Below are 131,104 nucleotides of genomic sequence, written 5' to 3' on the forward strand. Positions count from 1 at the left end.
TGACCTGTCTTACCTCTGAGAACTGTCTTAGATCTCTGACCTATTGCCACAAGATACCCTGTGGGACTGGATCAGGGCCCCTTTAATGGTGCCTCCCCAGCAAGCTCAGGGAAGGGCTCCCCAAGACCTTGTCATATTTAAACTCAGACTTCGTTGTTGAGATGGAGATGGAGAACTGGGGAAGCCACTCCCAAAGGAACAGCAAGTACCCCCAGGGTAGAGAGAGCCAGGCTGGCTAGGATGCAGGAGAGGGAGGGCTGGTGGAATTATAGAAGGCTCTTGGGTGGGTTGCAAATGCTATAGAACCATTAAGCCTTTTAGGCATGAGATGACATAATCTGATTTACAGTTTTAAAAGATCACTCTGTGATTTGACATTGGAAATGATATTTGAGATTTGTCTTGAAAGTACAGGTAAGATGTAGACAGATGAAGAGGGTGAGAAATGTTTTTCAGGTACAGAGAGGATGCATGCAGCCTAAAGGAAAGAGAGATGAAGACCAGAAGGCTGTGAGTGAGAGGGCATGGCAGAGAAACAGAAGGCCTTCCATGGATGGCATAGGCCAGAGGGGGAAAGGGATCATCAGTGGAGAGGGCAGGGCAAGAGGGACAGAGGACCTTGAGAAAAGACAGGGCAGGGCAGAGGAGCCTCTATGGAACGGACAAGGCCTAGATGACAAGGGACCCTACATGGGAGGCAGTGCAGATGAACATTGGAATCTCCATGGAGGGGTCAGGGCAGGGAAGACAAGGAAACTCCATGGACAGGAAAGGGTAGAGAGGAAAGGGAACCATGGATGGCAGAGTCAGAGGAGGGAGCACAGGTCATTCTGCATGGAGGGGGCACAACAGGAAAAACAAGACTCTCTATGGAGGGGGTAGGGTCCCCTGTCCCCTCCGCTTTTCCTCCTCCGAGAGTCCCTTGTTTCCTAATACATGGAAACAAACACAAAGAGGCAGCTAAAATGAGGAAACAAACAAACAAACAAACAAACAAAAAACCCCAAAGAACTAAACAAAGGGGAGGGAAAAAATAATCAATCTGATACAGAGATCAAAGCAATGACTGTAAGAGTGCTCAAAGAACTTAGGGGAAGAATGGATGAACTTAACATGAGAACTTAAAGAGATAATAAATATTAAGAAAGGTCATAGAAACCATGGAAAATAACAGATAAAAATAAAGAATATAATATCTGAAATGAAGAACCCACTAGAAGAAATAACACTCTGTTGGAGAAAGCAGAGGACTGAATCAGTGGTTTTGAAAACAAGGAAGCAGAAAACACCTGATCAGATTAGTGAAAAAAAAAGTTTTAAAAAATGAGCATAACAGCAATCAGACAAGGAAAAAGAAATAAAAGGCATCTAAATTGGAAAGGAGGAAGTAAAACTGTCATTTTCTGCAGATGACATGAAAACCATAGAAAACCATACATAAAAAAACCATATAGACTCCACCAAAAAACTACTCAACCTAATAAGTGAATTTGGCTAAGCAGCAGGACACAAAGTCAATATCCAGAAATTGAAGGCATTTTTGTACATCAACAATGAAATATCAGAAATCGGGGGGAAAAAATCCCATTTGCTATAGCAACAAGAAATATAAAATACCTAAGAATAAACTTAACCAAGGAGGTAAAAGACCTGTACTCAGAAAATTACACAACACTGAAAAAAGAAATTAAGGAGGACATAAATAAATAGAAACATATACCGTGTTCATGAATTAGAAGTATTAACATCATCAAAATATCCATACTATACAGAGCAACTTATAGATTCAATGCAATCTCTATTAAAACACCAATGACATATTTCACAGATATAGAACAAATATTTCAAAAATTTATATGGAAACACACATGACCCTGAAAAGCTGCAGCAATTTTGAGAAGGAAGAACAAAGTAGGAGGGCTCACAATACCTGACATCAAACTATATTACAAGGCCACTCTAATCAAAAGAGTCTGGTACTGGCATAAGAACAGACGCATAGATTAATGGAACACAATAGAGAGCGCAGAAGTAAACCCACATCTCTGTGGAGAATTAATATTCAACAAAGGGGGCAGAAGCACAAAATGAAGTAAAATGGTCTCTTCAACAAATGGTATTGGGAGGTCTGGACAACGACATGCAAAAAAATGAAACTTGACCACCAACTTACACCATACACCAAAATAAACTCAAGACAGGTAAAAGACTTAAATATAATCATGACACCATAAAAGTCCTAGAGGAGAACATAGCAGGAAACTCTCAGTAATTTCACGCAGCAATATTTTCACCAATATGTCCCTTAGAGCAAGGGACATAAAGGAAAGAATAAACAAATGGGACTTCATCAAAATAAGAAGCTTCTGGCCCTGACTGGTGTGGCTCAGTGGATTGAATGCCTGCAAACCAACAGGTAGCCGGTTCTATTCTCAGTCTGGGCACATGCCTGGGTAGTGGGCCAGGTCCCCAGTAGGGGAAATTTGAGAGGCAACCACACATTGGTGTTTCTCTCCCTCTTTTTCTCCCTCCCTTCCTCTCTCTAAAAATAAATAAATAAAATCTTTAAAAGAAGAGGAAAAAGAAGCAGCAGCAGCATCTTCTGCATGGCTAAAGAAGACAACAGCAAAATAAAAAGGGAACCAACCATATGGGAAAATATATTTTCCAATGATACCTCAGACAAGGGTTTAATCTCCAAAATATATAAAGGATTCACACTACTCCACTCCAGAAAGACAAACAATCAAAGTAAAGAAATGGGCAAAGGACCTGAACAGACACTTCTCCAAAGAGGACATACAGAGGTCCCAGAGGCATATGAAAAGATGCTCAGCATCATTAGCTATTGGAGAGATGCAAATTAAAACCACAATGAGATACCACTTCACACTGGTCAGAATGGCCAGCATAAACAAATCAACAAACAACAAGTGCTGACAAAGTTGTGGAGAAAGGAAACCCTATACACTGTTGGTGGGAATGAAGACTGGTGTAGCCACTGTTGAAAAGAGATTGGAATTTCCTCAAAAAGCTAAAAATGGAACTGCCTTTTGACCAGGCAATTCCACTGATGGGATTATACCCTAAGAATCCCAAAATACCAATTCAAAAGAACCTATGTGTCCCAATGTTCATAGCAGCACAATTTACAGTAGCCAAGTGTTGGAAGCAACCTAAGTGTCCATCAGTAAAGGAATGAATCAAAAAACCATGATACACTTACACAATGGAGTACAATGCAGCAGAAAGAAAGAGCTACTACCCATCATGAAAGCATGGATGGAACTGGAGATTATTATGCTAAGCGAAATAAGACAGGCAGTGAAAGAAAAACACCACATGATCTCACCTATAGTGGAATCTAACCAAGAAAACAAACAAGCAAGCAAAATATAACCAGCAACATTGAAATTAAAAACAAATTGACAGTAACCAGAGGGAAGGAGGGAGCAGCATAACAGGGGAAAAGAAGAGGAACGGTCATCAAGGAACACGTGACCCATGGACAAAGCCAAAGTGGGGAAGGATTGAGGGTGGGAGGTGGAAGTAGGTGGGCCAGGGGAAAATGGTGGCAGGAAAATGAAGACAATTGCACTTGAACAACAGTAAGAAAATAAATAAATATTTTTTTAAAAAATGAGGCTAGATTAAGAAACCTTTGGGACAACACCCACATCCTAGGGATACCTGAAGCACAAAAGAAAAAACAAGGGATTGAGAACCTATTTGAAAAAATAATGACTAAATACTTCCCTAACATGGTGAAGGAAAAAGACACACAAGTCAAGAAAGCATAGTGTCCCAAACAAGATGAACCAAAACAGGCCCACACCAAGACACATCATAATTAAAATGGCAGAGGTTAAAGACAGAAAGGATCTTAAAAGAAACAAGAGAAAGAAGAAGTGATCTACAAAGAAGTACCCAGAAATTTGTCATCTGATTTCTCAAAAGAAACATTTCAGGCAAGAAGAGACTACCAAGAAATATTCAATTTGATAAGAATCAAGGAACTACAACTAAGACTACTCTACACAGTAAGGCTATCATTTAACATTGAAGGAGAAATAAAGAGCTCCCCAGACAAGGAAAAGCTAAAGGAGTTTATTACCACCAAACCAGTTTTTGTAGAAACTTAAATGGTCTTCTATAAGAAGAAGTGGGGGAAAAAACAGAGGAGCTTAGTTAAAAGAATAAAATGGCAATAAATACATATCTATCAATAATTACTTTAAAGGTAAATGGCTTAAATGCTCCAATTAAAAAATATTATGTATTTGAACAATAAAAAATATATATATAAAAATAAATAAACAAAATCTTTAAAAAAAGAAGAAATATACATAAGGTAGCTAAATGGATAAGAAAACAAGACCCATAATGATTTATTATGATAGAAATCATTACTCTAGATAATGTGCAATAATTTTCAACTTTGGTTCTCAACTGGACTATCTAAGGAGTGACAGATTCTGCTTCATTAGGTGTGAAGTACAACCTAGGGCTTTGACAAATAATTATGAATTAACTCAAGAGGATTCTAATCATCCTAATGATTGAGAAAAATGCAGGTATGGAAAACTCACTAAAGTCAGGAGGCTTGAATTTTCTACCTTGCCATTTTGTCTCTTTTGGCCTCTGTTTCTTCATCTATAAAAACTAGAATCTTAGAATAGATCAGTAGTTTTCAACTCAAGCTGAAAAATAGGATTCCAGTGAAATTTAACAAGTAGTGATGCCTTGGGGGGTGGGGTGGGTTTAGGTGCTGATTTAGCACTGCCCTGGTGCTAATTTAATTGGCTTAAGGATGGGGCTCCTCAGGAGATTCCAGTGTAAACTAGGCTGGAGAAATACTGTGTCGGATGATCTTTAAGTTCCTGTCCTGCTTCAAAATTAGTTGTTTTTAATAATAGAGTTAATTTTTGTTTCATTCAAATAGGTTAAATAAAAAAATTTCCCAGTTCTCTGAATTGTATTTTTTTAATTTTTAAAAAGATTTTATTTATTTTTAGAGAGAGGGGAAGGGAGGAAGAGAGGGAGAGAAACATGGATGTGTGAAAGAAACACCAATCTGTTGCCTCTCAAATGCCTCCAACCTGGGACCTGGCCCACAACCCAGGCATGCACCCTGACTGGGAATTAACTCGTTGACCCTTTGGTTTGTGGGATAATGCCTAACCCACTGAGCCACACCAGTCAGGACATATTTTAAAATTTTAATTATTTAACTTTTGGTCCTTACTGAAAGTCAAAATGTAAAAATAAGTGTCTCCTGTTACAATATTACTCAATAGTAAAGAATTTATCAGACAAATTTAAGCAAAGAAGATAGTTTAAAAATAATCCTGTAAGCATAGGTTCAAAATTATATGTGTAGGTAAGTGATAATGAATTTTCAAGTAAATTAAACCTAGAATTTTAAGGAAATATTAAGCAAAACTGCACAGCCAGGAAATATAAAAATTGGAGTAGATCCCTGAGGAAACACAGGCAGAGAAAACAAGGACTTTTTAAATATAGAGTTGGTGTTAGGAAAGATATGGAAGAAAGGGAAAAAAAGCATTATACCAATCATATAACTAATGAAGAAATGGTGCAGGCGACCTGGGAGAGAAGCTGAGTGAAAGGCATGAATTGTGAAGGAAGGCCTTGCCCTGAGAAAAAGAAATCTCAACCCCTTCACTGGGGTTAGAGGGAGCAACAAATGGTCCAGGGGCTTAGGGACTGAGGGAGAGGCCACCACCTCTTTATCATCAACCACGTCATTTAAGAACAATTTATTTTATTTTTTCTTTTTTAAAAATATTTTATTTATTTAGTTTTAGAGATGGGAAGGGAGGGAGAAGGAGGGAGAGAAACATCAATGTGTGGTTCCCTCTCAAGCCCCCCTACTGGAGTCCTGGCTAGCAATCCAGGCATGTGCCCTGACTGGGAACTGAACCATTGGCCCTTTGGATCACAGGCTGGTGCTCATTCCACTGAGCCACACCAGCCAGGGTTTAAAAACAATTTATGTCAATAATCATTACCCATGTACTTAAAGAAATATGCAGTCAATATGAGGATCACTGTAATCACTGCCAATTCACATTAAAAAAACATCAGAAATATAATCTTAAGAAAAGTTAGCCCAAGAAACTCAAGAAATGGAGTTTATAGAAACTATTTCCCCCTTCCATTACTTGATATTTTAGACCACTTTAGGCTTTAATGTCTAGTTGTTAGTGTTCTATATTCTTCTTTCTAAAAATGTGATCCACATGGCCGTTGTGTAGAACATATGTAAGACACAGGTAAAATATACTCCTTGAGAAACCTCCAATCCCAGCACCTTGATATAAATATCAATATTCCTGGCATACATATTTACATTTTTTCATATGAAGTTTGTATGAATGTGCTACCTTAACTTTAGATGTACAAATATGAAATGCAATATTTTGACTGTCATGATCTGCATGCCCTGGTATTATGTCTGTGACTGTGTTACTTGACACAGCAAAAAAGGAATTAAGGTTGCAGAAGGAATTAGGTTGGCTAGTCAGTTAACAAAACAGGGAAAGTATCATGGATTATTTGGGTGGAAATGGAAGTAGAAAAGGAAGTCAGAGAGATCTGACTGTGGGGAAGAGGCAGGAGAGATTCAGATCATGAGAGAGACTCAGCCTGCCATAACCCTCTTTGAAGATGTAGCATGGTGACTATGAGCCAGAAGGAGTTCAGAATATGCCATTCCAAATATGTGCTGCTCTGGCATATTGACTGTTTTGTGTTAAAGGCTCTTGAAAAACAGCAAATGTAAGAAAAACACTTTGACCTTCCTTATTTATCTTAAGAGCAGGAGATGAAATAGCTACATGAAAGATGTTCTTCCTATACCCTACAAAAAAATACATTCTAATTATTAAGGCCAGGAAGCTGAGATCAAGAGAATTCTATACAAACAGACCTTGTTAAAATAATTCTTATCTTCCTTTAGCCTGCCTGCATAGTTGATTCACTTTTACACAATTGCTTCTCTTTATTTTACCTGACATAAAAGCACATTGGTTTCAGTTTCTTTGGATCTCCCATGTCACGAAAAGCTTGTGTTAAATAAATATGTACGCCTTTCTTCTGTTGATTTGTATTATGCCAATTTAATTTTCAGGCCCAGACAAAAGGAACCCTAAAGAGGTTTAATAAAGATAACGGTTTGCCTTCCCTGAAAGTCAAGGAACATGAGTGCCCTCTAGAAGCTGAGAACAGCTCTCTGCTGATAGTCAGCAAGTAAATAACAACCACAAAGAACTGAATTCTGCCAACAACTTGAATGATAAGTAAGGAAATGGATTCTCCTTTAGAGCCTCCAAAGGAATGAAGCTTGCTACCACCCTAATTTTAGTCCTTTGAGATGCATGTCAGATTCCTGACATACAGAACTGTAAGATGATAAATGTGCATTGTATGAGCCACTAAATTTGTTAGAGGAGCAATAAAAACTAATACAGCAAGAAATGTTATATCTATTTCATTGGAACAAAGTGTATCCAATGCTGAATTCTTATCCAATGCTGAGGGTATTCAGTCTCAGACACTATTAATGCTCTTTCCTTTACCAGTGACATGCAAGTGCCCAAGGATCTTACCATGTGCCATATTAACCTACTAAAAATAAAAGGCCCAAGTGAAAGGCAACAAACATTTATTTGAGATCCAAAATAACAGCTATTCAGGAAGCACTGATTTAGGCAAATGCTTAAATAGTTTACTTATTAGGAGGGTATTTAGGAGAAAGGGAAGGGGAACAATGACATGAACAGAAGGAATTTCTATAGTTGCAGATAAACATAATGATGCTAATTCTAAAGGTGTAATTCCTTCCCTCCCTTCCTTCCTCCCTCCTTCCCTTCTTTTCTCCCTCACCCAAAGACATTTTTTTCATTGCTTTTAGAGAGAGAGGGAGGGAGAGAAACATAAATGTGTGAGAGAGATGTCGATTGGTTGCCTCCCATATGCACCCAGACCAGGTATTATATGTGTACAGACCGGGTACAAAACTGCGATCTATGTATGTGCCCTGACCAGTAATCAAACCTACAAGCTTTTGATTATAGGATGATGCTCTAACCAACTGAGCCACATTGGCCAGGGCTAATGGTCTTTAATTTTGAGCCCTGTAGTTATAACATCTACTTTCTTGTTATCTTTGCAAATGGTTGTTCGGGATATGGTGGTAGTTTAGGCCTAGTCCAGGGGTTATTTGGCTCAGTTTTTGTTTTTTGTTTTTTGTTTTAAACCTGTGGAAGTGGGGATCTTGCAGTATCTAAAGGAAAAGAATTTCCTGAGACCAACACAGGAGAATGCGGCTTTGTAGTATGGTTTATTGATGATGTACAACTAAGGGAGCTCCCCTCCTGATTTCTCAATGTCTCATCTGCATCTGTCTCGCCATGGAAAAGGTGCAATTTTTTCTTTGGTAGGGGTAGAATGAAACCACTGCCCAGAGTTTACGCTCCATATTAAAGTGTAGTACAGTTCAGCATCCAGCCAGTTTAGTGTGTATTTCCAGCAGTAGTCCATTGCTGTGTTGGAGTCCATGGAGAGAACAGGTGCATGCACTGTGTGAGTGTGGACCAAAAGAGAGAGAGTTTATTTGTTCCCATGGAGTTACAACACGGAGCTTGTGTTTGGAATGAAGCAGGTGCTTTCTCAGAACGACCAATCAACTTCCCAAGTTGGGCTTTGGATAGGTCCACCCCCTAGTTAGACTGACAGGCCTCTTTGGTCCAGCACTTGCACCCACACCCTCCAAAAATCCAGTATTGAAGGGGTGGAGGGAAGAGTATTAATTCCGTTGGCAGAGCAATGCTGTAATCCCCTGGGGTGAGAAACTGCAGTTTACTGGTTAGCAAGCAAACAGGCTTATGCTTCTGAATTTATTAAACTCGATGTCTAGTTCTCTTTGCTCCTCTTTTCTAGCTAAATACCAGTTGTAGCAGTTTTAACATTTCAAAAGTTTGAGGAGTAGGATGTGCAAGGCAGTTCCTCTGGGATGGCAGTTTCAACTCCATTTAAAAGTGGCTCTGTTTACTATTTTTTTCACAGCCAAAACATCAGGGAAGCTGTTCGGGCTTTCTGTTATCATTTGCTACTAACGAGATGCCATTGTCTCTAACATCCTCGTCCCATGTATTCTAGGGGCAGCAACAGTGTCTTCACAATGCTTGGAAACCTGGGGTCCAGGGCACCGCAGGGGTGGAATTTGGTTTTCCTTTGTCTCCTTTCCAGTTAGGAGAAATCTTCCCTCTAGCAATTTTTGCATTTACTGCAATGGCACTTATCCATCTCCTCCCCTAACCCCATCCCCAAGACACACAGGGGCTTAATATTCTAATCAGTTTTTACCACTCAAACTCCTGAGGCAAAGAATCATAGTGATTTGGTTACCTACTAGGAGTTGGGAGATAAATGAAACATAGATCAAAATCTCAATAGATTGTTTTGCAACATTCCTGCACCAATAAGTTGGTTGTGCCCCTTCAAGGATCTTTTGCCCCTCTTCTTGGTTATCTTGACATTTCACAGAGATTAGGTCATTGATAGTCTTTATTCTTATATCACAGTCAGACAAGCTGGGAACCTCACATAAAGTAGCAGCTAGCTGTGTAGGGAATACATTTCTTCAGGCTTTCAAGGTCAGGGTTCATAAACTTAGATAATGAGTGAATTTCTTGCTTTCCACAAGGAAAAAAATTCTCTTTTTTCCCCCTCTCAACCTTAGCTGTATCCCTCCTGCATGGTTTTCTTTGATTCTGGTCACCTCTGGGAAAAAGGGTTATACAGAAACAAGGATGGAACAGGGGACCACTTATGTGCCTATGGTAAAATCCTAGGCAAGAGATGATGGGGCTTAAACTGGGGCAGAAGTAGTAGACATGGTAAATGGTTGGATTTTAAATACTTTAAAGGGTAGAGCCAGTGATCTGATATGGAGTATTAAAGTCAAATATAAGAGGGCTTAGCTGGGAGTTCAGAAGGACCATAAATGAAGAGAACATTTCACATCTTGAAAAGAGAAATGAGTTTAAAAGTTGTCATATGGGAATTAAATTCTGGTGGTTAAAGAGCTGGCTCTTCAACCTAAATCTGCAGCCAGTATTTCTTTTCTGATTCATCTCCCTTTCTATAGTGTCTGGGTTTTGATTATTTCCCAATTCCAGCTGGCATAAGTGCCAGTTCTTTCTCCCATCCTACATCCATCACCTGTGAATGTTTCCTCCTTTTCTTATCCCCCTTTTTTTTTTTTTACCATAGTCCAAAAGAAATGATGTGTGCTGTTTGCAGGGGAAAAAGAATGTGAGAAAGTTGAAAAAAGTAGCCCTGTATTCTATGTACAAGTTTGATTTTAAGATAACTGAGAATTTAAGAGTGAAAAGAAACTTTGTATTTAGAAATACTGCTTCTTTACTGTTAATGGCAAATCTATTTTATTGGTATCAGTAACAAAGTATAAATACATGAAAAGAAGCAATTTTGGGAAGGTAGAATTTCATTTTAAGGTGCACTTCATTTTGGCTTAAAAAAAAATGTGGGCTATACTGTGTTATCCAGGAGCTGTAAATACTTGGGCAAGGTATGTTCTCTTTCTGTGTTTCCCCCCGACCCAATGCATAAAATCGCAGCCCTCCTATTGCCTCCTGATTTTAGGGGCCTGTGATGATTTAAAACTTCATTTAACCAATATTTGGTGTGTACTGTATTAACAAGTATGCTTGATGCTGGGAGAAATACCAAGAAGTACAAGATGCGGGACACAGGTCGCTGCCCTTCTAGAGCAAGAAATTCGCAGGAAACAATTCAATTTTCAGTTGGTACAACCTCGCCTGTGCTGGCCTTTTGCTATCTGCTATGCCCACTTACCCACCTAATTCTTAAAGTGCCCTGCGAAGGCGGGAGTTGCAGAATTCCGTCTTATTTTCACTTTTAAAGAAGTGAAATTAACGGAAGTTCCTCGCTACCTGCGGCATTTTCAGACGTTAAGTGTTTCCTTGTCCCAGCGACGCTAACCTTACCTCAGGGGCTCCCCAGGTCAACCCACACTTCCTAATCTCGTTCTAGGTAAAAGACCCCCAATGGGATCGCTCCTTCTTCGCTGGGGGGCGGGGCCACGGAGACCGCCCCTGTACGTGGCGTGCGTGCGTGGCGCCTCGCGGCGCCAAACGGTTTCTCTAGCGTGTGGCGCCCTCCGGCGGCAACGGGGCGTCAGTGTGACAGCCGGTTCTGAGCTCCTGCCATGGAGCCGGAGAAAGAGGCGCGAACACCCAGGGACCGAGTCGAGCGGCCGCCGGACTCTAGGCCTCAGACGTCTGAAGAGGAGGAGGCGGGGGAGAGCACCGCAGCGCCGGCGGGGGCTGCTCTGGGCGAGGAGGTGGACGGCGCCAGTGCGGACGGGCTCTGGGAACTGCCAGTGGAGCCGACTGATCGGAGGCCCGAGTGCAGCGGCTGCAGGTGACCGACGGGCGGGGCCTCAGGCCGGGGGCGGCGAGGCTGCGGCGCCCCCTTCTGGGAAGGTGGCGGCTGCTGCGGCTACAGCCCGGAAGAGAGCTGGCTTTGGCATCTTATCGCTTAGGGTGGCGGGCCCGCTGATTGACCTTGCTATCACTGTGAAGTACTTGTCACAGTTCTTTAATAAGAAGCCATTTATCTAGGCTCGTTATTATTTAGCCTCACTTCCCGCAAGATTCAGAGCGTGCTTCAGTGACAGTCGTCTCACAAATAAAAAAAAAAAAATTAGAGGTTACAGTCAAAATGGCTATTACAGTAGTTAAGATTGTATTCAGAATTCTGAACTCACTCAGAAATATTTATCGAACACCTACTGTGTGCTAGGCACTGTGCTAGGTCCTGGGAATGCAGGCATGAATAAAACAGACATGGTCTCTGTCTTCCATGGGGCATTTACAGTCTAATGAAGAGACAATAATTAAACCACCAGCAACTAACATGATTGAATGCTCACAGTGTGCCCGATAGTTTCAATACTTTTCAGAATTATTCCATTGTGCTGGTGCACTAAAGGATTGTAAGGCTTACTTTCCTTACTTGTTTGAATTTTTGCTATTCTCATGTACTATTCTCTACTTTCTGGATGTTCAGGGTCACTTTCCTTGGTTCCTTAAGGTCTCTATCTATCACCTATCTCACTGCTGCTCTTCACAGTTTTAACTATTAGATCGTGACTGTACTTCCTCTCCTCGAAATCACTCTGCGATTTGTCATCAGATCCTACACTGTCCTGAAATGGCTTTCACTAAAGTCACCAGTAATCTCCCTGAGATGAAATCCAGTGGATCCTTTTCTGTTTACTTTTTACTAGACTTCTTGGCAGCATTCAGTAGTTGAATACTCCCTTCTTGAAACACTCTTTGGCTTCCCTTCTGTTTATCTGACTTCTCTGCCCTAGTCGTCTTTGCTTATTCTACTCAAACTCTAAATGTTAGGTTTCTTAAGGTCTGAATTCTAGATTGTCTTCTAACCCCACACACTTCCCACAGGCGATCTTACCAGTTTTCATGGGTAACTTTCTACCTCTACCCCAATATCTCCAACCCAGTGATTTTCAACTTTTAAAAAAATCTTATGACATATATAAACTAATTACTAAAATTCTGCAGCACACCAAAAAAATATGTTTTTTTGCTGATCAGGACAAAAAAATAGGTATAATTTTGATTCGTTTACACAGGATGGCTATTGTGTTGGCTGTTGTCATTTTTTTCTTTTTATTTGACATTCTAAGGGATGGCACACTGATTGAAAATTGCTGCTCTAGCTCATACTTTTCTCCTTAGTACCAGACTTACGGACTCCTTTAACCAGTGCTTATTGATTGCTTTCCTTATCACTGTTAATACAGTGGAGTATGTGTTCATAGGAAGTGTTTAGTCTGTTATTGGATACAGATAATAAACCAATAAGCAAGAAACCAAATATGTAATTACAGTTTTGAAAAAAACAGCGATGATGGAAAGCAGTGGGTTGCTGGGGTAGAAAAATGCAAGAGGATATCAGGAAAGATTTCTGAGGAGATAGGACTTATATTGAAATTTGAAAGATGAGAAGGATCCAGCCAGGAGAAAAGCATTCCGAGAAGGGGTGTAAGACAGATTGTTCGAAGGTCTGTACCACTTGAATGCTTGGCGTATCCTGCTCTGGACATTTTGACTTTTTCCCATGACTGGATTGTGAGCACTTAGAAGAAGGGATCTTGAGTGTGAGGAACTTTTTGTATTTTCAAAGTGTACTATGTATTAGGTTGACAAGAAACTTTTTTTTTTTTTTCTGTGAGATGGCTCTAATGGCACTTAGTTGTCTTTAACTTCATTTGAAACAATTTTGTTAAGAGTGTACTAAGACAAACAATTTTGTTAGAGTGTATTACGACAGCTGTCATATTCGCATGCTGCATTTACAAAAAAAAAAAAAAAACCTTACCAAAATAGGTGAATTTTTGCTTAGCCATTTTAATATTGAAGATGGAAGAAAATATTCAACATTTTTGACATATTATGCTTTATTATTTCAAGAATGGTAAAAAGACAACTGAAATGCAAAAAAAGATTTGAGCAATATGTGGAGGAGGTGCTGTGACTAATCAAACATATCAAAAGTGGTTTGCAAAGTTTTGTGTTGGAGATTTCTCACTGGTCGATGCTTCACAGTCAGTAGACCAGTTGAAGTTGATAGTGATCAAACTGAGTCATTCACTGAGAACAATTAATGTTGTACTATATTGTAGTAGACCGCTGACATATTCAAGATATCCAAATTAATAGTTATTGGTGAAAATGAAAATGTGTCTTTTATTTTACAGAAAAAAACTAAATGGACTTTTTGGCCAACCCAATATAGTAAGTAGAAAGTCAATAGACTTTTGAGGAGAATGAATAATTTGTTTCTAGAAGGGACTGCATATATGAACAAAAGTGGTGTTGAATACAATTTATTTAAACAAGTTGTGTAAATGTGTCAAGGGTTAAATTTTCATGCTAGCTTTGTCATGTAGTTTTTAGTCCATGTAAAACTACTAATTATAAGTGCTTATATACTTAAAAAAATTAGTCTCCTATGTATATCAAAGGTTTGTAATTTTTCTGACCAGCTTCCCCTCTTTAATAAACTTTATTTTTTAGAGTAGTTTTTCATTTACAGCAAAATTAAAGTACAAGGTACAGAGATTTCCCATATACCCATTGCTCCCACTCATGCATAGTTTACTTCATTGTCAATATTCCCCACAAGAGTGACACTTTTATTACAGTTGATGAACTACATTGACATATCATTAGTACTCAAAGCCCATAGTTTACATTAGTGTTAACTCTTGGTGTTTTACATATTTTAAGTTTGGATAAATTTTTAATCATATATATCTACCATTATAGTCTAATATCATACAGAGTATTTTCATGCCCTAAAAATCCTCTTTGCTCTTCATATTCATCCCTCCAAACCACCTAACCTGATCTGCTTTTTAAAAAATAAAAATAACTTGCTGGAGTTAAGCTTGTTTTCAGTTACATTTAGTTAATATATTAGGGTCATGATGGGTGCTAATATTTCTGCATTTTGCTTTTTCTAGTGAAATTTTCTACCTAATAAAAGCTCTTCTCTAAATTGGCTTGTTAAGCATTTTGTTTGTTTTAATTGGTTAGAATATAGTTCTAGAAATATGGAGATTATTTGGTGTTATCCATAAAGTATAAACTAATTGATGGCTCTTTATATTTTATTTCATTAGACTGTTAGGGTTTTATTAGTCTCATGGGTGAACTTCTTAACATTTATGCTTATAATAGTTTTAAATCTAAAAGGCATTCTGCCCTGGCCAGTGTGGTTCTGTTGGTTGAAGTGTTGTCTGGTAACTGAAAGGTTGTGGGTTCGATTCCCGATCAGAGCACATACCTTGGTTGTGGTTCCAGGTTTGGTCCCAGTCCAGGCATGGCCAGGAGGCAACCAATCAATGCTTACGTTTTGCATGGATGTGTTTCTCTCTTCCTCCCTCTCTAAAAAAAGGTGAAAAAATATCCTCAAGTTAGGATTAAAAAAAAAAAAATCTCAAAAGCATTCTTAGCTTTGAGTAATCACTAAATTGTGGTTTTTTAGCTGTTTTAAAACAGTATTCATTTCTCTAAACATATTACTATAATTGTTACAGCCTAGAGAGTTTAAAAGATTACTTTTTTTCAGGAAGTTCAAAGTCATTTTAACTTCTCAGCAAAATCATTCTCTTTAGAAATACAACATATCTTAACCTTGAATGGAGTAATCTTTAAAAGATCCCAAATTAATTTGTTATTATAAGATGCAGCTTTTATAAAAAGTGTGTTCCTGTTAGAGGGAACAATATGTACAGTGGTACAGTGTTTAGAGTATAATGTATTTGGAGGGGTTGGCAGAAATGAGGTAAGAGACGAGGCTGCAGAGATTAGGAGTAGTTGTACTGGGAAAGGACACATAAGCTTTGGGAGATGGTTTGAACCTAATGCACTAGAACCCAAAAAAACAGTTACTGAAATATTTTTATGTTTGATGGGAGTGACAAGTTTGACCTCAATAAATGGTTTTTAGCTATTGTAATTTATATTAAAAAATGCAAACTGGAAGGTGATACAGTGGTGAAAGGTTTGACTAGGAAGAGTTAGGACTTCGTTCCAGTAAAGATGCTAGACATCTTAATTATACTTTTATATCTTCTCTGGATATTGCTATGGGCCTGAAGACAAGATGTAGAAGCCACTTGAAAATCATTTGTCATACAAATAATGGAATAATATCTAAATAGAGAATTTTTTTTATCTGTCTGAAAGAGGGAGAGTACATACACAAACTGACATAGATAGACCTTGAGACAGAAATTTCTAGTGTTTTCTTCCTCAAAAGTACGAAGTTGTAAGGATTCTAATAAACTGCAGCAATGTATTTAGTACCCATTTATTAAGCACCGACCATCTGCAGCTTACGTATGAGGCCTAGGTATTTTATTTATGATATTTCTTATAACAACATTTTAGAGTTGATGTTATTAAATAAAGAGGGACTGGAGGTAGTAAATGAGCAGCAGAATTGGGTTCCCAGCTCATGCAAGTACTTGGACCTTGTTCCACAATTCACCCTTGCTGAGGAAGACATGATTTTCTTTGCAGTGTACTTGTAGTTACCAGTTAAGTGGAGCCACTGAGCCTGCAGGAATATCTCTAATTTTTGCACCTTTTAAGGTGAAATACGTTTACTTCAAGCTTAGGCAAGTTGCCTGAACTTAACTATTCTCTAGCTCTTCTTTTTAAAAAATTGAAATATAATTGAAGTATGACATATTTACGTTTAAGGTTTATAATCTGTTGATTTGATACATTTATATATTGCAGTATGATTATCACTGAGAATGTTAGTATCTTCACATAATTATCAATTCTTTTTTTGAGGTGAGATTTAAGATACACTCTCTCAGCAATTTGGAAGTATATGATACAGTATTGACTATAAATCACTATCATTATTCATTTTCTAGTTTTAAGTTTGTACTTTTTAACAACATGTAGCTCCTTTATTCTACATCTCAACCTTTTCCTTATTCATTAAGGCTTGTGTATTCTGGAATAAAAAGTGGGATAAAATCAGGAGGGAAGGAGGGAAGACTGTGGGTGTTTAAGAAGAATGTAGGAACCATAAACCAGCAGCCTACAGGTATTTTGAACTATATTTTATTAGTTTTTAAATTAGTTTCTAACATTTGAAAATCAAGATATTTATATAAAAATCCAGACTTCTGGATAATATGAGAATGGGAATATCTAGCAGCTCAGTGGTCAATTTCTGAGCAACAGTTGGCTCAACTGTGTATTGGCTGTACCCATTTTTATTCAGTACATAGGACAACTTTGTGACTTAAATAGTTATTCCTTTTATAAACTATCAAGATCAGGTGACTAGTAAGAGTTACAGCTGCTGGAGCTTTCATATTTTTATTAGAACTATACTGGAATTAATAGTATGACTGCTTTTGTTTTCCTTTTGCATATAATAAATATTTTGAGTGAAGTGATTGTCTGTAATCCATGGATTCTTTTTATCTTCCTTTGTCCTTGGCTACTTTTAATTATTTTGAGATAAGCAGACTGGGTATGATTTGTCAGGACACCATGGCTCCTGGTCATTCCTGCTTAATCCATCTATGGTTCACTACCTGCCCCTTGTAGGTGTTTGTTTCTGATTCCGGGTGTCATTGTGACTCATCTGCCTGTTTGGTAGGTAAAAAGTGAAAAATGGTAATTCCTAAGGCAGTTTAGAATAATTAAGATTGTTGAATTGTATCAACATTTAGAATTGGAAAACAAACTGTTTTGGTAAACTTAAAATCAACCAGGTTATTGATAATTTTTGATTATCAATAGATAATCTGCAAATTTAATTCTTTGGTCATTTCAAAAAATATTGTATTCCTAAGAGAAAATTATTAATTTATTCTTTTCTGTCAGTATAGAAAATATGTTTATTCTTTGAAATAGTTCATTGTAATATTCATGGAATGCGAACTAATTTATAGATTGTTTTGCAAATTAGTATGTTGAAAGTTGAGCAAAGATGATATATGTCAAAAGTAAATTTTTTTCTTAAACTTAATTAAGTCTCCAAAGAAGAATGACCAGTTATAAAAATCACTTTAAAACTTTCTAAATGTTTGATTTATTTTCCCCAAGAAAAAGAAGAATTATATCATTATTCTCTGATAGAAGTTTTCTTCAAAGAACGTCAAAGCACATTAATTTTTTAAAGTATATTTGCCTGAAATAATTTATAGTCCTGCTAGTGCTTATATAGTGAGAAAACATTCAGAAATTGTATAGTCTAAAATTTGGCATTACTTAAGGCATTCACAGGTTACAAAGTGCTTTTACATCTACATTTTTATTCAGTACATAAGACAACTTTGTGATTTAAATAGTTATTCCTTTTATAAACTTTCAAGATCAGGTGACTAGTAAGAGGTACAGCTGCTGTAGCTTTCATATTTTTATTAGTATACCTCATAATAATGAAGTATACTGGAATTAGTAGTATGACTGCTTTTGTTTTCCTTTTGCATATAATAAATATTTTGAGTGAAGTGTTTGTCTGTGATCCATGGATTCTTTTTTATCTTCCTTTGTCCTTGGCTACTTTTAATTATTTTGGGATAAGCAGTTTTAATTATTGTCTCTTCTTAAGATAGAGCTTTTATCTCCTGAATCCTTTACCTGCTCATGGTCAACTTCTCATTTGTATTAGTGACCTCTCACATTTCATTTAGAAAGGCAAACTTGTCGTAGGGGAGTAGGGTTGGGGAGCTGGATGAAAAAGGTGAAATTATGATGAAGAAGTACAAAACAGTAGTTACACAGTAGTCACAGAGATATAGATTATAGCATAGGGAATAGAGTCAGTAATATTGTAGCAACTATATATGAGGCCAAGTGGGTGCTTGAAACATTGGAGGGGACCACTTTCTAAAGTACATGATTTTCTAATTACTATGCTGTACATCTGAAACTAATACAGAATAAAATTGAATGTAAACTGTAATTAAAAAAGAAAGTAATATAAAAAGATGTTGCTGATGGGAATTTATTCCTTCTGTTGAGTTTTTGTTTGTTTGCTTATTTTTAATTTTCTCTTTGGGAAGCCTAGTGGAAAGGTTGTGGGGAAAGAGGAAACAGTGAAGTAAGTAGGAGTATTCCATGAGCACTTAAGGGGAAAAAATGTGAAAAAGTATGGAAATGAGTCTCCTCACAAAGGGTTAGGGGATTGGCCTGATAGAAATATATCTGATCTGTTTGTGGGGAAATGTTACTTGGCATGCTAATCTTTTAAAAAAAATTATGTTAATATATACATTGCATAATATTTATCATTTTAACCATTTGTAAGTACTCAATTCAGTGGTATATATATTCATGTTATGTAACCATCACTACTTTCTATGCCCAGAACTTTTAAAACATTCCCAACGTAAGCTCTGTACTTGTTAAATAATAATTTCCCATCTTTCCCCAACCCCCAGGACCTGAGAACTTCTCTTCTGCTTTCTGTTTCTATTAATTTGCCTATTTTAGATATTTCATATAATCAATCATACAATATTTGTCCTTCTGTGCCTGTAATTTCACTTAGTATGTATTCAAGGTCTGTACATGTTGTATCATGTATAAAAACTGCATTCCTTTTAATGGCTGAATTGTATGTGTATGCCACTTTTGTTTATCCATTACCTGTTCTTTTGTTTATTCATTATCTATTCATACATACTTAAGAGTAGACTTGCTGTGTTATATGGTAGTTCTATATTTAACTCTTTCTGGAATTGCCAAGCTGTTTTCCATAGAAGCTTCAACCACTTTACATTCCCACCAGCAATGCACAAAGGTGTTAATTTCTCCACAGAACTGATGGCACATAGATAACGAACAGGACATACACATGACTGTTAATGTATTGTACTTGAAATTGTGTGTTTAAAGCAAATCCCCAAACAGAAGAAATGACTGAAAAAAATGGAGTGCTTTCCATTGCTCTAGCAAATTATGAATTTTTTTAAATGGAGGTATAATTGACATGTAACCTTATCTTAGTTTCAGGTATACAGTATAATGATTTGATATTTGTATACATTGCAAAATGATCAAATGTCTAGTGAACATTCTTCACATTACATAGTAGTTCATTTTTTTCTTCTTGTGATGAGAAATTTTAAGACCTACTCTCATAAACTTTCAAATATGCAATGCAGTATTACTAAATATAGTCATCATACTGGACATTACATCACCATGATTTATTTATTATGTAACTGGAATTTTATTTACCTTTGACCCCCTTCACCCATTTCTTCTATCCTCTCCACTTCCCCCAACATTATGAATTCTTTGAGAGGATAACCTAATATAATGTATACAAATTACACAATGGCAGTGATGACTCCATTGTTGTTATTATTACTTGGAACAGAGGAGTTGGTAGTTGGATACTAATGTATTTAATTTTTAATTTAAAAATAATTCTAGACTTAATGAAAGGTTATAAAAATAGTACTGAAGTTCCCATATGCCCTTCACCCAATAGCCCAATATAGTTATTGTACATAACAATATTATTATCATGAACTATAAAGGGTCTGAGGTTTTACCTTATTTGCAGGTGTACACATTAGCTTGCCACAATTTCATGGATGCCAGCAAAGACATGAGATTCTTGGGTCAAAGACAAAGATTATTTTTACTTATGGCACAGCATCTTGTGTGAGCTTTATGTTTGGCACTTTCCCTTGCTCTACTCTTCTATCCCAAGTCCCAAGTAGGGGTTTCACAGAGAGGCCCAGATGAATGCCGTGCACCCAGTGGTTTTGCATCTTGGCTTAAAGAACCCTGAGTTTATAGAGTTCCCAAATATTTTGTAGTGGTTGCCAGCAAACTTGCCGTTTGCTCCAGTTGGAAGACTTATCTCTATCTTCAAAGGCAGTTCATCATATAAACATCTTTGAAAACATAGTTGAGAACAAAAGTGTAGCTAGCGCCTCACTATTAAGACATAAAGAAATGCAAGAGACCTATAGAGAATTATCTCCTAATGGGTTCTGTTATCTAAACTAAGAAATGAACATTGATACAACACTATTAACTGTTTCAGAATTCACCAGTTTTCCTTCTAATGTCTTTTTACTCTGGTCCAGGAGCTAACCTGTTGCATGAATTGTTGGATCTTCTGTTTCCCCTGGTTTGTGAGCCTCAAGAAAGGCTCAGGCCTTTCTTGGTTCTCATGATCTTGGTACTTTTAAAGAATACTAGTCAGTTGTTGTTAGAGAATATCTCTCAGTTTGGGTTTGACTCATGTTTTCTCCATGGTTAGCTGTTCGTTGAAGCTATACATTGTTGGCAGAAATAGCTACAGTGTGATGAGTCCCTGTAAGCACAGAGATACATGATGTTGCTCTGCCTTGATGAGATTAACCCTGATCACTTGGTGAAGGAAGGTGGTATCTGCTGAGTTTTTCTACTGTAAAGTTATCCTTTTCCCCTTTGCAATTAATAAATATTTTGGAAGGGAGGATATTTTGAGATTATGTAAATATCCTGTTTTTCCTCAAGTTTCTGCCTGCTATTTTTTAATTAATTAATTTTTTTATTGCTTAAATACATTCGTCTCCATTTTCCTGCCACCCCTTTCCCCTGCCCCATCCATTCACACCTCCCACCCTGAATCCTTCCCCACTTTGGCTTTGTCCATAAGTCCTTTATACATGTTCCTTGATTTCACCCTTCCCCTTCTTTCCCCCGTGATCTCCCTCCCTCCTTCCCTCTCATTACAGTGGGTTTGTTTTTTCTTTCAGTGTTGCTGGTTATATTTTTCTTGTTGGTTTTGCTGATTAGGTTCCACTTACAGGTGACGTCATATGGTATTTGTCTTTCACCTGCTGACTTATTTCGCTTAGCATAATGCTCTCCAGTTCCATCCATGCTGTTGTGAAGGGTAGTAGCTCTTTCTTTCTTTCTGCTGCATAGTATTCCATTGTGTAAATGTACCATAGTTGTTTGATCCACTCATTTACTGATGGGCACTTAGGTTGCTTCCAGCACTTGGCTATTGTAAATTGTGCTGCTATGAACATGGGGGTGCATAGGTTCTTTTGAATTGGTGTTTTGGAATTCTTAGGGTATAAGCCCAGCAGTGGAATCGTTGGGTCAAAAGGCAGTTCCATTTTTAGCTTTTTGAGGAAATTCCATACTGTTTTCCACAATGGCTGCACCAGTCTGCATCCCCACCAATAGTGTTCTAGGGTTCCCTTTTTTCCACAACCTTGCCAACATGTGTTGTTCGTTGATTTGTTCATGATGGCCATTCTGACTAGTGTGAAGTGGTATGTCACTGTGGTTTTAATTTGTATTTCAACCTAGTGAGGCTGAACATCTTTTCACATGTCTTTAGACCCTGAGTATGTCCTTGGAGAAGTGTCTGTTCAGCTCCTTTGCCCATTTTTTAATTGGATTGTTTGTCTTTCTGGAGTGGAGTCATGTGAGTTCTTTATGTATTTTGGAAATCAAACCCTTGTCTGAGGTATTGGAAAATACATTCTCCCTTATGGTTCGTTCCTTTTTCATTTTGCTGATGTTTTCTTTAGCCGTGCAGAAGATTCTTATTTTATTAAAGTTCCATTTGTTTATTCTTTCCTTTATGTCCCTTGCTCCAGGGGACATAATGGTGAAAATATTGTCGCATGGAATATCTGAGAGTTTCCTGCCTATGTTCTCCTTTAGGACTTTTATGATGTTGTGGCTTACATTTAAGTCTTTTATCCATGTTGAGTTTATTTTTGTGTATGGTTGTGTAAGTTGATGGTCAGATGTCAATTTCTTGCACGTAGCTGTCCATGTCTCCCAACACCATCTGTTGAAGATGCGATTTTTACTCCATTTTATGCTTCTTTCCCCTCTGTTGAATATGAATTGACCATAGAGCATGGGTTTATTTCTGGGCTCTCTATTCTATTCCATTGATTTAGGTGTCTATTCTTATGAGAGTACCAGACTGTTTTGATTAGATTGGCCATATAATATAAGTTTGATGTCAGGTATTGTGATCCATCCTATTTTGTTCTTTTTTCTCAAAATTGCTGCAGCTCTTCAGGGTCGTTTATGATTCCATATAAATTTTTGAAATATTTGTCTGTATCTGTGAAATACATCATTGGTATTTTAATAGGAATTGCAGTGAATCTATAAATTGCTTTGGGTAGTATGGACATATTGATGATCTTAATTATTCCAATCCATGACCACAGTATATATTTCCATTTGTTTTTCTCTTCCTTAATTTCTTTCTTCAGTGTTGTGTAGTTTCCTGAGTACAGGTCTTTTACCTCCTTGGTTAAGTTTATTCTTAGGTGCTTTATTTTTCTTGTTGCTTTAGCAAATGAGATTTTTCCTCCGAGTTCTGTTTCTGATATTTCAATGTTAATGTACAAAAATGCCTTTGATCTGAATGTTGACTTTGTATCCTGCTGTTTTGCCAGCTTATTAGGTTGATTAGTTTTTTGGTGGATCTATGGGGTTTTCTTTGCACACTATCATGTCATCTGCAAACAATGATAGCTTTCCTTTCTCCTTTCAAGCTTGGATGCCTTTTATTTCTTTTTCTTCTATGATAACTGTGGCTAGGACTTTCAATACTATGTAGAATAGAAGTGGTGAAAGTGGACAACCTTGTCTTGTTCCTCATGTTAGTGGGAAAGCTTTTAGTTTTTGCCCATCGAGTATGGTGTTGGCTGTAGGTTTTTTTTATATGACCTTTATTATGTTGAGGATTTCCCCTTTGTTCCCACTTTGCTGAGTGTTTTTTTCTCATAAATGGGTGCTGTACCCTATGAAATGCTTTTTCTGCATCTATCGATATGATAATTTGATTTTTGTTTTTTCTGTTGTTTATGTGATGTATTACATTTATTGACTTGCAAATATTGAACCATCCTTGCATCCTTGGGATGAATCCCACTTGATCATGGTGGATGATCTTTTTAATGTGTTGCTGGATGCGGTTTGCCAATATTTTGTTGAGGAGTTTAGCATCTATGTTCACCATTGATATTGGCCTGTAGTTTTTTTTCTTTGTTGTGTTTTTATCCGTTTTGGGATCAGATGATGCTGGCCTCATAGAGAGTTTGGGAGTGTTCTATGTACTTGGATTTTTTGGTTCGGTCTGAGAAGGACAGGGATTAGGTCTTCTTAAATATTTGGTAAAATTCTCCTGTGAAACTGTCATGTCCAGGGCTTTTGCGTGCCGGGAGTTTTTTGATGACTGTTTCAATTTCACCAGCTGTTATCAGTCTGTTCAAGGTTTCTGCTTCTTCATTTAGTGTTGGAAGGTTATATTTTTCTAGAAACATGTCAATTTCATCAGGGTTTTCAAATTTCTTGGCATATAATTATTCGTAGTAATTTCTTACAATGCTTTGTATTTCTGTGGTATCATTGTTATTGCCCCTCTTTCATTTCTGATATTATTTATTTGAATCCTTTCCCTTATTTTCTTGATGAGTCTGCTTAAAGGCATGTCAATTTTCTTTACCTTTTCAAAGAACCAGCTCCTGGATTTGTTGATCATTGAAATTGTTCTTTTAGTCTCTATGGCATTCAATTCTGCTCTGATCTTGATTATTTCCTTCCCTCTACTCACTCTGGGCTTTGTTTATTGTTGTCTCTCCAGTTCTTGAAGTTGCAGGGTTAGGTTGCTTTATTTGTAATGTTTCTATCTATTTTAGGTAAGCCTGTATTGCTTTGAACTTCCCTCTCAGGACTGCTTTTGCTGTGTCCCATAGGTTTTGGACTGTTGTCTGTTCATTTTCATTAGTTTCCAGAAACTTCCTGATTTCTTCTTCCATCTCAGTGTTGACCCATTCATTGTTTAATAACATGCTATTCAGTCTTCCCGAGTTTCAATGTTTTTGAGTTTTTTCCTTGAGGTTGGTTTCTAGTTTCAAGCCCTTGTGGTCTGAGAAAATGCTTGTTACAATTTCAGTTTTCTTGAATTTGTTGAGGCTTGTTTTGTGTCCTATCATGTGGTCTATCTTTGAAAATGTTCCATGTGCTTTTGAAAAGACTGTGTATTTTGCATCTTTGGGATGAAACGTTTTATATATGTCAGTTAAGTCCATTTGATCTAATGCGTCGTTCAGTTCCAAATATCCTTGTTGATGTTTTGTTTGGAAGATCTATCCAATTTTGACAGTGGGGTGTTAAAATGCCCTGGTATCAGTGTGTTTCTGTCTATATTTTTCTTGAAGTCCTTCAAGATATTTCTCATATATTTAGGTGCTCCTATGCTGGGTGCATATAGGTTTATAATGTTTATGTCTTCTTGATGGATTCTTCCTTTGAGTATTATGAATGGTGTTTCTGGGTGTCTTTTTATGGCCTTTGCTTTGAAATCTATTCTGTCTGATATAAACATTGCTACTTCTGCTATTTTTTCCTGTCCATTTGCTTGGAATGGTTTTTTCCATCCCTTCACTTTCAGTCTTTGTAGGTCCTTTGTTCTGATGTGGGTCTCTTGTAGGTAGTGTATGTATGGGTCATGTTTTCTTACCCATTCAGCTATCCTATATCTTTTGATTGGGGCATTTAATCCACACACATAGGTCAGATAACTGTCTGATGCTTTTCAAACTTGATAATTTTATAGTGTTCTTTTGAGGTTTACTGTTATAAAGCTGTCCAAGTGGTAGAGAAACAACCCAGTCTAGCTATATGCCTGGAAAACTGAGGAAGATATTAGGAATAATTGTGGGATTTTGGTAGCATATAGATAGCTTTGTGGCCATGGTACTAAGGAGTGCCAGTTACTGCCTCCAAACTAGGGCCTTTCATCAAGTTAGGTACCTGGGGTATTAAAATGAATGAAACTTGTCTATTGCCATTAGGGAACTTTAAGGGGAGGACTGCACATAATCCAATTGTATAATAATTATAATGTGATTTGTGTTTTAGGAGGACAGGACAGAGGTGGGAGAAACCCACTACCTGGAGCTTCACAGTGGAAGTGGTAGATATTTATTTATCTTCACCCGAGGACATTTTTTTTTCATTGCTTTTAGAGAGGGAGTGGTGTGTAGGCGGGGTGGGGGAGACAGAGAGAAACATCAATCGGCTGCAGGGGTGGTGGTGGGGGAGTTGAACGCACAGCCTTTTGGTTTACGGGGAGATGCTCCAATCAACTGAGCTACACTGGCCAGGGCGTGGAGGTGGTATTTAAACTACTCTTTAGTACCTGGGTTTTCTCAGTGCTATTGCTCCGCCCTGAATTTTTACAGTCATTTACTAATTGTAGTTTTCCAACCTTCATTTTGTCATCTATCCAATTCTTTTTCAGAATGTTAGAGTTTTAATGTCTGGGTCTTCTTATTTTATTCCTTTTCTGGAGACCTTCCATACTTACATTTTAAGTAAAGAATGGTGTTCAGACTCTAGTGTGGCATCCAAAGCCCACATATCCTTAATTACCTGTAGCCATTTTATACTGGATAATTTTATGAATGTTTTGGCTTTTATCTTTTATTTCTTGATCATCTCTTCCAGATGCTTAGGTTTATTTGTTTATCATCAAAATGTTTTAATTCTAGTGCAAAGCCTTCTGGGACCTAGGGCAGCTACATAGAATTATGTGTTAAAACTTTTCTTTGAACATTAAATGTTACATGGAATCAACAAAATGTATTAAGGGCATGTATTTTTGAATTAGACAGAACTGGGTTCTAGTCCTAGCTTTGTTTTCTGTTGAAAAAGTTACTTAACCTGTATAAGTCTTGGTTTTTTCATCTGTAAGTTAGGAGAGTGATACTCCTTTCTTTGACAGGTTTTATGGAAATTAATTGAAGGTAAAGTATTTAGCAGAGTTCATGTAACATAAAAGTGTTCAGTTAATGTTAATTTTTTCCTCTATCTTTTCTTCCTCTTTCTCTTCTTTCTCTTCTTTTTTCCTCCTCTCTCTTCTCCTTCACCTCTTCTTCATCTTCTCACTTTTATTTCCCTTCATTAAATATTATTATTTATGAAATTGTTCTATTTTTCATGTTAGGATAGTAATTTTTCTAGATTCTGAGATTAAGGGCATTTAATAGTTCTATATATTATATAGTAAATAATTTTGCATGTGTTAATGCTGCAGGTTACCATAAGTAGATTGCCTCATTTTGGGGTTTTCAAAAGCTACAAATAAATGTTACATTGATAAAAAAATTTCTTTTAAGGCCATCAAAATCAGGGCTTAATCATTGCATTATTATAGTCTCTTATGTAGTCAGGTAACACTAATTTAAACCTTATAATTTTTTTCCTCATTATCAAAGAAAATTCTCAGTCTCCTTTTGCTCTTTTGAAGAAATGGACATTTATATAAAATTAGGGGAAATAACTCCTTAATAAATCAGGTATACAAAGTCTGTATTGTAAAATACAGTTTTTAGGTAAGAGAAAGGAAAAGAAAGAATAGACAAATGAAAATATTGTCTATGCCCTGGCTGGTGTGGCTCAGTGGGTTGGAGCATCATCCTGTAACAGAAAGGTTGTGGGTTCGATTCTCAGACTGGGCAAATGCCTAAGTTGTGGGTTCGGTCTCTGGTCTGGGCACATATGATCCTCAGACTAAATGTGTACAGGAGGCAATCAAATGATGCTTCTCTTTTACATTGACGTTTCTCTCCCTTCTTCTTGCTCTAAAAAAGCAATGAAAAAATGTCCTTGGGTAAGGTTAAAAGAAAAAGGAAAATATTTCTTAGTAACATGGTCCCTCTATTATATGCTATTCTTTATGAAATATTTCTACTGAGGGGATAGCTGGCCTTTGGACCACTTTAACCTTTGACTTCTTGATTGTCATGGTGGACATTTATGCTGTTCCCTTTAGTTGACCAGTGGATAAGGAGCATAGAATTCTGCTATGCATGGACCTGGAAGCTCATTTTGATAAATCATGTGGAAAGTCTTTATTCATTCAGTCATTATTTATTTAGTAACCAATATCCAGTAAGTACACAATTTGGTTATAGAAAAATAAACAAGAAATTTTTTCCCTAGAATTTATAGTGAGTTGACTGTGAGAGAAAAACATACCTAAATAACTAGTATTTAAGATAAATTATGAAAATATAAAACATGAGTTTGCAGAGGAAAGAGTGATCAACTATATTTTCTATTAAGCAAGATGTTTGCTGGATGTCGGCCTTAAGGTATTCGGGCTACAGCCCCAGTGACAGTCTGTCTTATGGCTGCTACTATGGGCCTGGGGTTGGAGGTGTGCCTGTGCACCCACTTCCACCTTTATACCTTCCTCACCCTGAACCTCCCCACCGTCCCATTTCCTGAAGCATGTGGGAGGCGGTCCGGCTAAGACCACCTGGCTGGGAGAAGGTAGAGGTGGTGATGGCTACTACCCATTTGGAGGCACCTGGATGGAGCAGGGTCAAGCTGGAGCAGGCCACCAGGAGCAGCCACCATATCTTAGCTATAATTCTAACTACTGGAATTCTCCTGCTTGATCTAGGACTCCTTACTCAAGTATATATCCTGTAAGACTGGAAATACAATACAAGGCCAGAGTTTGAATCTTACATAGAGCATATGGCCCACCATATCCCACTGTCCCTGGGACAAATACTGCCTCATACTTTGGGGCTTATTATACACCTGGATATTTTCAGACCAATTACTCCACAGAGGTTCCAAGCACCTACTGTTCACCTGGCGACAGCCCAACCCCAGTCTCTCATTGGATGTATCCTTAGCAGGACTGCCAGGCTGAAGTACCTCGTCTTAGAGGGCAGGTTACAGGATATCCTGCTTCACAGGGCCATCTATATGACCCTAAGAGGACTCATGGGCTTCTTCTGGCGCTTATGAAATGGGAACCTGTTACCCTTGGCTTTCAGCTGTGCCCTCAGCACCACCTAGAAATCTCTACATAATTGAAAGTATTTCACCATGGCCTAGCAGTGGCCCCTCAGCCACCTCCTTCACCACCGCCCCAGCAGCCCAAGGATTCCTCATACCCTTATAGCCAATCAGATCAGGGCATGAACCAGCACAACTTTCTTTCCAGTGTCCATCAGTAGGAGTCCTCGGGAACAATGAACAGTGATAATTCAGATCTTTTGGATTCCTGAGTTCAGTATAATGCTGAGCCTCAGCTGAACGCCACCAATCAATACCCTAGCAATCAAGAGCAGAGTTAATAATCTTCGTGAAGACAGTTAACCTTCAGATGAAGGTACTCCCCCAAGTATTAAAAGAATCATACAATGCTGAAGAAGGTCCAGCATCTTGAGCAAGAAGTAGAAGAGTTTGTAGGAAAAAAGACAGACAAAGCATACTGGCTTCTAGAAGAGATCCTAACCAAGGAATTTTTAGAACTCGATTCAGTTGAAACTGAGGGCCAGGACTCTGTCTGACAGGCCAGGAAAGAGACTGTTTGTAAAATTCAGTCCATATTGGAAAAATTGGGAAAAAAAGGATTATGAAAGGATTTAGAACAAAGGGGAAGTCTGTTACTAACTTGACCAAAACTCTTGATTTTGGTTAATTATCCTCTTTTTGAAATGCCTGTTGATGACAGGAAGCAATGCATTCCAACTTTCCTTTGGTTTAAAACTTGAAAAACAGGTAAAGAATTTGGAAAAACATTTTTGTTATGAGTTTTCAGTTTTCAGAGCAGTGAATGTAATAGGCAACTATGGAGTTATCAATATTGACAAACAGACTCACTCCTTAAGAAATTTATGGATCTCTACAAGCTGCTTCTTATCAGCAGGAGGGAAATACACTGTATGTAACAGGCTTATCGGAAACCTTCCAGATGAGACTGGATATAATCTGAGACAAACAGGCTCTGTTTTCTAAAACATCTGGATTACTTGTCACATTTTTGTACATTTTGATTGCTTTCAACATATCCATCGTGTAATTACAGTTTGGACTTGAGCTTTGTTGGACCTCTTGTTTTGTTATTCACAGTTTACAAATACAGTATTATTCTCCACTTCTTGGTACATTCTGTAGTAATATGTTTAATGTAATTATTCAAGAGACTATATTGCTAGCCAGGTGGTATGGCATTTCTGAATGAATTTATATCTTTTCACCATTTGAGTATATTGCAGTGTATTGTGAGTTCCTGAGGTAAATTGACTCCTTTTTTGTATAGATTATTAGGTTAGAGTTTTACCACTTCTACTTGTTATGTTAGTAGCAGAAGGCGATTTGAAAATAACATGGGCATAAGAATGCAAATGTTTGTGGGCATTTTTCTTTTTTGCTCTTTTATTGTATTTGGATAGAGATTTACTTTAAAATTTCCTTTCCCCGCCTTAATTATCTTTGCACTAGTGCTGCTTTCATATGGAGCATATGGAGCATAGGTAACAGATGAAAAATTAAATGCCACAGTGGGTAGAGATAATTAACTGTAAAGGTAATAAATATGACTATTTGAAAAAAAAGAAAGATGTTTGCTGTTTTTATATTTACATTTATATAGAAGAGGAGAAAGTAAATAATAGCAAAACAGTATAGCTGATTGCTTTACGATAAGCTCCTCAGTTGTTGATCTGTCACTTTTACACTGACTTTAGGGGCTTCATTTAGTTGCTGTTTATAGCCATCTCTCTGTACACAAGGTTTTTGTTTTCAAGCATCTGGTTCCTCTGAAGGCTTCTTTAAGTGTAGTAACACTTACTAAAATTTTTCTTAATTATAGCTCCTGTAGAAGAGACAAGTGTATCTCTAGGCCAGTGAACTCTAAATTATTTTGATTATATACTATAGTTGATTTTTTAAAACAGGATGTAATTCTAATAGGTATACTACATATTTATCTGTGATTATATACAGTTCTTATATATTAATACTTGATGTGCCTCATAAAACATACACAAAAATAGATATACAAAAGGAAGAGATAATATGAAATAAACTATTTAAAAGTGTCTTGCCCTGGCCAGTGTGGCTCAGTTGGTTGGAGCATTGTCCCATAACCAAAAGGTTGCAGGTTTAATACCCAGTCAGGGCACATACTTCAGTTGCAGGTTTGATCCCCAGCTTGGGTGCGTATGAGAGGCAACCAATTGATGTTTCTCTCTCTCTCTTACTCTCTTGCTAAAAGCAATGAAAAAAATGTCTTTGGTTGAGGATTAAAAAAATGTCTTGCTAATTGTGATGGAGTTATACTATCGTTATCCATTATTTTGAGGCATTAATATATCATTATGGTGAGGTTCATAATTGATAGTGAGGTGTGATTCTACAGTACCATTGACCTTTATAATTTCTACTTTTTAAAGTTATTGTCATATCTGATTAGATTTTTAATTCTAATGAAGAGTTTGAACTAGGATTAAGAAAGAAACAGCTCTGTCATGTACATGGTCATTGTGATTGTGTAATTTGACTTTCCTCAGTATAGATTCTTCGTGGGGTATATAGTTTCTTTGAGAGTGCCGTTGTTAACACTCCATGTTATGAAACTTCTCCTTTCCTGTCAGGATACCACATATCCTTATTCATTATCATCTAATATACCAACCCAAGGAGGGGGTGTTGATATTTTCTTTTGCATCCCAATGTGTCATTTTATTTAACCCACTTTGGAGATCACTGCTTTAGGCATGCTCTGGGGCACAGGTCTCTGAAGGTCTCACTAAAAATACTTATTCCCTTTATAGAGTTGCTTCCTTTCCTAAAATACGATTTTATGTTCTAAGCTTATCCATCTTCTATTCCTGAAGGCAGTTATAAAACAGAATAATATAGTGAGAAAAACATTTTGGGGGTTACTATTTTTAATTATATTTGAAGCAATCAGACAGAGAAGTTACCTATTTTTCTTCTTTTTATGAGGTGAAAGTTTACTATAATATTATATTAATTAAGAAGAGCAGTTTCTTTTTTTAATTTGTTATACTGAATATAGTTTCAGAAATGTAAAAACTAGTTTATTAAAGAGATTAAGTTTCTTTAAAATGACAGTAGAGGACACGATGGTATTTAGTTTTTCAAAGCTTGTTTTGAAATTACCAAATTAGCATTTTTATGTATAATGGAGTGTCTCTATTCAACTTAATGAAGACATGAAATTCTTTGTTCTTTGCTTTTTCACTCTGTTGGGACTATAAAATTTTGTTGAGTATTTGGAAATGAGGTACACTATTTTTCTGTGTTCTACGCTTGCTTTTATTTTTAGTGGGTAAAAGAAATCCTTTTAAAATAGTAATTCTTACAAATCCATTCACTAATCCTTACAGTTTGTCTATGTGAGATTTTCACTAGAGAGCATTATGTTAAGTGAAATAAGCCAGGGGGCGAAAGACAAATACCATATGATCTCACCTATAAGCAGAACCTAACCAACAAAACAAAGATGCAAGGAAAATAAGATCAGCAACACTGAAAGAAAAAGAAACCAACAGAGACAAGAGGGAAGGAGGAGGGGTGGGTAGGGGAAAAGGAAGGGAAGGGGCAAGTCAAGGAACATATAGCAAGGACTCATGGACAAAACCGAAGTGGGGAAGGATTGAAGGAGGGAAAAGGGGGGAGGGGCAGGGGAAAGTGGTGGGGGGAAGGCAGAGACAAATGTATTTGGAAAAATACATAAATTAATTAAAAAAAAAAAAAAGAACTGGAGAGTATTTGAAGGGAAACCAAAGCCCAGAATATTGAGAATTGTTTGTTTTCTGAATCATAATGTAATATTCATCCTTTCATTAATTCATTAAACAAATTCATATTAAAAAAATAAAGTTTAAAATATGTTTATTGATTTTAGAGAAGAAAGGAAAGGCAGGGAGAGAGAGAGACAGTCAGACAGACAGATAGAGGTGTGAGAGAGAAACATCTGTTGGTTGCCTCACATATGTGCCCTGACTGGGGAGTGAACCTGCAACCTAGTTATGTGTCCTGACTAGGAGTTGAACCCCCAACCTTTTGGAGTATGAGAAGACGCTTCAACAACTGAGCAACATCAGCAAGGGTGTGAGATTTTCTTAATTAAAATTAGTATTATGAGAAAAATAGTTTTCAGTGAATATTATGTAAGAAATTTAATTAAATTTTTGAAAAATGTTTTTTGTAGGTTCGAGCATTTCTAGTCATATGCCAGCTATAATTTCATTTGCCTACAGGATGTCAGAGATGGCATGCTAAGAGTGACAGATTACCCTTGTGTTACAACATTCACTTCAGAAGCCAGCCTATCTTAGTTTGACAAGAATCCTACATATTTATTCCTATAATCATTAATGAGAAAAGAAAAGAAACTTATAAAATTCCCTCAGGGAAATTATTTGAAAATTTTATTTATATTTTAAGAATATAATTGGGCTGTGTATATTTTAAAGAAGATAAACCACAGTGATGGAAAACAGTATGTACAATGCATTTCCAATTTATTATATATGTGGAAGAGGGAAAAAGCTCAGCTCTTTGGTCATGTTTTTATATAGTAGCTGAAAAATGATAGTCATAAATGATTACAATTTTATAATATTTGTTTACAATTCATGCAGCAGTTATTTCCCAGAACTTTCTTAGTGCTTTGTTACTAGTTTTATGAAGGAGGAAATTGGAAGACTTGTGACATGCTCAAGATCATATAGCAAGCCAATGACATTGCCAGTGATATATCTTAGTACGTTATTCCCCAAACCTATACCCAATTTTTCTTTTTTAGATCTATACAAATTCTAGAAGTAGTTTGATTTTTAAAAAAATGATTGTTCATTCTTTATAAATAATGTTTTGATATATAGTTTTTTTTTGGGGAAAAAAACTGGGTTTTTTTTTCCCCTTCTGTTAACCATAATAGTTCAAAGGAAGGAAGGAATTTTCTGGCACATTGAGAACAAATAAGCTCCATGAAGTAGGAATCTTTGTTTTATTGTCCTATGTGCTTAGTATCTGGCACATAGCTAGGTGTACAGTAAATATCTGAATAAAAATTTGCTGAATTTATAAATTATTTAATCCATTATCAATTTGAAGTGTTTAAATCTTTAGGAGTTAAGTTTGGATGTAAGAAGAAATTTTGTTCTTTGGAAAAAGACTTTAGAATGAGAAGAGCAATTATTGTACACTTATCCACTAGTTTGTTAAGAGGAGGTGTAACATTTGAACAGCTAATCACCAGCATAGTGTATGCAGACCACTGTGGGAGAGGAATGTATGAGGAAACTTGCTCTTAAAGTACAAACAAATAAGCACAAGTTCATATTGTAAAGTAATTTGCTAAATATAAAATTGATAAGTTGTAATGCAAAATGTTTTAAAGAGCTATAGTTTTATTAGTTTGAGGTAAAGTAATTAGACTTAGGTTAATAAAGGAGACATGCTTTATAAATAGGCAATGATGTTTTATGAGCATGTCAAAGCATAAGCTAAAACAGTTTTAGCTTAAATCACGGTTACAGTGTTTACACATAAAGTGCTTAGCTGTTTTTTTACTAGTAAATATTTTTGCCTTTTCAGGTGTTGCTTACTAGAATGATCACAAATTATAACAAAGGAAGACCTGAGACTAAATTTCATTTATAATAGAAACTGCTTAAGAATTAGAGAGGAAGTGAAGGAGAGATCAACATTTGATATGTAAGAAAATGAAGGGGTAGGATAAGAAATTATGTAGGAGGAGAAGGCATTCAGGTATTTCTTCATGTATTTAGCAGTATTTATTGATAGCTTACTATGCTAGAGGCTGGGATATAAAAGTGAAAAAAGTAGGCCAAGTTCTTACCCTCATGTGTGTTACATTGTAGGAAGGAAACTCACGCTGAGATAACATAATGTCAAATTGTGATAAAAATGCTCCTCTCTTACTAATTAGGTTGAGCATTCTTTTCCCATTGCATTTTACATTTTTTTAAATAAGTTTTATTAAAATGTGATTCATACACCATGGCATTTATCCTTTTAAAGTGTATAATTCAGAGGTTTTTTGTTTTATTGACCAAGTTTTAACAGGATTCTCTTTGAGTGTCTCTTCCAGATCTTTCTCTGAAAGCTGCCTTTTTCTTTTGACCTCCTGCTCATTAGACTCCACTAATTACCAGATTACTGTTCTGTGTTTTGGTGTGGTACCCTAGGGCATAAATTGCTCAGTAGTCTGATATTAAATTCTGGTAGGGGTAGTTTTTGTGGCTACTCTTTGAGGTTTGTTCTGATTGCAGGTGTGCTCTTCTTAGTTATTTCTGTTTTTTTCCTGATGAACTAGCTGGCTTATGATTTAGCTTGTTGCTCTTAATGAAGAGGAGTTATTGTTTTTAAGGCACCCTTAGTGTTGAACTTCCTCACACTCTGTTTCATATAAAGTGAGTTACTTGGGAGAGCTTCAGAGCTCTTACCTGTCCTTCAGGGTAAAATCTCTGAGCACCGTTCTGGGCATAGGACTGGGCAGTAGCCTCTGACTTGCTGCTTCTGGTATCCTGTGAAAAAAATCCAGTGAGGACAGTGGGGCCCCAGCAATCTCAGCCTACTACACTGGTAAAGATTCTGTTTTATAGGTGGAGACTGGGTGGAGGACTGGAGCCTCTGATCTCTTAGCCACACTCACCAGGAATTTAGCCTGTTTAATTTGGAGTTGAAGGGATGAGAAATGTTGATGACTTACCTTTCTCTGTGACATGCAGTAAGCCTTGATTAAGAGCTGAAAGGGAGCTCCATTCACTTGGCCACAGCTACCTGGGATGGAGCTTCTGTCAACCTGAGCTGGGGAAAGGTAGGAAATGGGTTATGGCTCAAATGCCATAAACTGTCCCAATATCAAATTTTAGTAGATATCCTTGAATAATATTTCTTTACTCAAATATGCTGTTAGGACAATTTCCAGACTTTGAATGGTTGTTTTTTTAAAAATAGGTTTTGTCAGTTTTGCTTGTATCATTGGAAGTGGAACTCTCCAAATCACTTAATTCTAAATATTCCTAAAGTTCAAAGATGTCTTCTCAGTAAGGAAATTACCATCCCAGGCAACTGAGTGTTTTGGGTTTTTTTTTCTTACTTTTCTGAGCAGAGGTTTTGATCAGACATGAAACCCAGAGCTACCAATATCAGAGCAGTCTTTGCACTGCTCTTAACTCATACTAAAGACTTTATAATCACCATATATATCATGAGCTAAAGATGTTATTTTCAAGGTTTATTTACCTGGTTTTTTGCTACACACTGAAATCTGCAGCTTCCTGCCAGCATGTGTACTTGATTGGATTTTGCATTTCTTTGGCTCTTTTGATATGTGATGTTTCCTGCATAGGACATTTGATATTTTTGCATTCTTTCATATTATTAGAATCATATAATTTACAGGTATTTAATTTGATATTAAATTAAATTCTGAACTTTTAAATGGCTTCATCTGTTCTGAAATTACATTTTATAAAATAATTTTACTGACATCTATGCATTTCAGTCATATACAGAGTTTCATATAAAAGTCAGAAACAGAATTTTAGAAGTTGAATGTGCCTCATTTTTTAATTGTATTTAATGAAGAATTCTTTCCAATTTTCACCCTTGGTATGTTTGTCAATATACCTAGTTCAGTTGATCACTCTCTCATCCTTTCTGTGTTTACTTTATTTGTGACCACTGAATGACACCCTTCCTTAAAATCTGCTCACATCCCTGAAAGGGAATCCAGGGTAGGGCAGAGTGATCATACCAAATCATTTCATATGTGACTAGAAAGAAGTATATTGGTTTTCCTTGGGTTAATCATCCATTTTAGTTTCGATGGTGGAGAGGGGAGTGGGGTCTTGTTTTAAAATACATTTATACCTCTGCCTAAAATTGTCATGCAGATAATTTCTTCAGCAGGAGCAAAGGTTTGACAGTTTCTTATAGAATGAGGTGGTAGCTATAATCAAACCAAATTACAAACACTTACTAATATAGGTATATCTTACCTCAGGCTATAACTTTGCATAAGCAAAGCTACAGAAGGAGTAGATAGTGATCAGTTTTGTAGTAGTTAGTATACTGTTGGGAATTCCCTTTTATGTAATATTCACTTGTATACTATTGTAATGTCATATAACATCTCTGTAATAGTGATCTGTTGTGAAAATTTACTTCCGTGATATACTGTGTCTGGCTGCATGATGAATTTCATATTCTAATTGCACATATCAAATGTAGGATTTAATGGTAAAATATACATGTATGTTCCTATAGTTTTGGGAAGGACACACAAGAAACTAGTCATTGATTGCCCCAAGAGACAAGAATACCATAGGCTGGAGGACTCACAGGAGAAGTATACCCTTTTATTCCATCTGAATTTTGTAATGACTGTAAATGTCACTGAAACAGTAGTAAAGCATTAAACAATGGCACAAGTGAAAATAGATTACACTCTGTGGATATAAGTCTTGCCAAATATAATTTGGGGGCTGCTGTTTGGGTTTCTTCTCACAATTAGTAAGCTCTCCATGTTGGCTGATGGCTAAATTTAATTAGAACACTCTTGTAGGTGGTAAAAATTCTGTTCTGATATTTTATCATCATATTGTTCCTTCTAACTTCAGATGATTTAGAAAAGTTGCTGGGTTTCTCTTTAACATGAGATCCGTTCTTGATTTAGAATACAAGTTAGCAGAAGTGTTGCTTCATGAATAAAAAGACTGGTGGTGACTTATGAGCATTCTTTTACTACAAATAACTAAGACAAGATTTTTTGAGGTACTTTGATATATATATAGATGGTAAAAAATTTACTTGAAGCTTTTTTCAAAGTCTTGTATCTAAATTCTGAGTGATTAAATTCATTTTTGGCATTTCATTTTAAAAGAATGCCTTCAGCAAATCTCTTTATAAAATGAGGTTGGATTATGTTCAAGTTTTAGGTAATTGTCATAGCATTGTATTCTAAACATTTACAGTTGTTATTTTTTCTTTCCTTTTCTGTTTTGCTGTTTGTGTATTTTGTTTTTTATTTTTTCTTTATTTTCCCTTCTCTTTATTTATTTATTACTTTAATTGACTTTTTAAAAATTTATAAATCATGTTTATTCTATTACAGTTGTCTCAATTTTTACCCCTTTGCGCTCCTCCACCTATCCCACCCCTACCCCCGGCTCTCACAGTTAGTTCCCACTCTGCTGTCCACGTCCATGGGTCATTTGTACATGTTCTTTGTCTAGTCCCTTTCCCTTCTTTCCACCATTGTTCTCTTTCTCCATCCCCTCTGGTCACTTTCAGTCTGCTCCATGTTTCCGTGCCTGTGGTTTATTCTGTTCGTTAGTTTATTTTGTTGAATAGAGGCCCCTTATAGGTGAGATTATATGGTATTTGTCCTTCTTCAACTGGCTTATTTCACTTAGCTTAATATTCTCCAGTTCCATCCATATTGTCACAAAAGGTAGGAGTTCCATCTCTCTCTCTTCTTTCTTTCTTAAATGCAGATTGATTTTATTAATTTTTTTAGATGTCAAAGTTAATTATAAAATATTAAAAATTTAAAACCATTATAAAGTCTCAGCAATTAAACCAACATGACATCAGCACAGAAATAATCAAGTAGATCAATGAAATATAATGAGCATTCTCAAGACAAACATATATATCTAACAATATAATATATGATTAAGTTGATATTTCAAATCAATGGGTAAAATAAGGCTTATTCAACAAATAAGGTGCATGGACCACTACTACTTGAAATAAAACAAATATAGAGCCCTGTTTCACACATTATACAAGAAATATTCAGGTGAGTTAAAAGTCAATATGTAGAATATAAGGAGTTTTAGAAGAAAATAGAACTAATATTTTTCATGACCTGAAGTAAAATATTCAATCCCAGAAGTTATAAAGTAAATATTGACAATATGACTATATTAAACATTTAAGTATATAGTAATATACATATAAAAAAGGTTAAAGGACAAGGAATAGAATAGAAAAGTATTTGCAGCACATCTAAAAACATGGTTAATAGGGTTTTTTTCCTTTTTAGGGAAAAAAGTTCTACAACCTTTAATCAATAAATGGATAAAGAATAACAAGAAGTCATTTAAAGCTTTTTTTTAAATAATAGAAATAGGCAAGAAATATACTAAAAGAGGTTTAGTGTCAACAAATAGTAAAGTAACAATTAAAATAACATCATTGTCACAATCAGATTAATGAGTATTAAAAATATTGGTAATATCAAGTATTAGGAACTCTGAAAGGAACTGGGTATTGATAGAAACTTTTTCTTCATCTTAAAGCAGTCCCTTTAGCATATTTTGCTGTGCTCATTTGGTGGAGGTGTATTCTTTTACCGTCTTTTGTCTAGAAACTCCTTATTTTGCCTTCCATTGTAATTGAGAACCTTGCTGGGTAGAGCAGTCTTGGTTGCAGACCTTTGCTTTTCATGACTTGGAATATTTCTTGCCATTTCCTTCTGGCTTGCAGGGTTTCTGTTGAGAAGTCAGCGGATAGCCTTATTGGGGCTCCCTTATATATTACTACCTGTTTCTCCCTTGCTTGCTTTAGGATTCTCTGTCTTTGATATTTGCCATTTTACTGATGATATGTCTTGGAGTGGGCCTCATTGGGTTCCTCTTGAATGAGACCCTCTGTGCTTCCTGGATGTGTGACTTTTTCTCTCCTTCAATTAGGGAAGTTTTCTATCATGAATTTTTCAAACAGATTCTCTATCCCTTCCTCATCCTCTTCTCATTCTGGTATCCCTATTATAGGGATATTATTACGTTTCATGTTGTCCTGCATTTCCCTCAATACCTCTCTTCATTCTTTTTCAGTCTTTTTTCATTTTCTTGCTCTTTCTGGGAGCTTTTTTCTACCTTATCCTCCAGCTCGCTGATTCTGTCCTTGGCTTCATTGAGCCTGCTTTTGATTCCTTGTACTGCGTTCTTAATTCAGAAATTGTATTCTTCATTTCCTCTTGTCTCTTATGGATAGTTTCTATGTCCTTTTTCATTCTGATATAGTTTGCAGTACGTTCCTCATAGTTTCCCTGCAGTTTTTGGTAATTCTCTCTGAGCTCACTGAGCTCATTGAGCTTCCTTAGAACCGTAGTTTGTAACTCAATATGTGATAGTTTACTTGCCTCTATTTCATTTAGTTCTCTTTCTGGTGATTGCTCCTTTCACTTTGAGTGGGGCGTATTTCTTTGTCTTCCCATTATTTGTGAGACTCTTCTCTTTTGCTTCTTTTTCTTAAGTTGATCTGTCCTTTTTTTTCCCCTTTATTTATTCATTTTTAAATACATTTGTCTCTGCCTCCCCCCTACCACTTTCCCTTGCCCCCTCCCTCCTTCCCTCCCTCAGCTCTTCCCCTTTGGTATTGACCATGAGTTTTTGCTATATGTTCCTTGACTTTCCCCTTCCCTTCCCTTTCCCTGCCCGCCCCTCCCTCCCTCCCTCTTGTCTCTGTTGATTTCTTTTCCTTTCAGTGTTGCTGGTCATATTTTCCTTGCATCTTTGTATTGTTGGTTAGGTTCCACTTATAGGTGAGATCATATGGTATTTGTCTTTCGCCCCCTGGCTTATTTTGCTTAGCATAATGCTCTCCAGTTCCATCCATGCTGTCGCGAAGTTTAGTACTTTTTTCCTTTCTGCTGCGTAGTATTCCATTGTGTATATGTACCATAATTTTTTGATCCAATCATCTACTGATGGACACTTAGGTTGCTTCCAACACTTGGCTATTGTCAATTGTGCTGCTATGAACATTGGGGTGCATAGGTTCTTTTGTATTGGCGTTTTGGTGTTCTTAGGGTATACTTCCAGCAGGGGAATCCCTGGATCAAAAGGCAGTTCCATTTACAGCTTTTTGAGGAAACTCCACACCGCCTTCCACAGTGGCTGCACCAGTCTGCATTCCCACCAACAGTGGACTAGGGTTCCCTTTTCTCCACAGCCTCGCAAGCACCTGTTGTTTGTGGATCTGTTTATGATGACCATTCTGACCGGTGTGAGGTGGTACCTCATGATGGTTTTTATCTGCATTTCTCTGATGGCTAGTGATGCTGAGCATCCTTTCAAATGCCCCTGGGCCCTCTGTATCTCCTCCTTGGAAAAGCATCTGTCCAGGTCCTTTACCCATTTTTTGATGGGATCGATTGTCTTCTTGGAGTGGAGTCGAGTGAGTTCTTTATATATCTTGGAGATCAAACCTCTATCTGATGTATCATTAGCGAATATATTTTCCCATAGGGTTGGCTCCCTTTTCATTTTGCTGATGTTTTCTTTAGCCGTGCAGAAGCTTCTTATTTTGATGAGGTCCCACTTGTTTATTCTTTCCTTTATGTCCCTTGCTTTAGGGGACATATCAGTGAAAAAATTGCTGCATGGGATATCTGAGAGTTTCCTGCCAATGTTCTCCTTTAGGACTTTTATGGTGTTTGGACTTATATTTAAGTCTTTTATCCATCTTGAGTTTATTTTTGTGTATGGTGTCAGCTGATGATCCAATTTCAATTTTTTGCATGTAGCCGTCCAGCTCTCCCAACACTATTTGTTGAAGAGGCTATTATTTCTCCATTTTATGCTTCTGCCCCCTTTGTCAAATATTAGATGTCCGTAGAGACCTTGGCTTATTTCTGGTCTTTCTATTCTGTTCCACTGGTCTATGGGTCTGTTCTTGTGCCAGTACCAGATTGTTTTGAGTATAGTGGCTTTGTAGTAGAGTTTGATGTCCAGTATTGTGATCCCTCCTACTTTGTGTTTCTTTCTCAAAATTGCTGCAGCTATTCGGGGTCGTTTATGGTTCCATATAAATTTTGAAATGTCTGATCTATTTCTGTGAAATACGTCATTGGTATCTTAATAGGGATTGTGTTGAGTCTATGAATTGCATTGGGTAGTATGGACATTTTGATGATATTAATTCTTCCAATCCATGAGCACAGTATATGCTTCCATTTATTTGTGTCTTCCTTAATTTCTTTTTTCAATGTTATATAGTTTTCTGCATACAGGTCTTTTACGTCTTTGGTTAAATTTATGCCTTGGTACTTTATTTTTCTTTTTGGTATATTAAATGGTATTTTTTCTCTGATTCTTCTTCTTCTATTGCATTGCTGGTGTACAAAAATGCCTTTGATTTCTGAATGTTGACTTTGTATGCTGCTGTTTTGCCAAATTCACTAATTAGGTTGAGGAGTTTTTTGGTAGAGCTACAGGGTTCTCTATGTACACTATCATGTCATCTGCAAACAATGATACCTTTACTTCCTCCTTTCCTATTTGGATGCCTTTTATTTCTTTCTCTTGTCTGACCACTGTGGCTAGGACTTCCAATACGATGTTGAAAAGAAGCGGTGAGAGCAGACATCCTTGTCGTGTTCCTGATCTTAGTGGGAAAGCTTTCAGTTTTTGCCCGTTGAGTATGATGTTGGCTGTAGGTTTTTCATATATGGCCTTTATTACGTTGAGAAATGCCCCATTTATTCCCATTTTGCTGAGTGTTTTGATAAAAAATGGGTGCTGTACCTTATCAAATGCTCTTTCTGCATCTGTCGAGATGATCATGTGGTTTTTGTCTTTGCTTTTATTTATGTGATGTATCACGTCTAATGATTTGCGTATATTGAACCATCCCTGCATGCCTGGGATGACTCCCACTTGATCGTGGTGGATAATCTTTTGAATGTATTGCTGGATGCGGTTTGCCAATATTTTGTTGAGGATTTTAGCATCTGTGTTCATCAGCGAAATTGGCCTGTAGTTTTCTTTCTTTGTAGGGTCTTTATCTGGTTTTGGCATCAGGTTGATGCTGGCCTCAGAGAAAGAGTCTGGGAGTCTTCCCTCCTCTTGGATTTTTTGGAATAGTCTGAGAAGGACAGGGGTTAGCTCTTCCTTAAATGTTTTGTAAAATTCTCCTGTGAAACTGTCCGGCCCTGGGCTTTTGTGTGCTGGGAGTTTTGTGATGACTGCTTCAATTTCCCCAGCTGTTATTGGTCTGTTCAAGCTTTCTGTTTCTTCCTCCTTCAGTGTTGGAAGATTATACTTTCCTAAAAATTTGTCCATTTCATCTAGATTTTCAAATTTCTTGGCATAGAATTGTTCATAATAGTTTCTGATGATCATTTGTATTTCTGTGGTATCAGTTGTTATTTCTCCTCTTTCATTTCTGATATTATTAATTTGGGTCCTCTCCCTTTTTTTCTTCATGAATATCCTTAAAGGCTTATCAATTTTATTTATCTTTTCAAAGAACCAGCTTCTGGATTGGTTGATCCTTTGAATTGTCCTTCTGTCTCTATGTCATTCAGTTATACTCTAATCTGGACTATTTCCTTCCTTCTACTTGCTCTGGGATTTATTTGTTGTTGTTTCTCCAGTTCTTGAAGTTGTAGTGTTAGGTCTTTTATTTGAAATGTTTCTATCTTTTTTAGGTAAGCCTGTATTGCTATGAACTTCCCTCTCAGGACCACCTTTGCCGTGTCCCATAGGTTTTGGACTGTTGTCTGTTCATTTTCATGTCTTTCCAGAAATGTTTTGATATCTTCTCTTATCTCATTATTGACCCATTCATTGTTTAATAGTGTACTGTTCAGTCTCCATGAGTTTGCAAGTTTTTGAAGTTTCTCTTTGAGGTTGATTTCGAGTTTCAAGGCCTTGTGGTCCTAGAAAAAGTTTGGTATTATTTCAATTTTCCTGAATTTGCTGAGGCTTGCTTTGTCTCTTATCATGTGGTCTATCTTTGAAAAATTGCCATGAGCATTTGAAAAGAATGTGTATTTTTCTTCTTTGGGATGTAAGGTTCTATATATGTCAGTTAAGTCTCTTTGATTCAGTGTGTCATTCAGCGCCGCAATATGTTTATTAATGTTTTGTTTGGAAGATCTGTCCATTTTTGACAGTGGGGTGTTGAAATCCCGTACTATCAGTGTGTTGCTGTCTATATCTTTTTTGAAGTCATCTCACAATTTCCTTATAAACTTGGGGGCTCCTGTATTGGGAGCATATAAGTTTACAATGTTGATGTCTTCTTGATAGATTCTTCCTTTAAGTATTATAACGTGCCCTTTTGGGTCTCTTTTTATGGCCTTTGTTTTGAAATCTACTTTGTCTGATACAAGTATGGCAACCCCGGCCTTTTTCTCATGCCCATTTGCTTGGAATATTTTTTTTCATCCTTTTACTTTCAATCTGTGTAGGTCTCTTGCTCTGAGGTGGGTCTCTTGTAGGCAGCATATGTGTGGGTCACGTTTTCTTATCCTTTCAGCTACCCTGTGTCTTTTGATTGGGGCATTTAGTCCATTCACATTGAGAGATATTACTGATAAAAACTTACTCATCTTTTTTCTTTGTACCTGTGTTCCTCTCTCTCTCATTCTTTTCCTTCATCTGCTTAAAGAGGCCCCTTACCATATCTTGGAGTGCTGATTTGGTAGAGATGTATTCTTTTAGTCTTCTCTTGTCTGGAAAACTCCGTATTTCCCCTTCTATTTTAATGGAGAGCCTAGCTGGGTAGAGCAGCCTTGGCTGTAGGCCCTTGCTTTTCATGGCTTGGAATATTTGTTGCCATTCCCTTCTGGCTTGTAGTGTTTCTGTTGAGAAGTCAGCTCCTAGGCGTATCGGGGCCCCCTTGTATGTTACTTTCTCCTTCTCCCTTGCTGCCTGGAGGATTCTCTTTGTCTTTGACATTTGCCAATTTAATGATGATGTGTCTTGGAGTGGACCTCCTTGAGTCCCTCTTGAGTGGGGTCCTCTGTGCCTCCTGGATCCATGAAAGCCTTTCTCTCCTCAAATTAGTGAAATTTTCCATCATTACTTTTTCGAGGAGGTTCTCTATCCCTTGCTCCTCCTCTTCTCCTTCTGGGATCCTTATTATACGGATATTATTGCGTTTCAGGTTGTCCTGCATTTCCCTAAATGCCTCTTCATTCTTTTTGAGCCGTTTTTCCATTTCTTGTTCTTTCTGGGAGCTTCTTTCTACCTTGTCCTCTATCTCACTGATTCAATCCTCAGCTTCATCCAGCCTGCTTTGGATTTCTTCTACTGTCTTCTTCAATTCAGAAATGGTATTCTTCATATCCTCTTGTGTCTTCTTGATAGTTTCTATGTCCTTTTCCAGGCTGATATAGTTTGCTGTAAGATCCTGATAGTTTCTCTGCAGTTTCTCATAGTTAGCTTTGAGCTGGCTGAGCTCATTGAGCTTCCTTAGAACCATTGTTTTGAATTCAGTATCTGATAGTTCCCTTGCCTCTATTTCATTTAGCTCTCTCTGTGAGGAGTCCCCTTTTCCTCTCATTTGGGGGGAACTTCTTTTTCTTCCCATTTTTGTGAGAGTCTGTTAAGTAATTTTGTCCTTTACTTTGCTTTGTGGGCCTGCCTCTGATGATGTCAGTTCTTGACCCTATAGGATCTTGGGTTGTTTGTTTCAGCCTTCCAGGAGTCTAATGTCTGTGTCTGACTCCTGCTTGGAGCAGCTCTGTGACTCCTTCGGTCAAGGCTGGCTATTTTTTGGGATCTCTCTGCACTCTCATGCAGGCTCCTTGAGCGCACTTCCAGCGCGGCAGGATCCCTCGTCTGCCTGGGCTCGCATGTGCTTGCCCCAGACCAGCGGGTTTATTCGCGACCTCGCGTACTCCTCTGGCCCCCTGGCCGGCGAGCTCTGTGGCACCCGTCAGTTTAGGGTCTTCTCTTGTGTATTTTCTCCGCTTTTGGCTCTTTGATTGCGTTGCTTGCCCTCGCCAAATGGGGACCAGAAATGGGAGGAAGTCAGCTCCAGGACTCTCCGGTTAATCCTGTCTGTGGTCTCTCCTCCAGGGACTCTGGGCAGCTCTACTAATTTTGTGGGCCGTTCCGCAATCACGGGCCGGGCGGGTCAATTTACGCCTGCCCTTGCCCCTCTGTGCACTCCCTCGCAGGCCGTATTGGTGCTAATCTGTGGGAGGCCTTGCTGGCCGGTGCAAGCATTCGCCAGCCTGCGCGGGTTACATACACGCTCGCCAACCCTCCCCGGTCACTCGGCGCAAGTGTGCGCGCCTGCACTGAGTGTTTTGGGGGTGTCTATTGTGCTTTTCGGCTTTTGGCTCTTTGGGGGTGTGGCCTCTTCCCGCGCAATGGAGACTACGGCAAGGAGAAGGAGTCGGGACTCCCCAGCTCCTCCTTCCGTTCTTTCCCCAACGCCTCAGTTTCTAATATCTCCTCAGGGATCTCTGGGCACTTCTGTGACCCATTCGGCCAAGGATCCACCACCTGTGTGGACTGCGTTTCAATCGCAGGCAGTCTGGTTCCTGCGCGCCCCTCTTCTGCCTCTTTGGGGGTGCGCCTTTCCAGCTCACAATGGAGACTACGGAAAGGGGGAGGGTTTCGGGGCTTCCTGGTTCCTCCTCCCATTCTTTCCCCAATGCCTCCGTTTCCAGACTCTCCTCAGGGGCCTCCGGGCAGTTCCCTGACCCCTTCAGCCAAGGATCCACCCCCTGTGCAGACTGCGTTTCAATCGCAGGCAGTCTGGTTCATGCGCGCCCTGCTTCTGCCTCTTTGGGTCGCGCCTTTCCAGCCCACAATGGAGACCACAGAACAGGGAGGGAGTCGAGACTCCCCGGTTCCTCCTCCCATTCTTTCCCCAAAGCCTCCGTCTCCAGTCTCTCTTCAAGGCTCTCCCTACCAGTCTGCACTCAGCCCCGCAGCTCACAAGCTGTGTGCGGAGCGCACAAAAGGCAGGTTAATTGATTCCCTTTTGCCTGAGCGAGATGGTAGCTGCAGAGTGGGAGGTGCGTTATTACCCGGGCTCCACTGGCCGCTGTATCAGTTCTCTCCACAAAGTTTCCCTCACCAGTCTTTTCCCAGGCACCAGCCCACCCTGCTGCCGCCTCTACCCAGAAATCAAGGAGGGTGGCTGCCACTGCAACATTTGCGTTTTCCCTTTAAAGGTCTCTTTGCATCCCCAGCCACCTGTCTCTGGCAGAGAGCGCTCCTAAGGTTTTCGGGGTTGTGTTTTGTCTGTCATTTCTTGGCTTTAGCTGCTGTAGTTTAGGGGTTCCTGTTTATGATTCAGACCCCGTTCTTCTCGGGGGAAGCTAACTGGCCGTTTCAATGTCCCTCTGGTGCCAGTGCCCATGGGCACCCAGCCCACCCTCTCGAGCCTCCATCGCACTTCTCACCCGTTGGAATGTGTGAGAGTAGAATCCACTGTCCGCGACACCAAGGCTTCTCTCCCACTATCGGTCCACTGCTTTCCAGGTGATAACTCCCTTATTTAGTTGCAATTCCAGTTTGGTTTTGGGAGGAGGTCAGCGTGACTCCCATTCACTCCTCTGCCATCTTCTCTCCCCTTAAGTTGATGTGTCTTGATCTCCTGACTTTGTGGTGTGAACTTCTAGGATAGGAGACCGCTGTTTTTTCTGTCTGAATCTGCCTCTGATGATGTCAGATGTTGACCCTGTCTGACCTTAGTCTGTTTGAGACTTCCAGTAATCTACTGTTTATGGCTGTCTCCTTCAGCTGTTAATCTATTCACTCTGCACTCAGCAGGCTGTCTTAGACAGCTCAGGGTGGGGTGGAGTCCCTCCTGGGGGCAGGGTTATTGGGTTCACTAATGCTGCTGCTGTATGGGGGAAGAGTCTGCATTGGGATTCCGCCAGCTACTCTCTCCCTTCTCTCCCCAAAGCCTCTGTCCCCAGTCTTTCTTCAATTGTCACCAGATGTCTCTGCGCCCCATTTAGCCAGGCATCTACTGTCTGTTGCTGCCACTCTGCCCTCAGCAGGCAGCTTAGACAGCACAGGGTGGGGTAGAATCCCACCTGGGGCAGGGCTATTGGGTCCTTTGATGCTGGTGCCACTCAAGGTGAGTGGTCTCTGACAGAGCAAGATGGCTGCTGCCACATGGGGGATGAGTCAGCACTGAGATCCCACCGGATACTCTCTCTGTTCTCTCCCCAAAGCCTCTTTCCCAGTCTCTACTCAGGCGTCTCTAACCCACTCTGTCCTCGCCTTTGCTGGAGACCATTGTAAGTGGCTGAAATTGAAACTTTATGCATTGGCCCTTTAAACTGTTCTTTGCATCTCCAGCTGCCTGTCTCTGGCAGAGAGCAACCCTGCTTCCCCTTGCAGCTGGCTGTTTTCTGTGTACCTTTTGAGCTCTTTTGCTGTGGGATAGAGATCCCCACCTTTGGTTTAGACCCCGCTCTTCTCAGGAGGATCTAACTGGCCATTTCAATTTCCTTCTGGTGCTGCTGCCCAAGGTTGCCCTGTACGCCTTTCAATTCTGTACCACACTCCTTACCAGTTAGATTGTGCTAAAGGTGATTCTTCTGTCTCTGAGGTTACAAGGTTCCTGTCTCACTACTGTTCAGTTGTTTTTTTCCAGTTGATTTCTCCCCATTCTAGTTGTAATTCCAGGTTGGTCCTGGGAGGAGGTCAGTGTGACTTTCACTCACTCCTCCGCCATCTTGATTCTCCTGTTTTGTTTTTTTTTCTTTTTGCCCTTTAGCCGGCCTCAGAGAGTGTGTTTGTGTCCATTTCTACCAGTGCATCCTCTGAACATCTCTACCTACTTATACATAATTCAGCATCCGGCAGAGGTGAGTAAGATTTTGTAAAATATACAAGTTGAAATAAAATATTAGTGCACAGGAGGAAACACACAGATGAACATACTCATTCCTTCCAGTGCTTTAGCATTTCTGGAAGTAAATTGATGATAAATGCTTTTTATTTGAGAAAAAATTTCTTCTCTTCATTTTGTTTAGTTCTTTTTTTGGAGTTGTGATCTGTCCTTTCATTTGAGCCATGTTTCTTTGTCTCTTCATTTTGGCAGCCTCACTGTATTTGTTTCTATGTATTAGATAGAGCTTGTTTTGACTCTGTGTCTTGGTAGTGGGGCCTAGTGTAGTCGGTGTCCTGTAGGGTGGTCCAGTGGCACAGCTTCCCTTATCACCCAAGTTGAGTACATGAGGTGTGCCCTCTGTGTGGTCTGAGAATTGTGGTTGTGCCTTGTAGTTGTGCCCTGGTTGCTGTTGGCAGATCAGTGGGAGAGATTTACCCAGGCCAGTCAGTAGCAAGAAGTGGCTGTGACCACTGACCACCAACCTCTGTCCTCCGTGGAGGACCAGCAGTGCAGTGGCAAGGTGGTGGTGCCCCAGTGTGGTCCTTAGCTGTCCACTGGGTGCGCAGGTGCTGGGATTTCCCAGGTGGTGCACACCAAGGTCAGTCCCCAACCGTGTTTTGCATGACGTACTCTGCCTGAGCTATAAAGCAATCTGAGATGGTTGCTACTTGTGCTGGGCTTGTAGATTTCCAGGCCTTAGCCAAACTGTCAATCTAGGCTGGCTGCTGCCAGTGCAGCACCTGGGCCACTTCGCAAGAGGTATTGGAGGCTCACTGAGGTTGGTTGGTTTGAGAAGATTCAGGAAGTGGTGAATCATGAGCCCAGAGCAGCCATTCATATGTAAAAGTTTCTGTTTACAGCTTGGGTGGGTCTATAGGTTTGGTGGGAGGGAGTCTCAGGGGATCTCCAGGACAGGGCAAAGAGTGTCACCAAGGTGATGGAGTCTCAGATATGGCACCCACCTGCTAGCTTTGTGGCTCTGTGGGGGATGATTCAGAAAAGGGACAGTGGTCTTTCAGTCTGGGAGAGAGCTGTCCCGCCACTCTCCCAGACTGAAAATGTTGTCTTGATGCCAGATACTTCACTTCCTCTCTGTATGCCACTGGTCCCTTTCAAGCTGCTACCCAGGTGCTGGAGCTCAGAGGGAGTAAGTCTGAGAAGGTAAGTGTGTGCGTGGCTTCTTTAAGAGGAACTGCTTGTCACTCAAACAGTTTCTTCCACGAATTGAGTCCCCACTGGTATTTGCAGCCAGAAATTATGGGGACTTATTTTCCTGTCACTGGAACCCTGAGCTGGGCAGCCTAGTATGGGGCTGGGACCCCTTGCTCTCAAGATCTCCCTCCTGGATTTTTATCCACCACACATGGATATGAGACCAGCTCGTTCTGTATCTCCTATCAGTCTGGATGGATGTGGTTTCTTTAATTCTGTAATTGTCACACTCGCATTCAACTCTATTTCTGATGGTTTTAAGTGATGGTTTTTCTATAATTTAATTGTAATTTTGATGTGGTTGTACAAGGAGGCGAGCTGTGTTTACCTATGCTGCCACCCTGACTGGAAGTCTGTTTTTATTTCTTAATAATTTTTATTTTCAATTAGAGTTAACATACAATATTATATTAGTTTCATGTGTATAATATAGTGATTAGACATTTATTTAACTTAATGAAATGATCACCTTGATATATCTAGTGCCTGTCTGATGCCGTAATTATTACAATATTATTGGCCATATTCCCTATTATGTACATAACATCCCCATGAGTATTTTGTAACTGCCAATTTGTACTTCTTAATCCCTTTCCCTTTTTCACCTGTCTCCTCAATCTCCCTCTATCTGGCAACCATCAAAATGTCCTCTCTGTCTATGAGTTTGTTTTTGTTTCGTTTGTTTGTGTATTTTGGTTTTTAGGCTCCGCATATAAGTGAAATCATATGGTGTTTGTTTTTTTCTGTCTGACTTATTTCACTCAGTACAATACCCTCAAGGCCCATCCATGTTGTTGGAGATGGCAAGGTGTCATTTGTTTTTTATGGCTGAGTCATGTTCCATTCATTACGTATGTGTGACCACTTCTTCTATATCCATTTATATACTGATGGACACTTACATTGCTTCCATATCTTGGCTATTATAAATAACGTTGCAATGAACATATGATTGTATATGTCTTTTCAATGTATTGTTTTTGGTTTTTTTGGATGAATACCTAGAAGTGGAATTGCTGGGTCCTTCTTTGTATCTTATTATATAGCCTTTGTTTAAAAGTCTGTTTTGTCTGGTACAAGTAGTGCTATCCCAGAATTGTTTGTTTGTTTCCATTTTCATGAAATATCTTTTTATCATCACTTCACTTTCAGTCTGGGCGTGTCTTTTGATTTGAAGTGAGTTTCTTGAAGGCACCACGTATAAAGACTTGTTTTCTTATAAATTCAGCTACCTTATGTCTTTTGAATAGAGAATTGATTTACATTTAAAGTAATTGTTGATAAATATATACTTATTGCCATTTTATTATTAATACTTTAAATCTTTTTTTCCTTCTCAAGGATGTCTCTTTAACATTTCTTATAATACTGGTTTGGTGGTGATGAACTCCTTTTAGCTTTTTCTTGCCTGGGAAGCTCTTTATCTGTCCTTTGATTCTAAATGATAGCTTTGCTGGGTAGAGTAGTCTTGGTTGTAAGTCTGTGCTTTTTATCACTTTGAATATTTCATGCCAGTCCCTTCTATCTTGCAAAGTTTCTGTTGAGAAATCATTTGACAGTCTTATGGGAGCTCCTTTATAAGTAACTATCTGCTTCTCTCTTTCTGTTTTAACCTTTGGCATTTTAATTATGATGTGTCTTGGTGTGGACCTCTTTGGAATCATCTTGTTTGGGATTCTTTGTGCTTCCTGAACTTGTATGTCTATTTCCTTCACCAGGTTAGGAAAGTTTTCCATCAGTGACTCTCTAAATATTTTTTCAGTTTTTTGCTCTTTCTCTTCTCCTGGTTACCTTTATCATGTGAATGTTTGTATTCCTGATGTTGTCCCAGAGCCCACTTAAACTGTCCTCATTGTTTTTGGATCCTTTTATTTAAAAAAAAAATCTTCTGATTAGGTGTTTTCTGCTTTCTTATTTCCAAATTGCTGATTTGATTATTTGTTTCCTCTACCTACTATTGATTTCCTGTAATTCTCTATTTCAGTTATTGTATTCTTCATTTCTGATTGGTTTTTGTTAAACAGAATTTTTATGAATTTATTTGAGGCAAACTGATGACAATTGCTGGGAATCAAAACCTCGACAGAAAATGCTCTGGAAAGTGGCAGTTTTGCACCTTTTTTTATACATTATTATCAAAGGAGGAGGCATAAAGGGGTTACATGAAATCCCTTGGTGATAGATTAGGGAGGTGGAAAAAGCAAAGCAGGGAAACCTCTGGGATCGGATAAAAAGTGAAATGATAGGCACATACTTCCTTATGTAAGTGGGTACAGGATAGTTAACAGTCCACAATTAACATGATATCAGGGAATATTCTAGCTTAGGACATGACTACCCACTATGAACTGATTTTAGTTAAAAAGTTTTGATTTTAGACCACTTTGTGTGGTTTCTTTAGATCTCTGATTTGTAAGTCTGCCACATAAACCTCCCCTGAGCTTGTCAGGTTTAGTATGTGACTACATTTTGTCTACATGTACCCTTTTTTGGTCATAAGTTAACCCAAAAGGATGCATTTTATGACCAACCTGTTAGTTGGATAACGAGGTCCGATGATACTGGTAAGGCTCATTCCTAGGAAGTCTCAGTGTCATCATTTAGATTGCTGAATGATGGACCATTGGCGATGGGGCAAGGCTGTAACCATGGATGGAAGTCCAGGCTGAGTTTTTTCTCCAAAGTGAAAGGTAGGTAAATGGGAAGCAGTTGGGGCTTACGGGTCTTTAAAAAAAAAAAAACACTCTGGATCATTTCTACCCTCTGAACTATTATGATCCAAATTTTGTTGCCTGTCTCGCTTTTCTATATTTTGCATTTAATATAACATTCATTTATAGTTTGAGAGTACACCATACACCTTTTCAGTTTTCATAATCAGACCATGAGGTGGGTTCTATTTCCATTCTTATGTTTCCTGTCTTTTTGTTGAAGTTCTCACTGAGATGATTGAGCATTCTTATGACTAGTTTTTAAAACTCTGTATCTGGTAGATTCCTTGTCTCCATTTTCTTTAGTTCTTTTTTCTAGAGTTTTGTTTTGTTCTTTCACTTAGGACATGTCTCTCATTTTGGCAGCCTCCCTGTGTTTCTTTCTAGGTATTATCTAGAGCTGCTACATCTCTCAATCTTGGTAGAGTGGTGTTATGTAGTAGGTGCTCCTTGGGGCCCAGTGGCACAGTTTTCCTGCTTGCCTGAGCTGGGTGCTCTAGGTTTGCCCCTTTTGTGTGTTGTGTGTACACTGGTTTTGTATTGAGACTTAATTGCTGTTGCCATGCTAATGGGAGAGATTGATCTTCAGGCTGATTGGTTGTGAGGACTGGCCATGACTACAGTGGAAGAGTTTTTCTGTAGGGGCTGACCCTATGGAGCAGGATTTACTTTAGCCAGGCTCTGGTGCCTGTTGAGTATACCTTTTGAGCATGTCATTTGTGGTGTGGTGATAGTGAATGGTGCTCTTGATGGGAGAGACCTGGTTCTTCTTGCTGATGCATGTAAAGAATTACATACCAGCAAATCATCCTTCAGAAGAAAACAAGTCCAGAGCTTGGCTAGGCAGGCCTCTCGTGGTTCTCAGCACCATCAGCTGTGTTGCTGCAATTTCCAGTTCTTAATCCAAACCTACATGGCACCTTCTCATAGACCACTAGCAAGAGTCCTTTCTCCCCTTTCCTTTCCCCATGGTCTTTGCATTGTTCTCCCATGGTATGGGGCGAACCGTCTTCGAGTTCTCTTGCCCGTGTACTGTAACCGTAACCAGGGGAGCTGCCTTGCATGGCTACTACATTTTGTTTCCTGCTTCCTAAGCTGTATGGTCAAAAGCCTCTAGCATGGCTACTGTGCCTGGGTCCAAAACCATGCACAAATCCTCCCCGGAAACCCCATCTCTGACTCCTTTGGCGGGCACTGCAACCAGGGGAGCTGCTTGCCCAATTACATCCTGGGTAAAACTTATGCAAACCTTCCTGATTAGCCTTAATGATGTGCAAAATAACCATCTTTGCATATAAGGAATGAAGCTATTCTGTTATTGACATGCAAAGTAACTCTCAATGGCCCTGTTCCATGTCTCTTGTCCCCCGTGGCAGCCTGCCTGGCGGTGTAATGGGGCACAGCCAGGGCCTTCCCACCAAAGGGTATTTGTAATGGGGTCCAGAGATTGGAGTGTCCAAGAAAAATATATTCTCCCCACCTCAGGGCAGGCTGCCATGGGGGTGGGAGCCTTGAGCAGGGCCATTGAGAGTCATTTTGCATGTCAATAACAGGATAGCTTCATTCCTCATACACAAAGAGGGTTATTTTGCATATCACCAAAGCTAATCCGAAGGTTTCAAAGACTTAATACAGAATGTAACTGGGAGAGAGAAAGAGGAGAGACAGGGGCCTGGAGGAGCGACAAAGGGACACAGACTCTGGGGAACAGTGTGAAGACCATGTGGGAAGAAAGAGGGGAGAAAGGACTCTTGCTAGTGGGCCATGAGAAGGTGCCACATGGTTATGGATTAAGAGCTGGAGATCACGGCGATGCAGTGGATGGTGCTGAGACCCGAGAGAGGCCTGCCTAGCCGAACCCCGGACTGCTGTTCTTTTTCTTCTGAAGGACGGTACCCTGACTGGCGTGACTGACCTGACTGGCCTGACTGGCCTGACTGGGCAAAGGGAGGGAAGGCAGGGTGCTGTGTGTGCTGGTGATTGTTTTGAAGGGATTTTGAGGTTTAAGGGTGACATTTAGCCATTAATCAAACCTGTGCAACTTTTTAATAAATAGTTCCTTTCCTTTTCACCAAACTCTGCCATTGAGAGCCATAATTCCAAGGGTGGCGGGGAAAGGACCCACAACCGAGGGACCCCAGGGAAGGAGGGTGTCATTTTTTCGTTAATAGCATCTGGGCATCCCCGCCACGGGTCCTTTTGTTTGGTAACACTAGGGCCCTTTAATAGGAACATCTGGGACTGCAGCAGCCCTCCATCTTACTCAGCCACAATCTGTTGGTTTTCACAGCCAGAAGTTATGGGGACTTCTCTTCCCAGCATTGGAACCCTGAGCTGGGGCTTGGACTGATACGGGGCTGAGACCCCTCACTCCTCAGTGGGGGGACCTCTGCAGCTGATTTTTAACCACCACACATGAGTACGGGACCAGTTCTGTCAGTCTCAACATGGCTTTTTTAGTATAATTGGACTTCTGTTGAGCTAGATGTCCGGCAGTTCTTGATGATGGTTGTGTTGTAGTTTAGTTGTAATTTTGATGTGGTTGTGAGAGGAGGCGAGGGCAGCTTTTACGTACTCCTCCCTCTGCATTTTAGTGTTACAAAATGAATGTATAAATAAATTTTTTGTTTTTTAATGAATAGAACAAATATGTATATTTTACAGTATATATGTTATATATAAAGAATTTTTAATTAATACTGTCCTATATTAGCAAGTGTATGTGTATATATGTGTTTGTAACTCTTAATTAACTGCAGTAATGAAGAGGGGAGGGAAGGAGGTCATAGACAGCCAAAAATTATATTAAAACAAAAAACTAGTCATTGCATGGTACCAAATGGGTTCAGAGTAAACTATTTTAGCATTTAGGAGCTCAGGACATCAGACTGAACCAGGCTTTTGAAGGACTAATTTTTCTTTTAAACCTCCCTGAGGAAATTTTTTATCATTGTTTTTAGGGAAAGAGGAAAGGAGAGAGAAAAGCATCCATGTGAGAGAGAACCATCGATCAGTTGCTTCCTATACATACCTGGACCGGGGATTGTATGGTCCAGACTCGGGGGTCACACATGCCTGCACCCAGACTGGGGATTGAACCAGCAACCTATGTATGTGCCTGACTGAGAATTAAACCTGCAATCTTTCGATTATCAGAAAGTGCTCCAACCATCTGAGCCACACCTGCCAGGGCAGAGGACTAATTTAAAAAAAAATCTGAAGTCTATTCCACTTGGAGAGTTTAACAAAGATGTAAAAGATATTGATCCATCTTTTTCCTTTTCCAAATTATGAAACACTCTTTAATTGCAAAATGTTAAATATTCCATTCACTGGGCAGCATGTTTTTCAGTGTTAACAACAACATATTTTGGTCAGAATTGTGACAGTTTGGTCAATAGCATTATTTTGTTGCATTTAAATTTACAACACTATACAGGTCAAATTTACAAAAAATGATAGCTTACTGGCTGTTACAGTGTTTGGTAAAGCTTAACTTTAGATGGTGAATGCTATTACAGTTTTGCAGTATACATAGTATGGTGTCTTTTTATTATTATGTAGTTCCAGACCTAAGATGGCTTTTAAAACGTAAGTGTTTTCATTCATTTGTGGCAGCTCTAATGTTTTCAATTCCATCCTTCCTCCTTCCCTTCCTCTCTCCCTTTTCTCCCCTTCTCCCTTCTTTCCTTCATTAATTCTCAGGTTAGGTAATTGGTCCATAATTGTGTGCTCCAAATGTATTTTCTCCATATATAAGTACATCTGTATGGTTTTCCTTATCACCCAAGGACTTTTACAATCTTAATCTATTTCAGTAACAATGGTCTGCCTTGTGCCTAATCTCAGCACACTATTTTCAGTAAAAAAATATACCAGTTTGATGACTCCCTCTAAAAGGTGAAAACCATTTGGATAAGCTCCAGAAGGTGACTTTGGGAAAAGGAGACTTAGTGGCATGGGTGATATGGAGGTGATATGATGGAGCATTTCAAAGAGTAAAATATACATACTCAGTATATATATTGGTCTTTTGTGAACAATGTATATGGAGCCATAATGATGTAAATACTGTTTATTGATTTAATTAAAAATATCAGAAGACGTGAGCATAAGAAGTCATGTCAGAAAGCTGAATCCTCATTTATTGTATTGGTATTATGAGAGGCCGTAGTTAAAAAGAACAGTAGTTAAGAGTAAGGGCGCAGGAGCCAGATTGCTTGAATTTAAGTCCTTAATGACTCTATAAACTCTGTAACCCTGGGCAAGTTAATTAACCTCTATTTCTTTAGTTTTGTCATTAGTAAAATGGACATGTTAAGAGATACACTTCTTTACTGGTTTATTGTGAACAGTAAATTATATATAGACATACATATATACACACACATATAAAATGCACTTTGAATTATATACATTAGAGCTAGCTGTTATGATAATAAATGATAGTTTGTAGATAATTGATAAATTAAAAATTTATAAAGCAAGAAATAGCAAAACACACATATTATTTAGAAATATGGAGATAACCACCAGAAGAAATAACTAAAAGAGTTAAAAGTGGTTGCCTTGGAAAGTGGTATGGGGAGTGTATCAAGGAACATTATAAATTTTTTGGCACTATTTAACTTGACATATGTAGATGTGTTAATTTGATAAAAGTTTGGAGAGTGATTTAAGTATGTGTCAAAGTCTTCTAGTGGTGGTCTGTAGGGAAGAAAACAGTATGAGACACTGTAAAATATTCTCAAATGCTCCATCTCACCTATCTTCTCCCAGTTTCATTTATATATTAGCTGCTCCAAATTGTTGTTTTCGTGCTTCCTTAAAACTCCAGCATGCTACATGTTCTTTTTATTTTAACCCCAGCAAATTCTTACTCTCCTATTTTCTTTTCCAACTTTTTATTAGGTAGATGAATTTACTCTCAGCATCTTTAAATTTATTTTTTACATGTTATTTTAACACTCCAGGAATCTAGGAGCAAAAGAAATACACACAAAAATGTCCCTAAAAGGTACATATTTGTGTATGTATATGTGTGTTTGTGGTTGAATACTTTTTTTTTAGTTTTGTTTTTTGCTGCTTAGTCAGTTAATTTATTATTGTCTTTATCTGAAAAATCTTTGTAGAAAATTGTGGTTTGGTTTATTAGCTCTCAGCAGCCTGTTCCTGAGCTCCAAGAAGTTTACCTTTTCTGAGCTATCTGATCTTTCTTCTGGGCAAGAGACATTTTGAGATGGTTCTGTCTCTTATTTTTAACTTCTTTCTTAGACTTCTTCTCATAGACTGGATTCTCTTGTATAGCAGAATGAGCTTTTTTATACATCTCCTCCATTATGTCTGAAGTTACATTGTTCTTTATGTACTGAGAGAATTGTTTCTTACAAGCATTTTCATCTTCTTCCATTAAGTAATGCATAGAATTTTCAATATTTTGACTCATAGTGTACTTCCAATGTATTTCTGCATTGAATTTCTTGTTTTCTGAATCATAACCAGGGAATCATTTGGTACTGTGAAGGACAGACAAGTCTCCATCGATAGCCCATTCAGGGACCCCCAAAACTTTATTTCCAGCCCTAGTTCTGGCAAGCTGTACACCCAAATAGCAGGTGCAGGCAATGTGGAAACACCATCAGTGCTTTCCACATTGTATTCATCTCAGTCACCTCCACTTGGGCTTCATAGATCCTGTCCATGCCCAAGCTATTGAGGAGCCTGCAGACCTGCAGCAGGCCAGTACAATGTGTGGGAACATTATTTGTCTGGCCATTCTTCATACCATACTTTGGGAATTCATGAGTGTAATCTTCACAAACTATCATATCTCCTACTATATTGGGCATAAGAAAACTGACAAATGATGTCTCTGATTACAACATGAACTATCATCCTGTATTTGTGTGTGTTGTACTTACTTTTATCCCAATTATCAAGAGTTTCTAGGCATAAAAATCAGTTTTCCTCTCTTATTATCTTGTAAATTTTACTTGGTGCTTCTTGAAGTAGGCCTTATTTTTGACAACTTTAACAAACTACATCCTGTGGAAGAGACCTGCATCCAGGACCTACCATAGACCTGCAGGCCCAGCACAGCTCCAGTGGGGGAAGGAGGATGTGATATATAATACGTTTTCTTTCTGTTATAAACAAATAATTTAATTATAAATTTATTTATTTTAAACTATTTTAGCAAACTCATATGTAACATTACTGTTCTGTGTATTAATTTGCTAAGTAAGTGATACTCCTAAACTAAAGGAAGTAACATTTGCCATTCCTTGGAAATCTTTTGTAAGAAAGATTTGTCTCTTTTCTCTCATTTATTTATTTATATCAGTCAGGACTTTATATTTATTCTATACCTTGGGTTATAATTTAAATACAGTACTACTTACTTTGTTGCTCAGGTTGTTCCAATGTGGCCATTGGGAGCTCTTTAAGATTGGCTTCTGTGTGCCATTGTGTTTTTGCCCCACTGTATTTTTGAACACTTCCTTGTTTTCTGGGCATAAAGATCTAGGCAGTTATCTTCAAGTTGATATATATAGTAGAAAATGTAATTACTATTAGAATAAAGTTTTGCAGAATAAATGGTTCACTTTAGTTAAGCACAAATTTACATTTCCATTATTTTAACTATGATTTAATATTATCTTGTTTTGATCAGTCAACTTCTAAACATATCCAAGTGGAATAAAAATGTACATTAGTAGTATATTTACTACTGGTATATCAGAGAAACTGTAGTTGTTGTTGTTTTTTTTGTTTTTGTTTTTGTTTTTTTTTTTCAGATTTTATTTATTTATTTTTAGAGAGAGGTGAAGGGAGGGAGAAAGGGAGAGAAACACTGATGTGAGAGAGAAACATCAATCTGTTGCCTTTTGGATGCACCCTGACTGTGACTAAGCCCACAACCCAGACATGTGCCCTGACCTGGAATTGAACCAACAGCTTTTTGTTTTGTGGGATGACACCCAACCAAGTAAGCCACACTGGTCAGGATGAACCTATAGGTTTTAATTTTTTTTTTAATGAAACTGTGGTCTGTGAAAGATTTGTGAAAATTCTGTATAATGTTATGAATCAAATGTTTATCATAAAAGTTTTTAAAGTATGTTTTTCTGAACAAAAATCTACATTTTAATTGATTTTTTAATTAAAGGAAAGCAAAGTGTTGCGGACAGTTCCTTTACTAGAAGCATGCCTCCCGCAGGACAAGTGTAAAGTCAAGATTGGTCGTCGCTTCAGTGAAGAAAGGTAATTTAAAATACTTTTTTCCACTTAGATCTTTAAAAATGATTTTTAAAAACCTATCCTTTAGACCTAGAACATGCCACATTGGAAGTTGTCAAAAAATTTATGTTCTGCCTTTCCTCTCAAAGTAATACAACACAAAGCAAAACATAAAAAACATCTTCCCAAAACAGACCAAAGTGGAATAAACAAAGGAATGTTGGCAGTATCTGAATTTCATACTAGTATATGTTGAGCCTAAAAGACATGTATATTTCCTGTTTATTTCATTTTTGTTCAAGATGGTAGGGTACTTTATTAGTTTTAGTTTAGTTTCTTTTTTTATGTTATATATGATATACATTTATGTAAGTAAACAGATATCTACTTCTAGTCCATTAAAGCTTTTGTAAGATACAGTGACTAGTACTATATTAGGTATTCTAATTATAGGCACATCATATATATATTTTTAAGGATAAAACACCTTCTGTCATATTTAAAATATTCCTTTTGATGAAGCCCAATATTTTTATATGCCCCAGCCATTAAGAGATATCTTCACTGACAGATCTATAGTGTTCTTGGATCTTATTTAATATTCTATTACATAACCCATTATCATAAATATATACAAGTATGTATATATTTAAATTTTTTCTACAAGTGTTTTTATACCTTTGAATCATCTTTGTTGCTTTTTGTTCATTCATAAAGCCTTTACAAATTACTTTGATCCTGTCAACATAATTAAATATATTTTTAGATGCAAAATTTAATTTCTCTTGAAAATATGGAGATTCGTTTTTTCAGTTCACTTAAGAAAATGCGAAGTAAGACTTGTACTAGCAGGAAGCCTAGGAAATTGACTGAGTTTTTTCCTTGCTGTGTTATTTCAGTTTCTTTTATAATTTAGCTTTATGTTTTGAAAATAACAACATGTTATAACTTTAATCATTTTCTTTTGTTCTCCGAAATTGTTGATTAGGTACACTTTTCTTAAACAGAATTTTCTGTTGTAGATTTTGCACTGCCTTGCCCACAGATGCTGCTATTGGGAATTTTGCTATTTTATTGAGAATATAAATGAGATTCAGAGCTTATCACATGGGGAGCAGCCACATCATTTACACTGTGACCCTTCTTTCACATAGAGACTCCTTATAATGATAGTTTCTCTATAACTCTTGGGTGGGATAGGTGGGACAAGTTTCCACATAATCTGCCAACTTGGTTCTAGGTTATTTTATTGCAAAAGTGATGAGCGTCTATGGTGGAAAACTGGAAACTATTTGGCTACCTAACCCCTCCATGAATGTGCTTGGGGATGAGAAGTTTGACACTTCCAAATAACTCATCCTATTTTGAGTCCATTATATTAACTAGTTCAATTTTTTCCCATGGTCCCTGATATAGTGCTTACTTAGTAAATTATTATGCACTGATGGATTTTTAAACTAAAGCTCATTAAGATTATTGACTTAATATAATTGGCTTAAATTATAATTTAAGCTTTTCTTAGGATATATGATATAACCATAGGGGAATGATTATGAGACATATTACTTTTGGTATTCTTTATAAGTGGAAATTAAAAATACTTTCAATTTTTTGCTTCTATTATGTAAAAAAAAAAATTGGGTTTTACATATCAACCCCATTTCCAGTGACTTTCTAAATTCATTTTTTAGTTGTAGAAATTGTTTTGTAGATTCTCTAGGTCTTTCTGTGTAAGTAGCATTATCATATGCAAATAGGGTCATTTTTACTTCTTTCAGAGATCTTTATGACTTTCATTATTTTTTTTTTCTTACCTTATTACAATAATGGAGACTCAATCTAATGTATATTAGGAGTGGTGAAAGACATCTTTACCTTGATCCCAGCTCTCAAAGAGCATTGTTAAATATGATATTGGCATGAGAATTTTGTAGATGCCTTTTACTGGTTTGAAGAAGATGCTGTTTATTGTCTTTAATTGATTTTTTAACTTGTCTCCTTTCCCCTCAAGCTTATTTTGTTTCCTGTGGACAGAGGCTATATCATTTATTATTACATTTCCAGTCCCCAAATTCTTTGATATGCATTTTTTATCTGCATTTTTGAATTAAGTTTAATGAGAATAGTAAAACATTTGTTAACCTACAAGATAATAAAGATTTCTTTTAAAAAAATATTTTAGAGATCCTGAACTTGCAACGGTTTGTCGGAAGTCTGGTACATTAATATTATATCCAGGGGCTGAAGCTGCTAATTTGGAAGACTTTATATTAGAGTCTCCTATTTATCCTTCTACAATCATCATCATTGATGGTACATGGACCCAGGCTAAGGACATTTTCTATAAGAACTCCTTGTTCCGACTGCCCAAACAGGTAAACTAGTAGTATTTCTTAAAATTAACTAATTTATTTCAAACTATTTTATTTATTTATTTATTTATTTATTTGTACGTCATGTTTATTCTATTACAGTTGTCTCAATTTTTACCCCTTTACTGCCCTCCATCCATCCCATCCCCAACCCCCGCTTCACACTCAATTCCCACTCCGTTGTCCATGTCCATGGGACATTCATACATGTTCTTTGTCTAGTCCCTTCTCCTTCTTTCCATCATTCTCCTCCTTCCCCATACCCTCTGATCACTTTCAGTCTGCTCCATGTTTCCATGCCTGTGGTTTATTTCGTTCATTTGCTTATTTTGTTGAATAGAGTCCACTTATAGGTGAAATCATGTGGTATTTGTCTTTTATCAACTAGCTTATTTCACTTAGTTTAATTACCTCCAGTTCCATCCATGTTGTCACAAAAGGTAGGAATTCCATCTCTCTCTTTCTTAAATGCAGATTGATTTTATTTATTTTTTAAATGTCAAAGTTAATTATAAAATATTTAAAAAATTTAAAACCATTATAAAGTCTCAGCAATTAAACCAACATGACAGCACAGAAATAATCAAGTAGATCAATGAAATATAATGAGCATTCTTGAGACAAACGTATATATCTAACAATATAATATATGATTAAGTTGATATTTCAAATCAATGGGTAAAATAAGGCTTATTCAACAAATAAGGTGTACGGACCTCTATTACTTGAAATAAAACAAATATAGAGCCCTGTTTCACACATTATACCAGAAATATTCAGGTGAGTTAAAAGTCTATATGTAGAATCTAAGGAGTTTTAGAAGAAAATAGAACTAATATTTTTCATGACCTGAAGTAAAATATTCAAGCCCAGAAGTTATAAATATTGACAATATGACTATATTAAACATTTAACTATATAGTAATATATGTTTAAAAAAGTTAAAGGACAAGGAATAGAATAGAAAAGTATTTGCAACACATCTAAAACATGGGTAATAGGTTTTTTTGTTATTTTTTTAAGGGAAAAAAGTTGTACAAATCTTTACAATAAATGGATAAAGAAAACCAAAAAGTCATTTAAAGCTTTTTTTTAAATAATAGAAATAGGCAAGAAATATACTAAAAGAGGTTTAGTTTCAACAAATAGTAAAGGAACAATTAAAATAACATAAGCGTCACAATCAGATTAATATGTACTGAAAAATATTGGTAATATCAAGTATTGGCAACTCTGAAAGAGAAAAAGTCACACAGGTCCAGGAAGCACAGAGGGTCGCATTCAAGAGGAACCCAGTGAGGCCCATTCTAAGACACATCATCAGTAAAATGGCAAATATCAAAGACAAACAATCCTAGAGCAAGCGAGGGAGAAACAGGTAGTAACATATAAGGGAACCCCAATATGGCTAGCAGCTGACTTCTCAACAGAAACACTGCAAGCCAGAAGGAAAAGGCAAGAAATATTCCAAGTCATGGAAAGCAAAAGTTAGAACAGTTGTTTGGAACTCAATATGTGATAGTTTACTTGCCTCTATTTCATTTAGTTCTCTTTCTGGGGATTCCTCCTTTCCCTTTGAGTGAGGGGTATTTCTTTGTCTTCCTATTATTTGTGAGACTCATCTCCTTTGCTTCTGATTCTTAAGTTGATCTGTCTTAACCTCCTAACTTTGTGGTGTTAGGAGGTTAACCTCCTACTCCATAGTTGGAGACCACTGTTTTTACTTTCTATATCTGCCTCTGATGATGTCAGATGTTGACCCTTTCTGACCTTAGAAAAATCTGTTTGAGACTTCCAGGAATCTACTGTCTGTGGCTGTCCCCTTCAGCTATTAATCTATTCACTCTGCACTCTGCAGGCCACCTTTGACAGCTCAGGGTGGGGTGGAGTCCCTCCTGGGGTCGGAGTTATTGGGTCCTCTCACACTGCTGCTGTATGGGGGTGGAGTCCGCACTGGGATTCCACCAGCTACTCTCTCCATTCTCTCCCCAAAGCTGCTGTCCCCTCCCCAAAGCTGCTGTCCCCGGTCTCTCCTCAAATGTTGCCAGACCTCTCTGCATCCCCTTTAGCCAGGCATCTACTCTCTGTGGCTGCCACTCTGCACTCAGCAGGCAGCTTAGACAGCACGGGGGCGGGGTGGGGGGTGGAATCCCACCTTGGGGCAGGGCTATTGGGTCCTCTGATGCTGGTGTCACTCAGGGGGTGTGGTCTCTGCCTGATCCTGATAGCAACTGCTGCATGGATGATGAGTCAGCACCAAGATCCCGCCAGCTCCTCTTTCAGTTCTCTACCCAAAGCCTCCTTCCCCAAACTCTGCTCAGGTTTCTCTAGCCCACTCTGCCCCAACATTTCTGGATACCAGGGTAAACCACTGCAAATAAAAATTTTGCGTTGGCCCTATAGAAGGCTCTTTGTGTCTCCAGCTGCCTTTCTCTGGCAGAGAGCAACCCTGCCACTTTTCGCAGCTGGCTGTTTTCTGTGTACATTTTGGGCTCTGTTGCTGTGGGCTAGAGATCCCCACTTTTGGTTTAGACCCCGCTCTTCTCTGTGGGGATCCAACTGGCTGTTTCAATATCCTTCTGGTGCTGCCACCCGTGGGTGCTCTGCCTGCCTTCTCAGGTCTGTATCACACTCCTTACCAGTTAGATTGCTCTATAGCTGATTCTTCTGTCTCCGAGGTTACAGGGCTCCTCTCTCACTATTGTTTAGTTGTTTGTTCCAAGTGATTTCTCCCCAATTTAGTTGTAATTCTAGGTTGGTCCTGGGAGGAGGTCTGTGTGACTTCCACTCACTCCTCTGCCATCTTGGTTCTCTCGTCTACTATTTTAATGGAGAGCCTTGATGGGTAGAGCAGTCTTGATTGAAGTCCTTAATTTTTCATTACTTGGAATATTTCTTACCATTCCCTTCTGACTGGTGGTATTTCTGTTGAGTAATTGGCTCCTCGCTTTATTGGAGCTCCCTCTCAGTTCTCCAAGGGAATAATGTTACTTCTTATTCTTCCCTTGCTCTCTTTAAGATTTTCTCTTTGTCTTTAAAATTTGGCATTTTAATTTTGATGTGTGTTGTAGTAGTCCTCTTTGGGATCATCTTGATTGGGTCTGTCTGTGCTTCCTGAACTTTGCATGGCTCTTCTCTTCTGGTTAGGGAGGTTTTCTGTTATTATTTTTTTCAATCAGTGTTTCTCTCCCTTTTCTTCTTCTGGTAATCCTATCATGCGAATACTATTGTGTTTCATGTTGTCTGGAAGTTTGCTTAAGCTATCTGCATAATTTTTTTTTAGTTGTTTTTCGTGTAGCTGTCCTACCTGGATATTTCTTTCTACCTTGCCTTCCAGCTCACTAATTTGGTCCTCTGCTTCATTCAGCCTGCTTATAATTCCTTCTAGTGTATTTCTTTATTTCAGATATTGTATTCTTCATTTCCTCCTGGTTCTTGTATATAGGTTCTTTTCCTTTTCATACTGTTGTAGTTCACACTCAGTTCCTTGTAGCTGTGAGTGAGTTCCTTGAGCATCTTTACAATCATTCTTTTGAATTCTATATCTGATAGCTTGCTTGTCTCCATTTCATTTACCTCTTTTATTGGGGAGTCTTGCATTCTTCCTGGCTGCGGTTGTTTCTTTGTCTGCCCATTTTAGGTGACTCTTTTTGTTTGATTCTGCGATTCCTGATGTTGTGCTTTGCCAGCTGTCTTCACAGGGCGAACTTCTGTGGTAGTGGTTCTGAGACTCAGTGTTGCAGTCTCTTTTAACTTCTTATCTGGATGATCTATGGTTGCCCTTTCTTCCATTCATGTGGTCTCTCTTGTTGTACTTGGGTTTACCTGTTGGTGGGTTCTTCCCTCCAGCTGGTTTCCTGGTGTTCACATGTCCACCTTGTCTTGTATACTGTTTTAGAGGTGTTGGTTAACAAAGCAGTATTACCAGACCACCAAACTTTTGCCAGCAGACAGAACCCCTCTACTACATCAGTAGTCTCAACCACAGTAGAACTAAGATTTATAAAGGTGAAGAGGGATTGCGGATATTATATGGTATGACTAAGGGAATATGAGATGTCTAAAAGAGTCGAAAATGTTGTGTTGTAAGAGGAATGAGAATTGATAAGAGTTGGGATAGAACCCTGGCAAAGAAAGGCAGAGAGAAAAATTACAATGTAAGTAAAACATGAAACGGTGATGTGAACAATGGGGTAAGAAGAGGGAAGAATTTTGAAGTAAAATTGAAAAGGTACCAGGCCAATGGAAATAAAATTGCAGAAAAACCACAGCAGGGTCGATAGAAACAACAGGTGAATGAAATTTAATATCTTTAGAATGGAAATAAGAATATTGTACTGAAGTGAAAAGTGAATATGAGATGTCTACAGTAAAGAAAAATGAGGATGGAGAAAGCAACCTAATAAGAGTAAGGAGTAAAGTGCAGGCTGAGACGGGGGAGAAAAGGAAACAAAAAATGGGGGAGAGAGAAAACAATGAAACAAAATTCCTCCCTCAACTGATCAGAGGGCAGGAGGAAGGCAAAATAGAGTAAGACAGGGGGAGACTATTCTCTGAGATTTAAAGTACAACAGTAGTGAACAAATAGGAGTACCTTTGGAGAAGTACAGCAATAACCATGATATTTCACCCAACTGCCACTGTTTATAAAGTTTTGAAAAGAAATAAGACTCTTATTAGAAGGGAAAAAGAGTGTGAGGTGACTTAAGAAAGAAGAGTACTTATGCGAGGATAGATGGAGGAGAAATAGTGAGAGTAAGTGATAGAAACTTGGTGTAGTGTGAGAGAAAATAAAGTTTACCACAACAGTAATAAAGGTCAGAAAGATGGCAGAATGGATTAAGACCAGAGAAAGGTGCTGCGTGGGCTTTGGAATAACAATAGTATGATAAGCAATATATGATCTGAATAAAAAGTAAAAGACCAAGAGTACCATGTTATTTGGGATGAGAGTGAAAGAATAATTAAAATGCAATCTGGAAGGGAGAATAAAAAAATAATAAAAATAAACAAAACAAAAAAACCTAAATAAACAGAAAGAAGAGAAAGAAAAAAAATGCAAGCTCTGAAGGAGAACAAAGTGAAATTTGTCTCAGCTTTTGATGTTCACCTTCTGACTTCTGTGTCTGTGTCTGTTTTTCTCACAGTTCCAGGTCTTACTCTTGAAAAATAAAAAAACAACAACTACAAAAAAAAAAAACACCCAAAAAAGCCTCCTGCTGATTTTAAACCTGTCCATCTGGTTGTGCAGATCTTCAGGGATCCTGCAGGCACAGGGGTCTGGTCTGTTTTTTAACCTTTCTTGTGGTTCTGCAAGGATGGGGGCCTGGTCTGGGCTTCAATAATCACAGGTGCACGGTTTCCAGTCCACGTCCTCAGAGCACTGTGCAACCTGCACTGTATGTACACTCTGTGCATATGCCCCAGGTTGGTGTCAATAATCCATTTCATTTTGTATCCCTTTGATCAGTTCATGAGGTGCACTGAGTGGGAGCAAATTGTTCCCACACTCCTCACTCTTTGTTGGCCTGTCTTCTGCACACGTGAGGTCCCTGCATGGAGGCTCCGTTCCCCTATAGAAAAATGTCCCCTTGGGTGGCACTGCCACTTCTAATACTGCCCACCTTTCCACATAGTCCAACTCTCTGACCAGTCCAGAGACTATCTGGGTCATGGCCAGTTGCGGCCCATATGTTCCATGTCCAGTTGTCACCTGGCTCCCCAAAGTCTCTGGCACTGTCCCAGTAGGTGACTGCTGCTCCAGCCTGGGTATGCTGCTGGCTCTATGTCACTTGCTGCCTTGTTATCCCCCCAGCAACTTTACAGTCCAGGTCTCTCCTGGCATGGGTCTAGGACTTCTCCATTCTGGGAGAGCAGGGAGCCACTAGGTTGCTATCACTGACCTGGTTCTCCAGTGCTCCCGTGGCAGCCATGGTCTCTGGTGCCAGGCTTGGGGCCCTTTCTGTCAACCTACAAAACCTCTTTACTGCCCCTTTTGAAGCATCCTCTGCACATTTTGGCTTCCAAGCTTCATATCATGTGGGATTCTGTTGGTTCTTCACTCCGTTCTTTGGAAAATTGGCTAAATGTCCCAGATGGGTGCACAAGCAAGTGAGCTCAGCTCCCACCTACATCACCGCCATTTTACTCTACATTTATTTTATGTTCCTTTCTTATGAGGGATTAGAAACAGTTGCATACCGTTATGCATATCTAAGTGGTAATTATTAGCTAACATGGTATTATGCATGGAAACTTTTATTATGGCCTATACATTCTTTATATCTTTTGGACAACTCATTAATCCATGAAAAAAACATAATTTCATGAACCAGATATTTTACATTATAAAGAAGATACAGAAACTGATAATTGCTGATATGTGTGGTAATATGGGGCCTATCAAATGATTTATTGAACAAATCAGTCTTTAAAGCACAAGTTAATAATTGCCTTTGCTTGCCTTCCAAGGTAATCCCATAACTATGATTTCCTCCTTGAACCTTCAAGTATTTAGAATTATAAGTGTACTGAGTTTCCTTCCAAATTTTTTCTGTGCTTATATAAGGTACAATAACATATATGTATTTACTTCTAAGGCATGTGTTCAATTCAAACTTCCTTTAACCAATGAGCCAGTGTTCTGTGCCCCAAAAGCCCTGAGTGTGTGGAAGTATGAAAATATTCACAAAGCATTTTATTCAATACTGGTGATTTAAATTCTGAGCTCTAAGTAAAGAAATTAAATATTTTAATTACAGTGAATAATCAATATTAGTTTTGGATGTACAGCATAGTGGTTGGACATTTATATAACTTACAAAGTGACCTAAGTCTAGGACCCACTTGACACCATACATAATTATTACCTGAGTTCCAAGTTTCATATTTAAGACTTACAACAATTCCCAGAAGATGATAGGCAGCTAATATGTGGTATTTGTTTTAGCACCCTGAGGTAGGACAAATCTTTATGAATTAACTTTGACATATACCCCCATGAAAAGGAAAATGGGATTGTAATGTGTATACACTGCCATTCAGAAAAAGCTTTTTATGCCTCTTTTTAGTCATTGTTAGAATGAGTGTCAACTTTCCAAGCTCTTTAGATGCAGAACTGGAAACAGGAAGAAAAGCAGCAGGTTTTTTTATTGTTGATTGTTTCCTTTGTTGCACAGAAATTTTCCTGATAAATGAATTACAAAAACAATCAGTAATAAATTGACATTTTGATTTATCTGGAGTTTCTTGTTGATCTTTCATAAATATGTAGCAAGATAAACTTCTATAAATTTTTTTTATAGTACTTTCTGTAGATATGTAAGGGGAATGATACAGAATTTCATTTGGTCCACCTGTCCTTGTTTTTTCTTTTTGAATTTTTCTTTTTGAACTATGTTGGAATATCTCCTATTTAATGGTAGCCACATAGTCTCCAAAGGTAATCTTTAAATTGTCCATTATCAATTGTTCTTTATCAATTTAAATTGTTCTTTATCCTGCCCACAGGATAGTAAACTGGTTTATTCTGACATCTTTGACTTGTTAGTAGCTCAGTAAACACATCATCATCATAGTTCCATTGTTTGGATTATTCTGTTGTATAAATGCCTATATGAATAATCTTCCTACATTTATCTTTCTTTCAATAAAACCTCTTAAAAATTTCATATGTGATTGCCTTCTATTTATTTTGGGAATGTATAGTCCTTTTCTTCTTATTTTATTTTTAACTTTAATGCAATAAACACTTGTTTAAAGGGCATGGTTTGCTAAGTCTTGCCATGTATATGTGTTGTGAAAGCACCACCACCATGAAGATAGTAACATGTATCTGTCACTTACCAAATTGTCTTTAGCTTTGTAATCCTTTCTTCCCTCCCTTCCCCCATTTTTTGGCAACCTATGATTTTTTTTGTCCCTATTTTTAAAAAATATTTTATTTATTTTTAGAGACGAGAAGGGAAGGAGAAAGAGGGAGAGAAACATCAGTGCCTGGTTGCCTCTCATGTGCCCCCCACTGGGGACCTGGCTCAGAACCCAGGCATGTGCCCTAGACTGGGAATCGAAGTGGCGACCCTTTAGTTTGCAGGCTTTTACTCAATCCACTGAGCCACACCAGCCAGGGCTATTTCTGTCCTTATTAATTTGTATTTTCTAGAATTTTATTTAAATAAAACCATATAATATATATATTTTTGTACAATATGACTTCTTTCATTCAGAATAATTATTTTGAAATTCATCCTTGTTGGGTTTATCATAAGTTCATTCCTTCTAATTGACCAGTAGTATTTTGTTATGTGGATATACTACATTTTGTTCTGTAGTGTATCTGTTGATGACCATTTAGGTTGTTTTCAGATTTTTGCTATTACAAATAAAGTAGCTATGCTAAGTTCATTACAGATATTTGTATGGGCATATGCTTTCTTTTCTCTTGCTTTCATTTAGGAGTGGAATCCCTGGAATCATACGTTAGGTGTGTGTTGAATATTAGAAAACTGCTAAATTGTTTTTCAAAATTGTTGTACCATTTTGCATTTTCATCAGTAGCTTATAAGAAATTCTGTTTCTTCATATCTTTAACAACACTTAATATGGGCAGTATTTCTTATTTCAGCCATTCTGATAGTTGCATAGGGATCTCTCATATGGCTTTAATTTAATTTACTTTTCTCTAATGATTAGTGATGCCGAGCATCTTTTCCTATGTTTATTTGCCATCCATATATCTTCTTTGGTAAAGTGTACATCAAATTTTTTGCCCATTTTTATATTGGCTTCTTTGTTTTCTTATTGATGTTCCTTATATATGTTGGATACAAGTCCTTTATCATGTATGTGATTTACAAATATTTTATTCTAGTCTATGACTCATTTTTTCATCCTCATTCTCTTTGGAAGTGGAGAATTTCTTAATTTTGATAAAATCCAATTAACCCATTTTTAAATTCATATACATGATTTTTAAGATAAGAAAGCTACCAGGAAAATAAACTTATTTTACCTTTATGTATGAAGGATGGAAAGAGCTAAAGTTTTTATGGTTAAGCAGTACAAACAATTAAAAAGACATTTTGTTAGAGTCAGGTTAGAGTTGAAGGACATACTAAAATTCTTTGATCCAGAGGACATGAAAGACTCCTTTATTACAAATAAACACTTATAAGGATGGTTTTATTATAGAGAATAGGAAAGGAAAATTACAGTTGTAATTTCACACACTGCTTCTATACTGGACCTGTGGTGTTCTTGTGAATGTTACCTGGCAGGCTTTCTAACTCAGAACGTTCTGTTCTCTATAGGAGAAAGAGCCTGCATATCTTTTTTTAATCTTTCTAAGATTACTTTCACTAGCAATTATTAATTAGGAGGATCTGTGGTTTCAAAGATAAACCAGAAATTCAACTGATTACTAGCTCCCTGGAGAAAAGACCAAGGTTGAGAAACTTAAATATTTATAATGTGAAATAAAAGAGGGAAAATTTATTTTAACAAATCAAATGTGGATAATGAATATTTTGTTTTTAAAACATATAATATGAAAATATTCACAAATACATAAATATATTTTAAAATTTATTTATTTATTTTCAGAGAGGAGATAAGGGAGGAAAAAAGAGGAGAGAAACATCAATGTGTGGTTGCATTTTGCACAGCTCCTGCTGGGGACCTGGTCTGCAACCCAGGCATGTGCCCTGCACTGGGAATTGAACCGGCGATCCCTCGCATCGCAGGCCAGTGCTCAATCCACTGAGCTACACTAGCTAGTGCTATACTTACATATTTATAAAGAAACAAATATATTTAATGCAGTTGTTATAGCACAGGTAGCTTTATCTTTTGAGATTTAAATAAAATTATCTCATGTTTCTTATCAAATATGCTGTGGAAGTTTATGCAAAAATGTGATGATCACCTCTTGGCCTGAGTTCCTACTCTGCTGTACTCTTACCTCCCATGAATGTTCTCTTGGCTTTCTGTCTGTCCAGATGTGGAATTTTGCCTTTTTCCTGCAGTTTATCCCACATCACTCACACAAAGCATTCATGTATATGAGGGGGCACCTCCCCCAAACCGGAATTATATTCTGGAGGGCATGCCCCTTGTAATTCAGGCTTCCCCTTGCCCAGGTGAGTGTTCTAAGAACCCATTTATATGAGTGTACCAGCTGGCCGTTGTGAGGGGCTGCATTCAGCTTCAGTAGATCTTTTTTTAAAGACACTTTCAATGTGTTTAACCATTTCATGGTGGGTAATTTACAAGCACACCTGCTCACATTGCGCAGATACTTCAATAGTTTTTGACCCAAAACAACATGACCTTTGTGCTCTACCCTCCCTATTTACCTGATTAGGCTATGAGTGACTTTCTTTTTGTTTCCCGGGATGAAAAAAGTCCTCAGAAACATTTTCCTGATGTGGAACAGGTGAAACAAAAAACAGCAGCACTAAAAGACATCAAAATCGACAAGTTCAAAAACTGTTTTGAGCAGTGGAAAAAACACCTCAGTAGGTGTATTGCATCAAATGGAGACTACTTCGAAAATTATGGAAGTTTAAACATGTTTTAAACTTTCACAATTTTTTATAAATACTGGTTTTGGGGGCTTTCTCTCATATATATATAGTACACACTACTGAATGTGAAGATCAAGTTGTGGGGCAGGGGTAAGGTTGTACATGGTGAACTATTTAAAATTAAATGTCTAATAGTTGTGTTCTTTCTCCACACACTCCCAGTTGTCTTTTGTCATATTCATCCATATTCTCCCTCACTCCCTTCCTCCTCCTTTCCTTCTCTTTCTATCACTCCCCCAACCCCACATCCTGTCTGTTTATTTTGTTATACCCTATTTTCTTTTTTTTGCCTTTCAACTTGCCTCTATTCCCAAAATCAGGAGATTTAGGTATGCTTTTGATTCATTGTCTCTCTTTTTAATCATTTTTTATTTTTTAATTACAGTTGACATACATTATTATATTGGGCTGGCCTAAAAGTCCACTACTTTTTTCCAAACGATGACTCTAGTAGTGCTTAGCTGTCTTTAACTTCATTCGAAACATTTTTGTTAGATTCTGTTGTGACAGCTGTCATATCAGGGTGCTTTTAAAATAAGAAACACTGAAATTGGTGAATTTTTGTGCACCATTTTAATATTGAAGATGGAAAAAATATGTAACATTTTTGGTATCTTATGCTTTATTATTTCAAGGAAGGTAAAAGTGCGACTAAAACCAAAAAAATTAGTGCAGTGTATGGAGGTGCTGTGACTGACCAAATGTGTCAAAAGTTATTAGTGAAGTTTCTTGGTACTCTGACATTTTGGCCAAATAATTCTTTACTGTGGGGCTACCTTATGCATTGGAAGATGTTTACTAGCACCACTAGTCTCTAACTACTAGAAGACAAGAGTGGGAGATAGCTAACATACTAAAAAATATATTCAAATCAATAAAGTTATTGGTGAAAATGAAAAATGTCTTTTTTTATGGAAAAAACTAAACAGACTTTTTGGCCAATCCAGTATTAGTTTCAGGTGTACACCCCAGTGATTAGACATTACATGACTTACTGATCATCCTGATAAGTCTTGCACCCATATGACACCATACATTGTTATTAGAATATTATGAAGTGTATTCTCTATACTGTACCTCTCCATAACTGTTCTATAACAATCAATTTATACTTCTCAATCCATTCCCTTTTTCATCCAACTCCCCTCCTGTTGGAAACTGTCAAAATGTTCTCTGTTTCTGTTCTGCTTGTTTGTTTATTTTGTTTTTTAGATTCAGTTGTTGATAGATATGTACTTTTTTGCCATTTTATTGTTCATATTTTTTATCTTTTTTCCCATCTGTTTTGTAAAAATGGCCCTTTAACATTTCATATAATACTGATTTGGTGGTGATGAACTCCTTTAGCTTTTTCTTGTTTGGGAAGCTCTTTATATGCCCTTGGATTCTAAAAGGTAGCTCTACTGGGTAGAGTAATCTTGGTTGTAGGTCCTTGTTTTTCCTCACTTTAAATACTTGCCAATCCCTTCTTGCCAGCAAAGTTTCTGTTGAGAAACCAGCTGTCAGTCTTATGGGAACTCCCGCGTAGGTAACTAACTGCTTTTCTCTTGCTTCTTTTAAGATTATTTCTTTGTCTTTAACCTTCAGCATTTTAATTATGATGTGTCTTGGTGTGGGCCTCTTTGTGTTTATCTTGTTTGAGACTCTCAGAGCTTTCTGGACTTGTATGTCTATTTCCTTCACCAAATTAGGGGAATTTTCTCTCATTTTTTAAAATATGTTTCAAATTTCTTACTCTCTTCTCTTTCTAGCACCTGCATGATGCAAATGTTGGTGCACTTGAAGTTGTCCCAGAAGGTCCTCATGTTTTTGGATTCCTTTTTCTTTTCGTTGCTTTGATTGGATGTTTTGTGGTGCCTTATATTCCAAAGCACTGATTTGATTCTTTGCTTCATCTACACTACTGTTGATTACCAGTAAATTATTCTTCATTTCAGTTAATATATCTTTAATTTGTGACCGGTCTTTTTTTATGCTGTTGAAGTTCTAAATTCACTGAGCATCCTTATAAACAGGGTTTTGAACTCTGTGTTTAGCAGATTGCTTGTATCCATTTTGTTTAGTTATTTTTCTGAAGCTTTTTCTGTTCTGTTTTTGCTGTTGAAGTTTTTTTCTGGGGCCTCCTAGGAGGTACAGGCCAAGGTAGCCACTACCTGTGTTCTGCCCAGGACCACCAGGCATGAGCTACAAAGTGATATGCGGATGGCTGCTACTTGTGCTGGGCTTGGAGGTGCCTAGGTGAGGCCAAGGAGCAAACCAAGGCCGGCTGCTATTAATGCTGGTCCTGGGGCCACTTAGTGATGGGCATGCATTTACCTATGCCACCGTCTTGATCAGAAGTCCCTGATCCACTGTCTCTTTATATACCACATTTTGTTTAAGGAATTTTCCTAAATATTGGAAGAACCCTTAATGGAAGCTGGTTGAAAAACAAAACATTTTATTTCTGCTACATAAACACATGTGAAAAAATGCCCACTTAGAGATATTACTCTCAAACTTTTGTTTTGAACTTGGCATTATTTTGTGGATCTTCTGTGTCAGCACTGCTTATAAATATAATTCATTTAACCATTACTTTTACTGAACACATATGGTGTTCTGGCTATCTTTTAGTGAACACCTTTGAACATGTGAGAATTCTTATTTGGTTCCTAGACGTGAATTTTGGGTCAAAACATACTGCCAGGTTAGTCTCCACCAACAGTCTATAAACATATCTGTGGTCTCATACTATCAACAGTCCTGGGTATTATATTATCATTGTTTCTTTTAATCATTTATTTTTGGTAATATGATGGCATAAAGTGGTATCAGGAGATTGTTTCATGTATTTTTAATAACACTATTTATTCTTGCTGTATGTAACTCTAAACTTAATATAGATCCTAATGCTGTGCATTAAAAAGATATAGACTAATAAACAACAGTGGGGATTGACTGTGGGGGAGTTGGGATGGATGGAGGAGGGCAAAGGGGGACAACTTTGGACAACTTTAATAGAATTACAGTAAGAAATCTTAAAAAAGGAAATCTGGAGATTTTGATCCTTTAAAATTACGTAATATAAATGTTATATTTTAAGGCAAAATGTCATTTCCCCTTAACTCTTCCATTTCATTTGATTGAATTTGAAATATGCATTAATAGATAAGACAATGGTTATGATAAAGATGGTAGAAGTTCTATTTTTCTTTTTTTGGTACATCATAACTTTTTTTTTACATTTCTGGGGAATTCAGTTTTATTTTTAATGGGATTTCATTTTCATGATGACAGTGCATACAGTTTACAATACCAATTTTTACAGGACATATAGGGGTAGTAAGAATCTGCTTTAGAAAGCTAGTTAGAGCCCTGGCTGGTGTGGCCCTGTGGATTGAGTGCCAGCCTGTGACCCAAAGGGTCACTGGTTCAATTCTCAGGGCAAATGCCAGGGTTGCAGGCCAGGTCTCCAGCTGGGGGTGTGCAAGAGTCAATAACACATTGCTGCTTCTCTCCTTCTCTTTCTCCCTCCCTTCCCTTCTCTCTCAAAATAAATAAATAAATAAAAACTTAAAAACAAAGAAAGCCAGTTAGAGATTTGGAGGGCCTCACCTTCTACTTGAAAATTCTAATAGGCTTCAGAGGACCATATCATACTTGTATTCTTAAAGTATTTTGAAGCTAGCCTCAATTATTAATGACTTTTTACTATTTGGAATTAAAATCCTTTTAATTCCATAACACTGATTAGTATTTCCTCTAGATTATAGTTATAATTCATGTTTTAAGAAAATTAAATGAAAACAAGAGAAGTAGATAAAAGAGGCTGTTTATTTCTCCTCACTTAATTTGGTGTACAATGTCTATTTCTCATAAGTTCTGTCCTTATATTTTTGAAAGAAGAAATATTGACATTCTTTGTACTTAGGAAAACACATTGATAATCCTTACCAGCTGTGTGGCAACTTAGAGTTTTCAAAGCTATTTAAGTTTTATCTCATTTACTTCCCAGGAAAACCTTTTAGGCAATATTGCTGTCAGTGTGTTGGAGGAATACTGACTTAAGTTTGTATTACTTAGGACTGTGCATATTAATAGCCACATTTCTGATGACAAAACGAAAAGTTTTAGGATGCGCTGTTTTCAATATAATTAATAGTATTGAATATACTTTTTATGACTAAATTAAAAACAAAGATTAATTAGTTTTAAAATCCGATTTTGATAATATGATATAATGTATAGACATACCCAATGGTTGTGTCAAAAATATAGAAAGATCATACAGTAATACAAAAATATGTTTACATGGCATGGGAAGATAATCAACTTTTTAATGGTAAGCTTAGAGCATCTTGTCCTTTGGATTATTAATTACTTTTCAGGCAGTCCAATGTTAAGATCCATATGGCAGTGATTTGTGTATACATGATAGAATATATATAAAAAATATAGATTTCTTCTAGCAGGTATTAAGTCTGCTTTTCTGAAATGGGTACTGTTTCTGCCCTGTGCTTTGATCAGTAACATTTTAAATATGTGTATTCTCTAAGTGTGACTAAGATTTGTTGCAAAAAATTATAGATATTTGGATATATTGTAACTATAAATTTAACTGTAAATATTCAGCTTCACTTCAAAATGTAATTTTTTGGTTTACAGAAATATGGGTAACTCTTACCAGTTTATGATATTGTATTTGATCTATTTTTTAATATAAATGGATTATAGTTGTCATATGTTGATGTGCTTTATGATTTTATTTTATTATTTTTTTAGTCAATATGGTTTTTAAATTTATTTTTAGTGTATGTAGACCCATTCTATTCATTTTGTTTATTTATTTTTTAAATTATATTTTATTGGTTATACTATTACAGTTGTCTCAGTTTTTCCCGCTTTGCTGCATTCGACCCAGCCCCCAATCTGCTCCAGCCCCCAATCTGCTCCCTCAGGCAATCCCTACACCATTGTCCATGCCCATTGGTCATGCATATATATTTTTTGGCTATTCTGTTTCATATGCTGTGCTTTACATCCCCAGAACTATTCTGCAACTACCAATTTGTACTTTGTAATCCCTTTACCTTATTTTCCCATCCCCCCAAATGAAAGAACAGAACAAAACTCCTCCCATCTGCCAAACATCAAAATGTTCTATCTATAATTCTGTTTCTGTTCTATTTGTTTATTTTGTTTTTTAGATTCAATTGTTAATAGATATTTATTTGTTGTCGTTCATATTTTTTATCTTTTTCTTAAAGAACACCCTTTAACATTTTATATTATACTGGTTTGGTGGGTACTGCCTTAGCTTTTTCTTGACTGAGAAGCTCTTTATGTGTCCTTTGATTCTAAATGATAGCTTTTCTGGGTAGAGTAATCTTGGTTATAGGTCCTTGCTTTCCATCACTTAGAATATTTCTTGCCAGTCCCTTCTAACCTGCAAAGTTTCTGTTGAGAAATCAGCTGGCAGTTTTATGGACATTCCCTTGTAGGTAACGAAAGGCTTTTCTCTTGCTACTTTTAAGGTTATTTCTTTGTGTTTAACCTTCAGCATTTTAATTATGTTGCATCTTGGTGTGGACCTCTTTGGGTTCATCCTGTTTGGGACTCACAGAGCTTTCTGGACTTGTATGTCTATTTCCTTTACCTAGTTAGGGGTATTTCCTGTCAATTTTTTAAAAAACAGATTTTGAATTTCATGCTCTTTCTCTTCTCTTTCTGGCACCCCACCATGATGCAAATGTTGGTACACTTGAAGTGGTCCCAGAGACTCCTTATCTATCCTCATTTCTTTGGGTTCTTTTTTTCTCTCTGCTTTTCTGATCAGGTGTTTTGTGCTTCCTTATATTTCAAATTGCTGATTTGATTGTCTGTTTCATCCACTTAACTGTTGATTACCTGTAAAATGTTTTTCATTTTACTTAGTGTACCCTTCATTTCTGACTGGTTCTTTTTTATGGATTCCATTCTTCTTTTTATGCTCTGGAAATTCTTACTAAGTTTGCTGAGCATCCTTATAACCAGTGTTTTGTACTCTGCATCTAGTATCTTGCTTCCTCCATTTTGTTTAGTTCTTTTTCTGGAGTTTTATTCTGTTTTTTCATTTGGGCCATGTGTCTTTGTCTTCTCATTTTGGTAGCTTCCTGTGTTTGTTTCTATGTATTAGGGAGAGGTGTTAAGTCTCCCAGTCTTGGTAGAGTGGCCTAATGTAGTAGGTATTCTGTAGGGTCCAATGCCACAGCCTCCCTTGTTACCTAAGCTGGGTACTCAAGGTGCACCCACTGTTTGGCTGTGTACACCCTCCTGTTTTAGTTGAGCCTTGATTGCTGTTGGCACAACCAAATTCAGCTACCACCAGTGTTCTGTCTGGGGTCTTACAGTATAAGATACTAAGCGATCTGCAGGTGGCTGCTACATGTGCTGGGCTTGGCAGCGCCCAGGTGAGGCCAACCTGATGAACCAAGCCTGGTTGCTATTAGTGCTGAGCCTGGAGTAACTTGGCGAGAGGTTCTGGGCTCAATGAAGCCAGATGCTGCTTGTTTGAGATGTTAGGAAAATCTGATACATGGACCAAGACAGGCCATTCATGTGGAAAAGCTACTGGAAACAGCTTGGGTGACCAAATCTTTCAGTGGGGCAGATCCTTAGTGAATTACCAGGGTAGGGCAAACAGTAGGAGCCTGGTTGGTAGAATCGGATTTGCTGCCCTCAGGCTCTGTGGCTCTGTTGGGGGAGGGCCCAGAAAAGGAACAGTGGCCTCTGCAGGTACTTCTGCCTGGGAGAAAGCTGCCCTCTATCTCTCTCTCTGGTGCTGGACAGTTTGGTTCCTCCCTAAATGTCCTGATATCTTTTAATCTGCTGTCCTGGCATTGGAGCTCAGAGGGAATGAGTCTGAATGAGTTTGTGTGTGGGCCCTTTCAGCGGATCTTCCTTGGAGTCCAGCATTTCCGTTTAACACAGCCTCAATCCCTGCTGGTTTTTATAGCCAGAAGTTATGGAGACTTCTCATGCTGTCTCTGGAACCCTGAGCTTAGGGCCTAGTGTGGGGCTGAGACCGTTTTCCTCTAGTGTATCTCTCCCAACTTCTTTTTATTGTTCAATTACAGTTGTTCACATTTTCCCCCCTATTATTCTCCTTTGCTCTACCCACCACCCACCTCCCACATTCAATCCTTCCACTCACCCTGTTGTCTTTGTCCATGAGTCCTTTATACATGTTCCTTGACTTTACCCTTCCCCTTCTTTCCCCATTATACACTCACTTCCCCTCAAATCACTATCAGTTTGTTCTTTATTTCCAAGTTTCTGGTTATATTTTGCTCACCTGTTTGTTTTATTGATTAACTTCCACTTATAGGTGAGATCATATGGTATTTATCTTTCACCACCTGGCATGTTTCACATAGCATAGTACTCTCCAGTTCCATCCACTGCTGTTGCAAAGGGTAGAAGTTCCTTTTTTCTTTCTGTTTTGCAGTATTCCATTGGGTAATGTACCACAGGTTTTGATCCACTCATTTACTGATGGGCACTTAGGCAATTTCCTTCACTTGGCTATTGTAAATAAGCTGCTATGAACATAGGGGTGCATAGGTTCATTGGAATTGGTGTTTCAAGATCCTGACTGGATCCCAGCAGTAGAATGGCTGGGTCAAAAGGCTGTTCCATTTTTAGTTTTTTTAGGGAATTCCATACTGTTTTCCACAATGGCTGAACGAGTTTGCATTCCCACCAACAATATACTAGGGTTCCCTTTTCTCTACAAATTTGCCAGCACTTGTTGTTTGTCCATTTGGTTATGATGGCCATTCTGATCAGTGTGAAGTGGTATCTTATTATGGTCTTAATTTGCATTTCTCTGATGGCTAGTAATGCTGAGTATCCTGTCATATGTCTCTGGTTCCTGTGTATGTTCTCCTTGGAGAACTGTCTGTTCAGATCCTTTGCCTTCAGGTGTTTCAAAGGCCTGGGTGTTGAGTAGAGAGCGGCAGTCACAGAGAGTATATCCCTGGCTATATATTTGTATATTTGTTGCCATTCCCTTCTGGCTTGTAGTGTTTCTGTTGCAGAGTGGGATAGGGACACTTGAGGAAGGTCTGGCTATGTAGGTTTTGGGAGAGAACTGAAGGAGTAGCCGTGGGGGATCCTGGTGCTGACTGCTAATGATGGCAGCAGTCATCTTGCTCAGACAGACTACTCCCCTGAAAGCAGCAGCGTGAAAGGACACAAGCATGGCCCATAGGAGGGACTCTGCTGGTTCTTTGAAAAGATAAAGAAAATGGACAAGACTTTAAGCAGGCTCATCAAGATAAAATGGGAGAGGACACAAATAAATAATACCAGAAATGAAAGGAGAAATTACAACTGATACCACAGAGATACAAAGGATTGTCAGAAATTACTACGAACAATTATATGCCAAGAAATTTGAAATCCTTGATGAAATGTACAAATTTCTAGAAAAATATAACCTTCCAACACTGAATGAAGATAAAGCAGGAAGACTGACCAGACCAATAACACGTGGTGAAATTGAAGGAGCCATCAAAAATCTCCCAGCACACAAAAGCCCTGGGCTGGATGGTTTCACAGGAGAATTATACAAAACATTTAAGGAAGAGCTAACCCCTGTCTTTCTCAGACTATTCCAAAAATCCAAACTCTTTTTATCAGGCCACCATCATCCTAACCCCAAAACCAGATACAGACACAACAAAGAAAACTACAGGCCAATATACCTGATGCACATAGACGCTAAAATTCTCAACAAAATGTTGGCAAACTGCATCCAGCAATGCACTAAAAAGATCATCCACCATTATAAAGTGCCCCTCTGTGTCTCTTTTTATGGCCTTTGTTTTGAAATCTACTTTGATACAAGTATGGCAACCCTGGCCTTTTTCTCTTGCCCATTTGCTTGGAATATTTTTTTCCAACCCTTTACTTTCAGTCTATGTAGGTCTTTTGCTCTGAGGTGGGTCTCTTGTAGGCAGCATATGTGTGGGTCATGTTTTCTTGTCCATTCGGCTATCCTGTGTCTTTTGATTGGGGCATTTAGTCCATTTACATTGAGGGTTATTACTGATAGAAACTTACTCATGTTTTCTCTTCGTACATGTGTTTTTCTCTTTCTCACTCTTTTCCTTCATCTTTTTAAACCAGTCCCTTTAGCATATCTTGGAGTGCTGGTTTGGTAGAAATGTATTCTTTTAGCCTTCTTTTGTCTGGGAAACTCCTTATTTCCCCTTCTATTTTAATGGAGAGCCTAGCTGGGTAGAGCAGCCTTGGCTGTAGGCCCTTGCTTTTCATGGCTTGGAATATTTGTTGCCATTCCCTTCTGGCTTGTAGTGTTTCTGTTGAGAAGTCAGTTGCTAGGCGTATCGGGGCCCCCTTGTATGTTACTTTCTCCTTCTCCCTTCCTGCCTTGAGGATTCTCTCTTTGTCTTTGCCATTTGCCATTTTAATGATGATGTGTCTTGGAGTGGACCTCGTTGAGTCCCTCTTGAGTGGGGTCCTGTGTGCCTCCTGGATCCATGAGAGCCTTTCTCTCAAATTAGGGAAATTTTCCATCATTACTTTTTCGAGGAGGTTCTCTATCCCTTGCTCCTCCTCTTCTCCTTCTGGTATCCCTATTATGCAGATATTATTGTGTTTCAGGTTGTCCTGCATTTCCCTAAATGCCTCTTCATTCTTTTTGAGTCTTTTTTCCATTTCTTGCTCTTTCTGGGAGCTTCTTTCTACGGTATCCTCCATCTCACTGATTTGATCCTCAGCTTCATCCAGCCTGTTTTGGATTCCTTCTACTGTGTTCCTCAATTCAGAAGTGGTATTCTTCATATCCTCTTGTGTCTTCTTGATAGTTTCTATGTCCTTTTCCAGGCTGATATAGTTTGTTGTAAGATCCTGATAGTTTCTCCACAGTTTCTCATAGTTCTCTTTGAGCTGGCTGAGCTCATTGAGCTTCCTTAGAACCATTGTTTTGAATTCAGTATCTGATAGTTCCCTTGCCTCTATTTCATTTAGCTCTCTCTGTGGGGAGTCCCCTTTTCCTCTCTTTTGGGGGGAACTTCTTTTTCTTCCCATTTTTGTGAGAGTCTGTTAAGTTATTTATTTATTTATTTATTTATTTATTTATTTTTGCTTCTGCTTCAATTGGGCCGTCTAGATTTCGTGACTTTGTAGATTAAACTTCTATGGTAGTAGGCAGGTTTGTTTGTTTGTTTGTTTATTTATTTTCCTTTCCTTTTCTTTCTGGGGATCAAGTGGGATTCATCTGAGAGATGCAGGGATGGTTCAGTATTCACAAATCAATAAACGTTATACATCACATAAAAGAAAGGATAGACAAAAACCACATGATCCTGTCAATAGATGTGGAAAAAACATTTGATAAGGTCCAACCCCTCTTTATGACAAAAACACTCCACAAAATGGGAGTAAAGGGAGCACACCTCAACATAATAAAGGCCATAGATGAAAAACCTACAGCCAACCTCATTCTCAATGGGCAAAAACTAAAGGCTTTCCTACTAAGATTGGGAAGAAGACAAAGAAGTCCACTTTCACCACTTCTATTCAACAAAGTATTGGATGTCCTAGCCACAGTGGACAGACAGGAAAAAAAAAATAAAGCATCCAAATTGTAAAGGAGGAAGTAAAACTCATTGTTTGCAGGTGACATTGTAGTGTGTATGGAAAACCCCATAAACTCCACCAAAAAACTACTTGACCTAAAAAGTGAATTTGGGAAAACAGCAGGATTCAAAGTCAATATTCAGAAATCAAAGGCATTTTTATATACCAAAAATGAAATATCAGAATCAGAAATTAGGAAAAAAATCTCCTTTGCTATAGCAGGAAGAATAATAAAGTACCTAGGAATTAATTTAAGGAAGGAGATAGAAGACCTGTATGCAGAAAACTATATAACACTGAAGAAAGAAATTAAGGAATTCATAAATAAATGGAAGCATATACCGTGTTTATGGATTGGAAGAATTAACATCATCAAAATGTCCATACTTCCCAAAACAATTTATAGATTCAACTCAATCCCTATTAAAATACCAGTGATGTATTTCACAGATATAGAAGCAACATTTAAAAAAATTATAGAGAACCGTAAATGACCCCGAATATCCTCAGCAATTTTGAGAAAGAAAAGCAAAGTAAGAGGTATCATAATATCTAACATCGAACTATATTACAAGGCCACTGTAATCAAAAGAATCTGGTGCTGGCATAAGGAAAGATTGGTAGATCAATGGAACAGAATAGAGAGCACAGAAATAAACTCATGTGTCTATGGTCAATTAATATTAGACAAAGTTGCATAAATATAAACTGGAGTAAAAATAGCCTCTTCCACAAATGGTATTGGGGTAGCTGGACAGCTAGATGCAAGAAATGGAAATTTGACCAGCAACTTAAACCATACACAAAAATAAACCTAAGATGAATAAAAGACTTAAATGTAAGTTGTGATCCCATAAAAGTCCTAGGGGAGAACATAGGCAGGAAACTCTGATATCTGATGCAGCAATATTTTCACTGATATGTGCCATAGAGCAAGGGACATAAAGGAAAGAATAAACAGGTGGGACATCATCAAAATAAGAAACTTCTGCTCGGCTAAAGAAAACGTCAGGAAAATGAAATGGGAACCAACCATATGGAATAATATATTTGCCAATGATATCTTGGACAAGGGTTTGATCTCCAAAATGTGTAAAGAACTTACCCGAGTCCACTTCAGGAAAACAAACAATCCAACTGAAAAATGGGCAAAGGACCTGAACAGACACTTCTCCAAGGAGGACACACACAGGCTCAGAGACATGTGAAAGGATGCTCATCATCAGTAGCCATCAGAGAAATATATGTTGAAACCACAATGAGATACCACTTCACACCAGCCAGAGTGACCATCACAAATAAATCAACAAACAACGGGTGTTGGTAAGGTTGTGGAGAGAAGAGAACCCTGGTACACTGTTGTTGGGAATACATACTTGTGCAGCCACTATGGAAATCAGGTTAGAATTTCTTCAAAAAGCTTAAAATGGAACTGTCTTTTGATCCAGCGATTTAAATTTGGATGCCTTTTATTTCTTTTTCTTGTCTGACTGCTCTGGCTAGAATTTCGAATAGTATGTTGAATAGAAGTGGTTTAAGTGAACACTTTTGACTTGTTTCTGATCTTAGTGGGAAAGCTTTTAGTTTTTGCCCATTGTGTATGATGTTTGCTATAGATTTCTTCTATATGGCCTTTAATATATTGAGGTATTCTCCCTCTCTTCCCTCTTTGTTGAGTATTTTTATCATGGATGGGTGCTGTACCTTAGCAAATGCTATTTCCAGTTCTATTGATATGATCATGTGATTTTCGTCTTTCCTTTTGTTATGTTATGTATTACATTGATTGATTTGCAAATATTCTATCATGCATCCCTGAGATGAATCCCACATGATCATGGTACATCATATTTTTACTGTATTGCTGGATATGGTTTGCCAATGTTTTGTCAAGAATTTTAGAATTTATGTTCATGAGTTATATTGGCCTGTCATTTTCTTTGTTATGACTTTTTCTGATATTGGAATTAGGATGATGCTGGCATCATAAAAAGAGTTTGGGAGTCTTCCCTTACCTAGGATTTTTTTTAATATTCTGAGAAGATTGAGGTTAGCTTTTCCTCATAATGTTTAAAATTCTCCTGTGAATCCTTCCAGACCCATGCTTTTGTGTGCTAGGAGTTTTTTTATTACTGCTGCATTTTCACCAGCTGTTTTCAGTAGATTGAGGTTCAGAATCTTCTTGATTTAGTTTTGGAAGAGTATGTTTCTATAAATTTGTCCATTTCATTGAGGTTTTCAAATTTCTTAGCATATAGTTTTTCATAATTCTTACAATGCTTTTTATTTCTGTGATATTAGTAATAATTTCTGCTCTTTTTTATGATTTTATTTATTTGGGCCCTCTCTCGATGAGTCAGTTTAAAGTCTTGTCAATTTTGTTTATCTTTTCAAAGAATAAGCTCGTAGAACCATTGTTTACTTGAATTGTTCTTTTAGTCTCTATGTCATTTAATTCTGCTCTGATATTTGGTATTTCTTTCCTTCTATTCCTTAAGGGCTTTGTTTGTTGTTTTTCCTTCAGGTATTGTCAATATTGGGTTAGGTTGTTTATTGGGAATGTTTCTATGTTTAGGTTGCTGGTCAAATTTCCATTTCTTGCATCTAATTGAATCACTGTGAATGTCCCACTCAGGACTGCTTTTGGTGTGTCCCAGAGGTTTTGTACTGTTCTGTTTTCATTTTCATTTGTTTCCAGAAACTTTTTAATTTCTTTATTGATCTCATTATTGACTCATTCATTGTTTAATAGCATGCTATTCAGTCACCATGAATTTGAATGTTGAGTTTTTTCCTTGTGGTTGGTCTAGTTTCAAACACTTGCAGCCTGAGAAAATTCTTTATATGATTTCAATTTTCTTGAATATGTTGAGGCTTCTTTTGTGCCCTGTAATTTTGTCTATCTTTGAAAATCTTCCATGGCATTTGAAGAAAATGTGTATTTTCCATTGTTGGGATGAAAGGTTCTATATATATCAATTAAGTCCACTTGATCTAGGGTGTTGTTCATTGGCACAATACGCTTGTTGATATTTTGGTTGGAAGGTCTATCCATTTTTGACAGTCGGGTGTTCAATCCCCTATGATAAGTATGTTGGTGTTGACAAGATTTTCCTTACATATTTGGGTGCTTTTATGTTGGGTGCATATATGTTTACAATATTTATGTCTTCTTGCTGGATTCTTACCTTGAGTATCATGAAGTGACCTTCTGTGTCTCTTTTTATGGCCTTTGATTTAAAGTCTATTTTGTGTGATATGAATATTGCTACTCTGACTTTTGTTCATGTCCATTTGCTTCGATGTTTTTTCCAACCCTTCACTTTCAGTCAGTCTTTTTTTTCCTAATGTGGATCTCTTGAAGGCTGCATATGTGCGGGTCATGTTTTTATTATCCATTTAGTTATCCTGTGTCTCTTGATTGGAGCATTTAATCCATTATATTTAAATCTATTATTGATAGGTACTTATTCATTGCCATATTTCCCCATTGTAATTGTGTTCCCCCTTCTGTCTCTCTCGCTCGTGTGCTCTTTTTCTTCCTGTTCTTAAAGCAGCCTCTTTAGCATGTCTTGCAATGCTTGTTTGGTGGAGGTGTATTATTTTAGCCTTTTTTTCCCTGGGAAACTCCTTATTTCACCTTCCATTTTAATTGAGAGCCTTGCTGGGTAGAGAAGTCTTGGTTGCAGGCATTTGCTTTCCATTACTTGGAATATTTCTTGCCATTCCCTTCTTGCTTGTTGTGTTTCTCTTGAGAAGTCAGCTACTAACCTTATCAGGGCTCCCTTGTAAATTACTTCTTGTTTCTTGCTGCCTTTAAGATTCTCTCTTTGCTCTTAATTTTGCCATTTTAATTATGATGTGTCTTGGAGTAGGCCATTTGGGTTCATCTTGTTTGGGACCCTTTGTGCTACCTGGATTTGTGTGACTTCTTTTGTCCTCAAATTAGGGAAGTTTTCCATCATTACTTTTTTCAGCATGTTTTTTCTCCCTTGTTTCCTCTTCTTTTCCATCTGCTGTTCTTACTACATGGATATTATTACATTTTATTTTTTTCTGTGGTTCCCTAACATCTTCTTAATTCTTTTTGAGTTATTTTCTTTTCTTGCTCTTTCTGTGATTATTTTCCTACCTTGTGCTTTAGCTCACTGATTCGTTCCTCTGCTTCATCTAGCCTGCTTTTGATTCCTTCATAGTGCTCTTCAATTCAGAAATTGTATTCATCATTTCTTCTTGTCTCTTGATAGTTTCTATGTCCTTTTTCCTGTTGATGTAGTTAGCAGTAAGTTCCTTGGACCTTCCTTGTCGTATTTGGTAATTCTCACTGCTCACTGAGCTTTCTTATAACCATTGTTTTGAATTCAACATCTGAAAGTTTACTTCCCTGTATTTCATTTGGCATTCTTTCTGGGGATTCCTCCTTTCCTTTTGTTTGGGAGTTGTTTCTTTGTCTTCCCATTTTTGGGGGGCTTTTCTTGTTTGCTTCTGTTTCATAACTTGATCTGGTTTTGTTCCCCGTCTTTGTTGTGTGAACTTCTATGGTAAGAGAGATGTCAGATTCAGTGATGTGGTCTCCTTGATTTCCTGAACTTGATTCTCTCGGGATGCCCTTTTTGCCATTTATGTTAACCTTTGGATGTAGTTGGGTTTTGATTGTTGTTGGGTCATTCTTTAGTGAGTCCTCCCTCCAGATAGTTGACTGAGGGTTACTCCACCTACCATGTCTTGTATGCTTTCGTGCATGTGCTGCCAGAACAAAACCATAAAGCCCAGAAAACAAACCCACACCTGAAAAATCACCTGCTTCCCCCCGGAATCCTTCTATTAACAGCAAATGAACCAGTTTGAAAAAGGATGTAAAGAGATTGACTATTATATATAAGGAGAGCAAATATGAGATGAACTACTGAAAGAAAAATGATTTTGAAATGGTAGAGGGAGGAGCACTAATAAAAGGCAATCAGAGCAATGTGAAGAGGAAAAATGAAACATATCATAAATAAAAAAGGGAATGAAGAAGTTTAAGTGGAATATTAGAAGGGATGTGTATAGTGTTAGGTTTAAAGATAAATTAAAATAAAATAATAATAATAAATTGAGAGAGTAACAGAAAAAGTAAAAAAAATGTAAATAAGTAATAAAAAATGGGAACCAAATTGGATAGGAAGATCCACCATAGCACTATTAAGAACAAATGAGCTAAAATTAATATAGGTGGATTTGGAATTAGAAGAAGGAAAGGAGGAAAAGCTTAAGAGATGTTTAGAAGAAAGGGAAGTGGTTTTGAGATGATAAACGGAGAGGGAATACTAAGAGTGAGGAATGAAAACCAGGGTAAGACAGGGACAAATTAAAAGGTGCGAAGAAAAGGAAAAGAAAAAAATGAAAAAAAGGGCAGGATGAAGGAGAAAAAAAACAGTCTGTGACAGGGCAAAATTAAAATTTGAGATAAAAAACGTAAGAGAGGAGAATGGTAAAATTTGAGATTTGAAATACAGAATTAGTGAATATCTAGAGATAAAATGGAAAAAAATGCAACAACAACTACCCTACCCACAACCAGCAAGCAAAGATTGCTAAAGGTAGAGAGAGAACACAAGTATTTTAACAGTAGGAAAAAGAATGTGAGATGGCAGTTGACAAGAAAATTGGTTTGAGAGCCTAGAGAAATAGTAAGAGTGCAGCAAGGAAACAAGTTGTAGCTCGAGAGAAACTAAAATTTAAAACAAAAATTATAAGGGGAAAGCTTTATATTTAAGGTTATTTTTGATAGGTAAAATGGTAGAATGAGAGATAAGAAGGTAAAATGGGGTAAGAGAGGTGAGGAACAAAATATGTGAATTGAAATAAACTATAGTATAAAAACCAGTGACTTAATATGCACAAACTTGAAGGGCAACAAACTAATGTTAAAAAGCTATGCAGGAAAAAAAATTATCACAAATCATGGAGAAGATCACAGTGGATTTTGTCTCTGTAGCATCTAGTATTTATCACTTCTTTTGCTTTCTGGCTTCACCTCTGGTGATGTCAGATGGCGACTCTGCCTGACTTTAGGCAGCCTGTTGAAGACTGCCAGAGATCTACCATCTGTGGCTGACTCCTTCAGTTGTTAATTTAGTCACTCACTCTGCACTCTGCAGTCAGGCTTCAGCACCACAAGGCAGGGGACAATCACTCTTGGGATTGGGGCTATTACTTCCCCTCAGGCAGGTGCCACTAGAGGAGAGTGGCCTGAGCAAGATGGCTGCTGCCAAATGGGGGATGACTCAACACCAAGATCCCAGTGACTGCTCTCTGTTCTTTCCTGCAAGCCTCCATCCCTAGTTTCTCCTCAAGTGACTTTAGTCCACTTGGTCCCGCCCTTTACAGGAGGCCAGGGTAAGTGGCTGCAAATGAAAATTTATGTGTTGGCCTTATAAACAGCTTTTGCATCTCCAGCCACCTGTCCCTGGCAGAGAGTCACCCTGCCGCTTTCACAGCTGGATGTTATCTGCATCCTTTTCAGGCTCTGGAGCTCTAGGCTGGGGATCCCAGCTTAGGGATTAGACCCCACATTTCTCAAGGGGATCCAACCAGCTGCTTAAATATCCCTCTGACACTTCAACTACCTTGTGGGTGCCCACCCAGCCCTCTCACGTCGCTGTCACACTTCTTACCAGTCACATTGTGCTGAAGCTGATTCTTCTGTCTGTCCATGGTTATAAGGCTTCTCTCTCTCGCTATTGTTCAGTTGTTTGTTCTGGATGATTTCTCCACAATTTAGTTGTAATTCCAGATTGGTCCTGGTAGGAGGTAACTTCCATTCACTCTTCTACCATCTTGGATCCTCCCTTCTTCCAGTATTTATCTGCTACCCGTTGGTGTGGTACTAGCCCATGGTAGTCTCTGCCCCTACTACCAGTCATGTTGTGGTTTCTTGTTTAGTTTTATAGTTGTAGAATTACATTCAGTTCAATTTCTGACGGTTCTGAGTGAAGGTTTTTCTGAAGTTTAGTTGTAATTTTTATGTGGTTGTGCAAGATGGTGAGCTGTGTTTACTTGTGCCTCCATCCTTTATAATTTTAGCTATACATTCTTGTATAAGTTTTATGTGAATGTGTTTTCATTTTTCTTGGGTAGATACATAGTACTGACATTGCTGAAAGGTATATGTTTAATGTATTAAGAGACTGTCAAACTGTTATCTAAATACATACAATTTTTACATTCCCACCAGTAGTTTAGGACAGACCCAACAGCTTCACATCCTTGACAGCACTTGGTTTAGACTTTTTAAAAAAATATTTTATTTAATTTTAGAGGAGTAGGGAGGGAGAAAGACAGTGAGAGAAACATCAATGTGCGGCTGCCTCTCACATGCCCCCTACTGGAAATCGGGCCTGCAAACCAGGAATGTGCCATGACTGGGAATCGAACTGGTGACCCTTTGGTTCACAGGCTGGTGCTCAATCCACTGAGCCACACCAACCAGGGCTAGACTTTTCTTTTTTAATTTTAGCCATTTTTATGGATAATTAGTAGTGTATTGCTGTGGCTTCAGTTTGAATATTGACTATTGACTATTGACTGTCATATATTTTCTTATGGATTCTTTTAAAAACTAAGCTGTGAATATGTTGGATACCAGAACATTTTCAAATATGTGCAATGTGAATATTTTCTTCTATTTTGTGGTTTATCTTTCTATTTATAACTATTATCTTTCAAAGAGCAGAAGTTTGTAATTTTGTGAAGTATATTAAAAAAAATTTTTTTTACAGTTCATGTTTTTAGTGTCCTTAGAAACAGTTACCTACCTCCAAATCATGAATTTTTTATGTTTTCTTTTAGAACAATTGTAGTTTTGCCTTTATAATAGTCAATTTTGAATTAATTTTTGTGCAAAGTGTGAGGTGAGAGCTGAGGTTCATTTTTTCCTCATACGAACGTCTACCATTTGTTCCAGCACCATTTGTTGAAAAATATTATCATCTTTCCATTAAATTACCTTAGCATCCTTTCAAAAAAAAAGTCAGTTGAGCCTTCATTGTATGAGTTAATTTCTGGATGCTATATTCAGTTTCATTGTCCTATGCCTTTCCTTATACTGATTTAACACACTATCTTGAATACTGTACCTTTACAGTCCATCTTGAAGTCTGGCATTTAAGTCATTCAGCTTTGTTCTTTTAAAAAATTAATTTGGGTCCTTTTAGTATGCACCATTCTGAAAAGTGAAAGGCCCCAGTTTGATTCCTGGTCTGGGCACATGTCTGGGTTGCTGGTTCATTCTCCAGTTGGGTGTATATGAGAGGCAACCGATCAATGTTTCTTTCCCTCTCTTTCTCCCTCTTTTCCCCTCTCTCTAAAAATAAATAAATAAAATATTATAAGAAATAAAGATTGATTTGGCTAATTTTTAATCACTGTATTTTCATATAAGTTTTACAATACTATTGTCAATATATCAAAATGCCTGCTGTAATTTTGATTTGGATTGCATTAAATCTGTAGATCAGTTTTGATCTACAAGGAGAATTGACATTTTAACAAAACTGAGTCTTTCAGTCTGTGAACATGCTGTATCTTTCCATTTATTTTTCTTTGTTTTAGCAAGTTTATGATTTTAATTGTTTAGGTCTTGCACATACGAGTATTTTTTAAATCTCTAATTATTTCATAGTTTTTGATGCTATTATATATAATGACATGAGTTTTGTTGATCTGAATTTCTAATTATGTGTTGCTAGTATATAAAAATGCAGCTCATTTTTGTATATTGACCTTGTTTTTTAGAGACCTTTCTATATTAACTTACTATTCACAGTTTCTTAATAGATTTCTTAGGTTTTTAAAAAATTACATGAGCACATGTGAGTCATTTTTAAATGGTGAGATGATAAAAGATTATTTCTGTTATGGGAATATTAGAAAAAATATTTTACGAAAGAAAAGAAAAGTTTTCAATTTAGCCACCTTAAAATTACTCAAAGGATATAAGACCTTTCTCACAATATCAAAGGTCAGTTGATTCAAATTTAGAAACATTTCGGGTACTTTTATTTAACTTTAAATGTCATGTGTCGCACTGCGTGTTGACTAGACGGGGCGCGCTGCTGCAGGGGAGCACCACAGAGAGCGCTGCGCTCCCTGAACCTGAGGGATACTGGCTGGGGCCAACTGAGGTGGGAGTAGGGCTCTGAATTCCTCAGAGCCCATCCCAGGGTTATCATGGATGAGGGGGATAAACACAAAATATCGCAAACACTTCTCTGTTTTCTGGGAGAGCAGATGGGGGCACTTCCCTCTTACTAGAGAAGGCTGTGGCACATCCCTCTAGTGGAGAAGGCCCTTTCTCCCTTTGTTCCAAGGCTTTTATTGAATCTTAACACTGGGGCTAAGTAACAACAAAGCATATGTTATCTCATTACATTCGTATTGTTAAGTTTCACAGAGAATATATGATGCCTTTAAGAATATAAGTGACAGGAATACCCTGATTTACATGGGTTCTAAAGGAAACTAGAATAAACAAAAGAGACTAGAGATAAGGGCAAGGATAAGGGGTGTAAATAATGTAAATGTCCTTAGCAGCAAGAGCTGGCCAGAGATCTGAGGAAAGAACAAAGCACACTTTAAAGAATTTAGTTTTAGGCCTAATTTCTCCGGGATCCGCCAGACCTGATTTACAGCTGTTTCCTGTACTGTTTCAAGCCTGACACAGGTGGGGGGAGGAAACCAAGAGATAAGGAGACTGCTTCTCAGCTGTAATGAGGACTCCGGCCATGTCCAAGCCAAGCCAAGAGGTGCAGGGGCCTTTTTGCCCCTATTCTGTATCCCCCAATTTCTTGTCTGCTGCCTATAATGGCCCATGCCTGGCTTAGGTTGTCCCTCCCCCAAGGGGTCTTACCTGTCATTGACAAGGACTTCACAAGGCAAAGCAGAGAGGCAGGGGCATAGACAGAGGGGACAGGCCAAGTCTCCTCAGGAGCCTGCCTCTCCAAGACCTCCTGATTATTTCCAACCTTGGGGCCCTCTAGCCTGTCAGCAGTGTTAGAGCTCCTGAAACCAGGCCAGGCGTTTCCCAACAGTCATGTGATAAAAAAAGACACAGCCCAATTAATGATTTGGGTAAAATATACTTTGGGTAAGCTCAAATGTAGGAAGAAAAGTTGTCAATTATAAATATAACCTAAAAAATTAATTCAGGGCATAGATATTTTTAGATTCTTTCAAATGTGTCAAAGAAGGATTTCAGCTAAACATAAGAAAATTAATTTATTTCATGTGGACAGTGTCCCAGCTATGGTAGGTCAAAAATTCAGATTTATTAGAGTTGTCAAGTAAGGTGTTTTATTTATTACTTCATTTCATTGTGTGCTACATATTGAATATATTTGTACCTCGTTTTTCTCAAGTCTCTAAAAAGTATCATATATTCAATTGCTAAAAAAATTTTGGAAATATGTACAAATGTTATGAATTATCACTGACTAATGGTGGAACTATTGAAAGAAATAGAGGTCAGTGAACTTAATAATTTTTTGTTATATGACAATTCTTGTTGTCATATAACAAGACATAGTAGAGGAATTTTACACAAAAAATTCTGTATTGCGTAGTATTCCATTGTGTATATGTACCATAACTTTTTGATCCAATCATCTACTGATGGGCATTTAGGTTGCTTCCAACACTTGGCTATTGTAAATTGTGCTGCTATGAACATTAGGGTGCATAGGTTCTTTTGTATTGGCGTTTTGGTATTCTTAGGGTATAGTCTCGGCAGGGGACTCACTGGATCAAAAGGCAGTTCCATTTTCAGCTTTTTGAGGAAATTCCACACTGCTTTCCACAGTGGCTGCACCAGTCTGCATTCCCACCAACAGTGTACTAGGGTTCCCTTTTCTCCACAGCCTCGCAGCAGAAAGAAAAAAAGAACTACTAAACTTTGCGACAGCATGGATGGAACTGGAGAGCATTATGCTAAGCGAAATAAGCCAGGGGGCGAAAGACCAATACCATATGATTTCACCTATAAGTGGAACCTAACCAACAATACAAAGATGCAAGGAAAATAAGACCAGCAACACTGAAAGGAAAAGAAACCAACAGAGACATGAGGGAAGGGGGGAGCGGGGGCGGGGAAAAGGAAGGGAAGGGGAAAGTCAAGGAACATATAGCAAGGACTCATGGACAAAACCAAAGGGGAAGAGCTGAGGAAGGGAAGGAGGGAGGGGGCAAGGGAAAGTGGTGGGGGGTAGACAGAGACAAATGTATTTGAAAAAATAAAAACCATAAAAAAATTCTGTATTATTAAATCCAAATCAAAATGTTTGCCAAATGTTCAACAAGCAAAAACAAAAACAAAATGGCATTGTGTTTAAAGTTTTTTTCAATTACCGTACTTTATATGGGTAAATTTGAAACTCAAGGAAAGGAAACTGAAATAAATTGAGGAATGCCATGTTGATATTGATAAATTGAAAGTTATTTTTCAGTTTTTTCTTTTTTTAAATTATATTTTATGGACTGTGCTATTACAGTTGTCCCAGTTTTCCCCTTTGCCCCCCACCACCCAACACCCGCCACCCCCTCAGGGAATCCCTACACCATTGTCTACGTCCAAGGATCATGTGTATAAGATTTTTGGCTACTCCATTTCCTATACTGTATCTTATATCCCCCTGGCTATTCTGTGACTACCTATTTGTACTTTTTAATCCCCTCGCCTCTTCACCCTTTCTCCCACAGCCCCTCTCATCTTAAAACCATCAAAACCCTCTCCATATCCATGATTCTGTCTGTTTTTTTTTTTGTTTGTTTTCTTAGTTTGGTTTTTGTATTCAATTGTTGATAGATTTGTTTTGTCATTTTATTCATAGTTTTGATATTCTTTTTAATAAATCAGTCACCACCCACTGGACAGCTACAGACCATGTAGGGTTGAAGCACACCACCCTACCACTGCACAGATGATCCTCCAGGGAGGGCGGAGGTTAGTGGTCAGTGGTCACAGCCAGTCCTTGCAGGAGACTGGCCTGGGTAACTCCTTCTCATTGATCTGCCAACAACAATCAAGGCTCAACTACAAGAGCAGAGTATACTCAGCCTACATGAAGGGCACACCTCGAATACTCAGCTTGGGTCATAGGGGAGGCTGTGCCACTAGATCCTACAGGACACCTACTACATTAGCCCATGCTACCAAGACAGAGTGTCATAGCAGCTCTACCTAATACACAGAAATAAATACAGGGAGGCTTCCAAAATGAAGAGACAAAGAAACATGGCCCAAATGAAATAACAGATCAAAGCTCTAGAAAAAGAACTAAATAAAATGAAGATAAGCAATCTATCAAATGAAGAGTTCAAAACACTGGTTATAAGGATGCTCAAGGAACTTAGTGAGGATCTCAAGAACATAAAAAAAAAATCCAGTCAGAAATGAAAGATACACTAATTAGAGAACAATTTACTGGGAAACAATAGTAGAGTGGATGAAGCTGAGAATCAGATCAATGATTTGGAACATAAAGAAGCAAAAAACAAGCAATCAGAACAACAAGAAGAAAAAAGAATTTAAAAAAACGATGGTAGTGTAAGCAGCCAATGGGAAAACTTCAAGCAATACAACTTTTACATCAGAGGGGTGACAGAAGGAGAAGAGAAAGAGCAAGAAATCAAAAATCTATTTGAAAAAATAATGAAAGAAAACTTCCCTAATTTGGTGAAGGAAATAGACATGCAAGTCTAGACAGTAATAGTTTATGAAATCATATGCTTTTGCTTCTGAGTTAAAGGAGCTTTTTAAAAAGATGAACCAGTTTAGTCAATGTGAATGCAAATAAAATGTTGAAAGAATATATTTATGTGGTACATGAATGTGTTATTGGTAAACTCTGAAGTATGTTTGGACAATTCAGATGTGTGTGAACTACTTTTTAAATTCTTACTGATAAAATCTAAATACTGATTAAATATCTGAATATATAAAATATACAATGGCTTTCAAAGACTTAGTTTTAAGAAAAGAATATAAAATCTCAATAATTTTATATCAATTACATGTTAGAGTAATTTTTTATTTTGGATCTTTTGGGTTAAATAAAGTATATTATCAGTTTCACTTTTTTTGTTTTGCTTATAAAAATGTTTGCTTAGAAAATTTAATGTTACTTATGTACTTTGTAATATATTTTATTTTTTTCATTGTTGTGCAATTATAGTTGTCCCCATTTTCTCCCCATTACTCTCCCATGCCATACCCACTGCCTGCTTCCCACATTCAGTACTATCTCTATCCATTGTCTTTGTCCACGAGTCCTTTATTTGTTCCTTGACAACCCTTCCCCTTCTTTCTCCCATTACCCCCCTCCACTCTCCTCTCTGGTTATTGTCAATTTGTTCTTTATTTCCAAGTTTCTGGTTACATTTTGCTCACTTGTTTGCTTTGTTGATTAGGTTCCACTTATAGGTGAGATCATATGGTATTTGCCTTTCACCACCTGGCTTATTTCACTTAGCATAATGCTCTCCATTTCCATCCTTGCTGTTGTGAAGGGTAAGAGTTCCTTCTTTTTTTCTGCTCTATTGTGTAAATGTACCACTGTTTTTTGATCCACTCATTTACTGATGGGCACTTAGGCTGTTACCAGCATTTTGCTATTGTAATCAATGCTCCTGTGAACCACAGAGGTGCATAGATTCTTTTGAATTGGTGTTTCAGAATTCTTAGGGTATGATCTCAGCAGTGGAATTGGTGAGTCAAAAGACAATTCAATTTTTAGTTTTTCTGAGGGAATTCCATGCTGTTTTCCACAGTGGCTGCACCAGTCTGCATTCCCACAACAGCACTAGGATTCCCTTTTCTCCCCATCCTTGACAGCACTTACTTCTTGATTTGTTAATGATGGCCCTTTTGACCTGTGTGAGGTGGCCCATTGTAGTTTCTCATTGTAGTTTTAAATTGCATTTCTCTGATGCCTAGTGATGCTGAGCATCTTTTCATATGTCTAGGAGCTATATGTAGATTCTCCTTGGAGAAGTGTTTATTCAGATCCTTTGCCCATTTTTAATTGTAATGTTTGTCTTCCTGGTGTTGAGTGGTGTGAGTTCTTTATATGATTTGGAGATGAAACCCTTATTCAAGGTATCATTGGCAAATATGTTTCCCCCTATGGTTGGTTACCTTTTCATTTTAATAATGTTTTCTTTTTGTATGTAGAAACTTATTAATTTGATGAATTCCCATTTGTTTATTTTTTGCCTTTATTTCCCTTGCTCAAGGGGATATATCAGCAAAAATAATGCTGCATAGGATATATGAAACTTCACTATGTTTTCCTTTAGGACTTTTATGACATCACGAATTATATTTTAAGTTTTTTATCCATCTGGAGTTTGTTCTGGTGTATGGTGTTAACTGGTGGTCCAGTTTCTTTTCTTTTCTTTTCTTTTCTTTTTTTTTTTTTTTTGGCTGTACCTGTCCAGATCTCCCAACACCGTTTATGGAGGAAGCTATTTTTACACCATTGTATGTATGGTCGTGCACCCTGTGCCAAATATTAATTGACCATAGAGACAAAGGTTTATTCTTGAGCTCTATATTCTGTTAAATTGATCTATGTGTCTGTTCTTATGCCGGTACCAGACTCCACTGAAAATGGCAGCTTTGTAATATTGTTTCATATCAGGTACCGTTATCACTCCTAGTTTGTTGTTCTTTCTCCAGGTTGCTAAGGATATTCAGAGTCATTTTTGGTTCCATATAAATTTTGGAAATATTTGTTTTATATCTGAAATACGTCATGGATATTTCAACAGTGATTGCGTTGAATCTATAAATAGCTTTGGGTAGTATGGATATTTTGATGATGTTAATTCTTCCAATCCATGAACAAGTTATATGCTTTCATTTCTTTGTGTCTTCCATAATTTCTTTCTTCAGTGTTGTATAGTTTTATGAGTACAGGTTTTTTTTATCTCCTTGGTTAAGTTTATTCCTAGGTACTTTATTTTTCTTGTTGCTATAGCAAATGGGATGACTTTTTTCCTGATATCTGTTTCTGGTACTTCATTGTTGGTATACAAAAATGTCTTCGATTTCTGAATATTGACTTTGTATCCTGTTAGTTTGCCAAATTCACTTATTAGGTAGAGTAATTTTTTTGTGGAGTCTATGGGGTTGTCCATGTACAGTATCATGTCATCTGCAAACATTGATAGTTTTACTTCTTCCTTTCCAACTTGGATGCCTTTTATTTCTTTTTCTCATCTGTTCGCTGTGGCTAGGACTTCAAACGCTATTTGAATGAAAGGGTTGAAAGCAGACATCCTTGTGTTCCCGATCTTAGTGGGAAAGCTTTTAGTTTTTGCCTGTTGAGTATGAAGTTTGCTGTAGGTTTTTCATTTATGGCATTTATTATATTTAGGTATGCCCCCTTAACTCCCACTTTTCTGACTGGTTTTATCATAAAGGGGTACTGTACCTTATAAATGTTTTTTCTGCATCTATTGATATGATCATGTGATCTCTGTCTTTCCTTGTGTTTATCTGATGCATTACATTTATTGATTTGTGAATATTGAACCATCATTGCATCCCTGGGTGGAATCCGACTTGACCATGGTGGATAATATTTTTAATGCATTGCTGAATGTGCTTTGCCAATATTTTGTTGGGTATTTTAGTGTCTATGTTCATCATTGATATTGGCCTGTAGTTCTCTTTCTTTGTTATGTCTTTATCTGGTTTTGGCATTAGGATGCTGCTGGCCTCATCCTAAAGAGAGTTTGGGAGTCTTCCCTCTTCTTGCATTTTTTTTGGAATAGTCTAAGAAGGACAGAGGTTAACTCTTCCTTAAATATTTTGTAAAGTTCTGTGAAACTGGTCCAGGGATTTTGTGTGCTGGGAGATTTTTGAATACTGCATCAGTTTCACCAGTTGTTACTGATGTGTTCAGGCTTTCTGCTTCTTATTCATTCAGTGTTGGAAGGTTATACTTTTCTAGAAATTTGTCCATTTCATCGGGGTTTTCAAGTTTCTTGGCATATAATTGTTCATAGTAATTTCCTAAAATCCTTTGTATTTAAGTGGTATCAGTTGTAATTTTTCCTCTCTAATTTCTGATATTATTTATTTGGATCCTCTCTCTTTTTTTCTTAATCAATCTACTTAAAGGCTTGTCATTTTTGTTCATCTTTTCAAAGAATGAGCTACTGGATTTATTGATCCTTTTCATTGTCTTTTAATCTCTATGTCATTCAGTTCTGCTCTCATCTTGATTAATTTCCTTCCTTCTACTGGCTCTGGGTTTCGTTTGTTGTTCCTTAAGTTCTTGAAGATGTAATGTTAGGTTGTTTATTTGAAATGTTTTTATCCATTATAGATAGGCCTGTTTTGCTATGAACTTCCCTTTCAGGACTGTGTTCTCAGTGTACCATAGGTTTTGCACTCTTCTGTGTTTATTTCCATTTGTTTCCGGAAACTTTTTGATTTCTTCTTCCATCTCATTGTTGACCTATTCATTGCTTAATAGCACACTATTCAGTCTCCATGAGTCTGAATGTTTTTGAGTTTTTTTGTGATGTTGGTTTCTAGTTTCAAGCCCTTTTGGTCCAAGAAAATGCTTATTTCAATTTCAGTATTCTTGAATTTGTTGAGGTTTGTTTTGTGTCCTATCATGTGATCTACCTTTGGAAATATTCCATGTGCATTTGAAAAGAATGTGTATTTTTTTTCTTTGAGATGAAAGCTTTTATATATGTCAGTTAAGTCCATTTGATCTACTGTGTGTTCAGTTCCATAATATCCTTGTTGATATTTCGTTTGGAAGATTTATCCACTGTTGATGTGGGGTGTAAAATCCCCTACCACGAGTGTGTTGCTGTCTATATCTTTCTTTAATTCCTCCAAGATGTTCCTTATATATTTTGGGTGACCCTAAAATATGTTGTGGTGCATATATGTTTACAATGTTTATGTCTCCTTGATGGAATCTTCCTTGAGTATTATGAAGTGTCCTTCTGTTTCTCTTTCTCTGGCCTTTTTTTTTAAAAATTCTATTTTGTTTGATATAAGTATTGCTACGGTTTTTTTTCCCCTGTCCATTTACTTGGAATGTTTTTTTCCATCCCTTTACTTTTTGTCTGTGTAGGTCCTTTGCTTTGAGGTAGGTCTCTTATAGGCAGCATATGTGCAGATCATGTTTTCTTATCCTTTCAGCTACCCTATGTCTTTTATGTTGAGCATTTAGTCGATTTATATATAAAGTTATTATTGATAGGTACTTATTTATTTTTTCCCTTTTTACCTGTGTTCCCTCTCTCTTTCTCTCGCTCTTTTTCTTCCTCTTCTTATAGCAGTCTCTTTAGCATATCTTGCTGTGCTGGTCTAATGGAGGTGTATTCCTTTAGCCTTCTTTTGTCTGGGAAACTCCTTATTTCACCTTCCACTTTAATCTTAATTGAGAGGTTTGCTGTGTAGAGTAGAGTAGTCTTTGTTGCAGGCCTTTACTTTTCATTGCTTGGACTATTGTGCCATTCTCTTCTTGCTTGTAGTGTTCCTGTTTAGAAGTCAGCTGCTAGCAGTATTGGGGCTCCTTTGTATGTCCTACCTGTTTCCCCCTTGCTGCCTCTAAGATTCTCTCTTTGTCTTCGATAGTTGCCATTTTCTCTTGGTTTTCTTCTTCTCCTTCTTGTATCCCTATTATATGGATATTATTATGCTTCACGTGTTCCTGCAATCCCCTGAATGCCCTTTCTTTCTTTTTGAGTCTTTTTTAATTTTCTTGCTCTGTCTCGGAGCTTCTTTCTACATTGTCCTCCATCTGGCTGACTCAATCCTGTGCTTCATCTTGTGCTTTTGATTCCTTTTTTCTGTGTTCTTCAATTCAGAAATCATATTCTTTCATTTCCTCTGGCCTCTTATTGATAGTTTCTGTGTCCTTTTTCATGCTGACATTGCAGTAAGTTCCTTGTAGTTTTCCTGAAGTTTTTGATAATCCTCTCTGAGCACACTGAGCTTCTTGAGCTTCCTTATAACCAATGTTTTGAACTCAATATCTGAAAGTTTAATTGCCTCTATTTCATTTAGTTCTCTTTGTGGAGATTCATCCTTTCCTTTTGATTGGGTGTTGTTTCATTGTCTTCCCATTATTTGTGAGATTCTTCTTTTCTCTTCAACTTCTTAAATTGATCTGTTTTGACTTCCTTACTTTGTGGTATAAACTTCTATGGTAGGACATCCGTTAGATTCAGTGCTACACTCTCACTGATCTCCTTAACTTGATGCTCTTTGGGTGCCTTTTATCCCGTTTATGTTGGCTCTCTGGAAGTAATTTGGCTTTGATTGTTGTTTGGTCTTTCTTTGGTGAGTCCTTTTCTCTAGGTGGTTGACTGAGGGTCACTTCGTCCACCACATCTTGTGCATTTTTGTGGAGGTGATGCTAAAACAAAACTGCGAAGCCCAGAAGACATACACATATCCACAAAAATAACTCCCCCCTGCAATCAACCCATTATCAACAGCAAATGAACGTGTAGTAATAAGGCTTTAAAGAGATTAAGATTAAGTAAATAAACTATTTACTAAAAATAGTTTTTAGTAAATAAACTATTACTATAAAATCTAATGACTTAATATGCACTAACTTGATGGACCTGAAGCAAATGTTAAAAAGGTATGTAGTAAAGAAAATATCGCAAATCATGCAGAAGACCACAGTGGATTTCGTCTCAGTATCCTCTAGTATTTACAGTTGTGTTTTTTTTCTGGATCTGTCTCTGATGATGTCAGATGTTGATCCTTAGTCAGTCACTTCATGACTTCTGGGAATCTACTGTCTGTGGATGTCTCCTTCAATTGTTAATCTAGTCACTACATACTTAGCAGTGAGACTTAAGCATCACAGGGACAGAGCAGAGTCCCTCTTGGGGTGGGTCTATTGTTTCCTCTCACTCTGCTGCTGCTAAGGAGAGTGGTCTGCTTGAGCAAGATGGTTGCTTCCATATGGGGGATGACTTATTACTGGGATCCTGCTGTATACTCTCTCAGTTCTCTCCCTAAAGCCTCCTCCAGTCTGTCCTCAGGTGTCTCTAGCCCACTCTGCCTTGCCTTTGCTATAGCCCAGGGTAAGTGGCTGCCAATAAAAGTTTATGTTCTGGCCCTATAAATGGCTCTTTGCATCTCCAGCTTCCCATCCTGGCAGAGAGCAACCCTACCACCTTTCGTAGTTGGCTGTTATCTGTGTTCTTTTGGGGCTTTAATGCTTCAGGCTGGGGATCTCTGCTTATGGTTTAGACCCCACTCTTCTCTTGGGGATCCAACTGGCTGTTTAAAATCTCTCTATTGCTGCCTGTCTTGGGCACCCAGCCAGCCTTCTTGAGTCAGCACTGTACTCCTTACCAGTTGGTTGTGCTAAAGCTAATTCTGCTGTCTGTCTGAGGTTTTAAGGCTTTTCTCTTGCTATTGTCCAGATGTTTGTTCCAGGTGATCTCTCCACAATTTATTTATTTATTTATTTTAAAAAAATTTTATTTTAATTTATTTTTTCAAATACATTTGTCTCTGCCTTCCCCCCACCACTTTCCCTTGCCCCCACCCTTCTTCCCTCCCTCAGCTCTTCCCCTTTGGTTTTGTCCATGAGTCCTTGCTATATGTTCCTTGACTTTCCCCTTCCCTTTCTTTTCCCCCGCCCCCCCTCCCTCCTTCCCTCTTGTCTCTGTTGATTTCTTTTCCTTTCAGTGTTGCTGGTCTTATTTTCCTTGCATCTTTGTATCGTTGGTTAGATTCCACTTATAGGTGAGATCATATGGTATTGGTCTTTCGCCCCCTGGCTTATTTCGCTTAGCATAATGCTCTCCAGTTCCATCCATGCTGTCGCGAAGTTTAGTAGTTCTTTTTTTCTTTATGCTGCTTAGTATTCCATTGTGTATATGTACCATAATTTTTTGATCCAATCATCTACTGATGGGCATTTAGGTTGCTTCCAACACTTGGCTATTGTAAATTGTGCTGTTATGAACATTGGGGTGCATAGGTTCTTTTGTATTGGCGTTTTGGTGTTCCTAGGATATAGTCCCAGCAGGGGAATCACTGGATCAAAAGGCAGTTCCATTTTCAGCTTTTTGAGGAAATTGCACCCTGTTTTCCACAGTGGCTGCACCAGTCTGCATTCCCACCAACAGTGTACTAGGGTTCCCTTTTCTCCACAGCCTTGCCAGCACCTATTGTTTGTTGATCTGTTTAAGATGGTGGAGGAATGAATGGGAATGAGTGGTGGATCTCTCCACAATTTAGTTGTAATTCTAGATCAGTCCTGGAAGGAGGACAGTGTGACTCCCATTCATTCCTCCACCATCTTGCCCCTCCCCTTTTCTTACTATTAATAGTAAGTCCCATAACAGAAACAGGATACATATTTAGAGTTATATTATGATTCAAAGCACTTCTGCAGAGCTGTGCTGTTGTATATAGTTTTTAAAACTATCACTAATTATTCTAGTACAGAAACCACTTCTCTATTTGTTATCCCCTTCATAAATCTTACCATTTTTCTGAAAGTTAATAAGATCCTGTTCCAGGGTAATTTCCTGGGTGGTGAGGGGAAAAAAAGATAGAAATAGAAGGTAAAGTTAGGTGCCCCGGTAATATAGTGTGACTGATTGGTTTATCTGATTGTTTGCTTGCACATGTTTCCTGTAGGAGGGGTGTTACCCACCTAAATTTATTAAGAGACACCCAGAGGAAGAGCTGGAAAGAGAGGAAAGGATATGTCTATATAGATGGGAAAGTAGGCCCACAGTCTCAGAGAACAGAAAGATCATCATGTGTATAAGGAACTATAGGCATATCAAGGTTCTTGGAAAATAAGATGCAAGTAATGAAATGGCAAGAAAATACTCCAGTAAGTAGGGTAGGACTTAGGTTAGAGCGGACTTCTTAGTGCCATCTTTGGTAATAATGCCTCGTATTATATAATGGAAAGATCCTTTTCATTCTTTATTGTATTCAAATACACACCACATCTACCATACCATGAAGTGGTTAAATACTTAACCACTTTAAAGTATTTACATTTTAAAGTGTTCAGTCCTTTTATTTTAGATGGCAGAAGATCTCATGTTGAAATATAGCAAAACTCTGATTACTTTTAAGACCAGAAATCTTTTTTGTAATTTGAAAGTTACACTGTGTTTCAGTTATATATTGCCACATTAATTCTGTGTAACAAACAACCAGACAAATGTTAGTAACAGAAAATGAAAAAAAGATGGCGGTGGTGTGAATGGGTGTCATGCTGAACTCCTCCCAAGAACAAACTGGAAGTGTGACTAAAACAACGGAATGATAGAGGGAGAGGAGCGTTGGAGCTGTGGACAGACAGTGGAATCCACTTTCACACATCTGAATGGGTGAGAAATGTGGTGGAGGCTCGAGAAGGTGGACTGGGCGCCCACAGGCACCAGCACCGGAGGGACATTGAAACGGCTAGTTCGATTCCCCTGAGAAGAACAGGGTCTGAACCATAAACAGGGACCCCTGGATTACAGCAGCTGAAACCAGGAAAACACTCAGACAAAATGCAACTCCGAAAAGCTTAGGGGGGCTCTGTGCCAGAGACAGGTGGCTAGAGATGCAAAGAGACATTTAAAGAGTCAACGCAAAAATTTTCAGTAGCAGCTGCCTTCCTTTATCTCTGGGTAGAGGCAGCAGCAGAGTGGACTGGTGCCTGAGGAAAGATTGGTGAGGAAAACTTTGGGAAGAGAACTGAGATGGTGGCCAGTGGAGTCCTGGTGATAATTCACCTCCCACGCTGCACTACCATCTCTCTCAGGCATAACTGAATTAATAAACCTGCCTTTTGCGTGCTCTGCACACAGGTTGTGCGCATGTGAGCTGGGGGCTGAGTGCAGACTGGCTGGAAGAAATAGAGGATCCTTAGCCAAAGGGGACACACAGCTGCAGAGACACCCTAGAGGAGAGACTGGAGACAGAGGCATTGGGGAGTCCCAGAGCTGACTCTTCCCCAGTCCACGATCTCCATCTGGCTCATGTGTAATACTCCCCTGAGTGACAGCAGCCTATAAGGGGACTATACTCCTGTCATCAGGAGGCACTGCTCCACCTTGTGGAGCCTAAGCCTGACAGATGAGGAGAGTCACCAGATTGACAATCATAGGAGCCAAACACAGACAGTAGATTCCTGGAAAGCCCAAACAAATGGCCCAAGGTTAGATAGGGTCAACAACTGACATCATCAGAGGCAGACTCAGAAAGAAAAGTAAAGAAAAACCAAATAAATAAAAAGATCCGCCTACTACCATAGAGGTTTAATCCACAAAGTCAGGAAATCTAGATGGATCAAGTTAAGAAAAGTCCCCCCCCCCAAAAAAAACAAATAGGCTCTCACAAAAATGGGAAGAAAAAGAAGTTCGGCCCAAATGAGGGGGAAAAGAGGAACCCCCACAGAGAGAGCTAAATGAAATAGAGGCAAGTAAACTATCAGATATTGAATTCAAAACAATGGCTCTAAGGAAGCTCAATGAGCTCAGCCAGCTCAAAGGTAACTATGAGAAACTGCAGAGAAACTACCAGGAACTTACAGGAAACTATATCAACCTGGAAAATGACATAGAAACTATCAAGAAGACACAAGAGGATAGGAAGAATACCATTTCTGAATTGAAGAACACAGTAGAAGGAATCAAAAGCAGGCTGGATGAAGCCGAGGATCAAATCAGTGAGATGGAGGGTAAGGTTGAAAAAAGCTTCCAGAAAAAACAAGAAATAGGAAAGATGCTAAAAGAATGAAGCTGCATTTAGGGAAATGCAGGACAACCTGAAATGCAATAATATCTGCATAATAGAATACCAGAAGGAGAAGAAGAGGAGGAAGGGATAGAGAACCTCCTTGAAAAAGTAATGATGGAAAATTTCCCCAATTTGAGGAGAGAAAAGGTCTCACGGGTCCAGGAAGCACAGAGGGCCCCATTCAAGAAAACCCAAGAAGACCCACTCCAACACATAATCATTAAAATGGCAAATATCAAAGAAAAAGAAAGAATCCTAAAGGCAGCAAGGGAGAAACAGGGAATAACATACAAGGGAGCCCTGATAGAGCTAGCAGCTGACTTCTCAACAGAAACACTGCAAGCCAGAAGGGAATGGCAACAAATATTCCAAGTAATGAAAACAAAGTCCTACAACCAAGGCTGCTCTACCCATAAAGGCTCTCAATTAAAATAGAAGGGGAATTAGGCAGTTTCCCAGACAATGGAAGGCTAAAAGAATATGTTTCCACCAAAGCAGCACTTCAAGATATGCTAAAGGGACTGGATTAAGAAGATGAAGGAAAAGAGTGAGAAAGAGAAAAACACAGGTACAAAGAAAAAAAATGAATAGGTTTCTATCAATAGTAACTCTCAATGTAAATGGTCTAAATTCCCCAATCAAAAGACACAGGATAGCTGAATGGATAACAAAACATGACCCCAATATGTGCTGACTACAAGAGACCCACCTGAGAACAAAAGATGCACACAGATTGAAAGTGAAGAATGGAAAAAATACATCCAAGAAAATGGGCAGGAGAAGAAAGCAGGGGTAGTAATACTTATATCAGACAAAATAGATTTCAAAACAAAGGCCATTAAGAGAGACCCAGAGGGGCACTTTATAATACTGAAAGGAAGAATCTATCAAGAAGACATCAACATTGTAAACTTATATGCGCTCCACATAGGAGCTCCCAAATATATAAGGAAAGTCTTGGATGACTTCAAAAAAGATATAGACAGCAACACACTGATAGTAGGGGATTTCAACAGCCCACTGTCAAAAATGGACAGATCTTCCAAACAAAACCTTAATAAACATATTGTGGCGCTGAATGACAGACTGAATCAAAGATACTTAACTGACATATATAGAACCTTACATCCCAAAGAAGAAAAATACACATTCTTTTCAAATACACATGGAAATTTTTCAAAGATAGACCACATGATAGGACACAAAGAAAACCTCAGCAAATTCAGGAAAATTGAAATAATACCAAGCATTTTCTCGGACCACAAGGGGCTTGACTGGAAATCAACCTCAAAGAGAAACCTCAAAAACTTGCAAACTCATGGAGACTGAACAGTAGACTATTAATGAATGGGTCAATAATGAGATAAGATGAGAAGTCAAAACGTTTCTGGAAACAAATGAAAATGAACAGACAATGTCCAAAACGTTTGGGACACAGCAAAGCCAGTTTTCAGAGGGAAGTCCATAGCAACACAGGCCTACCTAAAAAAGATAGGAACATTTCAAATAAAAGACCTAAAACTACAACTTCAAGAACTGGAGAATCAAGAGCAAATATTCCCAGAGCATGTAGAAGGAAGGAAATAATCAAGATCAGAGCAGAACAGAATGACATAGAGATGAAAAGAACAATTCAAAGGATCAATCATCCCAAGAGATGGTTCTTGGAAAAGATAAATAAATCGACAAGCCTTTAAGTAGACTGATCAAGAAAAAAAGGGAGAGGACCCAAATAAATAATATCAGAAATGAAAGAGGAGAAATAACAACTGATATCACAGAAATACAAAGGAATGTAAGAAACTACTATGAAAAATTATATGCCAAGAATTTTGAAAATCTTGATGAAATGGACAAATTTTTAAAAAGGATAATCTTCCAACATGGAAGGAGGAAGAAACAGAAAGCTTGAACAGACCGGTAACACCTGGGGAAATTGAAGCAGTAATCAAGAAACTTCTGGCGCAGAAAAGCCATGGGCCGGATGCTTTTACAGAATTTTACAAAACATTTAAGGAAGAGCTAACCCCTGTCCTTCTCAGACTATTTCAAGAAATCCAAGAGGAGGGAAGACTCCCAGACTCTTTCTATGAGGCAAGCATCACCTGAATCCCAAAACCAGATAAAGATCCTACAAGGAAAGAAAATGACAGGACAATTTCGCTGATGAACATAGATGCTGAAATCCTCAACAAAATATTGGTAAACCACATCAAGCAATATATTAAAATGATTATCCACCTTCATCAAGTGGGATTCATTCCAGGGATGCGGGGATCATTCAATATGTGCAAATCAATAAACTTAATACATCACATAAGCAAAAGGAAAGACAAAAACCACATCATCATCTCGATTGATGCAGAAAAAAGATTCAGTAAGGTACAGCACCCATTTATTATGAAAACACTGAGAGAAGTGGGAATAAATGGGGCATTCCTCAACATAATAAAGGTCATATTTGAAAAACCTACAGCCAACATCATACTCAATGGGCAAAAACTAAAAGCTTTCCCACTAAGATTGGGAACACGATAAGGATGTCCGCTTTCACCACTTTTATTCACATCGTATTGGAAGTCGTAGCCACAGTGGTCAGACAAGAAAAAGAAATAAAAGGCATCCATATAGGAAAGGAGGAAGTAAAACTATCATTGTTTGAAGATGACATGATAGTGTACATAGAAAACCCTTTATCTCCACCAAAAAACTATTTGACCTAATAAGTAAATTTGGCAAAAAAGAAGGATTCAAAGTCACTATTCAGAAATCATGGGCATTTTTGTATACCAGCAATGAAATAGAAGAAGAAGAAATCAGGGGAAAAAATACCATTCGATATAGCAAGAAGAAAAATAAAGTACCTAAGAATAAATTTAACCAAGGAGGTAAAAGATGTGTATGCAGAAAACTATATAACAATGAAGAAAGAAATTAAGGAACACACAAATAAATGGAAATATATACTCTGTTCATGGATTGGAAGAATTAATATCATCTAAATGTCCATACTACCCAAAGCAATTTATAGATTCAACACAAACCCTATTAAGATACCAATGATGTATTTCACAGAAATAGAACAGACATTTCAAAAATTTATATGGAACCATAAATGACCCCGAATAACCTCAGCAATTTTGAGAAAGAAAAAATAGGAGGGATCACAATACTGGACATCAAACTCTACTACAAAGCCACTGTACTCAAACAATCTGGTACTGGCACAAGAACAGACCCATAGACCAGTGGAACAGAATAGAAAGCCCAGAAATAAGCCCAGGTCTGTATGGGCAACTAATATTTGACAAAGGGGGCAGAAGCACAAAGTGGAGTAAAAATAGCCTCTTCAACAAATGCTGTTGGAAGAGCTGAGGAGCTACATGCAAAAAATTGAAATCGGATCATCAGCTGACACCATACACAAAAATAAACTCAAGATGGATAAAAGACTTACATTTAAGTCACAATGCCTTAAAAGTCCTAGAGGAGACATTGACAGGAAACTCTCAGATATCCCGCGCAGTAATTTTTTCACTGATATGTCTCCTAAAGCAAGGGACATAAAGGAAAGAATAAACAAGTGGGACCTCATCCAATAAGAAGCTTCTGCATGGCTAAGGAAAACATCAGCAAAATGAAAAGGGAGCCAAGCACATGGGAAAATATATTTGCTAATGATACATCAGATAGAGTTATTATCTCCAAAATATATAAAGAACTCACACGACTCCACTCCAAGAAGACAAATGATCCAGTCAAAAAATGGGCAAAGGACCTGGGCAGATATTTTTCCAAGGAAGAGATACAGAGGGTCCAGAGACATTTGAAAGGATAATCGTCATCAGTATCCATCAGAGAAATATATATCAAAACCACAATAAGATACCACCTCATACCAGTCAGCATGGCCATCATAAATAGATCAACAAACAACAGGTGCTGGCAAGGCTGTGGCAAAAAGGAATCCTAGGACACTGTTGGTGGGAATGCAGACTTGTGCAGCCATTGTCGAAAGCAGTGTGAAATTTTCTCAAAAAATTGAAAATGGAACTGCCTTTTGATCCAGTGATTCCCCTGCTGGGACTCTACCCTAAGAATCGCAAAACGCCAATTCAAAATAACCTATGCATCCCAATGTTCATAGCAGCACAATTAACAATAGTCAAATGTTGGAAGCAACCAAATGCCCTTCAGTGGATTATTGGATCAAAAAATTATGGTATAGGCATTTCTAAAATGAGGGGGTTGTAGGCTTGCCCAGAAGTGGGCCAGGCTGAGAGGGCGAGCGGAGTGGCGGTGAGATTTTCGGGACAGAGTGGCGTTGGGCCTAGCCTGGTCATCCAGCTAGGTGTGCGGCAAGTAAGAAAAAAGACCCTCCATGGGTTAATGGTACCTTTCCAGATAGTCCAACAGCTAAGCCACCAAATTTCCAACGGCATTTGAACCACCTGTGGAAAACATTGGATCCATGTGCACCTGATGTTCTCCACAACTCATCCCACCATCGTTCTGCACATAATTTGCTGCACCAGTAGACTCTGAAGGGCAACCACTGAGTTTCTTTTCTCTACCAAGTAGATGTAATAACCTGGCAACAATACAGAGGACACAAGTGTCTCTTCACAGTGTCACGACCAGTTGAGACCATGCTAAGAAAATCAGCTTGCCTAGATGAGGACCCTTTGTCTTATCGGGTAGTCAGGATTTAAAGGAGAGACTCTGACCTGTGCCACTGGTAAGTGACTAACACTTTTACAAACTGAACTGGTCCTGAGAACTGAGATGTCTTCTTTGTAAGTGAAGAACATACAACAGGATCTGAAGAACTGCACAGTGGTGCAAGCCCAAGGCATACTCTGTGTAACGGACTCAGAAACAGGCAAGTTAATCTTGTTGAGAGGATTTTTCATCTTTTGTTTCTGTTTGCCTGTGTTAGTCAGTGTTTTGCTGGCTTAAATTGTTACCTTTTTCTGGTTCCTTCTCCTGTTGTATCCTAATGGGTCCCAGGAATCCCTCTCCTGACCCTTTATCAGAATCAGAAAGTGAGGAAGAAGAAAACGCTAACTACCTAAATGAGAGTTCTGGGGAAGAGTGGGATTTCTCTGAAGAAGAGGACCCTGTTGTGCCCAACCTAACACCTCTTGAGAGTCTTGCCTGGCAGGTTTAGTGCCTTTTAAAATATTCAACAACTTGGAAACCTTTAAATCCTAATTCCTGGTTATATCATGCTAAACTCTTAGATCCAAGCACACTGGTCCATATACTTCGTGAGAGAGGCCTAAGAATCTCCCACTGTTCCCACTGTGTACCCAAACTGGAACCAATTCCTGAATGGCTACCTCTGGCTTCTTGTGGGGTCCCACCTTTTCAAAAGCCCCTGACAAGTCCCAGCTGGCTTTCTAGAGATCATGCCACTCTGAATGGAGCACTGCAGTTTGCCACCAAAGAGTTAGGCCGAACCTTGAGTAGAGTCACTCCCATAACTGAATACCTAAAACAGATCCCTAATTCATGTGTTTCTGGTTGCTGCTGTGGCCAGTTAACTGAAACAGTTAAGGAAACAACCCGCTCTGAACCCATCAACACCACTTACTCTTACACTGACTTCCAAAAGGCAGTTAACAAACTCTTAACTGCATCTCTCATGTTGCTAACTGAGAAAGCAGTACAAAGCTGAGAAACGAATCAACCCAGGGTTGAGAAAGGAATGCCTCCTCAACCAAACTGCCCAGTCCTGACAAGCTGAGTATAAGTACTGGAAGTGTATCCAAGAGGCCCATAACTCAGCTGCAGAGAATGTGCATCATGAGCTTTCCCTTTGATAGACCCTGTGGATAAAATGAGAACTAGTCTACATGTGGCATTTTTAGGGTTCCTATTTTGCGGGGAGAAAGTGCAGTTTCAAACTTAGCCTACATTACTCCAGACCTATTACAGTACCTGCAGTTTCAGCATAAACATTTTACAAGTTCCCATCAGGCTCTCTCTAGCTAAATGGACCTATAAGATTGTACCTGGGGATTAAACGGACCCCTTTTCTATAGGAGTATATTTCCTGCACCTTAGCACCCAGACTTTAATCAAGAAGAAATAAAACACATTCCAAAAGACCAAAGGGAAAGGATTATTAAGAGAGCATTTATATTTTTAATACTAACTGCTAATGGATTAAAGTGTTTCAGTCTGTATGTTACTTCATGTACTTTCCCCATCTATTGCAAACTTTCCAAGATTGCTTATATGTTTAAAGAACCTTACTACAGAAAACCTCAGCCTAATACAGTCTGAATTTGGAGTATTTTAGTATCACTGATTTTCTACATAGATTAGCTTTAGATATACCTCAACCAGTGTATGTACACTTGTAAATGAGTCTTGCAGTGTTTATTTAGTTGAGTCAAAATGTAGAAGTCAACATAAAATGCATGAGACCGTTAGATCTTTTTACACACCTACATTAAAGAATAAAACCTGTGTATGATCCTGGTTAACTGGGCATCTAAAGGATTCAGAAAATAGATTGTTAAAGATATATTATATACCCCCTTAGCTTTACTTTTTCCTCTTTTCCGTAACTAAGTGCTGTGTACAATGTGGCATCAAAAATTGGAGCATTAATGGAATCACAAATTTTAAAATGTGTAGCAACTTTAAGAAGAAGAATGTTTATACCCTAATGAGTGTTTCTGCTGAGCCTTAGTTGTCTTAAGGGAAGAACAAGGAGGGGATTGTGGTAGGTAGGAAAAATATTTGTTAGTGGAAAATTACTGAACTGAAAGGTATTATACTGTTAGTGTAACTGAATGTATCAGAAACTGTTCCTATGTAGCTGTTTTCTGTGAAACTTTTTAAAAATGTTATGCTTTTTTTTTAAGGGGGGAATGGGAAAGATAGGTCCAAAAAATTAAAATATGTTGTTTATGTAACCATAGTATGTTCCTTTTTCTGTGTGTATGTGTGCATGAGTGGGTGTGTGTATGCATTTATGTGTATTAAAATGCCTTCCTCATAAATGCATTTTTCTTCACTCCTAAAGGAAGTCTTTCCCCAGCTTTGCTGCTGAATAAACCAACAGACTTGTACATGCTAAAAAAAAAAAATTATGGTACATTTACACAATGGAATACTATGCAGCAGAAAGGAAAAAGGGACTACTACCCTTCGCAATAGCATGGATGGAACTAGAGAGCATTATGCTAAGTGAAATAAGCCAGGGAGCGAAAGACAAATACCATATGATTTCACCTATAAGCGGAACCTAACCAACAAAACAAAGATAGATGGAAAATAAGACCAGCATCACTGAAAAACAAAAAAGAGAAAAGAAACTATCAGAGACAAGAGGGAAGGAGGGAGTGGTGGGTGGGGAAAAGGAAGGTTAGGAGCAGGTCAAGGAACATATAGCAAGGATTCATGGACAAAGCCAAAGTGGGGAAGTATTGATGGAGGGGAGAGGGGGGTAGTGGAAAGTTGCAGAGGGTAGGAGGAGACAAATGTATTTGAAAAAATAAATAAATTTTAAAAATGTTAGTAACATATAACAATAAGTTCATTGCTTACAGGATTAGCGGGGTGTCCCATAGGCTGCTCTGTTTGTCGTGGCTGACCTCACTGTTATAATTGGGACTGGCCCTTGATTAGGTCACTAATGTGATTTTGCTCTATTCCACTTCTCATTTCCCCTGGCATATTGTCATGATGGTGGCAGATATGTAAGAATAAATAAGCAAGTACAAATATATAAATATTTTTCAAGTGCTCAGTCTAGGGCCACTTATTCCTCATTGTGGAGGAAAGATCCTTCTGTGTATTCTACTCAGTACCCTATAGGCCATGAGATTGTCCAGTTTGGCTGGTGGGGACAGGCACATGCTAAATCCTGTGCATCTGCCAGGCACCATTATCACCCGTCCTTTTATGTGACTTTGGTGTTTAATATTTTTTAAACACAATATGAAAAGAGTTGCCCTAAAGTAAAAGGTTGATAAGTTATACTTTATTAAAAGTAAGGACTTCCTTCTGGTTATCAAAAAACATTAGGAGAGTGAAAATGCAATTTGAGAAGATATTTGCAATATAAATTATGTGATAATGTAATTTTCTAAAATATAAATCAGTAAGAAAGTGGCAGAAAACCCAATATTATAAAAATGGGGTACATACACACATAACCTTAAGTTAAAAAAAGACATACATGACACATGGACAAAACCAAAGGGGAAGAGCTGAGGGAGGGAAGGAGGGAGGGGGCAAGGGAAAGTGGTGGGGGGAAGGCAGAGACAAATGTATTTGAAAAAATAAATTTAAAAAATGCAAAAAAAAATACAGAATGTAACAGAGAAAGAAGAGACAGAGGCCTGCAGGAGAGAGAAAGGAACAACTCTGGGGAACAGTGTGAAGACGACGCGGGAAGAAAGAGGGGAGAAAGGGCTCTTGCTAGTGGGCCATTAGAAGGTGCCACATGGTTATGGATTAAGAGCTGGAGATCGTGGCTATGTGGTAGATGGTGCTGAGACCTGCGAGAGGCCTGCCTAGCCAAGCCCCGAATTTCTGTTCTTTTTCTTTGAAGGACGGTACCCCTGACTGGCCTGACTGGTCTAACTGGGCAACGGGGGAAGAGGGGAAGGCAGGATGGTGTGTGTGCTGGTGATTGTTTTGAAGGGATTTTGAGGTTTAAGGGTGACATTTAGCCATTATTCAAACCTGTATAACTTTTGAATAAATAGTTCCTTTTCCTTCTCACCAAAAAAAAAAAAAAAAAAAAAAAAAAAAAGAGAGAGAGAGAGAGAGACATATGGATAGGAAGGATTACTCACCTAGTGGCACAGTAGAGACTACTATTGAGGTCTCTCAACATTTTTTAACTTCTTTTTTCACTTTTAGGTTTAATTAGCTTTATGACTTTTAAAATTACTAATTATAGAAGAAGATGGCAGCAAAGTAGATGGGAGATGGGTGCACCTCACTTGTGCACCTTGCACCTCACTGTTGTAGTAGAGCCTTGATTGCTGTTGCCATGTTACTAAGAGGGATTGACCCTCAGCTGATCTGCTGCAAGGACTGGCTGCAACTACAGTGGAGGCAAGGTGTCTGATTTTTGCAGGAGGGGAGGAGCTGAGAAACTAAATGACTTGATTGAAATTGGTTAATTATTGTCAGGTTTGTTATAGTAATCCTGGTCTTTCAATAAATCTTTTTCCTATATAGTAAGATAGAGTTTTATTAACTATATGTTAATTTTTTCTTTGAATAATTTTGACTTGGATTTTCTTGAAGTTTTATTCAAGAAGATAAGGTAATTGCTAACAAATTATTTGTTATGATGCCTGTGAATTCTCAAAAAGATGGATCAACAGCATTTGTTTTTTGCACTTGCTCATTTACTCATTGAATCAAATATCTGATGACGGTAAACTAGCACATTAAGCAGAGAAGAAGCAGCTGTGAGAAGATCATATTAGCATATTCTAATAACATGCATATTAATAACATGACAGATCTTAGTTATATACTCTTTTGATATATCCAGTTACTAGATATTTCTTAGATGATTTGTGTAGGATATTCAGAAGTGAAATGTATGCTAAATTTCAAATTCTGAGTTTTTATATACCTCCCTGAAATAAGAAATTTAGACATCAAACTTATTCCAATAAACAAAATTTAATGTGAACTTTGCATGTTTTCTAAAGGTTTTGTTGTAATCGGATATCTATTATAAATTCCTCAGGTGATGACTTGAAGTTGAGTGTTGAAAAGTAGTTGTCTGTACAAGTTGACCTGATGAAGTATTAAGCCATTAGTAATTACATAATTAACATTATGAATTATTCTTACAATTATTTAATCATAGGCTTTCTTTTATCATTTTTACATGTTTCTCAATCATTTTTCTCCATCTCTTTTCCTTCCTGTATCTATTTTTCATCTTGTCTATTGATAGAAATGCAGAATAATTTTAATATGATCATATCTAAAACATTATTAGTCAAGTATGCTTTAAAGGATGTATTCTAAAACCAAATACATTCTCTTGTGAATCTTTTATGATAGCCACTATACTTTCCCCCTTCCACTTTCCCTCCCCTTCTTTCTCTCTCCCTCTCTCACCTTCTTCTTTACTCCTCTTCTATTCTTTTCAAGTTGTAGAAGAGAATTATTTGAACAAAAAAACACTTTTATTAGAAGACCCATATTATCCTTGGGGGACTGAATGAGAAACAAAGGAGGGAAAGGACTGAGGGACAAGATGCCATGGGTGATAGAATTTTAATGGTGTACTGTAAAGGAATGAGAGACTCAGGACTCTAGAGATACTAGAAAATAAGAGAAAACACCTGATTTTAAGAAGGTGCCATGTGTTAATACTTCGATGCCACTACTTTCAATCCCCATGCTTATATAGTTTATGACTAAAAACTGAAATTCTCATCTATCCACACATGTTTAAATGTGATTCTTATCAGAGTGTGGACTAGGACTATGGCTTTGTAAGTATAAGATTACTTGAATTTCATTTAATTAAAATAAGAAACTAAAAGCCAAATTGTTGACACTCAAATTTGTGTTGTCTTTCTCACAACCAACTCAGTTATTGTCTTAGCTAAAATGCTATCTTTATGGATAAAAAATATAGTATACTATTTTTTATCTCAAAAGGGAGAATGTGTATATGCACACAAACATGTGTGTATGTCTCTATGTTTATATACACCCATACCCATACAGACACCTGTCAGTTTATATTAAGAAATAATGGGAGGATAAACCATAAAATAAATTCTCCAAAGTGATTAAACCATTTTCACTCCTACTACAATGTATGACAGTTTCATTTGCTCCATATCCTCCCCATTTGGTGCTCTTAGTAATTTTGATTTTAACTGTTCTGGTGACTTTGAAATGTTACATTACTGTGATTTTAATTTACATTAAATCATGTTGAGCCCTTTTACACATACATATTTGCCATTCTTATATTTTCATTGTGAGGTCTATTTACTCTTTCACCCAATAACAGGGGGTTATTAGTCAATCCACTTTTATTTTTAGGAATTTGTATTCATTCTGAATATATTTTCTTTGTCAGATATATGTGAAAATATCCTCTTCTACTGCTTGACAATAACTTAAGGATATTATGTGTAGAAATATTGGTACATTTAATATTTCTAAACTGCCAATTTTGGAAGGAATTTGAAGTAATTAGTATTTAAAATACAGACTTTATATTTTTTAATTTAATACAAAAATTACATTCATTTCTGTTTTTTTTTTTTTTTTTTTTGGTTTCAGGTGCAGTTAAAAACTAGCATTTCTAGTCAGTATGTAATTCGGATGCAACCAACAAATAGGTGCCTGTCTACACTGGAATGTGCAGCTGTTACTCTTTCTATTTTGGAGAAAAATAATTACATACAGGAGGTATGTATGACTTTTGAAGGTCATGTAGTTTTTTTTTTCTTTTTTCATTACAATACATTCTACTTCTTATTTTTTAATTGTTGTTCAAGTACAGCTTCCATTTTCCCTCCACCACTCACCCCCGCCACACCCACTCCACCTCCCACTATCACTTGTACCCCCCTTTGGCTTTGTCCGTGGATCCTTTATGCATTTTTCCTTGGTGACCCTTTCCCTTCTTTCCTCCATTATCCCCTTATCCACTCCCCTCTGATTAGTGTCAGTTCTTTCTTTATTTCAATGTCTCTGGTTATATTTTGCTTGCTTGTTTGTTTTGTTGATTAGGTTCCACTTTTGGTGAGATCATGTGGTATCTGTCTTTCACCACCTGGTTTTTTTCCTTACCACAATGCTCTCCAGTTCCATCCATGCTCATTTTCTGATGGGCACTTAGGTTGTTTCCAGCACTTGGCTATTGTAAATTGTGCTGCTGTGAACATTGGTGAGCATAGGTTCTTTTGAATTGGTGTTTCAGGATTCTTAGAGTATAATCCTAGCAATGGAATTGCCAGGTCAAAAATCAGTTCCATTTTTAGTTTTTTGAGGGAATTCCACACTGTTTTCCACATTGGTTGCACCAGTCTGCATTCCCACCAACAGTGTACCAGGGTTCCCTCTTCTCCACAGCCTCACCAGCACTTGTTGTTCGTTGATTTGTTTATGATGGCCATTCTGACAAGTGTGAAGTGGTATCTCATTGTGATTTTAATTTAGATTTCTCTGATGGCTAGTGATGCTGGGCATCCTTTGATATATATGTCCTCCTTGGAGAAGTGTCTGTTTATATCCTTTGCCCATTTTCTTTTTTTTTCTTTTTTTAATGAAAAATAGAGACATTTATTGAAGAAGGCATAAAATACAAAAAAACATTGTACAGAAGACAGTGACATCTCTGTCCCCTTCAACGTAGGCACCTTGGGACTTCACATAGTTCTCCCGATTGCCATCAACAGCCTTTTTTATTTTCCTGAATCTCATCCACCATCTGAAATCGCTTCCCTTTCAAAGCTGGTTTTAGTTTTGGGAAAAGCCAGAAATTTCAGAGTTCCAAATCTGGGCTGTAGGAAGGCTGAGTCACCTGGGTGATTTCATATTTCACAAAAAAACTGCACGAGACATGATGCATGAGTGGGCATGTTGTTGTGGCGAAGTTGCCAATCACCAGTTGCCCATAGCTTCAGTCTTCTGAATCATCCAAATAATTTCCGTGGAGGAATGTTCATGTTTAATGCAAAATTTGATGCAGGTTCATTGCTCTACTTGCTCAGTCATATCGAATGCTATGGGCACACAGTACAGATGCTCACTTAATGGCGTCTACCACTTCCACTGACTAGCATAGCGAAGTCATCATTCTTCAAGCATGTGCATTCCAGTCCACTCTCCTTGGCTGCCAGGTTACATTGATGTCACGCAAACCGTTCTTTTCATATTAACAATGGCTGGACTTTTTCCAGACAGATCTCATATATGGGAAGTTTAATATACTCCGTGATTGTGCATTGTGGCAATTGTTTTGTGTCCTGTGCTATGCTCTGAGAATATTCACTAGGTCATGTAGTTCCTGTTCACAAGGAACTTAGGTTAATAGAGGAGATAAACATGTACACAGGTGACCTGAATGGAAAAAAACATGAAATAAATTATATCGGAAGATGGCGGAGGAGTGAATGGGAGTCACACTGACCTCCTCCCAAGACCAAACTGGAATTGCGACTAAATAGGGGAGTAATCACCTGGAAAACAATGGAATGATAGTGGGAGAGGAGCCTTGGTGCCGCGGACAGTGGATTCGACTCTCACACATCCAAACAGGTGAGAAGTGCGGTGGAGGCTTGAGAGGGTGGGCTGGGTGCCCACGGGCACTAGCACCAGAGGGACATTGAAACGGCCAGTTAGCTTCCCTCGAGAAGAATGGGGTCTGAATCATAAACAGGCACCACTAAACTACAGCAGCTAAAACCAAGAAAATACAGACAAAACGCAACCCCGAAAAGCTTAGGGGCGCCTTCTGACAGAGACAGGTGGCTGGGGATGCAAAGAGACATTTAAAGGGCAAATGCAAAAGTTTAAGTGGCAGCCACCCTCCTTGATCTCTGGGTAGAGGCGGCAACCGGGTGGGCTGGTGCCTGGGAAAAGACTGGTGAGGAAAACTTTGTGAAGAGAACTGACGCAGGGGCCGGTGGAGCCCGGGTAATAACGCACCTCCCACTCTGCAGCTTCTCGCTCAGGCGTAAGGGAATCAATTAAACTGCCTTTTGTGTGCTCCGCACGAAGCTTGTACGCATGTGAGCTGCAGGGCTGAGTGCAGACTGGCTGGGAGAGCCTTGAGGAGAGACTGGAGATGGAGGCGTTAGGGAAAGAGCGGGAGGAAGAACCGGGGAGTCCCGACTCCCTCCCCGTACCGTAGTCTCCTTTGTGGGCTGGAAAGGCACGCCCCCAAAGAGGAAGAAGAGGGGTGTGCAGGAACCAGACTGCCTGCGATTGAAACACAGGCCACACAGGTGGTGGATCCTTGGCCGAAGGGGTCACAGAACTGCCCAGAGACCCCTGAGGAGATATTAGAAACGGAGGCATTGGGAAAAGAACGGGAGGAGGAACCTGGGAGTCCCGACTCCTTCTCCTTGCCATAGCTTCCATTGCTCGGGAAGAGGCCACACCCCCAAAGAGCCAAAAACCGAAAAGCACACATAGACACCCCAAAACCACGCAGTGCAGGCGCGCACACTTGCGCCGAGTGACCGGCGAGGGTTGGCGAGCGTGGTGTGACCCGCGCGGGCTGGCAAGGCATTCCACACATTGGCACCGATACAGCCTTCGAGGGAGTGCACAGAGCGGCAAAGGCAGACGTAAATTGAGTGCCCGCCGGCGATTGCAGAGTGTCCCACAAAATTAGTAGAGCTGCCCAGACTCCCTGGAGAAGAGACCACAGACAGGATTAACTGGAGAGTCCTGGAGCTGACTTCCTCCCATTTCCGTAGTCCCCATTTGGCGAGGGCAAGCAATACACCCAAAGAGCCAAAAGCGGGGAAAATACACAAGAGAAGACCCTAAACTGACCAGTGCCCGGGAGCTCGCGAGCCAGGGGGGCCAGATGAGTCCGCGAGGTCGCAAATAAGCACCCTGGTCTGGGGCATGCACATGCGAGCCCAGGCAGGCAGGGATCCTGCCGCGCTGGGAGCGCGCTCAAGGAACCCACGTGAGAGTGCAGAGAGATCCCAAAAAATAGCCCAGCCCTGACCGAAGGGGTCACAGAGCTGCTCCAAGCAGGAGTCAGACACAGGCATTAGACTCCTGGAAGGCTGAAACAAACAACCCAAGGTCCTATAGGGTCAACAGCTGACATCATCAGAGGCCGGCCCAGAAAGAAAAGAAAAGGACAAAAATACTTAACAGACTCTCACAAAACTGGGAAGAAAAAGAAGTTCCCCCCAAATGAGAGGAAAAGGGGACTCCCCACAGAGAGAGCTAAATGAAATAAAGGCAAGGGAACTATCAGATACTGAATTCAAAACAATGGTTCTAAGGAAGCTCAATGAGCTCAGCCAGCTCAAAGCTAACTATGAGAAACTGCAGAGAAACTATCAGGATCTTACAGCAAACTATATCAGCCTGGAAAAGGACATAGAAACTATCAAGAAGACACAAGAGGATATGAAGAATACCATTTCTGAATTGAAGAACACAGTAGAAGGAATCCAAAGCAGGCCGGATGAAGCCGAGGATCGAATCAGGGCGATGGAGGAAAAGGTAGAAAAAAGCTCCCAGAAAGAACACGAAATGGAAAAAAAGACTCAAAAAGAATGAAGAGGCATTGAGGGAAATGCAGGTCAACCTGAAACGCAACAATGTCCATATAGTAGGAATATCAGAAGGAGACAAAGAGGAGCAAGGGATAGAGAACCTCTTTGAAAAAGTAATGATGGAAAATTTCCCTAATTTGAGGAGAGAAGGCTCTCATGGATCCAGGAAGCACAGAGGACCCCTCTCAAGAGGGACTCAAAGCGGTCCACTCCAAGACACATAATCATTAAAATGCCAATGACAAAGAAAAAGAGAGAATCCTCAAGGCATCAAGGGAGAAGGAGAAAGTAACATACAAGTGGGCCCCGATACGGCGAGGAGCTGACTTCTCAACAGAAACACTACAAGCCAGAAGGGAATGGCAACAAATATTCCAAGCCATGAAAAGCAAGGGCCTACAGCCAAGGCTGCTCTACCCAGCTAGGCTCTCCATTAAAATACAAGGAGAAATACGGAGTTTCCCAGACAATACTGAAAGAATACATCTCTACCAAACCAGCACTCCAAGACATGCTAAGGGGACTGGTTTAAGCAGATGAAGGAAAAGAATGAGAGAGAGAAGAACACAGGTACAAAGCGAAAAGATGAGTAAGTTTCTATCAGTAATATCACTCAATGTGAATGTACTAACTGCACCAATCAAAAGACACAGGGTTGCTGAATGGATAAGAAAACATGACCCGCACATATGCTGCCTACAAGAGACCCACCTCAGAGCAAAAGACCTACACAGATTGAAACTAAAGGGATGGAAAAATATATTGCAAGCAAATGGGCATGAGAAAAAGGCCGGGGTTGCCATACTTGTATCAGACAAAGTAGATTTCAAAACAAAGGCCATAAAGAGAGACCCAGAGGGGCACTTTATAATACTTAAAGGAAGAATCTATCACGAAGACATCCACATTGTAAACTTATATGCTCCCAATAGAGGAGCCCCCAAGTTCAAAGGTAATTGTTGGACAACTTCAAAAAAGATATAGACAGCAACACACTGATAGTAGGGGATTTCAACACCCCACTGTCAAAAATGGACAGATCTTCCAAACAAAACGTTAATAAACATATTCTGGCGCTGAATGACACACTGAATCAAAGAGACTTAACTGACATATATAGAACCTTACATCCCAAAGAAGAAAAATACACATTCTTTTCAAATGCTCATGACAGTTTTTCACAGACAGACCACATGATAGGACACAAAGAAAACCTCAGCAAATTCAGGAAAATTGAAATAATACCGAACTTTTTCACGGACCACAAGGGCTTGAGACTGGAAATCAACCTCAAAGAGAAAGTTCAAAAACTTGCAAACGCATGGAGACTGAATAGTAGACTATTAAACAATGAACGGGTCAATAAGGAGATAAGAGAAGGAATCAAAAAATTTCTGGAAAGACATGAAAATGAACAGACAACAGTCCAAAACCTATGGGACACGGCAAAGGCAGCCTGAGAGGGAAGTTCATAGCAATGCAGGCTTACCTAAAAAAGATAGAAACATTTCAAATAAAAGACCTAACATTACAACTTCAAGAACTGGAGAATCAACAACAAATAAACCCCAGAGCAAGTAGAAGGAAGGAAATAGTCAAGATTAGAGCAGAACTGAATGACATAGAGACGGAAAGGACAATTCAAAGGATCAACCAATCCAGAAGCTGGTTCTTTGAAAAGAAAAATAAAATTGACAAGCCTTTAAGCAGACTCATCAAGAAAAAAAGAGGACCCAATTTAATAATATCAGAAACAAAAGAGGAGAAATAACAACTGATACCACAGAAATACAAATGATCATCAGAAACTATTATGAACAATTTTATGCCAAGAAATTTGAAAATCTAGATGAAATGGACAAATTTTTAGAAAAGTATAATCTTCCAACTCTGAAGGAGGAAGAAACAGAAAGCTTGAACAGACCGATAACAGCTGGGGAAAGTGAAGCAGCAATCAAGAAACTCCCGACACACAAAAGCTCTGGGCCAGATGGTTTCACAGGAGAATTTTACAAAACATTTAAGGAAGAGCTAACCCCTGTCCTTCTCAGACTATTCCAAAAAATCCAAGAGGACGGAAGACTCCCAGACTCTTTTCATGAGGCCAGCATCACCCTAATCTGAAAACTAGATAAAGACCCTACAAAGAAAGAAAACTACAGGCCAATTTTGCTGACGAACATAGATTCTAAAATCCTCAACAAAATATTGGCAAACCGCATCCAGCAATACACTCAAAAGATTATCCACCACGATCAAGTGGGATTCCTCTCAGGGATGCAGGGATGGTTCAATATATGCAAATCAGTAAATGTGATACATCACATAACTAAAAGAAAAGACAAAAACCACATGATCATCTCGATAGATGCAAAAAAAGCATTCGATAAGGTACAGCACCGATTTATGATCCAAACACTCAGCAAAATGGGAATAAATAGGGCATTCCTCAAAGGAATAAAGGCTATATATGAAAAACATACAGCCAATATCATACTCAACAGGCAAAAACTGAAAACTTTCCCAGTAAGATCGGGAACACGATAAGGATGTCCGCTTTCACCGCTCCTTTTCAACATCGTATTGGAAGTCGTAGCCACAGTGGTCAGACAAGAGAAAGAGATAAAAGGCATCCAAATAGGAAAGGAGGAAGGAAAGCTATCATTGTTTGCAGATGACATGATAGTGTACATAGAGAACCCTGTAGACTCTACCAAAAAACTCCTCAACCTAATTAGTGAATTTGGCAAAACAGCAGGATACAAAGTCAACATTCAGAAATCAAAGACATTTTTGTACACCAGTAATGCAATAGAAGAAGGAGAAATCAGAGAAAAAATACCATTCGATATAGCAAGAAGAAAAATAAAGTACCTAGGCATAAATTTAACCAAAGAGGTAAAAGACCTGTACGCAGAAAACTATACAACATTGAAGAAAGAGATTAAGGAAGGCACAAATAAATGGAAGCATATACCGTGCTCATGGATTGGAAGAATTAATATCATCAAAATGTCCATACTACCCAAAGCAATTTATAGACTCAACGCCATCCCTATTAAGATAGCAATGACGTATTTCACAGAAATAGAACAGACATTTCAAAAATGTATATGGAACCATAAACGACCCCGAATAGCTGCAGCAATTTTGAGAAAGAAACACAAGGTAGGAGGATTCACAGTACCGGACATCAAACTACTACAAAGCCACTATACTCAAAACAATCTGGTACTGGCACAAGAAGAGATCCATAGACCAGTGGAACAGAATAGAAATCCCAGAAATGAGCCGAGGCCTGTATGGGCATCTAATATTTGACAAAGGGGGCAGAAGCATAAAATGGAGAAATAATAGCCTCTTCAACAAATGGTGTTGGGAGAGCTGGATGGCTACATGCAAAAAATGGAAATCGGATCATCAGCTGACCTCATACACAAAAATAAACTCAAGATGGATAAAACACTTAAATATAAGTCGCAACACCATAGAAGTCCTAGAGGAGAACATTGACAGGAAACTCTCAGATATCCCACGCAGCAATTTTTTCACTGATATGTCTCCTAAAGCAAGGGATGTATAGGAAAGAATAAACAAGTGGGACCTCATCAAAATAAGAAGCTTCTGCATGGCTAAAGAAAGCATCAGCTAAATGAAAAGGGAGCCAACCATATGGGAAAATATATTTGCTAATGATACATCAGATAGAGGTTTGATCTCCAAGATATATAAAGAACTCACTCGACTCCACTCCAAGATGACAAACGATCCAATCAAAAAATGGGCAAAGAACCTGGGCAGACGCTTTTCCAAGGAGGAGATACAGAGGGCCCAGAGGCATTAGAAAGGATGCTCAACACCACTAGCCATCAGAGAAATGCAGATCAAAACCACCGTGAGGTACCACCTCTCACCGGTCAGAATGGCCATCATAAACAGATCCACAAACAACAGGTGCTGGCGAGGCTGTGGAGAAAAGGGAACCCTTGTACACTGTTGGTGGGAATGCAGACTGGCGCAGCCACTGTGGAAAGCAGTGTGGAATTTCCTCAAAAAGCTGAAAATGAAACTGCCTTTTAATCCAGTGATTCCCCTGCTGGGACTATACCCTAAGAATCCCAAAACTCCTATACAAAAGAACCTGTGCTCCCCAATGTTCACAGCCGCACAATTTACATTAGCCAAGTGTTAGAAGCCATCTAAAGTCCCATCAGTAGATGATTGGATCCAAAACTAATGGTATACATACACACAATGGAATACTATGCGGCAGAGAGAACTACTGCACTGCATGACAGCATGGATGGAACTCGAGAGTATTATGCTAAGCGAAATAAGCCAGGGAGCGAAAGACAAATACCATATGATCTCACCTATAAGTGGAACCTAACCAACAACACAAAGATGGAAGGAAAACAAGACCAGCAACACTGAAAGGAAAAGAAATCAACAGAGAAGAGGGAAGGAGGGAGGAGGGGTGGGGAAAAGGAAGAGAAGGGGCAAGTCAAGGAACATATAGCAAGGACTCATGGACAAAACCAAAGGGAAATATCTGAGGGAGGGAAGGATGGGGGGGCAAGGGAAAGTGGTGGGCGGTAGGCAGAGACAAATGTATATGAAAAAATAATAGATAAATAAATAAATAAGCAAACAAACAAACAAAAAAGTATACTGAGAACAGAATTTGGTGCCAAATGGAATAGTTTATGCAACATGTTTTTGGATTTATTAGTTGTATAGTTTCAAGCAAGTCACCTCCTCTGTTTGAGCCTTAGTCTTATATCTCAAATGGTGAGAATTTTATATTTCATGTTGGAGAATTAACTGTGATAACAAATACTTGAAAGTCATTAGTTTGGAAAAATACAATGAGAAAAAAAGAAAAGAAAATAAGTCATCATTCCCCTTCTCTTTCCTACTACTCTACCACAATATTTAAAATCCCCTAATTAGAGAGTCGTCTTGTTGCTGAGTGAAAATGCTGTAGACAGTGCTCTTAAAAGCATAATATTTTTAGGAAGGAAAAGAAATTAAAGTATGTTTAACATTTCAGATATTATTTCATGGGGCTTTGTTGGGGTGGAAATAAACAGTTTTGGTGAGGAAGAAATGGTTGGCAAGTTTGAACATAGCAAGTGCTTCCAGGGGTGGCAATTGTAGTTATGGGATATGGGCAACAGAGTCAGAACACTAAATACTGAAAGATAGGGGAAAAGAAGGACCAGGAAAAGTATAGTAATAAAGAAACTCAGCAAGAAAGAATGGATACGCAAAATATAAACTCAGCTGCTTCTAATTTTGCTAAGATCAGGTAATACTCCCAACATGGAAAGATGTTCAGATCATTGATGTAGATGACTGCAATAATAATAACAATAGCAACAATAATACACACTATAATTCAGGCACATAACTGACTTTTATACTTATTTACTGTTCACAGTAAGTCCAGGAGGTAGAATATGCTATCAATGTAATTTTACAGATGAGGAAACATGATATGAGACTATTTGGTAATTGACTAAACACACAAATAATAAATGGAGATGCCAGAATGTAAATCTAAGCAGTCTGGTTCCAATGTTCATGTATTTAAACTTGTAATAACAGTCAGCATTGTTGTTGTTTTCACTTCAAACATGAATGAACACCTTTAATTCTGTATTCTTAAGGGATAAGTAATTAGTATATTGGAAAGATAGATTGGGAAGCAAGAGACCTGGGTTGTAATGTAAGTTCTATTCGTTGTGGGAATATAGGAAAAGTCATTTTCTACCCTCTGGACCTCATTTTCCCTATCTATTAATTGAGGTGTTTGAGCTAAATAATTTCAATTCTGTTTCTATAAAACATTATAAGAATTCATTGTGTTTATAGTTATTCAGAATTATGTATATATTCAGAAAATGCATCATGTTATTAAAATAGCAATCATTCTAATCCTCTCTCGTTAGCAGCTATAGAATTTCAGTAGGAGTTAAAAATGTATTTGATTTGGAATATATGTATTATAGTAGGCACTGGCTGCTGATCTTGACTACCATAAAACCACACTGAAGTTTTGTTTTGTTTTTTCCAGAATCCTCTTAACTTTTTAATTATATTATCTCTTTTGCAATGAGGAAAAGCCTCATGGTCTCATTTATTTATTTCTTTTTAAAAAATATTTATTTATTTTTAGAGAGAGGGGAGGGGAAGGGAAAGAGAAAGAAAGGGAAAGAAACATCAATGTGTGGTTGCCTCTCACACCCCCCCACTGGGGACCTGGCCCATGACCCAGGCATGTACCCTGACTGGGAATTAAACCTGTGACCCTTTGGTTCACAAGCCGGTGCTCAATCCACTGAACCACACCAGCCAAGGATATTTATTTCTAAAGTATTCATTCACCAAGAGGAACTTGGTGAAAGGGAAGCGATTTCAGATGGTAGAGATTCAGGAAAATACAAAAGGCAGTTGTTCCTGACCATAATGGGTAGTATGTATTAAACTACTTTCCACCCTACAAAGAACCTATGAGTAGTCTGCTACACATTTAATTAATTTTCTTTCTAGCAGCAGCTTAACTTATATGGCATTTTTGGCATCATAAATTTCATGAAATGGCAGTACCTTCAACTTCATTTATGTTTCCCTTGGCTTTTCTTTATGCTTAGCCTGAAAAAGTTATGTCTGTGTTCTATTTAGATTGAGGTAGAATTAGGTACATTCGATGGATCTGCTGAACTCATGTAGCAGCATTTTCATGTGGCACTGACATATGACACTCTATGTTTATCAGCTGCAGTAACCAGCTTTAACCTCCTGGCTTCAAAGATCAATTCTCAAAATGTGGCTGCTAAGTTTTCCTTAGGTCATCAACTAGAATTTTAACTCCAGGCTAAAATTGATATTAATAATGTATATTTCTGAAAAGAAATCTATACCTAGGCAACCTCTATCACTCCTGGGCCCACAACTTTGTTTCTTTCTCTATGATATAATTTATTTCTTTTTTTAATATAAAATTTTTTATTAAATGACATAAACTTATTAAAAACAATAAGTAAAAATTACTTACCATCAATACAATGTATAACATCTTTTTTTATTTTATTATAATTTTTTAAATTTTATTTTATTTTTTCAAATACATTTGTCTCTGCCTACCGCCCACCACTTTCCCTTGCCCCCTCCCTCCTCCCTCCCTCAGATATTTCCCTTTGGTTTTGTCCACGAGTCCTTGCTATATGTTCCTTGACTTGCCCCTTCTCTTCCTTTTCCCCACCCTCCTCCCTCCTTCCCTCTTCTCTGTTGATTTCTTTTCCTTTCAGTGTTGCTGGTCTTGTTTTCCTTCCATCTTTGTGTTGTTGGTTAGGTTCCACTTATAGGTGAGATCATATGGTATTTGTCTTTCGCTCCCTGGCTTATTTCGCTTAGCATAATGCTCTCGAGTTCCATCCATGCTGTCATGCAGTGCAGTAGTTCTCTCTGCCGCATAGTATTCCATTGTGTATATGTATACCATTAGTTTTGGATCCAATCATCTACTGATGGGACTTTAGATGGCTTCTAACACTTGGCTAATGTAAATTGTGCGGCTGTGAACATTGGGGTGCACAGGTTCTTTTGTATAGGAGTTTTGGGATTCTTAGGGTATAGTCCCAGCAGGGGAATCACTGGATCAAAAGGCAGTTTCATTTTCAGCTTTTTGAGGAAATTCCACACTGCTTTCCACAGTGGCTGCGCCAGTCTGCATTCCCACCAACAGTGTACAAGGGTTCCCTTTTCTCCACAGCCTCGCCAGCACCTGTTGTTTGTGGATCTGTTTATGATGGCCATTCTGACCGGTGAGAGGTGGTACCTCACGGTGGTTTTGATCTGCATTTCTCTGATGGCTAGTGGTGCTGAGCATCCTTTCTAATGCCTCTGGGCCCTCTGTATCTCCTCCTTGGAAAAGCGTCTGCCCAGGTTCTTTGCCCATTTTTTGATTGGATCGTTTGTCATCTTGGAGTGGAGTCGAGTGAGTTCTTTATATATCTTGGAGATCAAACCTCTATCTAATGTATCATTAGCAAATATATTTTCCCATATGGTTGGCTCCCTTTTCATTTAGCTGATGCTTTCTTTAGCCATGCAGAAGCCTCTTATTTTGATGAGGTTCCACTTGTTTATTCTTTCCTATACATCCCTTGCTTTAGGAGACATATCAGTGAAAAAATTGCTGCGTGGGATATCTGAGAGTTTCCTGCCAATGTTCTCCTCTAGGACTTTGATGGTGTTGCGACTTATATTTAAGTCTTTTATCCATCTTGAGTTTATTTTTGTGTATGGTGTCAGCTGATTGTCCAATTTCAATTTTTTGCATGTAGCCATCCAGCTCTCCCAACACCATTTGTGGAAGAGGCTATTGTTGCTCCATTTTATGCTTCTGTCCCCTTTGTCAAATATTAGATGCCCATACAGGCCTCGGCTCATTTCTGGGCTTTCTATTCTGTTCCACTGGTCTATGGATCTCTTCTTGTGCCAGTACCAGATTGTTTTGAGTATAGTGGCTTTGTAGTACAGTTTGATGTCCGGTATTGTGAATCCTCCTACCTTGTGTTTCTTTCTCAAAATTGCTGCAGCTATTCGGGGTCGTTTATGGTTCCATATACATTTTTGAAATGTCTGTTCTATTTCTGTGAAATATGTCATTGCTATCTTAATAGGGATGGTGTTGAGTCTATAAATTGCTTTGGGTAGTATGGACATTTTGATGATATTAATTCTTCCAATCCATGAGCATGGTATATGCTTCCATTTATTTGTGTCTTCCTTAATCTCTTTCTTCAATGTTATATAGTTTTCTGCGTACAGGTCTTTTACCTCTTTGGTTAAATTTATGCCTAGGTACTTTATTTTTCTTCTTGCTATATCGAATGGTATTTTTTCTCTGATTTCTCCTTCTTCTATTGCATTACTGGTGTACAAAAATGTCTTTGATTTCTGAATGTTGACTTTGTATCCTGCTGTTTTGCCAAATTCACTAATTAGGTTGAGGAGTTTTTTGGTAGAGTCTACAGGGTTCTCTATGTACACTATTATGTCATCTGCAAACAATGATAGCTTTCCTTCCTCCTTTCCTATTTGGATGCCTTTTATCTCTTTCTCTTGTCTGACCACTGTGGCTACGACTTCCAATACGATGTTGAAAAGGAGCGGTGAAAGCGGACATCCTTGTCGCGTTCCCGATCTTAGTGGGAAAGCTTTCAGTTTTTGCCTGTTGAGTATGATAATGGCTGTATGTTTTTCATATATAGCCTTTATTCCTTTGAGGAATGCCCTATTTATTCCCATTTTGCTGAGTGTTTGGATCATAAATGGGTGCTGTACCTTATCGAATGCTTTTTCTGCATTTATTGAGATGATCATGTGGTTTTTGTCTTTTCTTTTATTTATGTGATGTATCAGATTTATTGACTTGTGTATATTGACCATCCCTGCATCCCTGGGATGAATCCCACTTGTTCGTGGTGGATAATCTTTTGAGTGTATTGCTGGATGCGGTTTGCCAATATTTTGTTGAGGATTTTAGAATCTATGTTCATCAGCGAAATTGGCCTGTAGTTTTCCTTTTTTGTAGGGTCTTTATCTGGTTTGGGGATCAGGTTGATGCTGGCCTCATAAAAAGAGTCTGGGAGTCTTCCCTCCTCGTGGATTTTTTGGAATAGTCTGAGAAGGACAGGGGTTAGCTCTTCCTTAAATGTTTTGTAAAATTCTCCTGTGACACTGTCCGGCCCTGGGCTTTTGTGTGCCGGGAGTTTCTTGATGACTGCTTCAATTTCTCCAGCTGTTATCGGTCTGTTCAAGCCTTCTGTTTCTTCCTCCTTCAGTGTTGGAAGATTATCCTTTTCTAAAAATTTGTCCATTTCATCTAGATTTTCAAATTTCTTGGTATATAATTATTCATAATAGTTTCTGATGATCATTTGTATTTCTGTGGTATCAGTTGTTATTTCTCCTCTTTCATTTCTGATATTATTAATTTGGGTCCTCTCCCTTTTTTTCTTGATGAGTCTGCTTAAAGGTTTGTCAATTTTATTTTTCTTTTCAAAGAATCAGCTTCTGGATAGGTTGATCCTCTGAATTGTTCTTTTTGTCTCTATGTCATTCAGTTCTGTTCTAATCTTGACTATTTCCTTCTTTCTACTTGCTCT

General features: G+C 38.1%; 1 protein-coding gene and 3 pseudogenes across 1 annotated transcript; 3 read left to right on the forward strand and 1 right to left on the reverse strand.

Annotated features, from left to right (window-relative positions):
• Positions 1-11,278: 11,278 nt before the first annotated feature.
• On the forward strand, positions 11,279-117,084 carry LOC129076788 (tRNA-uridine aminocarboxypropyltransferase 2-like; the record flags this gene model as incomplete). The annotated part of the gene is made up of 5 exons (XM_054580940.1): positions 11,279-11,493; positions 48,000-48,090; positions 59,208-59,302; positions 61,461-61,653; positions 116,956-117,084. Coding segments are annotated over exons 1-5 (723 nt in total), but the record flags the coding sequence as incomplete, so codon positions are not given.
• LOC129076758 (BAG family molecular chaperone regulator 4-like) lies at positions 27,780-29,089 on the forward strand (annotated as a pseudogene).
• On the reverse strand, positions 57,191-58,089 carry LOC129076760 (60S ribosomal protein L5-like; annotated as a pseudogene).
• LOC129076765 (DDB1- and CUL4-associated factor 16-like) lies at positions 110,657-111,337 on the forward strand (annotated as a pseudogene).
• Positions 117,085-131,104: the final 14,020 nt, after the last annotated feature.

The sequence above is a fragment of the Pteronotus mesoamericanus genome, unplaced genomic scaffold, assembly GCF_021234165.1.
Source record: "Pteronotus mesoamericanus isolate MK-2021 breed Mesoamerican mustached bat unplaced genomic scaffold, CSHL_Meso_final contig_64, whole genome shotgun sequence".
In the NCBI taxonomy this organism is placed as follows: domain Eukaryota; kingdom Metazoa; phylum Chordata; class Mammalia; order Chiroptera; family Mormoopidae; genus Pteronotus; species Pteronotus mesoamericanus.